The sequence below is a fragment of the Danaus plexippus genome, chromosome 15 (genome assembly GCF_018135715.1).
Source record: "Danaus plexippus chromosome 15, MEX_DaPlex, whole genome shotgun sequence".
Lineage (NCBI taxonomy): Eukaryota > Metazoa > Arthropoda > Insecta > Lepidoptera > Nymphalidae > Danaus > Danaus plexippus.
The window spans coordinates 1214238-1353535 of NC_083547.1; the positions used below are offsets into that span (position 1 = coordinate 1214238).

Consider the following 139298-nt stretch of genomic DNA (forward strand, 5'->3'; position numbering starts at 1 on the left):
TAAGATGCATGAAAATGTAACGTCTCATATCACTTGAAGATAACAATAAATGTTTATTTTTTAATATTACTTATTTCGCAACTAGCATACGTCATCACGAATACGGCAAAAAACCAGGAAATCGTCTCGAAATTCGTCATTGTTTAATGTGGGATGTGTTAAATAACTTACGAAATTAAATAGTTTCACATAAATATTAACATCAAGCGTTCAAGACAATCTTTTCTTATTTTAAACCACACAATTCTTCATATTTAAATTTAAAGATAATATTGTGTAATAATCACTTCGGCATCACGATTTTAAACCATTTCATATTTTTATCAAGATGTCGTAAACAGAAAAATCAAATATGGAAAGATGTTAAACGACTTATTTTCCACTGACGTTTGTATATTCTTATTTCAATATTATTTTCCTATATATTATATCCTCGCTTTACCACGAACATGTGAGATAGCCAGACTTTAGGTATAATATATAAAAAAATTATACATGCCATATTATCTCCACATGCTTTCCTGCTTGAAACGCAGCCTCATTCATCACTAGCTAAAAAAAAAACAAATATCAGCATATTCCATGAAAAATATTCATATTTTCATGTAATCACAGTAATGGCGCGTTCATTTTTCATTTCCCAGTTAGACTACTGTTTAACCCGAATGCATTTGCTTTGTGCCCAGCCCGGTTAGAAAATGTTTATATACTTCCTGAAAACAATGAACAATGACGTTGGCAACATTGAGCTGGGATCAGGAACATTGTTAAGGTTGAAATAGGAAGAAACAATGTCCTCTGCGCCCTCGCAATCTTTCTAATGAGTGAACCCTTTCACACTTGCCACAGACGGATTTCACGTGTTGTCACTCGCGTTCGACGCTCTCTGTGTCTCTTGCCCTAAATGAGTTTCTTCTTTTCTCTTCGTGGTTACATCTTTTCTTTACATGCTTTGGGTTCGAGTAATTACTTTACAAAACTAAAAAGTCTAGTAAATCAATGAATTTTAGTCTTAGATCACACACATTCAAAATTGATTATACTATTTCTTTTTTTATTTATAAAGTCAATAAAATATTCTTTTATTTTTTGCTAGAGAATTTAAAAACACACTTAAAGCGCTGGAATTAAATTGGTATTCTATAGCTGTCATTATTTTAAAAAACAAAATCTGTCATGACGTCATATAGATGAGCAGTGGCTGCAACCGGAAATAGTGTTTAAAAGTAATTAAATATCAGTTCACTATCCTTGAGTTAATGGACACAATTAATACAACTAATATAGTTTTAATTGTTTTGTCACTTACCTAATACCAATCACGCGTTTTATCCTAATGTAGAACACTTTACAATTTTTGTGTTTAGTGATGACCAGGCAAATTTTCTATTTTATTTATAAATCAATGTTAAAACCTCCTTGGACTTAATTTAAATTTTAAACCATTAAAATGATGCACTTCTTTATTATTTTTTTCTGAATAGAGCAGACGTGAAACAAAACCAAAAACGTATGAAAAAATCTTTTATTGAAAACAATAAATTTGTTAGCGCACCTGCTTAAACACCAGTTGGGTACGGATAAAGCACTAAAGTATAGTCTACATTCTATACCTACGTAGTGTATAATCTGTAGTACCTTTTGAATATATGTAGTTATGTTACCCTAACATTATAATATTCGTTAAATCACATAGACATATTACATCAGTTATTTTATATCTAATTCATTTTCGATAAATATATGAAGTAATATTCAAGTAGCATTAACATATTATATAGTTTTTTAAACAACAAAGTAACGTTGATTCATTTTGAACGATGTGACATAATGAAAAGCAGCTAAAATTAAACAAAGAATACGAACTTGTGACGATAGTCATTTTTCTTTACCTATTAAATACAAGCTTCTTTTCACGTTACCAAAATTGAGAATGCAAACATCTAGATAACAGGGAAATAAAAATACTTAATATTTAATAGCTAGTAAAGCTGATAAACTCTGTGTAACATCTTTATTTTACTATTCTGTGTAAATAAAAAAGATAACACTTGTATATCATTCCAAAATGTCATAATTATGAAATGTATGATCCAATATTAATGTTACGAAATATTCCAAGCAATGGAAACATTGAGTGAATAAATCACGGCCTGACATAATAGTTGCATCATAAGTATAGGTGTAATAATAAGGATGTTGGCTGTACTGCATGCGACCAAGGCGCGGGGGGCGCGTATAGGAAGCCGCGATAGTGTGAAAGAGTGAGAGATATATATTACGTGTGGGTCAGAAAGAGACGGAACAAAGTCACGGGGTTAATCGACAAGACGAGTCCAAATAACCGCTTCGCGAGTTTATACTATTAACATTGCGCGAACACTGACAGATATTTTTATAAAGTACGCAATAAACTTAATATGACACTTTATGACATGTTACAAAAAATAATAATTTACATATCGATATTTATTGAGTATATCCGATTTGAGTGAATCTCGTGATCATTTTATTCATCACTAGTTTGGGCTGTCACTTTATTTCTCTTTATTATGTTGGTAATAAAATTAATGTGGGTTAAAGACAAGAATCAAGTTAAGATTTTATCTCGCACTATCCTCCAGATAACATCAAATAACGATAATCACGGAAGGACAAGAAATCGAATCCTTAAATAGTTAGAAGGGCGAGGCGTGGTTCAAAATGATTTTACACCTGTGTAGCATAACGAAGGGTTCCGAGTTCTTCTCACGGCATGCAGGTTCACAAAAAAACACATTCTTCAAAACAGTAATATGAAGGGTGATATAAATGTTACACCAAAACATATCTATGGATTTTACTAAAGAAATTTTAGTCCGAACAATACTTCGTGTACAGTAAAATAAGAGTTTCATATAAAAATAATATCGCAATACTTTCATTTTTAATATCTCAAATTTTTAATGTCTTACATCCATTTCTAATTATAATATCGATTTCAATCATTTTGAAAGAATATTTGTGGATAGCACAAATTAATCTCACGCCTGTGCAAACTGATAGTCCTATCATATTATGTTACGTAGGCAGTTAATCGATTATTCGAGGAAGTTTAACGAATCAGATGCACATAACAAAAACCTTACAAGTGTATTTTATCTTTCCAGAACAAACAAACATGCGTAAGCAATAATTAAATTACACAAACTGTGACGTTTGACGTTATGACTTAGAACACTTGCCACCGCCATTATAAATATTATACATATTTTGACATTGCCAAGCGTGTTCATTTTCAAGTAGAACAGATAATTAATAATAGTTTTCTACAATATTGTAATTATTGTTTTTCTACTAAAAGTTCTTATTATAGGTTCTGCTAGCTCAGATGGGAGGTAAATATATAGGTAATTATATAATTTATATAGTCAGGTCGCTTCCTCGTCGTTCGATGATAATATAATTACAATTGTCCATGTAATTTTTTTTTTTAATCTAAATTGTCTCAACCCACCTAACTTATTTCACTGTCTAATTATTTTATTAACATATTATTGTCATCCATTTTAGCAAATAGATTCATTGTAAATGAAAATAATATTTTTCGGATTACTAAACGTATTTTATTATTTTAAAAACTATATGCTCCCAACGTTTCGGTTACTTTGCAGTAACCGTGATCAGCGTAGTAATCCGAACAATATTAGTTTCATTTAAATGAATACTCGCGAACGTCTTAGATCTCATTAGATTTATTGTATATAATAGTTCTTATTACAATATATTACGAATATTCTTTTAAAGTAATAATTTTTAAAGCATTACGTCCAAAAAATCAATAACGGTGACATGTGGGACGGGTTTTAAAGTAATCTGTAACCCTTCAAATCAATTAATGACGTTTGTATCTAATCCTTGATAGCGACAGATGTGAGCGATGGGAGGGCTGAGCGACAAATACTCAGTCCCTCTGATACGACCCCACTGTATTGTGCAAACTTCGACTGGCATCTGTCCACTAGAATTAAATAGTGCGGACCGTTAGATTATCGAACAAATTTTCAGACGCTAAACAATATGAATAGTCACAAACAGTTCCTGTATAGTCCGCAATTAAATATATAAATCATTTACGCAATACTCAATTAATATGTAAATATAATTAATACATTAACGCCCACCGTGCATTTTTAAAGTATAGGACAAACGAGTAATAATTCGGGTCGACATCTAAACAAATCGATCAGAATACGGTCACTTCCTGAAAATATAAGTTCTACAAACAATAGCGGAACTGCTATTGTTTTATACCAAGAACAACGCTCTTGATACATTACCGTCCATGTTTCCTGTTGTCAATGTCATTGTTAGCGCCATCCGATACATTATAATGAACGGAACAGTTTCTTAACTTCATCGAACGTCTGTAACTGTATCGATACAAGAATATAAACAATAAGTACAGTACAACCGAACTAATAATGTAATCGGACGCTGCACTATGTCCCTCGCTGAGATAAGTCGCCCTAACATTCAAACAAGTGGCTCACACACACAGGCGCGTCATCAGGAAGTACAATAGAGATTAAAAGGACTCGACACACACATGTCATTAAAGTAATAATATTGTAGAGGAATATAATACACGACACGCACACATGTAACACAGTTAAATAAAGCATCTCGCCTTGTACCAGGAAGTAGCGGCTCACGCACACACGCGCCCGTCCCTGTACGGACGACCGGCCGTCGTGGCGCTGGCGCACACTCGCGCGTCGGCAACGCGTGGGAGCGCACGCACATGGCCCGATCGGGACTCACTAGCGAGCCCCTTGACGATACATTTTTTACGACACCCATATAATATGATATGTCACACCGTATTTCATATCCATAACAAAACACATCACAATTCTTAAATATTATTCTCGTTTTAGAACTATAAATGTATTTACTTATATAATATACGTATAACTCAGTGAACTCTTAACGGAATATTTATATACAAACAGTGACTGTGATTTCTTTTTAGGTACGCAGTACGCTAAATAAGCATGTGCCTACCCCCGTACGGGTGCATTCCCGATCCGATTTTTTTGATCAAGTTGATCCCAAATCAACGAAGGGGTCGCTTTGTCATGTGACACTGGAACGAAGAGAGACTCTGCTGGGGGCTACTCGTTACCATGACTGAATTATAATTGTCTATTATTCTGTCGAACAGAAAAATATAAGATCATTTAAAGTTAAAAAAAAAAACTTATTCAAGGCCTTAAAAGTGCTACAGGTCGCATAATTTGTTTATGTTTTGGCAGAATGCTTTCGACGGCCTTATATTTATGTCACTGCATAGCAATTTAAAAATAGTATAACATTCAAGACACAGAGCATCTCAAACGACCGGAACTAAACAATTTTATTGTCGTGTATAATAAGACCTCATTATATTAAAAAAACTTAAATGCAACCTAAGTAAACTTAATAAGTAGTAGACAGGATTTCTTGATAGTTCTACACTACAGTGACATTTTAACTCAATCACGTATCAGTAAAATTAAGATTCAGAATGTAATAATCATAACTATATTGTGAATTGGTATCATTCTTGTCTTCCTGGACGTCCTATAAGCTGGCAATTATTGAAAATGAATCCTTAGACGTCATCAATTGTTACAGGAACGTAATGACGTCCAGATTATAAAGATCTCAACAAATATGGCGCCAGTTTCGCAAGCATTGCCTGCCAAGTTGGTTCGCAGTGTTCACAGGCGAATGTGGCGCAACTTTTCGATGTGACATCATTGCCTAGTTTCGTGCTGTCAATTATATAACGTCTGTACCGCGCTCTTATCGGGGTCGCGCCTTACGATCGTTTCGGAAGTGCGTTCAAAAATTTTATCTCATACAATTCTGTTTGTAGATATTTACTTTAAACGATATGATGACCTTTTATTTATTACGTTACGTAGATCGTTAATATTTAATTAATAGTCACGTGTTGTTAATGTTTTAAAGCCACGTTATCCGGGTCGCGCACAGGAAGTGCCACCATTTCCATACGATTGCAAGTGCAATGTAGGGGCATCCGGTCTAGACTTCCGTCAAGTTTATGTAGATATCCTATTTATAACTGTGACGGACCATCTTAGTTTTTAAACGTTGGCTGCATAGAAACTTCTTAAGACATTACTTTTCTTCGCCCACGGACGCTCGATGTAAAAGCGATTCAAAACAATCCAATTAAAATCATCAATAAGTTATTTAAATAATAATAAGATAAGAATAATACCTTTTAAAAATTCATTAAATATAAATATTTGAATTACTTAGAATATATATGTAGTAAGGAAACGAAAGAACCTGTACTTCCGCAGCCACAAGTTCCGGAAGAAGAATCCGATAAATTAAATGTTTCCTTTTCATGTGTTGCCAGTACACTATCACAGATTTACATAAAATCATTTTGATAAAATTATAATGCAAAGTCACAATTACATCGGTTTTATTCCATTATTCAAATTTTACATCACAGATAACGTGACAATACATCTATCAATAATAAATGTATCTCTTATAATAAAATATTAATATTGAACGTAAGAGGATTTTTAACTGATATCAAACTTATCGAATATTAATATTAATGGAAAAAACTGATATGTTTACAAAGAATACGTTAAATATTAGCCGCTAGCTGAACATAACTTCTAACGCAATGGACTTATTTCGGTGACTTCCGCATGTGTCGAGACTCGGCCCCAGCCGGCGTCGCATTCCGAACGGGCAACCTCTTATTAATACGATTCATAATCACTAAATATTTAAAACCAACCCTTTCATCTGAAACATGTCGCTAAACTAGTTTCGACGTATAATAATCACGTTAGTGATATTATTTTTACATAAAGTACGTTAACCTTTGAAGGAGATCGGCTGAATAATTCATAAAACATTTAATTTATATTTTAAATATTCAACATATTACAATCAGCACACGGACGATACAAGGAATATAAATATTTTTATTATCAAATTGGACGAAGGGAATTGCGGTGAGTTCTGCGGTCACGGTCACGATGAAAGTATACGAACTAAGAAACGACATTAAGTTTTATTTTACAAATTACTCTTTATGAACCCACAACACACGACTCGTACTCCGTCACGCTCAATCATATGTGTGTTTTGATGAGAGAAAAAGAGAACACAATAGGAGCGTCCGCGGGCGAAGGGAGCAACAGGTAAAGATTCCGAGGCCACTTCCGCCTTGGCTGCCGAATATTTCTGTACGAACCGGTAGTGGGAAGAGGGCCAGGGAGTCATACTCTGTGTAACATATATGTAATGTCATTGTACGTCGCCAGATATTAAATTTATCATATAGATATTAATGTATTATCAAAACTTACAAATGGTTATTTTTAATATCACACACTGAAAACCAGTCTCTCGTTCTGTCAATATTATCATACTCTGTATCAGGAAACCAATTACCACGTCTGTAGACGTGCAGTCGTTTCCTGGATACCGATTCAAAAAAAGAATACTCTATGAACAATTACCTTTATTGTAGAATTAAAAATAAAACAATCGTCATATGTAGTGTCTAGTGTCTTTAAATGTCAGGAAAAAAGAATTCACGTTTAATTTTTTTTATATAGTTGGTATTGTTTTATACATTCATAAAATGAAAATAAATTTATAGTTAAGAAATTAAGTAATATCCAAAATGCTATATCGCAACTTGAGTATATTGCAAACACGGAAATATTAAATTGCCAAGTAGGTAGGTATTAGTAAAAACTAGCGCGCTGACGTAATTTTACCACACTGGCACTTCCGCATGCCCTAAGTATAAAAATTTAGTATAAAACAGAAAGTAAGAATGAGAGTCGAAAACAAAATATGTGTATTGTAGGAGCGCGCCTTCCTTAAAAATGGGACTCTGTTCTCAAACGAGTTTCCGAAGTTTTATCTCATTCTCCGCTACATTAAGTGAGGCGATGTGGCCGGCTGGTGGCGAGGGCGGCGGGGGGACTGGCGGGGGCGCGGGGTGAGGTGGCGGTGGGGGAGGAGGTGAGCTCGCGTCCTCCCGCGCCGCCGCCGCATCGCCAGTCCGCGTCGAAGAGTTGCTTGAGACGCTCGTCTGCGAGTCAGCTCCCTCAGATACGCTGCTGGTTTACGGCGTGCCGTAACACGACACGTTTGGAGGGACTTACGCTGCAACGCGTGTGTTATTGTGGTCTGTGAACACTGGATACTGTGCTAAGTGCTGTGACCATGTATATATGCTGAGTTTACAAGTTCCGTCTCCGCTTTAAAGGATTTTTGACAACACCGCTAGTTCCGGAATCAGTTCAGCCGGTGAGTAGCGGTGGTTATCTCGTACGCCAAGCCGCGCTATCTCAAACTCACGCATTTCCGACCCCGCCCGATAAGAAAAACGATGTGTTGTCGATTCAGATTCCGGTTTCATACTTTTTGAATATGTATTTTTAGATATGACTTAACTCCGAGGAACTGGATAAATGACAATGTTAAAGTTACAATTAAGTTACCGCTGTAACAAAACTTTGTTTGAATATGATAAATACTTCTCTCATATGGTTATGTTTTATTGATAGGTGAATTTATGTCACTCAAATTTTATATATATATATATTTAAATAATCCAAACTAACTTATCGATACACAAAGTAACTTCGATATAACTTGTTACTTTTTTAGTTTTAAGAATTATGTAAACCAATTGAGAACGCTAATTCAATGGTTTTTAAAATAAATTGCGTATCTGTTTTTTTTTTGCTAAGAATTTTCTTTCTATTTAATTTTGCAAAAAAAAAATTTAATTACTTAAAATACTGGTTTTGATTTTCTGTTAGCCTTTTTATTTCATTATGGTATTTATGTAATAGTTCGATACAAGACATTGTTAGTGATAAGAGCGGTCAGGTAGTCGGTTACTGTTAGCGCCACCTGTTGCCGAGTAGACGAAAGGAAATAGGAAATTTTGCCATAATTCTCGGAATTTTCTACAATTTTTTTTAATATTACAGATCATCGTAATGAAAGTAGTTAGTCTTCAATTGCCGTCCGGGCCGAGTATGGAGCGGCTTCCGCTACCGTTCAGTCCGACCGAACTCTTGTGGCGCTATCCCTTGCCGTGGGCGCCGCCGCCGCCCTCACCCCTCGGCGATACGAAGGCCCAGCTGCCGGCGGGTCTTCCTCCAGAACCTAGACTATGGACTCGTGAAGATGTCTCCGTGTTCTTGAAATGGTGCGAAAGAGAATTCGATCTGCCTAACTTCGACATGGATCTCTTCCAAATGAATGGTTGGTCTTCAATATATATTTTTTTATAGCAAACATGTTGTATACCGTTTAGAACTGTTTCGTCATATATATTTGCTTTGTTCGCAGGTAAAGCTTTGTGTCTTCTGACCAAAACCGACTTGGGTGAGAGATGTCCGGGGGCTGGAGACGTGCTTCACAACGTTCTCCAGATGTTGGTCCGAGACGCCGCTCTTCTTGGGCGAGTGCCTTCTTCTCCAGTGACGCCCACAGCTCGGGGCGCGCCGTACCCACCGTCGCCGCACTCTCACCCGCCCACACCGACGTGGACGGTGGACGGGTTCCATCACTTCCATACCGCGGCGGCCGCTGCCCAACCGAACTCCGTAACGTTAAGCCCAGCCCCGTCAGTGGACAGTTCAGGGAGTCCGCAGAGAGGGGAAACCCTGAGCTACGCCCCCGCCTACGCGCAACCTGTCCCCGTCAGTACTCAGGCCGTGAGTTCCGGCAGTAATCAGTCGGACTCCGATGAGGAAGCTCAGTTTGCGCCACAGTCGAGATCACCCAAGGACGCTCCTCTAAACAGTGTGACCCCGCAGACACACGCAGCTCCACAACACTCTCATTATCGCGCACAACATAGAGAATTCTTCCCAAATGATATGCCCGAATCAAATACAAGTGAGTTCATGAATTTTGTGTTTAAAAAAAATCCTTTTCTTAGTGTAGTTTTTTTCCTCCTTACTAATTTATAATTTTATTTTCCAGATGGAAGACTCTTGTGGGATTTCCTTCAGCAACTTCTAAATGACCCAACTCAACGATACACCAACTACATCGCCTGGAAGAACAGAGAAACTGGTGTATTCAAAATCGTGGACCCAGCTGGGCTGGCCAAGCTATGGGGGATACAGAAGAACCACTTATCGATGAACTACGATAAGATGTCGCGCGCCCTCCGGTACTACTACCGCGTCAATATTCTGCGAAAAGTCCAGGGCGAGCGACACTGCTACCAGTAAGTGTTCACAACCTGGCTTCATACTAAAAACTACTTCTAATCCATTGAACGAAATAAGTCATAGTTTCTTTTTAGTATTTAGACGAGTAAACTGAATATTTTTTTGTAATTAAACTACATGAGAGAGTTTCCGTGATGGCGCATAGAAAAAACGAGTCCCTAACACCACAAATATGACTTACAGATTCTTGAGAAACCCAACCGAGCTGAAGAACATCAAGAACATCTCGCTGTTACGGCAGCAGATGAGTCCGACGCGGGTCGCCCAGCAGCCGGCCGTGAAGGCGGAGCTCAAGGACGAGAGGTGCGAGGAGGAGAACGACGACGACATGCCCACCGACCTCAGCATGAACGGCGCCGAGCCCTGGCGCAAGCGGCCGCGCACCGAGCCCGCGCGGGACAAGCACCGCATCAGCGCGCTCATCGGAGACGCCATCATGAAGCGGGAACCCGACTACCCCGAGCACTACGCGCTCAACTTGAAAAGTGAAAAATGCGAACAATGATCCGCGTGTGAACTGTGCGTGTGACCGGGACGCTCCTACCGCATACGTCTAGTCGAACTCCTCTCAGGTTACTCGTCTTCCGTGAAAGAGATATGAAAACATTATTATAAGCTGAGAGCACTTTGATCAGATCCATGGTACGAGTTACAGGGTATGGACCTAGAGAATGCCTTTGTGCCAAGTGATTTATATTAAGCGTCAATTACGTAGTTAGCAAAAGGGGTCAAGAGTTTATTTGTGTTATGTCATAGAGACTATTTTAATACTTCGTGCAATGGACCATAAACGGCCGACAGCAGTTCGGGTGCAGTTAAGAATTAAAAATTGCCAAATCAACAAACTGGACACTTCGACTCGTCTCGAATGGATACGCGATGGAAATGCATTTTGTTAATTAATTTAATTGTGTACTTTTATGTTTATATTTTTATAACCATAGATGAAAAAGAAACGTTTGAACACACGTGAGTTATCTCGTCTTCCATTAATTTTTTTTTTTTTTTTCGTGAACATTTCAATCGTTGCCTGTGAAAGATTGTGAAGGCTACCACGTCACTGACTGCGGCGACTCGTCTGATTATTTTTATATCTTCAAATCTAATTTTTTTTATTTTATGATTAACGAGTAAAAGACAATACACCACACTAACCTACCTTATTAGCGATGCCTTTAAATCAAAATGTTTAACCACTGTGATATATAAGGTGGTAGTCTTTAGATTACGCTAGGACTCACTCATGACTTCCAGCTACAATTTTCTGTGATCTCTTTTTAACAATATAAGTAAAATAAATGATGTCAAAAAATATTGATTTTGTAAATATTAGATAATTATTAAGTTAGTTTAAGTACCAAAAGAGTGTATGTATGATTTGTCAAACAAAATGTGGAGCTTTATGTACCTAGGTATCGGTAAAAATTGTTACAAGTGACTTTGTATTTTTTCTATGAGGCATCAGCCGAGATTTCCAACTTGAACGCAATGTTTATAAATATAATCTTAAATATTGTGGCTGAATTATAATTTAAAAATAAATGAAAATGATATTCACAATTTATTTTATTTCCTAAACCTGGATTTGGAGAGAAAAGCGAAAATACTTGAAAGAAATAGTACATGTGACTCGTACCATGTCGGACATGACATAAATTACGAGAAAACTATGACGTTTGTTTAAGATATAATAAAATATTTTAATACTTAATGGCTGCGGCCAGTATTTACAGTTGTCAAATACAGGTTGATACAGGTAAATGTTGCCATTGCAAAATTACAGTGGTCCACTATTATAGTAAATTATAATCAGTCATAAAAATAATTCTAAGGATTATAGTACATATATTTTATTATTAGTGCGGCACGGTTGGCGCCACTTGTAACAATATATTTTAATTATCCACCTTGAATGATAAAATTATACAGGAAACAGTATAATATCATTCGCTTAAACCAATGTTACTGATTTCACTGCCAAAAGGACCTTATCTTACTAAACCACGAAACTACTAGTGGATATAACTACTTTTTCAATTAGTTAAAACTAACACCATTTCGGATTTACTTAGTTAGTTTTATTTAAATGACTCGCGAAAGTCTTTGACCTCATTATATTTCCATTAGTGTTATTTATTTAAAACTCGTAATCTTTGAAATACGTACTATCATCATCATGAGATTTCTTTGGATTTCCCGAGGACCTTTTTAACAGATCTTGACTTTGTGACCATGGAACTACTTCAGGACAATGTCCTTTCGATTAAAAAAAATTAAGAGGTCTTTAATTGAAGGGTTTATAGTATTACAAAAGCTTACTCCTTTTTGAAGTCGATTTTAAAGTACTTCAGTGTTTAAGAGCAGTCCCAGTTACTTCTTATGACTATATATTCCTATCACTAAAATTCTAGTCAAAATCGGTCAAGTCGTTTTTAAGATCAGCAAAAGCAAACACAAAGACAATAGAATTAAAAATTGATAAAGGTGCCGTATACGCTTTAACATGCATTTAAATGTAAAGTTTGTAATTTTAAATTACAAATGTCATCATCATCATCAGCCTTTCAGAGCCCACTGCTGAGCAAAGGCCTCTTCTCACACAGAGAAGGTTAGAGCATTCATCACCACGCTTGCTCAAGACGGGTTGGCGATTTCAAACTTATAATTTGAAATTGTAAGTCCAGGTTTCTTTACGATGTTTTCCTTCACCGTATGTCAGTGATGTCTTAATATTGTTAGAAAGTACCTATGACTATGAAAAATCACATTGGTACTTGCCAGGTTTCGAACCCGCGCCCTCACGCATGAGAGGCGGACCTGTAACCTCCAGGCCACCACGATTTATATAATTATAATATTTATTATAATATAATTATCATATTTAGATTTATTATTTATATAATTATAAATCGTATATATTATTATACAAATGTAATTAAATTTTATTATGAGCATAGATATTTGTGATGGACATTTTACTCCTGAAACATTTTTATAGCCAAGTCACAAAAAAAGGGAATGCTATAAGTATTTTTAATTTGAGTCGTTTTATTGACGAACTTGTGAAATTGTAAAGTCGTTTTGTTTAATTACGTTTTTATAATACAAATAAATAGAAATATAATTAAATCACGGCTGAACACCATGATTTCGATGAATTGATTAACATCACGTATGGCATCGGCGGTCTATATGGATAGTTGTCTTACATTAAAACTACGACAAATTTTCAATATTTCGTGAAATGAGTATACACATAACAACAATGTATAATCAATCATTTACTAATATAAATAAACATTAAAAAATCATAAATACTTGGAGCATAGTTTTTACGTATTGTCCGTCTGTTAATGCAATTTAAATAAAATAAACGAAGTTAGAAGTGTGCTAAATATAATAGTTTTAAACTATTTTATTCAAGATAATCGACTGCAACTTGTTCAGATTCATATTTAAGATTGTGAGAAGTACCCCTACTACATGTTTCAAAATAAGTACAGAGAGTTTCAGGTTTTCCATTCACAAACCTATGTTGTTAGTATAATGTGCGCATTTTTATGTAATTAATTAATATTTTACAGTTTTAACAAAATTTAATGATATATTAAACATTCTTTGTATATAGTTTAATAATGCTAACTTGGCTATGGTTCAGGTCATTTAATGCAGGCTGGAAGTGTTTATGACAGTAATCTAGATATACTATAAGTTAATCATCACATCACCAATCCGCCTTGAGGTAGTGTGTTGATTAATGCTCTAACCTTCCCTGTGCAAGAAGAGGCTCTTGGTCAGTAGTCGGCAGCAATAATTCATCACTTCCTATTGTTGTAGCCATTTTTCAGCTTAGGTTATGTAAACTTACTTCACTATTGGTAAGCACAAGGATCAAATAGAGACAACTTATTTTTTTTTTAATTGAATGCACATAGTAAATATGTATTACTGTTAAATTAAGTGAGAATAAAAAAAAGTAATTAATTCTATCAATTTATTACTAATTACTGATAAACTTGTCCTTATATTTAAATTAACATTGAAATATGCTTAAGACTCCTGTGGCTGGCTTTGGAAGAAGATAATATCATCGGCGATCACCGTAGAAGCTGTTCTTACTTGACCATCATCAAGTTTAACCTCACCGTAGGATAATTTGCCAGTTACATACACTCTTTGACCCTTTTTGAGATATTTGTAAACGGTGTCTCTGAGGCCTGGCCGGAACACGCTAACTCTGTGCCAGTCTGTCTTCTGCAGAATATCTCCTGATTCATATTTGTAGCTAAAATGTGTAGCTAACGGGAAATTTATAACTGGATGTTCCGCAGAACCCCGTTTTTGAGGATCAGCACCAACTCTACCCAATAAAGTGACTTGGTTGATGGCTGTGAACAATAATTAAGTATTCCATAAATTGTGAGTGATAATATTATGGCATTATTTTATAATAATACATACTCTTTTCAGAATTTTGGCTATCAAATCTTGTCACACTTGTATGTATTTTGTTAATATGAGCGGGTTGACGAGGTAAGATCTGAAATAAAGTCGAGGAGGTCATAATTTTATTCTATTTTAAGTTGTTACAACGCTTGATAATGTTTCAAAGGAAATAATTGAAATTTCAACTAATACTTTGGGGTTACAACTTACTCTTAGCAAGGTTTGAAACATTTTGAATAACTGAGATAGTAATAAAGTGGCATATACAAAATTTAATAAAGCAGTTTAATAATATAAAAATATAGTAATTAAATTTATAACAAAATTTGTATTTTGGAAGCAGCGGGAAATTGTCGAAGTTTGCAAAATTTAATTATTTGTCAATGTCAAATCCTACGTTATAAAATTACGTCTTGGATGTAAGACCATACTAAAAAAAAGATAAAAGCCAAATTTTTAAATTAATAAAAAAATGTTTAATGTCAGATTTTCTTAATAATTTTTAAGTGATAAAATATATTTTTCTTTCAGAATTGCAAACTGTGTACACGGTAACTTTGCGGCAACCATGATCACGGTTGCTGCAAATATCCTAACTCAATTCAATTATTGTTTTGTAAAAGCTTCAAAACTAACCACTAGACAATATTAATTATCAAACTAGAAAAATATAAATAAGCTGATTATGTTTTTTTTTTTTTGGAATTGTTTAACTGAGGGAGACTTTAAATAAAAGTCACTTTTATTTTCATTTACTTGAAATTTACTAAGATGTGAAAATTCTGATGGCAGATTAATGTTTGTTACTAGCCAAAGATTTCATTTGGTAACAGTAAACAAAAAAGAATCAAAGACAGATGATAGGGTTCCCTGAGAATCTTATTTACTTCGGTTATTAACAACTCAGAATGACTACTTCCCTTGCCCTATCCCTTTTACCACCCTTTCCTTTTTCCCACCTTTTCCTCACCCTATTCCCCAAATAATGGTGGCAACGCATCCGCAAATTTTTTTACGGATATCTAGGGGTGACGGTATTACCTCCATTAGGTAGGCCGTCTGCTCGTTTGCTCCCTTTGACATAAAAAAATAAATAAAAAAGTACTTCTTATCCGAAATCTAATATGTTACATAGTAATATAAAAGATTTTGTTTAATATTTAAAGATAAGAAAAATAGCAAAAATACAATAAATTTAGCTAAAAAAAGATTGTAACATGGATCTGACACAAAATTATTCGTTTTTATAAAAACAAATTACGAAAATATAAATGAATCGATAAATTTTAATTCTTAGTATAATTAAATTTAGTTTGTATTATAAAAGCTTATTATATAATAATAAAAATGTAATGAATTTTGTAAAATGATTTTTATTCGTTTTTAAATGCGATATAGAATATACAATATTGTATATAGACTACTAAATAAATTATAATCCCAATTTGACACTTCGCTATTCCCACAGGGTAGCAATCTGCAAAGATTCATTTCTCGTTTTAACACAAGTTTCCGTCTGAAATAAATACTGACATGTGTTTATAATTTCGTTCCTATATTACTAGTTGAGATCAAGCTATGTGTGAGAAAACAAAAATTGCTTGATTTCCATGACAATACCGAGTTTTTAACTTCAATTGGTTTTATTATTGAATGTTAGGATATAACTGTAATTATGTCTACGAAAAGGCAGGCTCCAACAGAATTAAATCATGAGAACTGGAATGACGAAGATCCAGTGGAAGAAGACCAGACTGGTGGTTTTGCTATAGCTCCTAAGGAGGTTCTTGAAAAGCGTGTGATAAGGACCGCTAAAAGACGCTCTCAAGCCATCAGCGGTGAGGTAATGAACATTCGTGTTACTTTAGGCTATACATATATTCGAGATTTGATTCGAGAAAACTTGATATTTGAGTTTATGTTATGCTTTAATTCATTGTACTTAATAGCTTTTTCGATAATTCTCATTCTATATACAATGCCATAATTGTTATTTCTGTTTACAGGCTAAGAAGAGTGTTTTTAGTGGCTTCAGTGGATTTAACAAAATTCAGCACTCATCATTTGATTTCTTATCAAATTTAACCAACGGCAGTAAGAATAATGGGAGTCTTACATCTACAAGTGAGACAGCTGTTTCATCGAGTTCTGTCAACAGCAACCCATCAAATACCATAAGCAGTGGAATATTCAGTTTATCAGGAACTTCAACTCCGACAAAGGCAACTTTTGGCAAACCACCAGCAGATTCTCCATTTGGTGGTACATCAGAGACCACTGTTACTACCAGCTCTTTATTTTCGCAGTCTGTGTTTACGACATCCAAAGCAGATTCAACTGTTAGTGATAATCCATTTAAAATCCAGTCAACTGTGACCTCACCCATCGCAGGTGATTTTGGCAAAAAAACTAACCCTGCGTCAGATAAACCCTTATCTCAGGTCTCCTCGACTATATTTGGAACACCATCAACCAGTGCTAACAGCGGTAACACATTATTTTCATCTACATCTAACAACTTTGCAACATTCAAGAAGCAAACACCACAGATATTTGACAAGACAAGTGATGCTAAGAAACCTGAAAATAAGCCGGAAAGTAAAAGTAGTCTAATGACTTACCACAACAAGCTCAAGGGCCTTAATGAGTCGGTATCTGACTGTATCAGAAAACATGTGGAAGAGATGCCAATATGTATTTTAACTCCAATCTTCAAGGATTATGAAAAGTATCTAAAAGATATTCAAGAAGAATATGAGAAAAACAAGGAACAGGAGAAGAAAGACAGTGCCAAGTCTGAACCTGAGCCAAAACAGAATACCAACCCTGAGAAATCTGTGTCAGTTAGTAAGAGTACAACATCAACATTATTCTCAGGGAATAAATCATCCATATTTGCCGCTGTAACATCTTCACCAAAGACATCTAACACAACTTCAGTCTTCAATACTGGCACCAGCATCGCAAGCTGTACATTTTCGACTACAACTACTCCAAGTACTGGATTTTCCTTTGGTATTAAACCTAATTCAAACACGTCTCCCTTAACGACAGCTACAACAACCAATGGTAACACACCATTCTCTTTCGGGATGGGCAAACCTTTCAGCTTTAGCACAAGTGTAAATACACCGAAACCTGAAGAACCAGCTAATGAAGCAAACGATAATGAAGATGTACCACCTAAAGTTGAATACACACCGATAGTAGAAGAGAACAGTGTTTATGATAAAAAATGTAAAATATTTGTCAAAAAAGACGGCAATTTCATTGATAAAGGTGTCGGTACTCTGTATATCAAGAAAGTAGAAGACAGCGGCAAACATCAACTGCTGGTCCGAGCTAACACAGCTATCGGAAACGTCCTACTCAATTTAATTTTGTCTTCGGGCGTTCCGACCCAGAGAATGGGCAAGAACAATGTGATGATGATCTGCATCCCCACTCCGGACGCCAAACCTCCACCGACCTCTGTTCTGGTCCGAGTGAAGACATCAGAGGAAGCCGATGAATTGTTAGAAACTTTAAACAAATACAAAGTCTGAACCGTTTTCGAGCCGACGAAAACACTAACAGATATTTAAAAAGCAATTTAGTAATATTTGAACATTAATTTGATAATAATTCTATTGAAATAAACTTACATTCCTAGATAATATTGATGTTAGGTTCGTTTCTGTTGCACGCTCGTATGTTGTCATTGGTTTGTGACGGGTAAAGCTCTGGGCGTTTATCCGTCTCCGATCACCGCGAAGTTCCCAACCCACATACTAATCAAGTATGTAAATTGTAATTATGATGAAACTTTGTATTAAATAAAGCGTAATTCAATGCACGACTGTTTGTTGTTTATTTTTCTTTGGATATGTATAATGTGTACATAGCTTTATACGCTATAAATTAACACCGAAAATGGGCCTATTTTTATCGAGCAACTGAATTTTGCAGTATTGAGTAAGGGATAATTTGCCCCTTCCCTTATTATGGGTAAAGAATTGACAGGTCTAAAGCAGTATTATTCCGAGGGTCTATTTAACATTACAATTTATTCTACTGCGTAAGTTTCGAATTAAATTTTCACCATCTTCAAAACCGAAAAAAACCATAGGAACATTCTTTGAAATAGGAAAAATGTAAGAAGATCTTCATAATAAATAGCAACTATTTATTTTACCTAATATATTATAACTTTTTTAAAACATTTACAGGTTTATATATAGTTCTGTGTTAAATAAGGTACAATATTACAACACTAGACTCAAATATTATATACAGAAATGTATATATGCAAAATTTCATATTATATGTATTATCTATAAATTTACGTCACCAGGAGACTATGTACTGGAGACGTAACTGCTAGTTATCATCTGTCCCAAGCCCATTTGGATCCTCTGCATGTGTAATTCAACATGAGTCTGGAATATCTTCTGGTATTGCGGCTCCAGCTTTGTCTTTATCTGATCCATAGTCCCTTGCAAGACACTCAACTCGTAAGCGTTCTGGTCCGAGTCCGATAAGCTTTTAACTTGTAACATAAGGGCCGTGAGATCAGTTATCAGTTCGATAATGTTATTGTCTTTAATGGAGCCATTATTATTCTTCTCCACTAATATGGCAGCTTCTTCGCGACATTTTTCCCTCAAGTGTGATGGTGCCAACATAGCTGCTAAACTCGGACCCGGAGCAATCTGTTGACAGTACACTTGTATTTTATTAATATATTCCTGTAGATCCATGTTCATCCGCTCTAGGTCGATGACAACCGAAGCGTATTTCCTTTCAAAGTCCTCGGGCATTCTTTGGCCGAATGACTTCCTTTTCTCGGCTTCACAGTTGTACTCTTTCAATTTATTTATTTTACTTTTCTTGGCCTGTAATATCTTTGATAGTTTAACTATTAATTCGAGCAACGTGAAAGGGTAACTCCCTAGATGTGAATCGAGTTGTTTGGTCAAATCTGTACATCCCATCATGGGATCGCCTTGACTTGTGTTTTTATTGGGGAAGGTTGGTTGATAAAGACTAAAGATTTCTTGCATGACGTAGCGCGGCCTGAACTTCTGGGTTATGCTTGATAAGCTTATTGTATCAGGAGGTTCATTTGAAAGGACTTCGTAATCTGGAACGGAGTGTGTACCCAATTTAGGTCTTTCAAATGTTATTCTATATGTATTGTTTGATGTGTCCACCGCATCAATACAGCCAGTGAACAGGCCATCTTGTGGTTTGCGCAGTCTTGCCGTGACCTTTGTTCCTACAACTAACTGCATAGGTATCTCACTAGGCAAGTCTTTGACACATATATCAGCATTTTTCCTCTGCTGAATATATCTTATAAGTTTTCTTTTCCTTTCTAATTCCTTTCGTTCCTCAGCAAAGAAAGCTTGTGAACATCTCCTCGGCTTTCCCATCATTCGTCTTATTTTGGCCCATTGAACCTGAGTCAGCTTCTTGTTAGTGAGCTGGGGAAATGATTCTTTAAGACAAATCATGAAGTCATTTTCTCCATCAAACAGAGCCTTATCTATATTGCTATAGAAATATTCAAAGCACACCCATTTGTGGGCTTTAGGCAACTTCAAGAGATTTCTTAACCTCATACCTATCCTCTGTCCACTCTTACGGTCCGGTGATTGATTTCCACACTTCTCTTCGCTTTTCTCATTGTGTTTAGGCGTTTTCATTGGCGATTTCTGTTTCTTTGCACTTGACGGCTTACTTGGAGTTTTTGCTAATATCTTAGGAGTCCTCTTTGGAGACTGTTTTGGTGGAGATGTATTAACAAAGTCATCAACAAATATAAACCTATTTTTCTTTCGTATTCGAGCTGGCATACCTCTGGCATTTAATTTTTGCACAGGTTCACTAGGTGCTGGTTTTGGCGGCAATTTTGTCCCAACTCTATGAAGGCCCAACGCCGCTGGACCGAAAGCTGGTGGCTCTTCATCGTCTTCAGGTAAATCCATATCCATTGGTTCAGCTTTAATCTGATATTGCAGTCTAAGAGAATGTTTTTCATCGTTATGAACATCTGAAAATAAATGTTATTTTCTTTTGAATAACTCATAAACAAAATTATTTTTTATATACTTTAAACCGTATTATAACACACAAAAAGTAAAGTTTTAAACCAGCACTCAGTTTGAAGAACCTAAAAAATATAATATATAATGACAATTCGGCTGGAAATTTGAATTTTTTTAAATTTTGAACCTTGGTAAATATTTCCCATTTGAAAGTAGGCGACACTAGAGGGCTTCAAAAAAACTATAGTTATTAAAATTTGTAAAAGGAATTAGAATAAAAAACTATATAAAATGGAATAACAATTTAAATTAATACAAACAAACAAACTTACTTTCCCATTTATCCGCCATGTTGATTTCATAAATTTGATTCAATTTGAAGATTGAGAGCGCCAAGTTTAACAAACTATGGTCTATACTTCACTTACATTATGGTACGATCTGAAAAATATTTTTGTAAAATATTTTAACAGTAAAAAAATTAAAAAACATCATGTTTTTATTCTCTGTTAAAATATAAAATTTATTTATTTCAATTGTAGTTTAAAATGTTAGTTGAATTATTTTTTGTTGTTGCCTTGTCTGAAGGGAATTTTAATACTTTAGTTTTAATGTTAAAAGAATACGAATACTGTCAAGTAGGTTGCTATTTTTTTAAATATAATGTGTTTCTAGAAATTCATTATTTTAAATCACAGTGTTCATTGATTTTCTCAAAACATAAAATTTTATATATTTAAAATTCTGGTTTATTTAGATTATTCACTAAATATGCATTTATGTCCATACTACCGAATTTTATTAAATAAAATTATTGGAATTCCTGTACTTATATACAATATATTAAAAAGGCAAGGAAAAAGGAAAAAATAATTTAATAGGCCAGCCGTCATATTTGCGATTTAACATATTGAATGTCTGTATATTGAATCTTTATATTCTACAAGTATACATGTCATTTGCTACTCTGACATCCGATAACAACTGTTTGTTTGCGATTGGACGTTTGATTTTGAGCCACCAATCAAATGCTTCCACAGATTGTTCAAAACCATCCGTCTAATCAAAAGAGTTCATTTAATTCGGTGATCGCAAATGATTGAAGTATTGAAAATATGAACTATGAAAGCTTAGTTCAATATTTGTGCGGCTTTTGGTAGCGACTTGCATCTATTATCAATTTGTTTTCTTTAAGTGTTAAATCAGATAAAGACTTTTATTCCAATTGGATGTTTAATTAGTGACCGGCGCATTGTAACTAAAAATCGAAAGTGCATGGTTAGTAATTGTAGCTTATCATGACTTCTGTATGGCCCGTGAGCATTAAGCCAGGCTTATAATTGTATTTATTGAGGATTTCCGTCGTCCGGTGTCCGTAGCATGCCTTAAATTTTTCTAATTCAATTGTAAACTACAATCTAATTCAATTTCAAATATTTTATTTGTTTGTCGGTCCTTGTGCTGAATTACATTTTTGTCGGAATTTATTGAAATTTTACAATTGCAGATGGCACCTGGTATTATGCGGGTCTTTTTATTAAGCTTCTTGGTAGTCTCTGGCTCGCTGCAAGTTACGGCCGATGTCGACGATGCCGAAGATGGAGTAACTGTTGAGGTTAGTTCTCTTGTCCTATTTACTAAACACTGCCGTTGATTGATTGCAATTTACGTACTTATCGGAAGTGTCTGAGTGCGGAACAGCGTTACCTATTATTTAATGGTTTCTGAATGTTCATAAATATTTGCAATTAGAAATAACCCCATGAAAGGAAATTTATATATTAATTATAATTATATGAATGACACGTTACAATATTATTAATATAATAAATAATTATGTCATGTAAATAATGGTTCAGCTATGTTATATATTCTTTTAATGTGTGAGAATAATGTTTAAATTCCTACTTCAACATTTCGATATCTTTTGACCCATTTAATTATCTGAATAGTAATCAGATAACAATTTTTGTAACACAAAATAGTAATATAACAAGATCTGTTCATTCTAGTTCAATGTGAATGTGTGTACAAAAAATATCTAAAATTCTTTACATATTAGACGGAAGAGGAAATCTACCAAAGTCCTAAGGCCGATCCCAAGAAGGTGTATCTGGCGGAGAACTTTGATGATGTGGCATCGTTCAAGAAGAAGTGGATTAAGTCTGAAGCAAAGAAACAGGGTGTGGACGAAGATATCGCCAAATATGATGGGAAATGGGAGGTAATTAACCTCAAACATTATCTATTAAATTATAAAATATGTGTGGAATCTAAATTTTATTTATATCTGTTTTACCATTTTAAAATCTAAAATGTATTATATTAACTTACATTTATATTTTTTGTACACAGATACAAATACCAACAAGAAAAATATTCAATAGCGACTCAGGGTTGGTGCTGACTACGGAAGCTAAGCATGCAGCTATATCAACACTGCTCGACCGGCCGTTCGAGTTCAAAGACAAACCACTCATTGTACAATACGAAGTGACTATGCAGGTGAGAGCAAGATAATGAATCTTGAAAAAAAAATGTATAAATACATACAATTCTAAGTATTTTTTCTTTTATACAATCTCGCATATGTTTTAGTGTGTGATGTAATATTCTTTGTTGTTAGTTCACGGTACTTTGTGTGCTGTGGCTCGGATAAGCCAATTAGTCGCAAGTCACTTCCACTATTCTTCAGTTACGATACATGCTGCTCGAATATCAAGAAATACTATATTATTATATGATTTTGCATAATTTTATTTAAATGATAATAAAACTGACGGCATGCGATGTTTTATGTGCCGGTAAAATTGTCTAAAATTATCACAAAGAGGAATGGAAATGTGCGCTACAGCGTAATTGGCTGCTCTCCAATTTGAGATTGAGATGGTTTATAGTCTTTGTGTTATAATAGGCTTTAGGATACGAAATCACAAGGAACATATCAGTTAGGAAATGTTGACAAATGAACTGTGACAAGTCGTTGATAATGAAGATGTAAATAATTCAGTTGCTCAATTGACCAAACACTATTTGCAGTATATACACAGAGCTTTCTCGAAATAGTCATTTCTAATTTAATAAATGCATTAGGTAGAGAGAGGAGCTTGGACGGTAGAGGTGGGTGTTTAACGCGCGTTAGATAGGGGCCCCTTACACCTACACCTGGGTCGCAAGTCCCAGGCACTGTTGAATCTCCTCTCCCTGCAACGACATGGAGGGTGAATCCATTGAATGATGAGAGGTTTCCCCTGTGCCGTAAACATTTGTAGTAAATCCTATGTTCATTATACAGGAGGGTCAAAATTGTGGTGGTGCTTACCTAAAACTTCTATCACGCGGAGTGACCACGAAAGCAGACCTCAAACAGTTCCACGACCAGACTGCGTACACCATCATGTTTGGGCCCGACAAATGTGGCAACGACAACAAACTGCACTTCATCTTCAGACACAAAAACCCCAAGAATGGGACCATCGAAGAAAAACACTGCAAGAAACCAACGTAAGAATTAATTTTCTAACTACCTGCAGTTAGTGTAACTGTCAGTTAGTCTGTAGTAATAAAGTTTCAGATTTTCCCATACATTTAATAAAATATTCTTATTGTTAGGAGTGTGATGGTAAATTAAATGTATCAAGTGTGGCTGTGAAGCTAATGATTTGCGCCTTACTACGATAATTTATTTTTGTTTTTTTTTTTTGTAGTTTACTTTAATCTGGTCTAGCAAAAAAAAATTTTTTTTGTATTATATGAGCTTCTATGACTTTATATGTATGTATCACTCTCATTGGATTAAAATCATTTCTTATAAATTGAGTATAATAATTTTTGGTCTGTATATATACATATACTTTATTTAATTTATTTTGCATTTAAAGACATTTTATTGTGAACTTATGCTGATATTGATATTTTCCAGCCAACGTCTTGAAGACATCTACAAAGACAAGGAGCCTCACCTGTACACTCTGATAGTGCGGCCAGACAACACATTCTCAGTGCTCGTCGACAACAAGGAGTTCAACGCCGGTTCGTTGCTAGAAGACTTCACCCCACCCGTCAACCCCCCGGAGGAGGTGGACGATCCCAACGACGAGAAGCCAGAGGACTGGGACGAGAGGGAGAAGGTAGTGCTCGAGTGTTATTATAGAGAGCGGCTGGGGCATGCAGCTGTGTGGAACAGTAAAGCGAAGCTAAAATAATAGAAAAAAGGACAGAATCAGCCGCAGCGGCGCGCGCAGCACAGATGCAAATAAGCACAGCACGCCCTAGCCATAGAACAGCTAAACCTATGTTGTTTAATTCTTACTCACGTACATTTAATAATACAACACACATGACTTAAATAACTCCCATAAAGCGGCGATGAGCTGATCGTAGTCGTTTTAAGGTACTTCCGCGGCTCAGAGGCAGCTGATAGATCTATAAAATATATAGATGTTAGTTCTGAACGGACCGCTGTAATTTTAGTCTCGAATATTATCAATGATCTGGACGCGGTAACTATGATGAAAATTCGTATGATTTTTTCCAAGCATATTCTGCTCACCCCGCCCCAAATCTCTGTTCACGCCCCTGGAATCAGGATGTATATAATTTCTGAGTTGCCTCAGCAGCTTCGGAAGCTTGTTCTGGTCTTGATATCCGACTATGATTATAATACATTGCATGTTTTAATATACAATAAAAACTAATTCAATATAGATAATATGCAAATTGTAAGTTGATAACGAAGAATTTGTTCTACCTGCAACAGGTTTTTTCGTGCGCGAGTCACGTTTCAGCGTTTTGTTCTTGTCCAAAAACTGCATTTTTCTTTGCTAATTACAGTAAGTCGCCCGTTCCATAATGAGATCTTCGCGAGTTTTATTCATTTAAATGAAACTAATATATTTCGGATATACTACGAGGATTTTATTATTATAAAACTACATAATCACACCTCGTCTGCCCGTGATCACGGTTGCTGAAGAGTAACCGAAACGTCGGGAGTATGTAGTTTTAACCAAAAATAAAGCACGCGTAGTGTATCCGAAATATATTAGTTTCACCCGCTCCATGTTGAATTATGCGAAGATGAGGGGAAATCACATTTGGACGCTCTGATTGTGTTTGTATTAAGTGCTTCTTACTTACAAAATTTTATATGTAACAGTTTTTGTGGCAAGTTCTTGTACGTCCTGTCGATGGACCTGGTCGCAAGTAACTATCAGATCTATACAAAACTAGGATATTATGAAAGAAATGAAGAAAAAGTTTAAATGATTTCTAGTTCTTGTAGCATATTTGGTTTTAAAATCTTTCATACATTGTGAGAGACGAGTGACATCTATTTTGCTGCAAAGATACAGGAACTGATATATTGCTTAGTCTTCAACTAATAATGAAAAGGACATGTAGGATCAATGTTTGATTATAACACACCTATGTATATATTTTATGTGGTAAAAGAAAAATTTGTATGATTACAGATCGTCGATCCCTCAGCGAGTAAGCCAGATGACTGGGATGAGAGTGAGCCGGCACAGATCATAGACTTCAACGCTGTCAAGCCAGACGGCTGGTTGGAAGACGAGCCTGACATGATACCAGGTCGACTTATATACTTATATCATACACTAGTCCCCAATTATGTATATATATTTTTTTATATGGCAACATATTCTCCTTGCCAGTTTCATGTATATAATAATACTCTGGTAGTGTCACGTTCTCGACGCGCGACTGGTTTTAGAACTAGTTTTTTAAATAATTTATTTTTATTAATACTTGTTTTAATGATATATATTGAACTGGATGTTGTCCGACGTGTCACAGACCCGGAGGCCAAGAAACCTGCGGATTGGGACGAGGAGATGGACGGGGAGTGGGAGGCGCCTCTCGTGGATAACCCTCGCTGTGCCTCCGCACCCGGCTGTGGAACCTGGGCGCCGCCCACCATACCCAACCCTAAATACAAGGTCCCTTAACATAATCTACTGTAACAAAGCCCACTTATTCTGTGTATATTATAAATGCGAAAGATGTCTGTATTTTTCCAAGCGAAAATTACTTACATAATTGATATACTGACATAGGTTAGATCTCTGAATAAGACCTAGGTTATAATTTATCCTGCAGTTCCGTTTGGTTCCTGCAGGAACGACGCGTGGAAGTAGATTTGTAGTCCCGCGACACAGACGATAGATGTCGCTGTCTGCTAGTTACATGGCTATTATTCTAACACATTTTATAATTTATCTCCGAGCTCAATACCGAAGCAAAAATTAATTAAAATATTTATAATTGTTACATGTTTTGTGTAGGGTATCTGGCGGGCACCTCTCATCCCCAACCCCAACTACAAGGGCAAGTGGAGTCCAAGACGGATCCCCAACCCGGACTACTTCAACGACGAGCATCCCTTCAGGATGACGCCCATTGTAAGTATAATATGAAATACACAATTAAAGCTACATTTAAAACGATGATTTGAGAAAGCATAATAAAATTTACTATAGTCAGAAATGATTAAAATTCTCTTTGACAGTTTAATGTCACAATATGAACACCTATGTCCTATGCCATTACATACAGGAAAGATAAATTTTCGATGTTATTTTTGCTGAATTAATGAAATTTAAAATGTCGTATTTTTGTATCAATATTTTAATATTACTGTCTGTATATTTTCCCAGCACGCTGTTGGATTTGAACTGTGGTCGATGTCGCCCATGCTCCTGTTCGACAACCTGATCATCACGGACGATCCGGCGGTGGCGGAGGCCTGGGCCGCTCAGGGCTTCGCTCTCAAGAAACAGAGGATATCCAGTGATTCGGTGAGTTGACCCTTGGAAACCCTTGGAAACTATTAACTTATGGATGATAAAAATTAGTTAATTAAATTTATAGGTAAAGTCGTTCGACCTTAAACTAGTATGATCAGCGAGGTTTGAGACGTTCTAACAAATGTTCCTTCTAGATATGTGTTATTGAAAAGAAATTATTAAAATTTAAACCGGCGGACATATGTTGTAATATAACGGTCGATCAGAAAACGTGGTGGGGCAAACTGCTGAGAGCCGTGAAGTACCGGCCGGGCGCGGTGTCGCTGTACGTGGTGTACTGCGCCGTACCTATCGTTATATACGTCGCCTACCTTATAAGGAGATCCTATGAGGTCTACATTATAATACACGCCAGAACTAGGAAGTAACATGTTCAGCTTGTTTTGTTTAGCTATACGATAATGTGAAGGCACCGCCTGGAAGGGTAGTCGTATAAGCGATAGAACGCTAGAACTCGGATATAGTACTGATTATATTTATATTATCATTTATTTGTCTATGGTTTATATTGTGAACAGCTTCCGACCAGCCAGTCCCTGTCCAAACTTACGTTTCTCCAAAGTTATTTCCCATTCACCCCGTATGTGTAGTGTCCTAGTATGCTAGTCAGTAGTACAGTAGTTGTGATGCTAGGAGTCCGTGGTGGAGCTCGTCCTGCGCTCGGTGGGTGACAGACCCTGGCTGTGGGGAGCCGCGCTTCTGGTTTCCTTCGCTGTGTTGGCCTTCGTCGCATACATGTGTTGTGGACCTCGAGTGGTATATATATACACAAACATACAAATACACATACATACATACAAAATATACATCCTTAATTAACTCGAGATGGCAATTGACAGAGAAATTAATTTACTATAAACATTGTCAACTTGAACTTGTTTTATTAAGAGAAATCATGTCCAATGAAACAAGATATAAAATGTAAACAAACATTCAAAAATCTTTTATGTTTTTAAACATTAGTTTTTTGATTTAAGTATTTAAATATTTCTGAAATTATTTCAAGAGTGATTATACTGTTTATATGATAGTAAAATACACGTACAACTAACTCGCACAGTTATAATCATGTTAATTTATATAAAGTACAATTTGACATTTTCAATCCAACACTAGGATCCGGAAGCGGATGTCAAGAAGACGGACGCGGTTGTAGAGGATGATCCTCATCAAGAAGAAGTTGAAGAAACCAGTGAGAAGACGAGCAAAGCTGATCTCGAAGGCCCCGAGCCTGAGGCTGACACCAGTGATGTATGACAATACTAGGATATTATATTCATTAATTGATTATTTAAATACATCACAAATTGACCAACATCAGGGGCTCCCAAACTTATTTTGTCTGCCCACTTTGAGAGTAAACTAATTTTTAATGCCACCATTATTTCTCCTTCTGAAAAACCAGTACCATAACCTTACAAATTACAAATCCCCCCACAAAGGGGCGACATCACTCACTTTGGGAAGTCTTATCTAGGTGTCCCAATAAAACGCATGTTAGCTCCAATATATATGTCACTATATTTTTTGCAGACCCCATTAACTTATTACTTTATATTTTAACGTATAATAAACATTTACAGCTTATTTTAATAATTACTGTGTTTTTTTTTGTCACAGACCACACCCTTAGTGGACTCGGAAGCAGCCGGCGACGGACAGAGGAAGAGGAAACCACGCAAGGAGTGAGTGAGATGCAACACAATGTTAGAGTGAGACAGCTATATGGAGCTGGAGTCAAGGAACTTCTCATTTATACATTAAATTACTGTTCTGACCATAACTATTATAATTTTATAAACATAGAGTATGTTAATTTCATGACCTCCGACCTCTGGGTATTTAAATGTTGGATTGTTGTGATGCCAAAGAAGTATAAGGAAAGGTTTTATTATTATTTGAACAAATTGTATTTGGTTATGTTAGATATCACCTTAGCATAATAACCGTCGCTAGTGGAGGTTGCAGCTCGTGAGATGTTTTTGTTTTGTAAGGTCTCCATGCATTTCACTTGACGGACTCACTGTATAGTATTGTGCGGGTCGTTTGGAGAGTATAGTAATATATGTTGTCAGTAAGCGGTATCGGTGTGGTTTATATTAGAGATATGTATGAAAGGACCATTTTAAGTTAATTTCTCTGGATGTATCGCTGTGTACATTCTAAGTATTGTTTCTCAGATGTGACGGTGTACTGTTGTTTGTGTTAAATGCAAGAATATACATATAACCGATTATATATAAGTTGTTTGTGAATTATTTGGTTTCAGAGTGATACAATTGCGATTCATTAGATCAAGCTAAGGGCAATAATTTAAATATTAGATTTAATATATCATTTTCTTATTGATATACATATATGTATTGTGTTCCCCGGCATTACAATATACTGAGGCATCGGTAATAGACTGTCATTTACATTGAAAATAAAATAAATATTTATAATGTGTCTTTTATTTGATTTCTAATTGTGTATCTTTGATAGCGAGGAATAAAAATGTTCCTCTGTGGCCGGCCAGTCATAGTTAATAGTTGGATCAGTTAATTAAAACGGTTTGTACAAAAGTACACTAAGAAAGAATTAAAATCATTTGTTACTAAGAGATTAAATATGAAAATTGTATTGATTTTTATTCAATCATTTCATAATATCGGCTTATAAATTGTATTTTTTTTTATGCTATAACCTCATTCGTTCTTTACCTAATAAACGTTTTATTTGTTGGACGTTGGCCGCAAATAAGAAAGCACTGCTAACAGAAAGTATCGATAAAAAAAATTGCGAATTTACTTTGCACTTGGAATCTATGACCTCTTGTCTATGCGGTATCTATCTAGATATACACATGTTTAGTGCCATCATAATATAAAACCCACACCAGTAACGTTAATAAAGCAGTCTTATATCAACATTCGGGCGTTTCATTTCCCTCGTCCTTATATCTATACGATACAGGTTTAACTGGTTTAATTTAAATGTACCCCTTTTTACAATGTTTGATACGATATCACTTGTATAACTAATAACGTTATTTATCTGATGTTTTCACCTGCACCGTTACGTTTGAATAATCTTGTAGGAAATTTACACAAATTTAAAAAAAAAATCGTTCAAAAATAATTTCAAGTAATATGAGACGTTGTAGACGGAACATGGAGGATAAATAATTTGAACCAAAAGACATTTTATATAGAAAACCCATTCGGAAAATACGTATTAAATTTGTTGTTTTTATATAAATTGAGTTAGATCTTTTAAAGTTTCTATTTTAAGTAGTTTAGTCAGAATATCTTTACATTTTTAGTTTAAATAGTTTCATTAAAAAAAAAATCACATCTGGTCCTAAATGTCTAATATAATAATAATAATAATTTGTTTATTTCAGACAACTTACAGTCCATTTGTTAGTAATATAAGTCACATTTAAATATTCGTCCGATGTGTTCATTAACGGCGCGATCATTTAAATGCGGCTTGAGACTCGATGTACCAATCACATGAATAATTCATGTGACAGCTCCGTTGAGTGTCCGCGGGTGACAGCTGAGGAACTTTTTGAATTTGAATCTCCCAGCAGTATGTTGTTGTTCCTATTATTGTTTATTGTGACCAGTCTGTCTGATTGTGAGTGTCACGAAAGGCCTAATATTGTGTTAATAATAGCCGACGATTTAGTAAGTTCGTGCATCGTTATTAATTTAAATGTTTATTACGACTAGTGAATAGTTTTTAAATTAATTATATAATACTGACAATATTGTTTTATGAGTTCGTCTGAACATATGTTTTTATTAATGAAAGCTATATTATTATTCTAGTCGAAATTATTGGAATATTTATAGATTTAGGCGGTTTAAAAAAATATATTAACTCATACGACCTGTGTACAAAGATTACTGTAAAATAAATTGGTTCTCCGATATGTTTACGTATGAGATAACGGGACCTATATTTACTTAAACTGCATAATGTGCCTGATTATCTCATATTTATTTTAAAAATTGTAACTTATTGTACGATAAAGATAATATACTAGGACAGGGTAATATAATACCAGAATTATTTATCATAAGTATGCTTACATTAAAAGTGTAATTATGTAAAGTTATAAAAAATGCGTCGCGTGATTATAACTTTTGTTCCGTCACAAATGAACTTTCCGCTTTCACTTATTGTTTCCCGCAGTCTAACGCGTGGGCTTTAGACAAATAGAGTGTCGAACATTTGATAATTGCCTCCACAACACATTTAGATATAAAGAAGTAAATTATTAAATAAATTCAGAGTAATGCTCGAATACCGAAGTATCAAGTTAACCTTTTCGAATACATCATTATATATTTTTTAATGCACGACATTTTTTTGTTTGTTTTAAATTAACAAATCTCCCGTTACCTTGATGCATTGAAAGTTTTCTGAGGTCATTTCGCAACATTTTTAAATCCATCTTTTGAACAGAATATTAAAAATATAAAACATCGTAGGGCTGGAACGATGTTGGATTCCACGGATCGAACCAAATACCGACCCCCAATATCGATATTATGGCCTGGTCTGGTGTATCGTTGCACAATTATTACGTGACGCCCATATGCACGCCGTCTAGAGCTGCGCTCATGACGGGGAAGTATCCGATACATACTGGTAAATTTTACTATTTTTTTTTTAAAGGAAATTTATTATTTTTAATATAATTTAAGTCAAAATGCTCTTTATTCCACCAGCATATAAACATATCGCGACTAATTTGTTTGTGTGCTCACGTAACTTCTTTATTCATGAATCTGTCGTGATGGTTCTTTGATTATTATTTTTAGTATCCCATAGTATTTATTACCTTTTAATTATATTGAAAGTATTGTTTTGAAATAAAAGTAACAACTTTTAAATCTATTGTATGATTGAATTATACGATCTTTTTATGATATATTAGACATATGAAAAGAAATGATTAATTTCACTTCCTAGCTTATAATATTACGAATCGTATTTCGTGTGTTTTATTTAAGGCATGCAACACACTGTAATTTTCGCGGCTGAACCTCGAGGGTTGCCGCTCACTGAGAAAATTTTACCCCAATATTTAAAGGAGCTAGGTTATAAGACACATCTAGTGGGCAAGTGGCATCTCGGATCATACAAAAAGGAATACTTGCCGTTAAATAGGGGGTAAATATGTATTATATATTATATAAAGTCAAGTATATAAAATATTCCCTATTTCATCTGTTGTGTATACTATGTAGATAATTATAAGTTATGGGTAATTTTTTTATTTAAGATTCGACAGTCATCTTGGATTTTGGAACGGAAAAATAGACATGTACGATCACACGAACCAGGAGAAAGGATATTGGGGATTTGATTTCAGACGAGGTTTGTATAGAAAAATATTAAGAGAAAAAAGATCTCTTAAAAATGGCCTGATTTAAAAATAATTTAATTTTGTATTTAATTATTTTTATATGCCATAATTTAATTTTGTGTTTAATTATTTCTTTAAAAATAATGTTTCGAGTTAAATGAAAATAATAACTACGCGTTTTTTATTATTTTTAAACCTACCTACTCCCGACGTTTCGGTTACGTCGCTGCGCAGTAATCTGCAAATATTAGTTTCATTTAAAAGGAATACTCGCGGGAGTTTTAGATCTCATTATGTCTTGAGTTATTTTATTTCCAAGTGTTTTTGAAGAATTATTTAAATTTCCATTTTATTTCAAACAAGCGGGGCGTCGCTAAGTAGACTGTTTTAGTAGGTAGGTAGGTATATTTTATGTCAAAGTATTTTAGTGCGGTAAATGTCTTACGTCACTGCATCAGACATCGTTACCATGTTCGTGTACAGATATGCGAATAATTTATGACAAACTATTTAAGTGAATTGTTAACACCGTAATAAATTATATTTCAAATATGTTTCGTTTTGTAACTGACACATATTTAAATTTATTTTTGCCTGTAAATAACTCTAGATTACGGAACACGCGTCAACTTAATTATATTTTTATCAAAACTTGCAATTCTATGATAAAAATATGTTTGTTCATATTTACAACTCCGCCCCTTGACGATATGCTGATACAGATTTCCCCCGAAGTGAACAATAACAAAAACAAAAAACAAGTGTTCAAGAATTATTGTTTTAAACAGAATTAGTTTTACACCTGTCTTTGGTTCCTTTTTCGAACTACCGGGTTTAGTTAACGCGATTACTAACCCAATGTTTGGGCCAATGTTAAACCTTTAATATCAGTATCACATTATTTCGTGGTTAATTGTGAATTTCATATAAAAATAAGTCCTGTTAATATATCCTGTCCTGTCCTATAAATATATATATTTGGTGAAGGTGTGACATGAGTTTATTCGATGTGTGTAAGATTGTTCTAGACTTCTCCACGGCCCACGACCTGTTCGGGCAGTACGCCACAGATGTCTACACTAACGAAGCTGTCAAGGTTGGTGTCAGGGCCACAGACGATATATAAGTATCACTAAATATTGTCTTCGCTTTCTGTGCTAAATCTCGATATTTGACAAAGTCTATCTTAGACTTTAATAACTTGTATGTTCAATATCTCGATTATTTTGTTTGCTCTGACGCTTCAAATCCAAATTTCTACAGATAATAAAGTCCCACAACACGAGCTCCCCGCTGTTCCTGATGCTGTCTCACTCCGCGGTCCACACCGGCAACCCCTCCGAGCCGATCCGGGCTCCAGAAAAGCTATTCGTTAACTTCACACATATTCAGGATTTCCAACGGAGAAAATTTGCCGGTACGTTCCATAAGGATTAGCTTCAGCTACTATCAATTAGAAAATATATAGTGAAAATTTCATCTACGCGAGCTGGACTCCAACCTGCAACTTCCTGAATTACGTTTCGGTTACGTTGCCAGTTAAACTGACGTGCGCTGATATATGAAACCTCCTTAGTGAAACACGAGCCGAACCATGCTCGGGATAGATTTAATAATCTAAGAGTTTATCTTTTATTCCACGGGACAATCTATTCCTATTTATATTAATATTTAATTGGAACAGGTCAGTTGTGGCGGGATGCGGGATACTGACACGTCACTGAAGTAGACAGTCAGACCCCTGACCTAGTTGCGTCTATGATTTAAGCAATTTATAACGTGCATTCAGATCGAGAAAACTAGGCTATTATTTAGTTGCAGGACGTTGCTGACTTATTATACAGAATAATCAAAACTGTGCAACTTCTTAAGTAATTTGTTTATTCTTAATTTTCACAGGGTAATGGATAGTTGTACCTAAACATGCTCTTAAAATAATCTCTCTCTTTTCCACACGCCTCCTCTTCACGATAATCACCCTCCTCCCTCTCTTAACATATGAGATGGTAGACCCTATCTGTGGTCAGGTTACTACACCTCGAACATGGGCTGACTTAACCGGGGAAGTACCACAATCTCACTGTAGATCGGCGTGAAGTAGTCTTTAATGGCGGAGAAAGAGACGGTTGCCCTTTCTCTTTCCCACCCTCTCCTCTCCCTCTCTCACTATCAAGGTTGGCAACGCATCCGCAATATCCCTTTATATCGCAGACGTCTACCGGCGACCGGTAACCACCGGCAGACATTCCATTAAGTAGACCGTCTGATGTAAAAAACCTCATCCCTTATTCCGCACAGCACCTATTTATTATGTTATCGAACATATTGCTTCAGCCGTGCTCACGAAACTGGACGAGTCGGTCGGGGAAGTGGTCGCCGCGTTGAAGGCGAAGGGTGTGTTGAACGACAGTATCGTGGTGTTCACGACGGACAACGGCGGGGCCGCGGCCGGGTTCAACGACAACGCCGCCTCCAACTACCCTCTTAGAGGGGTAAGTACTGTGTGTGTGAACTTAGATACGTCACACATTCCACCGTTACAAGTTGGACGCCACCGGAACCGAAGCTGTGACGTCTCGAACATTACGTTCCAAGTGATTTGTGCGAAGCAACTAAATGTGGTATATATTTACAATAATGTTGTGGAGCAAACATTAACATCAGAAGTTGTTTGTTTGAAATAAAAGGTAAAGAATACTCTGTGGGAAGGAGGCGTGCGCGGGGCGGGCTGGCTGTGGAGCCCCTTCATAGACAAGAGATCTCGAGTCGCCACACAGAGGATGCATCTAGTGGACTGGCTGCCGACCTTGCTCAGCGCGGCCGGCATGAACGTTAGGTGACACGAGAGAGGAAAAGATAAGAATGACAGATAGGAAAAGATAAAAGATATTAACGTTCTTTGGTATTTCAGTTCGATTAAACATATAGATGGCGTCGATCAGTGGTGCGCGCTGTCCCAGGACCTCCCGTCCGCCAGAGAGTCCTTAGTCCACAACATAGACGATGAGTACGGCAGCGCTTCCATCACATACAAACAGTGGAAGGTACATAAAGGCGAGTACTTTCACTCTCATCGTCTCTCATCTCGTGAAAACCTGTCTCTATTCATCGGACATGTGACTACCCTCACCCAATGTCTATCCCTTACAAGATTTCTTCGTCTAATTTTAGCGTTTAAAGTAACCCCCAAAAAGTCGTCGATACTACTACGACTAAATAAAAACTGAAAACGCTACGTAATTACTTTGAGGATTCAGACTTGTGGTAAGCACTAAGCGTTGAAGTACTGTCTCTTGTCTGACGTGGTGTTCCTCTAATCCAGGCACCAACTACGGCGGGTCCTGGGACGGGTGGTACGGTCCGGCGGGGCGCGAGGGAGCGTACGACACCACAGGATTACTAGCTTCTAAGGCGGCCGGCGCCCTACTGGATATGGGGATGTTGCCAGATACGGAGCATATACTGAGACTGAGGTGAGATACTAGAGATGGCAGGAGATAGAGATACATCTTCTGAAGAGAACATGATAGACGTAATTTGAAGTCCTTTTTGTTTTTATTACGAGCGAGATGAAAGTTGAAAATAATAGTTTTTCATCTCTCACTGATTACCGGTACAGCCGCTTTTAGGATGGTCTAGAGCTCGTTACTGAAAGATCTTGCAAGAAGGAAATCGTAATCACAAAGGAATTGTACTAGAACAGCTTGCCGATTATAATTACAGATCTGAAGCGACCGTGGAGTGTGGAGACCGCGAGGCGCTCCCGTGTCGACCGCTGGAGGCGCCGTGCCTCTTTAACATAGACGAAGACCCGTGCGAAACCAGGAACCTCGCCGACATGTACGTGGCCAGCCAAAACGATTCAGGAACATTACTAACCTAGTGTTTAAGAGGCGGAGGCAGTTCACCTCACTAGACTACCTTTAATACCGAACATTACGTGATAACTAATGTCTGAAGAACTCAATTCGAAAGCTTGTCCCAAGGACCCAGAGGTTTTTGTCTACTGTGTCCATTAAAATTCTATCGTCTCATGTCATTACAGACATCCAGATGTCTTACAAATGATGTTGAAGGAGCTCGACAGGGTGAACCGCACCGCGGTCCCCCCGAACAACCAGCCGCTGACCCCCGTAGGTGACCCCAAGTATTGGGGCTACGTGATAACGAACTTCGGTGATTATATTAATAATGAAATAAAATAGAATCAATCAAACAATGACCTATTAAATTGTAATCTAAGCAGTAACATATTATTTATTTCTAAGCACGCCTCTATCCCGTCTCTTCTCCCGCTAACTCTAGGTCGTCACAGCACGTTCTCGTTCTCCTCACCCCACTCTCCACCAGCCCTGTCTCTTATATCCTGGATCTTCTCATACATACTCTCACCGTCCAAACTTTCCTCCCCCTTCCCTTGTGTTGTATAAATGTTCTCGCCCTGGTGTCGTATAAATTCCTGTATCTTCTTTGGCACCGCGTCCAGTCCACCCTGACCCATGGCTGTTCGACCTCTCTACCTTTCTCCAACTCCCTCACTACCAATCTCCGTAATGTCCCTCGTTATAAATCTTCGGATGCTCTCCAGCACCGGTTCCTACTCGCTCAAAGAAACCTTCATAGTATCTTTATTTCAATTCTCCGTTACATTGTTCCTACACATCTCATTATTATAACGAAATAAAACACTTCTCCGCTCACTCCAAGAACAGATACAAACATACATGAGATTTAAATTAAATTATCATTTTCATATTATGTAAGGTTTATTAATTATAATATTTTTATGCCATTAAATTAACATAAACAGAACATATAATGTATTCTCTTGACATATGTCTTATGAATTTAAGACGTATAATTAATAAAATTAACTATTTTTTATGAGAATGTAATTATTTGAAAGAAGATAATCATGAAATGAGTGAGTGTTGGCGTCTACTGGAGCCTGGACCTCTTGGTGCGGACCCCTTTCCTCAGATTCCTCTCGCTCAACTTCCTCTTAGTGCGGTTCTCATCCAACGTCACATCGTCCTCGGCGGAGAAAGCTTGTTTGTACTGATCCAGTGTTTTCTGTGTGTGTCTGTTTGTGTCAGGGGTCGTGACCCCTGTCTTATTGCCGTCGGATGTCAGGCTCACCTGTTCGAAGGGGCTGATGACCCCCGAAAGCGGGTCAGACTCCTCCAGCAGGGTTTCGGCCAGGAGCCGCTCCACAACATCTCTGTTCATATTGAAGAATTTGGACATGACCGAATTAAGCGCCACTGTTATTATCTTCTGCGGGGTTTTCGAACTGAAATCATAATAACATTTATTTTTTTACCGTTCAGCTTCACTTTCGTGCTTTCATTTACTTTCAATTTGAATTTCACACTCTGTACTTGAAGTTAATAGTTTTTTATGAGTTAACTATGTGGTGGGACGTTTCAGACTTATGGTATATTTTATGCTCGCTGCTCATAGTGACTAACTCGGTGGGTTCCTCGGGCAGCACTCCGTGTGAGTGCAGCAGTCTCATCAGCTTGTGGGCGTTCGTCTCTGATATGCGGAACCTCTGTGATATGCTCGCGCCATCTATGCTTGGTATTCTGGCGCACCACTCCAACGTGCGGCGGAATATACACAGGCTCTGAATAATTTGAAACTTCGGTTATTGGAAAAAATTACAAATCAATGATATAATATTAACTTATTGGAATCGAACCTGATACTTGGGTGACTTGATTGAACTAATCTAACATTTGAGCTCTTACGACCCGAGTCCGTAGTCTATGGTAGTTAATCATTGACCCGAGTCTATGGTCTATTAATTATTATGTATTAAGAACTATTTTATTTCACTGTAGTGAAAATCCTCGTGTTATAATGACTTGCCATAAATATCAAACTATTGATATTTTTAACCGACTTCAAAAAGGAGGTTTCTCAATTCGACCGAATATATGATTTTTTTTGTTACTTCGCGGATACCTTCGTCGTTGATTTACCGATTTTGATGATTTTTTTTATTAGGAAGAATATATTTCAAAGGTGGTCCCATGATAAGGAAACCAGGGTCCGATGACGGCAGACCAGAGAAATCGAGGGGAACTTTATACAGGACAATATTCTTATAATGTGACCTCTCTCTTGGCGTGTGTGAGAGTGGCGAGCTTCTTATCAGTGGGAGTCCTGTGTGTGTCTGTTTGATAACAGGACACACAGCAGTGAGACGCGGCGGCCGTGACGTCACACACGCCGTAACAACACGCGTGCTGGTACGTGCCGCAGAACCTAGACAGAGAGTGAGATAGATAGATAGTGAGTGAGATAGTGAGATAGAGAGAGACAATATTATGTTTTATACATGACTTAATTATGGAGATATTAATTGTTATATATGTATATCTATATGTATTTCCATATAAGAATAGTATGTAATGTAACTCACAGACACTTGAGCAGCTCGCTGACGTCACATCCCTCTTCATGTCTGTTACAGGGACAGACTATTTGGATATCGGTGTCAGGTGCGATGTTGGAGCCTTCAATGTATATGAAATTCTTAACATATTTTTATGCGATATATGTGGATCATTCCTATGGTGTTGCGCCACCTCGTGACAAGGGGGCGAACTATTCACTACACGTTTACTAAAGCATTCCTTCTATTAATGTTTGGAAACAAGTAGAATAAACGCGTATGTTCTGGAGTGTTCCAGTAATCGGATTGTTGCGTATTAAGACTGACTGACTGACTGACTTAAGCGATATTACTTGCGACTTTTATAAAGAGAACATTCGCGTCTTCTATTAAATACCTTGTATGTTTCGAATGTTAATCAAATCCTGGCTTTTAACATTAAGAATTATTATATCATACACAACACTCACCGGAAGCTTGAACCTCGTTGGATAGTATCGGACGGTTCTGTGAAGGCTGGAAGTCATATAAACTTTATAACATACGTAGTTACAAACAATATAGTTATATTACAGTTGAAAATAAAATATTCAATGATTTGAATAATGACAACGTATGTGTAAACGTATCTCTAATGAACAAATCGGAATTCGTAATTTAATTTAGAACTTGCTTTCTTTGAAGTCGGTTAACGATATACTCACGATAGCCTCGTGGCTTGCGAGGACGTGTTCCTTGATGAAGGATCTCGCTATGAGCTTATGGTAAGGAGTTTCCACCCAGCCCAGTTTGATGGCGTCTACCAGATAGGGCTCCAGGTGGTCCTCGGATTCATCGGTACTGAGGAACCCCGGGGCTTGGTAGTCCGAGGGGGCGTCTAATATGACGGAATGGTAGGTACAGACTTAAACAGAGGAACACTCACACACACACACACACACACAGCAAAATAAATTTATATCAATTATCAAGGAGTCGAAGTTTTGCCACAACTACATAATCCTTACCTCACGGCCCCTTTACTGAGACCGTGATCACGGACAGGCGAGATTAAAGTCGTAGGAAACGGATGGTGTCCGAGAAACTTAGTTACAATTAAACAAGTGTATGTGAAAATGTTTGCTGTGATAATACACATGTTACCCTGGTTGTAGTACAGTCGCAGACTGACGTCGTACGCGGCGGGCAGCTCCGTCTGACAGGACTGCATGATAACAACACAAGCCCGTATGAGGTGAACCGTGCGCTCGCGAACGCTCTCGAACGTGTGCTCGGTGTGGCGACTGTGGCGACCGCGGCTGTGGCGGCTCTTAGAGTGTAGGTCGAGAGTGACGCGGTCGTCATTGTACGAGTACTCGAATATATGATACTCTATGAGATTCTCCGGCTTACACTCGTCCTCGTAGAAACACAGCGCCAACTGGTGGAGCTGAGGTTGTGAGTGTAATATGTTAGCCTGTACGTGCTTAGTGTGAGATTTCATCTTTATCTGACGCTCGTAAAGCTTTTCTAACACGAAGCATTGTATAGTTTCAGTGGAATATCATTAAAAACGTGACCTCGCACCGAACAGAAATAAACTTCTTAGATACAAAACTAATTTATAATGCTTATGATGAATATAAACATTTAAAAGTGATTAGTAAATTTAAAGGATTTTAAAACTCGAGTAATAAGAACGTTTTCTTATTTAGGATGAACAAAATACTTGTAATAATAAAAATATCGGGAGGTAGATGTCCATGAAAAATATAAAATTGATAACTTACAAACTTTTTATCGAACGCTTCAAATGCTTGAGTCAAAGCAGTGCTTAAAAACTGCGCTAGTTCGTTTCTACATTTTTTCTTAAGAATACGCAATTTGACGCCACCAAAAGTTTCCACTGTGTAACTGTCCTCTGGGAATGCGTTCTTTAAGTACGTTATAGTACTCACTGCTACCACTGTCAATTGTTTCATGAAGGTAACAGAACTTGTATAATTCTCAGTTACCTGCTTAGGAAAAACTTTCACCCATTCTGATACTGCCTGTGGTAGTACATTATTATTTAATAAAATAATATCGTACCAGTTTATTATGAACCTACAGTATCTGTCTAGTTGAGTTAAACTAATTTAAACAATAACTTACTTGTGTAGCAGATGTTGCTGTTGCTGTCATTTTTTGCCTAAATTTAACGAATATTTAGCTTTAAAACGATTTAACGAACAATCAAACCGATGTTTTTATTCCCGCCAAACTTTTCCAAGAATTTTTTTATTTACTTTTTTACTTCTATTAAAGCCAAAGGGCTGAACACATACATCCAATATTAAGATAAACTTATATCAATATTCCTATTTAATTCTTATATAATACCATATTAAAATTTTATTACTTTTATAATTATTTAACTGAATTCCTTTTTTATAAATATCCAAAGAAAATATACCTGTTATTTCACATAGAACCTCTGTGCATTTATATTTTTAATAAATTCTTTTTACAAATTTGACATAGTAAATTAACAAATGACGCTTCATTCATTCAAATATATGTAAAATAGTTAAAAATAGTTTGGAATATTTTATGTGAAAACATTGGAAGTATTTTAAGAAAATGCTATGTCCTGAAGGCGCACAATACACAAACGAAACAGTCGTTAAAGAAGAAGATGAAAGCAGTAAGAAAAATATAAAAATGTCAGTGGAAGGTACCAGTAGCTTGGAATTAAACTCTTATAAACATCCTAAGAGTTGGAAAAAATCTATAACAAACTTTTTTCGAAATCAATTAAGATCTACAAAATCTAACGATGTAAGTATTACCTATAATTTTGACTCAGACTGTAATGTCAATCAAATATTAATATAAATTTATATACGTCTTAATTAAAAAGTAGTATAATATTAACAATTTATTATCATACCACAATTTCGTCAGGGTGATCACTCCTCTGGCAGTAAGGAAAACTTTGATAAAAAAGATATAAGCCCTGAGCAGAAATGGCAGTCCCTGGGTAAGGTATTCAGACGTCAAAGCTTCGTCGATCACTGGCAAAAGTCTCCGAATCAGCATGGTGAGAGTTCATCACAAAGTAAACGTCAAGCTGTAAGAAAAGTATTGTCAACTTATTTTGGAAAATCTCCGAAAACTACAAACGAGAAAAATGAAAATTAATATTGTGCTCTAAATTGTTAAATAAATTCTATATTTTAATAAATTCTCTTATCCTCAAGTCTAATATTTATTTCAACAAGAGAAACGCAAAGCGATCTAATTCCAAGCTAGAATGCTGTTGTTGGAATACTTAGGTAGTCGAAGAACAACCATAATACAGCAATACACTAGAAATAAAATTATCAAAACTCTTCATCTATCTAGTATCTAAAATCAAATTTTCAAAATAGTGAAAAAATAAGCTCTATTCGTTTTTAAATCGTAACTTAAATCATATTGGTACATAATTTTTCACATTATTTATGTACCTAAAACACTGCATAGTAAAGTCAACATAAAAATTTTATATTTATAAATTACATTTCGCCAGAACTTTAGAAAGTCCTAGTACATTTGTATATATTGTCTATACAATCGCTATCTAGCTAGCGCTATCTCTAGAGATCACAGAATTCAAAAAAATTGCAATAATGAGTGATTAAATACCTTTTTATTATTAATTATGTTTTGCCTCTAATCCTAAAACTTAAGGATTATTTTACACTGAATCAAAATACAATTCTTTATAATATGCAAAAACAGATAAAAAAGTCAATATGATATAACGTTCAGAAATTGTCTGCGGAGCTGTCGTTATACTGACATTACTTGACATGGAAGTAAAAGAAAAACGGAAAAAGTTGTGTGACATTTCCGCAGGCCGTCGGAGAACGAAATATATTTGGCTATTCGTCTAAAATAATGTTTAAATATATTAACTTATTTTAAAAATAGGTGTCAGAGATGGTGCTTAAAATTCCTCAGAAACTTTTGTACTATACCAGCGGTTTACTTGAATTGGTTAACTGAATACGCCCTTGAAAATAGTGATACAAAAAGTCTTAAGTCAGCATAGCAACAACACTTGAGTAAATTAAACATTATATTCAAGAATAATCGAAGATATTACATTAATGGTGCCTTTATGAGGTGAGACGTTGTTAAATAAATCACAAATTTACCTTCACTTCCCCTACTAAATGCACCTTTGATGTCTCTCAGTACATAGTGTGAAGTGTATGCAGCCATAATAGAATGTGTTACTGTTAACTATTCGTGTAGATATTTTGTTTTCGCATAATATAGTTTAACTTATCAAACTTAGTTTGCAATATATTTTAATGAATGCCACATACATTTTGGTATTTTTTCAATAGATGGTTTTGTTATGGCTTTTGGTATAAGAATTAGGGAATAGTAGAGTGGAAAATACAGTTTCAGGATTTTTTGTATAGAATATTTTTATATAAATGTATATATAACCATTTGTGGTAATTTATAATTTTTCAGCTGTTAATGATTTTATTACCATACATACTTATCAACTTACATCAGAACCAACTATTAAAATTGTGTGATGATAATTTTTTTCTCTTTATTTACAGATGAGTGATGAAATTTTATGGCATATACAGCTAGACCATCATAGATTTATTTGATTAAGTATATTTATAAGTCGGAGTGGTGCTTCAGACTAGAGTAAGATGATAACAAGGCGATGGTTCCATCCCTCACTGAATGGTATAGATGCAGAAAAGTTATTATTAGATAAAGGCAGAGACGGCTACTTCCTTGCCAGGCCCAGTATGAGCAATAAAGGTGACTTTACACTGTCTGTGAGAAGAGGGACGGCGATAACACACATTAAAATTCAGAACAATGGTGAATTCCTCGATCTGTATGGTGGAGAGAAATTTGCTACCTTGTCTGAACTCGTTCAATTTTATATGGATAATCAGGGTCAGTTACGTGAGAAGAATGGAAATATAATCAGACTTAAGACTCCTTTAAACTGCGCCGATCCTACCACGGAACGTTGGTATCACGGACAGCTCACTGCCAAGGAAGCTGAGAGGATGATGCTGGAAAATGGAAAAAATGGATCCTTTCTTGTAAGAGAATCGCAGAGACAGCCCGGTGATTTCGTACTATCAGTTCGAACGAGAGACAGAGTTACTCATGTTATACTAAGACGACAGGACAATAAATACGACGTCGGGGGAGGCCAGCAGTTCGATGACATTGTCAGCCTCATAGAACACTATAGGAACTATCCTATGGTGGAGACCAATGGGGAAGTCTTGAGGTTGATCCAACCTTTCAACGCAACACGTATCCAAGTGCAACATTTCCACACACGTGTGAAACAACTCCAAAAGGAAAACGAGGGTCCCATAGAAAGCATGGCTTATAAACAAGGCTTCTGGGAGGAATTCGAAACGTTGCAAATGATGGAGAATCTACAATTATTCGATAGAATGGAGGGTTCCAAGCCGGAAAATATAAGGAAGAACAGATACAAGAATATTATACCGTTCGATCACACCCGTGTAATACTCAGAGACGTCCCGCCTGACGCCCCGCCGGGGTCGGACTACATCAACGCTAACTACATCCGATGTGACTTCATCGACTCCAATTCTGAATCACACGAGGTGAACGGCTGTAACGAAAACAACAGCCCCAACACTAAGGATATGGCGAAGACCAAAGACAAATCGTCTCCAATGCACACGGGTGTCATCATCACCGAAGAGAAACCGAGAGAAACAATGAAAGGTTACGGCAACGGAACACATAAAACTATACCGTCCTTCGAACCGTGCGTTCTAAGAACGAATCCGAATTACGTGAACACAACGATACCGAAAACGACGGAGAAGTTAGACAAATGCGATCCGGACAAGGTTTACAACAAGATATACATTGCGACCCAGGGTTGTCTATCCACTACCATCTATCAGTTCTGGTCGATGATATGGCAAGAGGACGTGCGCATTATAATAATGACCACGAAGGAAATCGAGCGCGGGAAAGTCAAGTGCGAGCGCTACTGGCCCGAATTAAACAAGACGGAAGTCATCAAGAAGTACACTATTTTTAACGAATCCGAGTCATCCACCCAAGATTACACTTTACGACGGTTCCTGATTACGAAGAAAGACGAAACAAAGAAGAGGACCATATATCATTTCCACTTCACCGCCTGGCCGGACCACGGGGTGCCGTCCGAGCCTGGCCGAGTTCTGAATATTCTTCTGGACGTGAACTACAGACTTCAACAGATAATGACCAGTCCTGACCCCCCAAACCAGGCTGTGATCTGCGTGCATTGTTCCGCGGGGATCGGTAGGACGGGCACGTTCATAGTCATAGATATGATTCTGGATCAAATACGGAAGGAGGGTTTTAACTTCGAAATAGATATCCATCGTACGGTGCAAATGGTCCGCGACCAGCGCTCCGGTATGGTCCAGAACGAGGCGCAATACAAGTTCATATACATGGCCCTCTTGGAGTTCATCGAAACTGAGAAGCAAAGGGCCATGGGTCTCGGGCCGACGCCGTCGCTGGACGCCACTCGCATATGATCCGAGATGTTTTGTAAATACGTCAAGAAGAAAAATCGTTTAAAATGCTTTATTAATCGTAAAGGGGCGAGTAGAGGTCTAGTGTTCCCTAAAACTATACTATAAAATGTTAGATGTACGTTAAGAATTTACGCTAGGTCGTTTATTAATTTTATCATAGTTTTATTGAAGATATTGCAATATTTTATAGAAGTGGAAATATATTTATGTATAATAATAACGGAATTATTAATAAATTTAGTATTTAAGTTACGTTTTTTCAAAAGACGCAGTATGATAGTGATCATTATCTTTTTTTTTTTTTGTCTTCTAACGATTGTAAATGTTACATTGTCTTCGTACTTTCCGTAGTTGTACGCCACGATAAGCTAGACTTTAGTACTAACAGTCTATAAATAATACTATATCGCTGATTGTTACTCGGGACATGATTATTTTTCCTCATACAATGCTAATTCTAATACGTCACTGTGTAATTTTTTTAATGTATAAAACGAAATCAATGATAGTGAATATAGGACATGTAACGGAGACCTGAAGAATGTTTCAAATTGTTGCTTTAAAAATGTGTACTATACGGAGTCAGGAGATTGACTTCAAAGTGATCTCGAATCAATTTTTAATTAGAGAGAGTATATTATTTACTTTTACTCATGATAGTCCTTTACAGTAGCAATAAAAACAAAATATAAGCGTGTCTCAGACGAGCAGGTCCGGGCCGCGGTGTTAGGGATAGATTAACAATATTTTTCTATAAAAAAAAATGCTATGAACCCTGTTACTAATTGTTTAAAATATATTTGTAGTCGGGAGCTTAAAAGGAGCATTTTGTAACATCCGTCACACACAATATCCAACCCCTTGTAGAGACATCGGTGTCTGTCAATGAGGTACTTCTCTTTGGTATATTTATTGTATCTTCTATAGATTTTTAATTTTACAGTAGTGAGAATTCTGAGGTGCTTTGTAACTGTGCTTACTCGTCTTAGACGATAGTGGATATTATCTTCATCTTAACATGTTATAATGGAATTGGAAATCGATTTGTTACTTAGTTTTATTTCATCGATTTTGATGAATTTATTTTTATTTACAAAATTTACTTAATAAATAACAGTATGTTTTGAATATCGACCGAGGCGTCCGTCGCTGTTTATTCAGAACTGGCATGTAATTTCAAATGTTTTGTTGGCATTTTATTTATCTATTCCTGTATGTAAAGCTGAGCTTAAACAATGCATGAATATAGAATGAAGCGAATTGTTATCTGCTGAAGATATATGTTGTGTTATAATAATTAATAAAATGTGATATTGTACAGTTTATATTATTATTTCATTACCCCAGTAGCAAGACTTGTAACTAGTTTGAAAAAATATACATCCATGTGAAAACCATATAAAAACTATTTTGGTAATATTTTTATGGAAACAATATTCAAAACATAATGGAGCTGAACCTTAAACAGAAAATCTCAATATAATAAAAAAAAAAATTGAGACAAGTAGGCAATGGTTCTTTAAAAATGTTTTAATTTTTTTTTTTTAGAACAATCATGTAAAACTAAGCAAATATTTAAATTTTTTCAGTTTTGGCGAGACTAATGCGATAGTAGCTGAAATTTTAGTATGTAAATATTGTTAAATAACAATAAAAAGGTAAAAGATCATTTGTTGTCTGCCTTAGCAACAATAACAGTTTAATAGTAAGAAATTTACAGTAGCACAAGTGTAACACTTATACGGGGAATGAATTGAAACTAAAAGAATATTATTCTGAGAAAGAAAATTCATTTATATTTATTAATTTAGTACAAAATAAATTCAAGTCTATTAAAATTTTAATGATGTGAAATAATTGCTAGGTGTAAAAAAATTTTGTTAATTTACTCTCTTTAAATGATATTATTAACAGCTAGTCGTCATTATTCACTGGAATTTCTTCAATGCCTTCAGTTTCATTCACTAAAGCTCTCTCTAGAATCACTCTGCCTTCTTTATATCTGAAAGATAAGCATTTTTAATGTATAACGGTTATATTGAAATGTATATACGGCCTTGGTGTTTTTGTTTACCTTTGATTCTCTTCTGTAGCAAATTCGTAAACCCAACCAAGTTTTGTCGCGCAGTTTTTACAAGATACATCCCTCACCATATGCCTTCCCGTCAACATAACACGATCCTGGACCTCCGAGTACACAAGATTGACCACTTTGTGGAAGAGATATGCGCGTCCTACAATAAATTATGATGAATATAAATGTTTAAGTTGCTAATAAATATGAATAAAGGTCATTGTATTACGTTACAACCTGTAGCTCCAGTAAATCTAGTACTTATAAGTTCCGAACGGTTTGTTAATACTACATCGCATGCTGCACATGAAAATAATCGGGTCCCACCAATATGGTCCAAGAATATTTTGCCCATTTCTCTTATTTTCCTTTGTCTCTCTGGCTCATACGCTGTATAACTTTGTATATTTTGTTTTGATGGATTGTTGACTGACTGAGCTTTCTAACGAATCTGTCAGCTGATCAAACAGATAATATAAAGTATTAACATCTATATTTCACAGTTGTTCATTGTTATAATAAAAAAATATATAGTCATAGTATATATAATACAAATATTTCTTCATAGCATTTTATCACTTAACTATACATATGAATATTTATAATAGATAAAAAAGTATGTTTTAAAATTAGAGCACTATGACTATTGTCGTGTTTTCCATTTTAGAAGTCGAACGTGATCATAGAACTAAGTAATCCACTTATTAGTCTATCTAGAAGATGTAAGGGCCTATAGTAAATGAGACACAAATAATACAGGAGGTTATTATTTTCATAGATGAAAAGTAGATTTTAGTGGGAGGTTCCGCCCCTTACGAGACGATAAACATGATCCAATACCTCAGGGACAATAAATTCTTTTAGTAGCATTTTGCTACAAGTTTTTTTATTTAAGCTAATAAAATAAATGTTATGGTTGTCTAAATGTATGTAACCTTTGACAATTATTTCACTGTCTAGCTTGTTGATTCGTTTCCTAAGTTACTAAGTGCTTTCAGTTTCGACAAAATATTTTTTTACAAAAAGTAAATAGTGTAGTGTAGATGTAACATACAAAATCAAAATAAATGTACGTTTAAAAATAATGGAAAGTATAAAAGATGACGCGATACATAACACTGCTATGAAACTAGCAGAGGAATTAAAAAATCTTTCTATATATAAATCGATTTATAGTGATGTTCAGGTGAAGGTTACAGAGGGACCGTTTTAAATAACGCGATGTTAAATAGTTTTAATTTATTTTATGTCATGATAAATTTTCTGTTTAACAGAAATTAGTTTCCTCACCAAATGTAAACAAAGAAGATTTTAAACAAAGTTTACAACAGGCTATGAAAGAAAAGGGCTTAGACACAAAGCTAAGGAACACCGTCTTTCATTGGGTTAGAACACAGGGTAAACAAAGTGTAAGTATTACATGGGACTATATTTTAATATAAATTTAGCTTTTATATGAATATTTTTATTTCAAAAGGGACAAAATGATATAATCGTGTCCTACTCTAATATGTTTATTTATAAAAGTCAAAAACTAGATCTTTTATTAAATTATACTTTGATATCATAAATATGTAATGGATAGGCGAATATTGTATTTCACGCTTATTTAACAGTTCATGATAGTAAATACATATTGTATACTTTTGACAGAAGTTAGATCCGTTAACGTCGTTGTCAAAAGCAAGTCTGCAATGGGAGAAACGAATACACAAGTCGCTTAATTCAATGTGTTCAGATCTTGAGACATCACTAGCAAAAATACGATCTCAGAGCGAACAAGAAGAACTTACGGAGAAATGGAATGAACTTAGCACTTACAGTTTAGGTATTTAGAATTTGGTGGAAACTAACAATTTTGATACATTTTGATAATTTTTCACAGCAGCGAGGAGGCATTATATATATTTTTGGTCCTAAAATTAATGACAGTTGTAAAAAAAAAAAACATCTTTTTATCGGACCGTAGTAATTATTAGATTAATGTTTTGTGTTTTAGATTTATCAAAATATAGACCAGTTTACGCGCCAAAAGACTTTTTAGACGTTTTACTGACTTTATCAGGTTACGTTCCGTTTACAAGAGAGTAAGTATTATACTCATTTAGAAAGTATACACGTTCGTAAGACATGCAAATAAAATGATTAAATGATTTCAGAGACGAACCGAAATGGGAATTCTCACATCTACCTCTACAAGTAAAAAATTTGGAGCAATTGGTTCGTATAACTATTAAAACGACTGTGAAATTTTACTTGCATCTGTATTGCTTAGGAACTGTAAAGAAAAATATTTGACACTTATTACCCCGTACACAAATTATATACATATATATAAATATATTAATACTATAAATATATTTATGTGGTGTAGTCGTGTTATGGTGTGCTCAGCGTGTAAACTCGCCATCTATTACAAAGCAATTTGAAAAATGAGGGCAAATTTCTAGAGAAAAATCTACGTGGAGTGGTGTAATGGTGAACCGTTACTGGGAGTGAATCCTAATATGCCCAGCACTGTGCCCGGTTTCGCCACTCTAGAGGCCGAACGCATCGGTCTAGGAGAGAGAGTCTCTGCTCTGGGATACGCTCCTGTCATACAGGAGTTCCTGAAGAAGGGAAGCCCACAGTGTTTGCGAGCGAGACTCTGGTCTCAGGTTTTGGGGGCGGAAGTTAAACAGCAGGTAGATCGTACGACATTATAAAAGTAACGTGTTAAGGAATGCCCTATAAAAATATTGATTAATTTCAGCAAATAGCGTACTTCAATCAGTTACAGAAGAGCGTTTTGGAAGTCGACTTGATGATCGACAAGCTTATATTTAAGGATGTTCAATTAACCGCCTCGAATGATGACCAGTACTTCGTGTTCGAAGACTTACTTTATCAGGTAACAACTGACAAACTCGCTGAAAATACAATAAATACAGAATATGACACTTGTATATCAGTTACAAAATATATAAAATAAAAAAATACATTTTACTTAATAACATTAATTATTAATGTTAGTGTTTAAGAGAAGCTACATATTTGTATTTCTTTTTGACTGAAGTCCACGTCTGTGCGGATATTTTTTTTTAAATTTAAGCCACGAAAAGCATTAGGCTTTTAATTCTAATTTTTAAATTTAATATGTAAAATAACTTAAATGTGAAAGTTAGTGAGGATGTACGGATCTCTCTCTTAGGCAAAATCAACTTAACAGATTTTGATTAAACTTTGTAGTAACTTAGACATCAGTATAAGTTATAGGCTATAATTTATGCCGGAAATTCTTGTATATATCGCGTTAGCACGGTATAACAGATGTGTTGTGTATGAAGTCCCGACACACAGACCATAGATGGCGCTGTCGGTTGGTCGTGGTTGGTTGTCGCGAGTTTTAACACGGTTTACCTCGAGTCTGATACTCTGATTACTTTGATAGTAGATTTACACTCGAGTACGAGTCGCGAGACGAGGCACGAGCCGAAGCACAAGATGAGAGTGTAAATAGTCGCTCGCGGCCCGCCTCGTGTCTTGTCTCGCGACTCGCAGCGCTCGTATCCGGAGGTGCGAGCTGTGATACGAGACGAAGCACAAGACGAGTAAATATAGTTTGAGAATATTTCGAAAATCGAAAACAAAGTCATAACATTATTACGGCAGGTGATGTTGTGTTTCTCTCGCGACGGGGAGGTGTTGTCCCGCGCTCGCTCGACCGCGTTGACGGTACCGGTGCGGGGTCGGAACGAGAGGACCGCCTTCCCGCCCAGCGGAGTGGTGCCATTCCATGGCTTCACCATGTACGGTATGTTATATTGCGGTGTGAGCGAGTAATCACATCACCATATCATGAAATCACTTACTACATAACACATCAAGTACAAATATTTGAAATAAAGATTATTGATGATTTGTATTTTAAACAGATTCTCTATCAGTTTTGCTTTAATGTGTATCTATGACTGTTCTTTCAGCGACGCCATTTTGTTATCTTTACGACGACCCGGTCCAACTCTACTACATATTTCGCGCCTTTTATATTCGTTACTGGCACAGACTGCACTACATTTCAACGCATCCACAGGTAAAATTTTACTACTGTTTTTATTCTTTTTATCATATTACATAATTAAAATCCTGTATTCTAGGGTATAGTCTCATTATGTCTTCTTTACGAGAGGTTACTGGAGGCTCACGAACCTTTGCTGTGGATACATTTCCGCAACATTAATATAAATCCGTGAGTGTCAAACTTTATCATACGAAGCAATAACTGCTTATAAATAAATCTATTGTAATTTAATTCCTTGACTTTACCTATATCGTATTTTTTTTTAATTTTGTAATATTAATAATGTTATTTATATAAAGGCAAGGCATTATTTTGCAGCATCCGAGTTGTGTTTAAATGGATAATGCGAGCTTTCAGCGGACATCTGCCGCCGGACCAACTCTTACTTCTCTGGGACTCGATACTCGGATACGATTGTTTGGAAATTTTACCTCTATTAGCTGTAGCCATATTGAGTTTCAGAAAGGAAAATATTTTTCAGGTAAACACGTTACAAAATGTCGATGCTGTGCTAGCGGACCTGTCGACCATATCGGTCGTACCTTTATTACAATTGGCTTTGATGAAGTCGTAAATTAAAATTTTGTCATAATTTTTTTTTAAATTGTGTTCAGAAACGAGTTATATACTCTATATAATAATTTTGGTAAATGACATTTTTCGTTTTAGAACTGTCAATTGTTGATAAAAACATTTAGTAGAAACACGTACGATAGACGAGCCAACTGCAATGACTTTAATAGATTTAATGTTTTCTCAAAGTGTAAATAAAACTATATGTTTATAATGTTAGTGAATTCATTTTTAATGTTAACGAATTGATATTTATCGTAAAGATCAAATTATGTCGATGCGTGTGTCCCCACTCACCGTTATATAGATGTATTGTTTTGTATAGAGTTTTATAGCATTTTTTTGGTTTTGTAAACGAATTTATAGTAATAAAACACGCATGTTATGTTCAACGGTCGTTTTATTTGAAATTAAACGATAATTATATATCATGTAACATTCTTTATTCAAATCTTTTGACATATGACACACCAGTTGCCTTCCTCATAGAAACTCTTTTCGACGACGACTCCTTGGTTCCGGCACAGTTCCTCGAGCTCGTGTTCCTCGAACACGTGGTAATATCTCAGCAGGGTCTGGCTGGACTCATTCTCCAGTTTGTTCTCCTTGATTTTCCTGAGTTTCCACGGCACTAAAACGTCGTTATGTTTGAACTGCGTCCTGTTCTGATGCACCGGTAGCTGAATGCCGGCCGTCTTGTAAGTATCCGATTCGGTGTTTTCTTTGTCCTTACAGAGATAGTTCGATTTACTCTGATCCTTCGCCCACACAGTGACGAGTGCTCTTCCTCCGGGACGTAAAAGACGAGCTATTGAGGCGATCGCTTGACGTCTCCTGGCCTGTGAAACATATATGATATGAGATAATCATTAATAAAACAGTGTTGTTTGAAATGTGTAACGTATTTTTTAGGTCCCATCATTACCAAAAAAAATCATAGGCTTCAGAAATATTTGTACACATCGGCGCAATTCCTATTATTTCAATAATCAATAATTAAAGACAGTTAAAATTATCAGGGCTTCCCCGCATAGCCGTTTGAGTAGCCACCTGTTAAATTGGTGGGTGTAAATAGAGGCGAGAGAGCAGATTAAAAACAGTCAGTTGCAGGGATCGGACCTCGTCGATATAAAGGATTCGTCAAACCGTTTACGATCTTCTATTACACGAGAGGCCGACGATAATGAAGAACAAGGCATTTGCGACGTCACTAATGCTGACGTCATAGTCTTTAAAAACCACGAAAGGAATCCGACATACATAATAATCAAAAAAGGACGAAGTACAGGAAGCATTCTGCCAACATGCCTCATAACTTATAAAGGACACTTTCTATGTACAAAAAAAAGACGAAGATACCAGAAGATTGAATGTGTTAAAGACCCGCCGTGACCCTTGACCTTTAAATAGAAATGGAATATCAGGATGACCACTCCTCGTTCAATCATATATCATCAAATACTGAGAAGACACTTTTCATCATGCTCAGCAGCATAGATTGATGTTTATAAGCCCTGAAACTAAATTTTGGGTTCTTCATAAACTGATTCCTAAAGAAACCAAAGCAGGCACTGGATAAAGTTTTAACCAGTTGTTAACACCTTTAATGTACTGTTACAGAGACTCTTAATACCTCTCTTCTCTTTAAAATTATCCCAAAAGACTATCTCCTAATAAAACACAAAAATTGATACGACTACAAAATTTCATTATTATTCTCTTAAAATTTTTGCATACAGCCTTGGACTTTGAAGAAAATCTTCATAATGTTGGGTACTCAAATTTTGGTCCCTATACCTCCTCCAGCATGTCTGGCCACAGATAACTCACGTAAGTACTGAAGTGATGTATGACGGCGACGCACAGCACAGCGTCGGCGCGGCCGTCACAGAGCGGCGCGTGCAATACGTCCGCCCGCACGCAGCACGCGCGCGTGACTGCCCTGCACTCGGACAACAGCCCCGCGCTGTACTCGCAAGCGATCTGTTCAGAAACGGAAGTTCATTCGAATCAAACGGATGCACTGATATTTTTTTATATCATTATAAATGGCTGAATAGATTTTTTTTTAATTCTTAACGGCTGCATAAAAATGAATAATGAATTAACCTGCAATAGATCATTCCTATTGAGTATGTTCTTCCCATTTCCAGCTCCAAGGTCCAGTACGATAGAGCCGGGTGGTATGTCTTGGAGGAATTCCACCACCTTCGGCCAGGGCTTGTGACGAGTCGAACTGAAGTGACCAGCTATCTGCTCATATACCTGGAATTATAATTATATTATTAAAGCATTGAGAACATAAGTGTAGGATTTATTTATGTATGGGGCATACTTATAGCGATTATTCTGTCTTAACTTTGCTTGACTTTGGTTTAATGGGTTTATCTAAGAAAAAAATATGCAGTATGCGGTTATATATATAATTTGATACTCACTTAGAGTTTAAGTAATAATGAAAGTTAAAATAACAGAAGAATGTAATGTTGAATTCTCTAGACTAGAGTGAGGGCAATAGCTTAACTGTCAAAGCCAGTAGGACTCGACACTCCAGGGACAAAGGTTCGAATCATGATTATGTCAACGAATTTTTCATTTATTATCTTCTCTATGAATTTTAATTCAAGTATATAATTTTACTAAAATAATCAACAAAATATACAAATATCAAACCTGATGTACATGGAGATCTTCTAAATGTGAAGCGACTTCATCCAAGTCGGCCGTCGCCCTGCTGTCACAGAGCGTCTCATAACAACAGTTACACCGCCCCTGCCTCGTCTTCCTGAATGTCAAAGATATCCGCGTCCCGCGAGCTTTTGTTTCACTCGTGATCACTTTCACTAGTCCATTATCGATTTTTCTGACTTCTATGATGGGATCCCATGTCCTCGGTTGAATGCCATGCTGCCAGTCATATCTTATTAAAGATTTGTTTCACATTAAATTTATATAAAGATTCGTGTGTTATATCTGTTACTGTAAAAGTTCAAACTGCGGTAAATCTTAGGATTTTCCAGTAAATTTTAGTATTGACCGATATGAGTTGGTAAATGTTGAAAATAGGATGATTTTTTCGAGTTTTTTTACCTTTAGAATTCAGTACATGCTAGGTTTTACTGCTGTCAGCTGGCAGATGTTGGTTTAAGGAATAAAACAATAAAGAATTCTCAATTATCTACTTCAATAAACGTAACCGAACCTAAACTGATACCTCTTTGGGACATTTACTATTAAGAATTGGTAAGTTTTAGGTTTTACTGGATAATCTCAGGACTTACCGCAGTTTGAACTTGTACAGTAACATATATATGTATTGTTAATTATTTTACTATCAATCACCTTGCTTCAGCTTGCATAACCAGCAATGATCTAGACGGCACCACCACTGGTACATACGCCTTACTGTGATGTTTCCAGTCCATTACAACTGATGAATTCAACGACAGAGATAAAATTGTATCTCCGAATGGACTGTGTTTGTCCACATGACTTGGTATACCTGAACAAATATAAAAAAATCGTAACATTATTTTAAAACTAATGTTTAAAATGATTTATATTTATAATTACTTAATAAATAAGAAATGTCCATATTTCCTTACCTTGTCCTGGACTATACTTATTGACAGTTAATTGGTCTGGAATGCTAAAATTAATACCATAATCTTCAAGTCTCTTCCAAATAATTTCACATTCTTGGGGTATTTTCTCATCAAGGGGTTGATTTAAGTCTACATCGTTAGAGCCATATCTAAATTCATAGCCGTAATGTTTCACTTGTCTATTCTTCAAGTTTGATTCATCAATCCAGTCAAAGAGTTCGTATAGCTGCTTCTCTTCATCTTCAGTGATAAATTCTTCTATTAATGTTAAACCTTCAGGATTACTCGAGGAACAAATTATCTCGTTGTTTGGAACTGAAAATTATGATAAACTTGTATGAAATAATTAAGTGATGAGAAGGTGAGAATAATTTCTATAACATTCACTTACCACTTTCAACAAAACACATGTATAAAGGCACGTCACTATTGCCGCTTAAAGTACCGTCATATGTATCGTAAAAGATTTTCGCTTCTTCAATTCTACTGAACACAATAAAACAATGTGAATCGCCTTTTTCTGCTATGAATTTTAAAACTATCGGTGTGGGTGTTATCTTCTCTAACATTAATAATAAATCATTTTTCTTAAAACCAGTGGCTTGGCCTACGTTACACAGTACTATATTCTAAAAACATTAACACTACTTAATTAAATAAATAATTAAAATGAAAACTAGGAAAAAACTTAACTATACTTACCAATCCTGGAATATCTGTACATATAATTTTCTTAGAATTTTTAAGTCTCACAGCAAATCGCTTCTTTTTACGTTCTATTTTTCGCAATTCATCCATTATTTTAATTAAAACCACTTATCTCTTAATATTAAGATATACCTACTTTACCTACTTTTGTAAGTTATGTTTTTAATAACCTATTTACTGACAGCTGTCGTTAGTTTGACAATTATTTCAGTCCAAATCTCAATTATTTATATGTATTGTTATTAGAACTCTTTATCTCTTATTTTATAAATGAAAGTTGCCCAGTTCTCATTTGAATTTAGCAAACCGAAGCAGAACTAATATTATTTATAATATTTAATGGAACATTAATTAATAACTACAAAAGCTCAATTATTATTTTTTTGTTTCTCCTAATATCAAATAAACTTTTTTTTATATAAAATGGCTCTCATCCGTGCAGAGACGTGCACAGTATATTCTGCCAATGTCGTGTAGAATGGAGGAGACACGATTCAGGATTAACTTATGAATAGGAGATATTACTGTATCATCATCATCGGAGCCCACTGCTGAGCAAAGGCCTCTTTTTAACATGGAGAAGGTTAGAGCATTAATCACCACGCTTGCTCAAGATGGGTTGGCGATTTCAATCTTATAATACGTATACAAAATGTAAAACTAAGACTAATGTTGCAAAAACTTTACTGCTAGAAAAACTAATGGGTATTGTCTTTATTTGTGTTACTACTCACTTCTAGTATAAAACGCTTTTAATTTGGATTTGAAGCCTTTTTAGGAACTTAAAACAAAGCTTTGACTAATAATTGCAAATTTTAGTAATTACTGAGTTGATTGAACGTTAAAAAAACGACCCATCTTTAAAAAAAACTAAATCTGTTGCATGTCTCCTTAAGTCATATACTGGCTTTGACAATTGACATATTTGAATTTTGAAATGTTGTGTATTGTAGATTATGATTTATCCTTTAGAAAAAAAATTCTTCAACTTTAAAATCTTTATGTTATTACCATTTACGAGTTACTTTCGATACCGTAATGTATAATTTATAGCTCTACCCGATAAAAAAGAAAATATATTATTAGTGCCAATATAAACTATGAGTATGGAAATCGTACGTAATTTTTTATTCTACATAGGATTCTCCTCAATATAATATTCATTGATTTATATTTTTTGTTTTCGTAGGAGACGGTAAGACCCAAAAAAAGACATGTCATATGCATGGCCTCCGATTTCTTCTTTCCAAACACAGGTGGGGTCGAAGAACATATTTATAATTTATCGCAGTGTCTGATAAAGCGGGGTCACAAAGTAGTCATAATAACCCACTGTTATGGGAAACGAGTTGGTGTCAGATATCTCACTAGGGGGCTAAAGGTTTATTATTTACCAATTACTGTATTTTACTCTCAATGTGCTCTACCAACTATGATTTGCAACATAGCTATTGTCCGTTATATTTTAATAAGAGAATCAATCGAAATTGTTCATGGACATTCGGCTTTCAGTGTTTTAGCACACGAAGTCTCTATTATTGGTAAATTGATGGGCTTGAAAACTGTTTTTACAGACCACAGTTTATTTGGCTTTGCCGATATGTCTGCAGTTTTGACAAATAAATATCTACAAATGTGTTTGTGTGAATGCGATCATTGCATATGTGTTTCACATACTGGTAAAGAGAATACTGTGTTAAGGGCCAAAGTGAAGGCTTTCAAGGTGTCTGTAATACCGAATGCTGTAGATGCATATACATTTACACCTGATCCTAGCCAAAGAGATCCTAATGTTGTGACAATTGTGATTATATCTAGATTAGTATATAGAAAAGGAGTTGATTTAATGGCATCCGTGATAGCAGAAATATGTCCGAGATACCCAAACATAAGATTTATTATTGGAGGAGATGGTCCCAAAATGTGGTTGTTACAAGAGGTCAGGGAACAAAAAGGACTCCAACATTGCGTTACACTGCTCGGTAGTTTAAAACATTCCGAAGTTAGAAATGTACTAGTCAAGGGAGATATATTTTTAAATACTTCTTTGACTGAGGCATATTGTATGGCTATAGTTGAAGCTGCTTCATGTGGTCTTAAGGTGGTGTCAACTAAAGTTGGAGGAATACCGGAAGTATTGCCACTGAGCATGATCTATCTAACCGAACCAAATGTACCAAGCATAATCAGCGGATTAGAATCTGCAATGAAAGACTTAAAGGACGGCAACTCCCTATGTCCATACAAATGTAATAAAATGGTAAGAAGCATGTACAATTGGATGGACATAACGAAAAGAACTGAAATTGTGTATAACAGAATATTGTCTAACAAAAATAAACCATTGGGGCTGCAATTAAAGAGCTATCTTAGTTGCGGAGTTTGGCCTTTTCTCCTAGTGATAAGCCTAATGTATTTATTACTGCAACTAGCTGACAGAATATATAAGAGGAAACATATTGACATAGCAAAAGACTTAAGAGTATAAATTAAAAATATGTAAATATATACAGTCTTGTACATGTTATTCTCACCAAAGAGTTATTATTAGAAATAAGTCATAAAATTTAAAAATAAAATAAAAATAAAAAACATTGTTTATGGAATGACATCTCTTTAATACTATGATCAAATAAACAGAGGTCGCCCTCACAAATTAAAGCCATGTAGCTGAACAATTTAAAATAAAAAGTTTCAATAAATAACATTTACCACAAAGCTGTTATTATTTGTAGATGAACATTTATAACATATAACATTTACATTATAATGTGATATAACCTAAGACCTGGCCTGTCGGAGTTGTTCAGGTCCGTAACAATTATTTCTTCATTATGTGGCTATATTCAGGCGCTGTGAACAAACAAACAAACATATATATATTACATGTTAAAGTATCACAGAATATGATACTAATATTTTCAATTATTGCTATCTCAAATATTAAATCTCTAATTGGCAACACATCTGTCTGAATCAAGGGGATTTTACTCACAGTGTTCTTATATAATAGAGATATTTCAATGAAACTAATATTTTTCGGATAAACTACGCGTGATTTATTTTTGTAAAAAACGACATACTCCCGTGATCACGGTTGATGAAAAGTAACCGAAACGTCGAGAGTACGTAGTTTTTTACAAAAATAAATCGCGCGTAGTTTATCAGAAAAATACTAGTTTCATTGAAATGAATAAAACTCGCGAAAATCTTAGATCTCATTAATAGAGATATGTTTACACACTTACACCTTGGTGGTGCGTGGTGGATATTTGGGACGAACTCCTGACTGCTTCAACTGCAGTACAATAGACCGTAGACGTGCTACATCGCGTCCACGTCTCGGTCCAAAGTCACACAGTTCAGAAACGCGTGCCCATTCATTGGAATCCTCGAGTCCGTCTTCCGAGCCCCTTGCCAAAGCCTTCTCGGCATTTCTGTTTGGACAAATGTTGTTTAATATCACAGCCACACATGTATCAGTTGAACTGTAACACATGGAAGTTACTTATTGGCCCCAAAATCTTCCGTTTAATAAACAATGATGATGATTCCTTCGGTATATTAATTTGATGAGGAATGGATAACTTCACAAATTTGTTAAGTAACATATAAATTCAAAGTGACGAAACAACAAAGCCTGCACCAAGAAACCGTGTTAGTGCCCCTTTAACACTACATACTCACTTAGCGGACTCCCTGCCAGCATTGAAAAGGAAATTTTTTATTAGTACAGTCTCAACGTGCTTATAAGAATTTTTTACACTAAAATTACTACAAGGGTAATTGCATCGAAACAATGATTATCATGTCGAGAAATAATAAGAAATATGTAGAAGAATTTACTATAATGATTTAGCATGCTTCGTAAATAATTCAAAAATTCCATTCAGTTCTAGTCTTACATGTTCTGCTATAGCATTAACATTCTAATATATGTAATGTTACATTTTTACATATATTTTTTACTGTAATATATTTTCTCTGATAATCTATTACGTAATACATGCCTGTTAGCTGCTTTGGTCTTAGATATTTGTTCCTCGTGAGTTTTATACCAATCCTCCAGCTCTTTTTTAGCTACTTTTAACATTTCCTGCTTCTTTTCTTCTTCCTCGGCATCTAAATTGAATAAACATCGTGAATGTGTTATATTATATGCAACTTTATAAAGAAAAAGATTAATGTAACCTTTTTGGTTTATTTTTATTGTATGTAATGTTATTATCATGACTTTCAGTTATCGATATATTACCTTTTTCCTCCAACCTTTTTTTCTGTTCTTCCCTCCACAGTTTAATCTTTTCTGGTTCTTCTCTTTCCTGACGGAACACTGGTGTCACAGGAGCCACGGCAGGTGCGGACGGCTCTTCATCCATCAAATCATTAGCTTCAAATACTGCAGAACTTGGTATTTCTAAACAAATTAATTTTCAAGTTAAAACCAAGAATGTAATGAATTCTAATAGAGTATAAAATCAAATCGAAAATACGAATTAATACCCTGTCAGGCTTACAGACTTATTGAACATATGGCATATTATAGATAATATATTGTAACATATTGAATGCCAGTGCTATGCCATGTCATGTTCCATGTATGTAAAACCCATTTCACGGTCTGCATACAATCCCAAGATTTCTAATGGATCATACCATGCAAGTTATTGAATTGTTAATTTGATCATGCTCATTAAATGTATATAATTTTCTAAAACCTAGTTTTTCTATAAAGGCAGAAGTTACCAATGTTTGATATTAGTAAAAACGATAATTACCAACGAAATCGTCAAGTCCATTGCTGCCCGATGAGACAGCGAGTGGGGGCGGAGCACCGGTTTCCAGTTCATCTTCGAGCCCTGCTAGCTGGTTTTGTTCCCGAGCTAAGAATTCTGCTGCTGGATCTACTTCAGTTTGTACAAAGTTGTCTCCAAAATCATCCATTTTAGTGAAATAAAAAAATTAAAGGGATTTAATGCAATGTAATAATTATGTATGACAAACGTTGACGTTGAATAAATAAAGCAAAGATAATATTAGGGTTGGTATGTTAAAAAAACCTCCCAACAATTTTTATTTGGCACGAACAAAGCTTAGGTAATTGTCATCTCTTATCATTATTCTTTACAGAATTTTACTCCTTATTCTTCCCCAGAACTGTGGTTCCAGAAAGTTAAATGTTTGATTATTAAAATTATTAACTGAATATCAAATACTATGGATTCAAACGTCTCAGCACTATGGATTTAGAAAATTCTTCTCAATTTTGATGAATTTTGTATTAATAGATAAGAATAACTTTTTAAGAAATATTATTTATGAAGAATTTAAAAATTTTCACCATACTTTTAAGTTAAAGCTTTGTGTTCATGTATGTATGTGTTCATTTGTTTATATTGCCATATATGAAGATACTTTTCAGAACCTGTCACCAGCGCCTTGACAGACGTATTTTAAACTTGACTCAAAATAATAAGTCTAACCTCAAATAGTTAATAAAAAGTTATTTTTAATAAATAACAACCATGAATATTTGTGTCAAAAGTAGATTTATTCGAACAAACTTGATTAGCAATCTTTATCGTTTTTCTACCTCGGTAGCAGAAGCAGAGCAAAATGAAAACGTTCTGATCGATGATACAGAAGATGAAAAGGCTAGAGAGGCAGAGATTGAAAAGAAAAGAAACGTTTCTCGACTATCGTCAGCCCATTATAATATTATTAATGACAGAAAACCATATGAAGAACCCAAGTCTTTAGCTCACTTAACTGTGAAATATAACCGAAAAATATATGGCAAATATGGCATAGCGAGTGGCGTTAATCCAAGTAATAATATATACAAATTTTCTATTTAAATGAGAACTCATGTGCCGTGCAATCGTGGCAATATATCTATACCTATTACTATTATTACTGTTTATATTTAAAAATATCTGAATAATTGTATATACATGTTTCTATTTCAACATATCATTAGTCTTTTATTATATTTTTAGATATTTGTTGGCCGACAAAACAAGAAATTGCTAATAAAAAAGAATTTGAATCAGTTGCCTTTCCTTACACAATAAAAGAAATGATGGAGACAGCAGCAGAAAATAGGAGACAGGAAAATTTAAAAATTGAACAGAGGGAAAAGGACATAGCTGTTAAATTTGCAAAGTTAGATCAATGGAAGAGAGAGTTAAATTTAAAAATAGCCAAGAAAACTGCCGAGGTTCAAGCAGCTAAGGTACATTATAAAATCCCATTGAAACTTTTTGCTCCAGTTATTTAGAGTATATTTAATGTAACATTGAATACTGAATTTGTTAATTTGCATAAATCAATAAGTTTATTAAGAAAGCAGTGTAAATTTGACCAGACAACAACTGACAGTATTGCACAGATTATAACAACATATCTCTTGATGATCCTTAGTTACACATTTTATTCAGTAGGGGGCGCTAGTATATATATTATTTCGTTACTAAGGTCTTAATAATAATGTTTGTATGTAATCGAACCTTGCATTTAATTATTTTAGCAAAAGAAAGAAAGACTCGTGGAAGAGGTGAGGAGACACTTTGGTTTCACATTGGATCCTAGAGATGAAAGGTTCCAAGAAATGTTGGCTAAGAGGGAGAAGGAGCAGAAGAAGCAAGAGAAACTGGCAAAGAGAGAGGCCAAAGACAAGAATATGATCGCCAAACTACAACAGCAGAACAGTGAAATAAACAACAAGAGTTAACTTGTGATGTAATGAAATAGGTTTAAATTAAATTATTAGAAGTTCTGCATGTAGTTACGAAATTCCCTATTTTCTCAGACTTATATCCGTACAAGTTGTTGTATTATACAGAGTGTTTTCAGGTTTAAGTTTATGAACCATTCAAATTATTGTTAAAAGCTATAAACTCTATTTGCAAATGTTTATCTGTGGTGAGGATACCGATGGTTATGAGAAATAAGGACCACAATTTAAAAATAAATGAACTTTAATCTTGTAACAATTGATGACTCCACTAATCTTCCTCGTCCGAGGAGGAGTACAGCGCGTCTCTTGGGTTCAGAGACGACGGCGTGTACACCAACGTATCCGATGAATCACTGACCGCACTGTTGCACGGACTGCGCTCTGTGTTCTGTTCAAACTTATCCATCTACGTACCAACGAGACGTGATAAATTTTGTAAACAAGATTAACGCTAAACGTTGCAAGTTTTGGAAATGTTATACCTTGGATGTGAATAATTTATTAGTATATAAGTACCAGCTTTCGAACAATTTCGACTTATTTCTTTAATCTTTTACATGGTCTATTTAATGCCATAACAAATTACATCTAAATCGGTTCAGTAATTAAACCCGACGGACATATATTTTCTAACATATAATAGGTGTGGTTTTTAAAATTAACATTTCCTTAAGAATCATCCTTGTAAAGTTTCTTACTTTCTTGGTCTGGGCGGTGATAGTGTCCTCTACAAATGCCTCGTCGCCGTGAGCATTTTTCGAATCGCCCATCTGTCGCTCAAGCATCTCCATTTTCTGTAAACATATAAAATTCCTAACAGACCAACGCTGACGACGTTTCATCAAGGGAGTTATAAATGGAATCATTTCTGAACAATTTTCTCTAAGAATCTTTCTAAAGGACAACGATTGTTTCAGGGGTCAGTAAAATTATGTAATCTGTTACCATATCGTCTTTTCCGTTCTGTGTGTCGCTCAACATGTGAGCGGACTTAGTGGTTTTGTTCATCTTAACATTCTTGACGAGCTTCAAGTGCGTGCTCTGAGCTTTCTTCGGCACCATACTGACGCGGAGATCTGATTCCTCCACTTCATCTGTGCCGTCAGTCGCTTGGACCACTTCCTGTTCCATATCTGAACCTTTCGTTCTCTCATACAGGCATTCACTATAATATATTAGGTTTTAAATACCGCGAAGTATTCATTTTTGACATATTTCTTATGTTTTTATCATTTTGCATCGAATTTAAGCAAGATTTTTCTACCATTCGATGGAAATCTTGTATCTATAGATATCCATTCATAGCTAGACAGACAGATGTGGAAATGTATAATAAAAGGAAACAAAAAGGTAACTAACTGGCTGTGCCGAGTACAATAAACTAATGAATGATTCTTTTTCAAATGTCGTCTCACTTTTGAGAGTTGTGGACAATGTTGTACCAACTAAAGAGTTGATTGGAGTAATACTCTCGTCACCATAAGTCAGTCAGTCGAGCGACGCTGTAACCACGACCTGCCTTCGACCTAATAACCTTAAATATCTAGAGCTGGACGTGCAACTGTGCTTCAAGTTAGTATGTTCTCACCCGTGGCATTGGTTGTTCTTGATGAAGGCGTAAATGTCCTTGAAGGCTTGTTGTATGTATGAAAGCGTGTTCTGGTCGATAGGAACCGACGACGTGGACCCTGAACTGCTTGATAGGTCCCCAGAACGAGAACTGGCTTGGAATGATTGTTCAGTTCCTGGGGACGAAGTATAATGTGAGCTAGGAAAAACGCTAAAACTTTCCGTAATGTACTCGACAAACGGCAAATTCGTTCTTAGTCTTTAGTTTCATAGTCTTACTTGGTTAATTTTCCGAATTAACATTTGCATACTAAAATTATACAACTTATACCCGGCGACTGGGTTCCATTGGCCCATATCTGGAGGTGCTGTTGTTTGAGCGTCTTCATTTGTTCCACCAGTTGAAGGTTCAATTCCTCGAGTTGTTGTCTGTGAGAGATTTCTTCTTGCAGCTGCTCTTCTAGGACTTCCGTGTAATCTCTATATAATCAAAGTTAATTTTTGACTATTTTTTGTATTATTTGCTCGTTTCATGGCATCCATGGCATATAGTTACGAACTTAGCATTTCCTACTTTGTTACTATAAGCATAAAAGATCTTTCGTTTTGTGGTCACTCACTTTTCCTTTTTAACGGAACTCGTCTTTGGATATTTGTTGGGCGCGTTCCTGACGTTAGATGCTACTCTATCTTTTACGACACCGTTTCTATAAGTTGAGAAAAATACTTTTAAATTGAATGTGTCATTGAAAATTCATATGAATAGCAGTTAGCTAACTTAGCCGGTATGGATTTGACTGTCCTTCCATCACTGGAACAGCCGCTGATGTTGCCAAGCCATGAGTACTGAAAAATAAAAACAATTAATTAATGTAATGGGTCCACAAACTGGTATTCGACTCTACCTCGACGTTCACGATACAGAATAATTTTTTCAAGTCGTTATCAAATCAAACAAAATAATACAGCAATCGATATTCTATATAAAAATATTCTGAGAATCTACCTGACCGCCGATTCCTCTCTCGTTCTCCCTCAAAGCCGATCTTATTTTTGAGAGGGTTTCGGTCGGTATGAGCGGGTTGTGTCGCATGTCTAGAACCACTAATGTAGTGTTCGACCTCATCATTTGTAGGGCAGCTGCCGAGCTTTCTTCGGTTAAACCACAGTTTTGGATATCGACCGCTATGAAGAAGATTAAAACTTAAATTTTCCTTTCTAATTATATTCAGGTTTGAAAAATCGGAATATAAATGGTTATATTGTAGGAACTATCTAATATATGCCAAATAAATTTTAGTGCCATAGTAAAGTATACATTTGAGTAGTGGAAAGGTGACTCGTATCGCTAAAACAAAATACCCTTGATCCACAAATCGTCCGCCAGAACGTCAAACAGCTTCCCTATATCTCCGAGAGTGTTCCCACACAGACTGATCCTCCTCAGGCCAGCCATTGTGTCCAGCTCCGGAAGCCGATAGCGGAGTGTGTGCACCCAATTTTCACTGTACCGGTGGATTTTTTGATACTGTTAGGAATGGGCACATTAATGCCATCAATCGAATAGTCTGTTGTCAGCATCCAGGACGATTATTGTACCTTGATCAAGTCCGCTATATACCCAACTCCTGTCGCCGTCAGCTCGCAGCCGCTGAGGTCCATGGTAAGGATGTTTGGCAGGCATCTGACAGCTTTGCAGATCGCCAAACATCCGGCGTCGCCAATTGAACATCTCGGAAGATAGAGGTGTTGCAGGGAATTGTTTGTGAGTAACGCCTTTAAGTCGATAATGTGTGGTAAGAAGAAATAAAATAAATTCTAAATCAGTCTTCTTGTCGATTTTAATTGAAATCATTGGCATCACAATTATAGAGGATTTGAATATTTCACTAATAAGTACCTTCATGACTAAGAATTACCTCACAGATGGAGTTAAGATACGGAACCCTCAAAGGTAAACCTTCGAGTAGCAGCGAGGATAGAAGCGTAGTGTTTGATAATAACTGTGCGATCGCCTCTATCAAGTTACTGAGCATAAATTTTGTGAGAATGACGGCGCGCTTGTTTACCGTCTTCGCTAAACGTTCGCAGTCAATGTGTTCCAACACTGCAACCATTAGTGACATTATTCAGAAATGTAAATGGTACATTGATTCTTTATTAAATAAAATTTATTATAAAATTCAAGTTATAAGAATTGCAAAATTTTAACCCTTTCAGTATTAGACATATGACACTCACCAGTTTTTACAGGCTGTCGACATTTTATCGAAACAGTATGTAGACTTAGATCGCAACTTAGGGCATTGAGAATAGGAGGCCAATCGGCGTATTTAATTCTATCCACACAAAAGTCTAACACCTTACCGTTACTGGACGGTATAACATTAGTCAAGGGGGTAAGGTTTTGTAACTTGCAACATTTCAAATAACATTGGTGAAATATACGACTTCCCTTGACATCACCTTTTCCTACCATCCTTTAAAATATAACAAAACAATCTAAAAACATCCGTACGTGCGCTAATCGGCGCCTAAATATTGGTTAGAAGAATTAAAATTTACAAGGATACAAATGTATTAAAGTAAGTAAGCTCAAAAATTGCAATGAATGATTTTCTAAAATTAGAACAGTTTTGACATTGACGTTTACATTTATTTATAATTATAATGTACCAAAATTAATAAGATTTCATGATATAAGTACGTATTGAATTTAAAAAAGAGGCGAATAAGTATTAGAGTTTAGTTGTTGTATATACGTTTGAATCTAAGATTTATATTTTGAACACTTACGATATTTCTACGAAGGGTTGATGGAGTCTGAGGTAAAGCTATCATATGTATTTTGATTGCATAATATTATTAATAAACACGAAATTACACAATAACTGATTATAAATATGTACCTAAATGTTATGTAGCAAATAATTCTTAAAAAATATGAAGGAATAAAAGTCATAATTTTTTAACATTTTTATTTATACTTGTGAGTTTTAAAAATACACAGTACAAATCACAATGTTGTATAACAAGATAAATACTTCTTTATATAGAAATGTAACAAAGATGCTTAGATTACACTAATATCTTCTATGTGCAATATACAAATATCAAATATTTATGTACAAAATTGATGGTCCCCCACACCAATAACTTATGTAACAAAAAACTAGAACTCTTAAAATGATTCGTGTAAGATAAAAATATAATATTGTTTTTTTTTTTAACAAATATATACATATATATATTAAAAATTAAATGATTATAAATGTCAACAAAAAAGTTTTTATTTGGTAACAATACAGCTTAAAGCTAACACCATCATGTATATTCCCACAAACTCATCTTTGTCAGAATTTTTTTTTGTTTCATATAAAAAGATTAAAATTTTATACTACTATGTTAAAATGAGTTCATAAAACTAGCTACATTAATAAATAAAACATTGTAATGTCCATTTAGTCTTCAGGTACACAAAACTTTTAAACAATTTTTTTTTTAAAGGAAAATTCAATGATAATCAAAAACCTTTCAACAAAAACCTAAGCCTTTATAAAAACGTTCAGTCATATAAAACCTCGTTTAAATTTATAATACATAAATCATATTAAGTTTAAAATAAAATCATTCTCATTCAAAATCACTGTAGAGTGAATGTAAAAATCTTTACTTTTTGTAATAACATAACTCCATTGCCCCCAATAATTTAATTTATACCTCTTATTCCTCACACCATTCTGGCACTTCCATACTGAATAAACGAATGAATTGATGTTGCTACCTTTATCATATTATGATATCATTATCATATGGTATGCGGTATCACAACTCAGTTAGACTATTCGGAATAAGTGTAAGTAACACACTGTCTGTCTGATTCCGGTTGATCTCCTTCACTGGAAGAGTTTGAAAATGACTGCCGTCTGGTCCACTCGCTCTCTGGGTCTGAGAATATGTTTCTGTCTTCTAAATCATCATCAGCACCATCCAAATCCAGTTCGTCTGTAGCAATTTAATTGTCTTAAAATAACTTTACTAGCATTAAAATATTAAAGAACTTGATTTTTTATGATCTTTTACTAAACACAAAACTCACGAGCACGATTTTTCTATCTGGGATGGTAAAAAAAATAATTAGAAACAAAAAAAAACATCAGTTTATCTCTTTTCATAAGATTTGATGTTATCAGAAATGTTTTCTAGCTAGCAACACTATTATCTATGATTTCAAAATGGCGATTTATGCCTGATATAGATGATATTTAAGTAAATGTAATCATACAAAACATGTGTGGCAGAGAATTAAAAAAAAAAAACATATTTCGAATCAATTTTGATAGGAATCTTAGAATTTAAAGGGAATTTTTTTATTATTATGGAAAACATTAAATATAATCTGTCGATCGACGCACATTGACGTCAAATCCAATATGGCTGATATTGAACTTGACTGGCCTACAAAACATCTTTACTTTAATCCTACTCCGCGCCTGGATGTAATGCGACATTGTGATAGGTAGATGAAAAAAAATGTAATTCTCTCTGAAGGTAAACTAAATAGAATAAGTCAAGGTTTTATTGGTATGTGGATAAAGTAATACGGTGCTTTATTATTAATATTGTCAAACGTATAATACGAACGATCGAATCGATTTGTTATAAAGATTATTCATAAAACAGCGTTCATTGAATCGCACTTTGATTTATCGATATCATAAGCTTAGTATTAAATGATAGTAAAGCAGATAATATTATTACTTGTACGACCAAGATAACCTTATATTACACTTCTTTAATATATCAAATAGAATTTAATTACGTGGCTACTGTATGCTCTATAAATACTAACAATATGAAGTAATTTATTAACAAAGTTAAATATTTTCCATAATTACTAAGTCATCATGTTGTATTAAAACCCTGGTGATTCCAGTCTAACTGGGAAATTGTATCTATAATAATCCTGGGAAGTTTTGACGATCGTAGAAGAGATCTTTTTAAAGCAGTCGCCTTTATTGATAACAGTTCACGTTATAGTGGTCGAGGGGGGTTTACATTCAGTTAGCATCAAAAGTTAGACCCTTACCGTCGTCGGCCATCAGTTCTGCCGACCAATCGTTGTCGAACTCGAGTTGCTTGTTGACATCACGCTCGGTTGGAGACTGTACCGCATCGGTGTCCGCGTCAGTGACGTCATAGATCTCCGTCATCTTCATCTGATGAAGATTAAACATTATTATTACTCTACTACATAAAATCTTTAATGGATCAAATTTTTTGTCACATAAAGTAATTTCTCTTACCATGACACAAAGGCATACATAGTATCAATGAAATATTTATTATCTTTCAAGATTAATTTTCCCTCTAAAATAGTTTTAGCTATAAGATATGGGTGCAATTTTTTTACGTCGGACTTCAATGACGCATCCGTTATCCGATGCGGTGCTAATTTCTGCGCAATTCTAGTAAACATCACTTAACATCAACAAAGAATCAGCTATCGACCGGTGAAAGGTTAAGTTGAACATAACAATAAGCGATGAACGCATCGGACCGCTTAAAAATAAACATCCTGATCTACAACGCAATTAAACTATGAATCATTCATGCATAACCTGGACCATGGTGGATCATTTGCATATGCAAGCTTTGTCCGCCGTCAATAATACACATGACATTTACATTTGTTATTATATTTTTTTTTTGTTCATATATTTTTCATTTCTTTGTGTTGTAATAAAATAACGATAAACGGATAACCTTTTTCCGACTGACGTCTTAGATTTTTTTTTTTTTTGTAATTGAATGAATATTATGGATATGTAATAAAAACCGTAACAAACAAACGATAACCGGTGTCAGAGGGCGCGGCGTGTGAACAACACTATCGTAACGTCATTTTATTGGAGAAAGAAATATTCATATATATATTTAAACAAAATAAAATACCAATAAACAACATTTTTTTTTTAATATTAATATATATATTTAATGTGTTTATAAGATAATGCCATAGAATGGAATTACTTTTAATCCCTGATAATTATCTAAACTATAATCTGAATATAGAACAAATTGTATTACAAACATTAAAATCCATTTCAGGTCAAATTCAAAATTCAAAGGGTTAGTATTATAGTAAGATATTTGTTTATTTCAGGTAAACATAAGCTTAACAAGACGTGCACATTACATGCGTGTAATGCTTTTGTGTTAATTGAGATTCGTTTTTTTAAAGTGAAACTTGAATCTTCTAATGCGACTTCCAACACGGTTGCGTTGAACGTTTAACGCTCTAGGGGGTGGGGGGGGGGAGAGAGAGAGCGAGAGAGTATGTTTGGCGCTCGAACGTATGCAGGCAATCAATAGTGACTATAGTAAGTAATATGTTAATAAAATTTGTCTTAAACAAACACTAAAAATTCCTTAAAAATCGATTTCTACCCCTCCCTCTCATTCCAACATAACGAAGTTTGACTTCTACAATTTTTTTTATTATTAAAGTCAATATCGTGCGTTCGGAACCTAGTTTTAATGACTGTATCATCACGTTACGATAGTTTTAATTTTTTTTAATGTTAGATTTATAAGATAGCTGGAAATTCTTAATTAAATAGTTCCAAATAACGATTCTGTGTCTACATACGATGCCTTCCATTTTCCTAGTTCTCGTTCTTACCTTATTGTCACTGTCCAGATAGTAGTAGGCGAGTAGAGCGTCATTGTGAGCGGTCACGTTCAGGATGTGCTCAAACGTGTCTGCCTCCGCCGGCATATCGTTATACGTCACGCGCAACTCGCTCGCACGCCTGGAACATATATATTCTTAATGTATTTTTAAATTACTTAATTTTTATGCTAATTTTAATGTAATTCCTTTGCGTTTTAAACATCAACATGACGATACATTATCCTATTCTTGAAAACAAATTGGCTTTCATTTTGCTAGAACTTATTAGATTCTGATTGGAACTGTTTATAGTACGAGTATTTTATAACAAATATTTCTTTTGTTTTCTGATTGAAAGATTGCATAACCAAAAAGTGTTGACCCCTTATTGATGTAATGCTAACATTCTATAGCTTTACTGATTTTTGTAATTAAATGTGTATGGGACCAGTACTAGAGTATAAGGAATATAGTATTTGTAATACATATATATGATTTATATAAAATTAGATAATAATAAAAAAAATCATTGTTTTTGAACCGTTAATTTATACTGACAGCGATATCTTAACGTGTGACGTCATAATTAAAATTGTATAATAAACAACGTCTTTTTAATAATAATATTTAGATATAGATCAATTAATTAAAGTATATCTAAGAAAAATAATTATAATCGACCTTGAATAAAAACTAAGACATTTTCCTAATAAATATTTCTTTGTGATATCATCATAGACAATGAAGAATTTATTATGTTCTAACGCTCTTTTGTTTTACTGACGAATAATAGCAACATCGTTTGTCACAACAAGATTCATATATAAGAATATTTCTTTTTAAATATTAAATGACAGTAACATGTTAGTTGTTACGTAAGAGTAATAGCCGAGATAAACTTGCTTGTAATATGCAAATATTTATCTTAATAATCCCAACCAAAGAACAATAGACGTAATTTGCAATTAATTATAAACGGAGCAATTAGAAACAGGCAAAGGAATATTAGGCTTTCGTTTTGATTTCTAAATATTTAGAGATGTTTTTATTACAACTAATCATAAATAAAATATAAATTTTAATACATTTTTTTTTTTTTGCGCGATAATATCTTGCTATGGTTGTCATAAAACAACGAATTTTGACGTATGCATAATTTAAATAATAAATAAATGGTATAAATTAAAATAAATTTAAATTTATTATGATTTAGAAGAGACTTGAATAATAATACTACACGGTGATCTCGGATGTAAAATTTATGCTTGCCCCATGTAATGCATTGTCACATAATATACGTCGCGTGAATAGGTTTTCATTCACAATTTACAATATTAATGTATACAAATGGGAAACGGGAAACGCTTAGTCTATAGTAACGGTGTAAAACTTGTACTAAGAATACGAACCGTAGTAATTACTATGTTATAAAAAAAAAACAATTGTTATTATTAAAAAACCCCGTATTTATCCTTAAACTTCCATCCGATCTGAACCCTTAGCCCCGATATCGTGTGACGTCTTCGTCACAGCGGGGTCGGTATCATGACACAATTTATATTATCAGTGGAAGTGCGCCGCTGATAACGCTATCATAACTTTCCTTGCCAAAACTGATGTTAGGTGACTGAATTTTTTTGTGCGAAAACACATAACATAATGTGTTCGTGATATTTATAGACAATAGACAATAGACAATAGTGGTCGGTGTGCTTAGAAGTTAAAAATATTTTTGACCTCAGACCTGAACATATGTTAGAAAATTTAAAATATTATTTTTCGTTCACTCCTTGTCCTGTCGGATGGTGTCAGACCCTACAGTATACTTTATTAAAAGTGTTTCATACTGATTTTTTTTTAATCGTAACTTTAGTTCCCTGACATGTGACAAGTAATCTCTAGATTATTTAATATAGAATAATTATCCGTAGATATTCCTACAGCACGAGTATTCTTGTATTAAGACATCCATGTTCTGAATATGATAGCATTTGTTGAACTATCAGTTTGTATGAAAACTTAAACATTCCCAGAACTTCAAATTAGAGTTACCAGTTACCCAGACCTTAAGAGTTAATTGGAATGCCTAGTAAATATTAATCATTTATTCAATGAATACTTAAAATTCAACAGAAATATATATATTTATATAACTTGTGCAATATTTCCCTCAAATAAATACATAATGTAGCTGGAAGGTTTTGTTTCAAGGGTTCATTTTAATTGTTTTTTACGTACGAAATAACCCCTTTGTCAGTATCATTCTAATCTCCTGCGATCAATTCTTGAATACACTCCGTCCATAATTAGATTTTAGAGACTATTTTTTCGAGATAATGTTACAATGTTTCGTGATTAAATTAAACAATAAATTTCTTCGAAAACAAGACCTGGGGAATAGATTGTGAAAATAATACATATGGCGTAAAGATAACATTGGTGTTGCCAATTACAATAAATGGTCTGTTTAAAAATATATTAAATAGATATAGTAACTTTGCGTACAATTTAACGTAATTTATTTTATATATATTTTTCTTAAAAAGTGTAAATATATTGAATAATACTTATATATTTTTTTCATATTCGTAGCTTTAAAGATGATAATTGTTTCCAGAGATAGTTTATTTTCGTCTCTTTATTACTTAATTTTATATAGATATAATGTTAGATATATTTTTATTTATACCAACGTAGAATCAGTTTCTTATAAATATTCATTTTACTAAACCAATTTTGTCTGGAAAAATTTTTCGACAGCTAAAATAACAAATATACCACATTTTAATTATCATTTATATTTTTTGGTCTAAACAAAAAATACACAGATAAAAAATATAAAGTATGTATATTCATATAGTCTATGGTTTGGACAGCGACTAAACGTCATCCAAATGTAATATGTAGGTAGATTCCAACCGCTTTTGTGTTTCAAATACACATACGTACCTTTACCATTACCATATAAAAAAAGAAGTTAACTTCAAGAAAAATAGGATCATTTTACAATGCATTTATCGATTAAAATAAAAGTTTTACATCACTGTACGTTCTGAAACCGTAAGTGGGACGAAATACAATAAAATAGATTATCGCGTGATAAATAATATGTCGTTTGACAGCACATAAGGTCATTACGTTAGTTCCGAAAGTTATTGACACTCGCGGATTAACCGATACACGGCAATAAACTTTGATACAGCGATAACACATTTCAATGTTAATCATGTTGAAAGAATGATTGGACTTCGACCGAAATAATATCCTTATGAAATTTCGACGGTATGTTCTAGACACAATATACGATTTTAACGGACAGCATTGCAACTGTTGTGCAAAAAAAAAATTAATAAAAAAATCAAACATTCACAACGCTTGGACAGCATAGATTTAATTACACTTATTATATTATTACGACATAATTTTTCAAACAACGCCAACATTTCTATTAAAGTAGATCTGATTATGATAATTATTGTCATCTGAAGGTCACGTTTGATTAGATTTTGAACGTAATTTAAACCGATAATAAAGTAAATTCATCAAAAAGATAACATCATGCAATTTATAATACTTTAAATATGCATACATTTTACGTGCATGTGAAATTTTATTAAATAAAAATAATATTTGTTTGCGAATGTCATTAGGTGAAACGAAATTACGCTTGGATGCGGACATGATTACTCATCCATTATCTTTTTACGTGAATTTCACATATGCATATAAATACGTGTCCCGCAATAATAAACTCCGCTCATATATAATATTTTCTTTAATATTATGTAATATAATTTATCATAACACATTTAATACGCGTCTGAAAACTACAAAGATACGTCTAATTGATCTGTAGATAAATGATAAGGTGATTGCTCCGTGAAAACGTAACTTTTTGTACACGAAATATTTTACACTTGTAATTCTATATTTGTGTTTAAGTTTTCTTTTAAAACGATTCGTTGTAAAATATATTTCATCAGTATACATCAGATACTTTTTTCCGAGATAAAAATTACAAAGGCCACGTATTTATTTATTTTTAATTTATAGATATATACAATAAGTAATACAAAATGTGCTTAGAAATCTCAGTGAGCGGTCATGAAAAAGGTCCAAAGTACGGAGACGATATTTTTTATTTCAAACATTGTTAGATCCAATAGGGACTAAAATTTCGCTGTAAACAACTATAGTTGTAGTGAAAATAGTCTGATCCACAAAGCCGACTTTACATAACTCTTGGTAACATAATATTTATTTTGATTTCTGAACTGTGGAATAAAAATTTTATATATCATTCATGGTTTAGAAATAAGATTAGCACGCTTATTCCAGGTTTTCATTGTTACACTACAAACGAAGCGTTTCCCGTTTCTCATTAAATAACCTACGTTAATACTATAAAATGCGAAGATTTGTCTATGAAAACTGAAAACGCTCTGTATCTAGTGTGGCCATGCGAACTTAGACTAAGCATACAAAATTGTTTTTGTAATTTCTCAGCTCGTTCTTTTAATGGCAACCTTGAAAAATATACAATACTCCTCGAGACTATAGACGTGATTTGATTCAATAGAATATGACTTGTTCCGTTTAAAATACTTCTAATATTTTTGTAACCTGAATATACATATACATATAGTTAAAGAACATCACCAAGAACAGCTGCGATGATTGTTGATGCATAAAATATATCTGTTTTATATCTGTATGGTTAACATCGAGAACATTCGACTTAATAAAACTAAGTAAAAATAATAAAACAAAAAATATATTGAGGAAATCCTTTTGTTAAGTTATTTATATCGACTCTAATCAGCAGATAAAAAAATGTTAAAGCCATCGGAAGAATAAGTTAAAATTGATTAGTAGAAAAAACCTCTTAGTAAATTTCGTATTTGTTAGTTTTTGGGAACGTCTCCAGATGGTGGAAGTCTTATTTTTAATGATGGCAGTCTCGCTTACCTCCTGTCCAGACGATGTTCGTCGCGGTGTTCCTGACTTAGCTTGTAGTATATCCGCGCAGCCTCCGAACGGTCGGGAGCCGAGTACAGGAACCCGTGTAACTGACGAGCAATCTGCCAACTAACCTTCCACAGGGTCTTGCTCATCTTTGGTGTGCATGCTACGAATCTACAGAATGTTCATACTTGTATCAGAATTTATGGAAATAAATGATATGGTTATACGGACAGATTGGTTTAATGACTGGTTGATCACACAGTTGGTTGATTGGTTCTGTTTTGACCATCCATTCACGATTTGTCGCTATGGATGTAGATAAGGCAATATTATTTTAATGTAACATTTTGAAAAAATATTATCATGAACGCTTCCATCATTTTTCATGGCACTGTTCCATATCAATCAACATCAACATCAACAATCAACACCGAACCGACATCTTCAGTATTTATTAAAAAGGTTTATAATTCTTTATCTACTTTATTTCATATTTTTCTGACTTGCCATGCATCAAACGAATCACAATATTATCAACTGTTGCCATAGGTATAAAATACTATAATAGGTATAAATGGCATAAAATTAGCTTTACTTATTTAGGTAAATAAAGTGTTTTTAATTTAAAATGCGGCTTATCCAATAAATGAAGTTGCATACAATGTCGAGGCATAGAACCGGTCGATAAACGCAGAGAAAGCTGTAGAACTTGTTTTAACAATTTCTCTTAATGAAGACAATTTTATGAAATAAACAAGAATACCCTTTTACCTATAAGATATATATTTTTTATACCGCTAGGACATTCCCGCAAATTATTTAACCTTTTTTTTTTATAAACACATTCGCATTTATAACACTGGCAGGATATGTTTTTTTTTTAACAAAAGTTAAGTTTTTAAACAAAAAAAAAAGTTAACAAAACTGAAAAACAGGAAATTACGATACGTTGTTGGATGTGTTATCAAATAAAGCTAGGATTTTATTGTGGTTTTACTTCGATATCAGTAGAACCTCGAGGTCATTTGATTATCGTCATTCTATAATAAAAAATAATTTATATAAAATGTATTTGTTTTTTATTTTTTTTTTTACTAAAAATTCATCCGACGTTAATTTAAAATGTTATACAAATTATATATTTTTTTAGTTTAATGTAATAAATATTACGGTATCTGAACCTTCACCAAATAAGACAAATATTAAACCCAAAAAAAAAAAAAGTGCATCAGAATCAAAACTTAACACTCACATACATCAAAAACTGTCAGTATTAGCTGCGAACTGGAGAACACAAAGACTTAGTTACAGAACGGTGAGTCACCCAAACATAGTACAATTAAAAGCGATCTATTAACAGACCAGACTTGATACACTTCAGTACATAAGCAAGCAAGGGTCTCAACACCCGCCCACTATCTCGATGACGCTGTCAAAGCCACAGGGCTAACAACAATAGCCAGAACAAAAAAAAATAAGCAAGCTATAGAAAAATCCTCCACCAAGTATCAAAATTGACACTAACCTAGTCATAACATTGTTGTGTCGGATACATCTCTTCCTAAGAACACGCAAATTCCCCATCACCTCGAACTGTGCCGCATGCCTCTCTACTTTATCACCGATATAACTAAAATTTAAAGCGTTAAGGGACATGCGATATCTGTGGAAACACTCATAGCAAATGTTGATTAATCTTCTATACTGTAACAATGTATGGCTGTGACAAACGTTACGTCCTCCAAGACAATATCGTCAGAGTATTAACATAGCACGATGCCGTCAAATGTTCCCCGTAATAGCTCATGATAATGTAGACAATATCAGCCAAAGACGATATTCCTACATATGTCAAGTTAATAAAATCATGAATCATCAAGAAACAACGAATTAAAAACGTCCAAGATCAGTTAGAAGACCGTCACACACTCACAGTATTCATTACTGGCAGTTATCAAGCTCAAACTGATCTCGATTTTAGACACGAAAAAAATATATAAAGGCTTGTATACATTTTCAATTGAACTCAATTTTTCAAATAAAGAAAAAAAGGAGACACGCAAAAATTATCATGTTGGGTGAAATATTATAAAAAAAATGTATCATATAGATGACAAAAAATTTGTTATCAGTTTTCATGTTGGACACTTTCATCGAAATAAAATACGACAAACATTTCATATTTTCATCCCAATTAAGTGTTTATGTTTAGAAGAGGAATCACAAACGAGAAACAACCGCTACAAGTTCCAAAACGACCAAACTCAATGCTAGCCAACAAAAACGCTCATAACCAGAAATAACCGATTACATTGGTGAAGATCGAAATGATGATCGTGTTCATCAAATTGAAATTTATAAATAAATTATCAAAAATAATATATACATATGTAAAAAATATAAACTCACTTGGTAAATGTAGCGTACATGACGTCCACTGGGACCCTGTACGGCAGCGTCAGTAGTGAAACACATCGCATGCCTCTCTGTCTCATGACCCAGTTGACGAGGCCGGTGTTGGCGGACTCGATAGCGTTCTGGAAGATTGTCATCACTGTGTCCGGGAGATCATCCACTAGAGCGTCCTGGAAACAAGCTGGAGTACAGAAAAACTGATGGATTGACAGAAACCTCTATGGGAACGAGAGATGATGTCGTCGGTAACATCCTGGAAGGGACAATCAAAGATATCTGACTCACTTTTGGTGATGATGATCAAAGTTAAACAGTTTTTTGGATGCTTTGGTCCTAACAAGTTTTTGTGGAACACAATCACTGAGAGAAGGGATCTCCACCATCTTACCTGCCTGTGTGTTTTACATTCCTCGCATTCGGGATCGTAATCATACGTCTTATCATCGAGAACATCTTGTAACTGGTAGGTCGATTGAACAGCAAGACATCTGGCGAAATGTCATGTTACGATATAATGCTTAAGTTCCTTTAAAATCACCAAACAACAGGAATAAAGCCAAGCTAATATTCAATTACCTAGTGCAGCTTATCATGTTGTTTCTGTGTAGGAAGCGGAGAGCATCGTCGAAACCTTGCTTACACATATTGCTGAGAACCTCAGGTTTTGGTGGAAATAGAATCCTAGCGAGACGGTTTATGTTTTGCTTGGACAGTTCTATGCTGGTATTGGCTAGATTCACCTGCGTGAGGATAGTTTTTTTAAAATAAGAACATAACATAAAGAAAATCAATATTATTAGATTATTCAAGACGTACATGGAATAATTGCGAGCTAAGGTCTCTAGGACAGATGTCACTTTCGCCGCAGAAAGGACTGACGGTTATCGTATTTTCATCCAAAACGGGTAAATTATCACTGAACCCTCCGTCCATGTACCTTATACCGTGAAACCGGGGCGGCAGCATCCCGGAGAAAACTGGCACGAAACATGACGCTAGCAGAGCCTACAAAACCATAAATAAATAACTTAGCGTCTATATATAGAAAGTGAATTAGACGTGGTAACATTTTATCGTTTTGTATTACGAACTTAAATCTTATCAATAAACAACAACGTTTTCAGAAGCATATCAAAACTGATATCACGTAGAATTTGGTATACATGAAAGAAATGATAAAACTGGTAACACTTACTTGCAACAAATCCTCTCTCGTAGGAAAATCCGTGACAATTACGTTCTTGCCATCGTAAACCCGGGTAAGCGATATATGGAGCTTCCCACTGACGATTTTATGAGCGTCATGGGGAAGATACTTCTGCATACTGTCCAGAAGTACATTTTGAATGCTAAATGAAGGACTGAACGGTCCAAGGGATCCCGCCCTCGCTTCACTAACCACCCTCAAAACGTCGCTCGTTATCTCGCCTACAACAATCATATTTGGTTATACCTATACCTATGCCAATACAAGATATTTTTCTATAACTGGTATATCAATTTATTTTCTGCAATAATTTAGCAATAATAGAAGACAGTATACAAAAAAATTATTAGATTTAAAATTTATTTCAGCCATAACAAAGGAGGTAATGAAGTTAGGCATTAAAACAAGGACCATGTTTGCCTTATATTTTAAATGTTGCCAATCAATGTCGCAAGTGTTAAATTGTTTTTGAAACATGCTAAACAATGTTTGTTAAAACTAAAAAAAAAATATTTCATGAAGAAACATTGTAGGCTTTCCGTGGGAGTCCAATCTGTTGTTTACAAATACATATTTTGTAGACAGGATATTTTGTGTCAAATTATTAAAAATTTTAAAATTTTATTAAAAAAAATTATTCAAGAAATAAAAGGAATCAATGCAAAAAAGACAAAAGACTATCATCATCAAACAGTAAAGTTAATACAAAAACCGCAATAAAATTAAGGTTTTAAAAAATAAACTTCGATTAATAATTTCAAGCTTACAATACAGATTATATCAAAAATACAGCATATATACCATAATATTTCTTTTAACAAAGGAAATCTAAGCATGAGGTACTATTTGATGAAAAAAAAAAACAATTTGTACAAAGCTTTTATAACTTAGGTATACCTTTATAATATTAATACCAAGCAGTAGAAGGACGATACCGAATATTTAAATTATCAAGTTATGGAAACGCTGTCTCTTTGTTTGTAATAGTATTTTAGTTTTTATCAACACGGAGTATCTGGGAGTATTATTTACTACACGACGGTAAAATTTTGATAAATATTATAAATATTTACTTGAAAATCCAGCGTCTTATCATCGTTTTAAATTAACATGCTAATGTCATATTAAGCTGATTTAAAGGTGTGTTAGGTGAAATTATTATTGGGTTCAACCACAACAATTTCTTGTCCGTCCATCATGTAGGTGAATTTGGTAAGCAAAATAAGTAAAATTCATATTAGAAAATCACTTATGATGTGGCTTCTTATCTTATAAGTAATAGTGTCTTATATGAAATTAAAATTATATGAAAATTTTAAGGCACATATGACATATTGTAGGAGTCATTTCAATTTATGATCTCTTTATTTGAAACAATCCTTTATCCGACCGGTGCTAGTAAGTAATATGAGTATTTACTTTATTTTAATGGAGTTTTGTTTTCAAAATCAATGAACTATTGTTTTTTAAATTGTTTTAATGACATGGGTAATTTAATTTAAATTCTTTTGGTTGAAAAATTATTTGAAATCATGATTAAATATTTCTAACAGTTATAATTATTATAACTCACCAATAGGCAAATCACAGAGCAAACAGCAGGCTGATACTGCGCCAAAAGAAGCTCCTGAAATTTTCCCTATGAGCAAATGAGGTGCATATTTTTTAAGACACACTGCAACACCAACATGGTAAATGCCAAGAAATCCACAACCGGCGAAAGATAAGTTCATTATTATGCAAGCAAATATTTTTTTCAAGCAATTAATTCAGTTCACTGCACTCCACCACACTAAATAAAACAAGAAATAACACAGAGCTGATATTTTAAATCTTATCAGATCACAAACGTAATGAGAATTAAACAATGACGATGTTTATAGCGATTCTTATTGACAACACGTCTACTACGTTACTAATCACTGATCTTAATGGTGAAAAGTTGAAAACTAGAAATAAAAATAAACAAAAAATCCGTGATACGTCGTCATATAATATGATAACAACAAATGTCAAATTTGACATAGACGTTTAGATACTTTTTTTTTGTTAAATTCGTTCCGTTTAGAACAGGCAAACACGTTTAAATACAGTCTAGTATCAGCTGTTGTGTATTTTCTATGCAATATATTTGCTTATTGTTATTTGGTTTTGAGAGATATCATATATTTCATAGACGTTTATAAAAAATAATAACATTTTATAAATATAACACGTGACAAGGAGTATTATTTAAAGAACAATTAATTTTTAGGTCGTTTTACTGGTTGCTCAGGAATATATTTTCAGTCTGTTGACTGGAAAGCTCATGTACTTCCGAAGTAATTAATTAGTTATTACTTATTTTGTCAAATGTCACTTGTCTGTTAAAAATTGATTCTACTCGAAGTAATAGCTATATTATAAACAATAAACTATTAACATCCCTTTTTCATATTTTTTCAGAAAAGTAAGTATATTACGTGTAGAAAATTTACTACAAGAATAATGTTGGAATAAATTTTTTCAATATTTATTATTATTCCTGCGATTTGTTTTTCAGGTAAGGTTTTATTCTTTAAATGACTCGTCACGCAAGAAATTGTACAGCTGGCGCTGTATATACTTATCATGAAAAGAAAAAAGATGCTGCAGCATCGGGATACGGTACACAAAACGAAAGGCTAGGAAAAGATTCCGTGAAGAGCTTTGATTGTTGCTGTTTAAGATTGCAGCCATGCAGAGACCCAGTGGTAACCAAAGAGGGTTATTTATTTGACAAGGAAGCTATATTGGAATATATTATAAGCAAGAAAAATGAATACACACGAAAGTTAAAGCAATATGAAAAACAAATGAAGAGAGAAGAAAATGAAAAAAAAGAGCTGGCAGATGCTGAAAAACAAGCGAATCTTATCAAATTTATGAACAGAGAAAATAATATTTCAAATAGTAAATCCTCAGAGAGTAAAGCATCTACGTCAGTTTCCAACTTGGCTAATGGGAAACATAAGGAGCTTCCAAGTTTCTGGGTTCCATCTCAGCTGCCGGATGCTAAGATCACAAAACTTGAGAAACCTGATCCAACTGTATATTGCCCCATTAGTGGGAAACCTTTGAAAATGAAGGACCTGGTAGATGTCAAATGGACTCTTGTTAATGACCCCGATGATAAAAAATCATTAATAGCTAAAGAAAACAGATATATGTGTCCCGTCACACACGACATTTTGGGCAATTCCGTTCCATGTGCTGTCATCAGGTAGGCCTGTTGATACTAACAATAAGAAAAATCTTTTGTTTTATAATCAAATTTGTAAAATTTTATTAAAGAGATGATTGTTAAAGTTGTATTGAAGTAATACTTAAAAATGCATTATTATCATTCCTGGTCCTTTGGTCCACTCTTCATGGGTTTCATTACTGTTTGCCTTGTCATGAATTTTATCTATATTATTACTCCATTTTGTAAGAACTTGCTTAATGTGTGGTATGTTATATAGGACAAGTGGTCATGTTGTGACAATGGAATGTGTGGAGAAGATCATCAAGAAAGATTGGCTTCATCCACTCACCGGCGAGAAGTTGAAAGAAAAAGACATCATCCCACTCCAAAGAGGAGGTACAGGATACGCTCTCACCAACGAAAACTTGGAGGGGAAAAACGAAAGACCTGTCCTACAAGCTTAGTACATATATCGTAATAAAATTCCCTTAAAACTGGATGTTTAAATTTTATTTCTTCTTCTTCATTTTGGTTAGTGGCATTTCCTTATATTATACTGAACTATGTTAAGAAGGATTTGTGAATGATCAAGGTAGCGACTAAAGACTAAGAACTTTAATACTGCTGATATCGCTCACTGAGAGCTAAAATGTTGATCCATCTAAAACAAACAAGATAAGACGCACAATACATATACAAATGGCTAGTTGATTGAAAGACACACTGTCTACTGCTTGATGTTATTCTTGTTAATAAAAGAACATAGAATATAAACTATACGAGTATTAACAAAAAAATAATATTTTATATCTCGCAGATATATAACCTGAAAATTTACAACTACCTCCGAAATATATATCAAAATAATCACCATTACCGTAATGTCAGTCAAAATGAAACTAGTGCACTTATTATTCTATAATATGAAAATATTTATTAAAAAAATATGTAAATTATTGAACTACACACATAATACATTTGGCTATGAATTATTAAATGAGAACAAGTCCATCTGGAAATCGCTAGCAGTGGTTCTCGCAGGTTCTGTGCTTGTCAACTCATTGCCGAGGGATTCTAGGAAGTTGATTAATGCTTGTCCATTGCTCGATGAAAAATCATCATTTATACAGAGATCGTTATTATCAATTAATGTGTTGTCAGTTTTTGTATCCCTAATATGTATTAGAGCGGGTTCGATAGAGGCACTTGATCTCATGAAGTCGTCAGCCTGATTGCTTATCAAACTATTTGTTCTTATAAAATCAGACTCATTCTCCGGCCATTCCTTAGTTGCTTCTTGTGACTGTTCAGATCTGTCCTTGGATACGGCCGGGGCTTCATCGACTGGGCTGTGAATAGACTGCTCCATTTCTTGGGCCAATTGATTTAATTTCAATGGTTGCACTATTTGTACTTCATACTTTGCCATTTTCTCTGGGTTTATCTGGAATTTGCGGAAGACGGTCGATGATGATTTTATTGGTGATGATCTGATGTCAAAATGTGCGCTGTGGAATTGTATATGCGATGGTTTGGAATTAAATACTTTATCGTTTCTGATTTGTTCGTTACTTATCAATACGTTATCTGCTGGTTTTGTTTCTGAGATGAGGGAGACAATGTCGTCCATAGACAGACTTGCGACTTGCGGTTCACTTGTTAGTTTAATTTTCTTCCCAGCATTATTTTGATTGGTCTGTTCCAATTTCTGCTTCCTATTTTCAATCTTAGCCGCAGCTGGTCTTTTATCTGTCGCTTTCAGAGCATCCATCTTAGACTTGTCCGATATTTTGGCTTCAGTGGGCTGTAACGTCGCTCTTATAATTCCTTCAATATCCACATGAGTTTGTATAAGTTTTGCTTGTTGCGGTGGTGGGTTGTGGTCACAGTAGCCATCTTTGTCTTTCTTACAATTAAGTGCATCTATATTAAGTTTGTAGTCACCCGGACTTATTCCTAATAATCTGTAACAAGGTATACGATTTAGATTTTGTATATTTCATTTCTGTAGCTGAAGAACGCGCAAATAAAAACACATAATCTATCCAAAAACAATCCTAACAAACAAATTACACGTATATGTCAATATAATGGACTTCTTCATATTTTTTCAAAGCCTCCGACCTCTAGCAATAAAAACCTGAATTAATTTTATTTTCAAGTGAATCTTATTGCGACTTCCAACAAGGAAACGTATAACGCTCCGGGGCTGGGGGGAGAAAAATAAATAAAGCGAGAGGCGGTGCTTAGCGCTCGAACGCAAGCGGGCAATCAATTGCGATTTGTAAGTATGGTTAAAGTCGTAGGCAGCAAAGGCTATACTCAGCATTATTATTCCTTAAGGTAAAGTAAAATAATCATTATTTTCAATTTACACGTTAAAAGACTAGCATATCTTCACCTGCTAACATCTTCATTGATTTTATTTGATTTCAAATTCGATTTATCATCAGTCTTCGTCAAGCATGGCGCCAAATGTTTTAGTTTCTCAATCAGATGTTCTAGTTGGTGTAAAAAGGTTTCGGGCGTCTTCTCTTCGGGACTCGCTTGTACAATAGCAAGCAAACACTGGAATAAATCATTGTGCTGCCTTGAAGGTAAGTGTGATGGGTGATATTCGTAGTGTCTATTCAAACGCTGGGGACTACAAAACTTCTGAAATAAGAAAAATATATTATTATTCCACACTTATGTTAGGTGATACTAATTTTGTCTGTCTTTATGTTACAAACTATATGTTGTATATTAAATAATTCTCTTTGTGTTTAAAACTACAGCCTGTATATTACAGAACAACTGTAATTTAGTTTTTGATGTTGATTGCCATACATTTGTATGCGTAAGTTGTTGCAACAACAGTAATATTCAACGGACACTCACAGAGGAACACTGGAGACAGGAGACTGGCGTAACGTTTTTCTTCTTGATCTTATTTGGAACTTCCTCCATAAGGACATTTTTGGGTAACTTCACAATTCTCCCACTCTTAGTCACTTTGGTCTGAATGTTAAAGGAAATACTGTATTATGACTATCACAATGGAAATATTAATATTGATGTATATTAATAGGCTCCTATAGAATTTTTATAAATAAATTTACCTCGAGATTAATTTTGTGATCATCTTCACTTTCAGCGTCTATTTCGTTGTTAGTAACAATTTCCTTTTTGATATCTGGCTTTTTTTCTAATAGTAGTTCCTTATTTTTACCTACTACTGCTAAATCTTTAGGTGATACGACCCTGTAAAGGTATTATTTTCAAATGTTATCATTAAAACTTACATATCATAACTTATAATTATATATGATACATATCATAACATACTTGTAAATGTATTTAGTGTTTGTAACTGGATCGTAAGTGGGTTCCGGTGGTGTGTTCTGAGGATTATGGAATATTTGTAAGGCGTGATTCACAATCTTCATTTGATCATCACTGAGGCGGTTTAGACTGAAATCGGAGTTCACATTAATTTAAACTATTGCTACAGATACTAAAAGCATGAAAATTGTTAATATTGTAATATAAACTTATATAAGTATATATATATTTTTTTGTTGTTATTTTGTTAAGTTCAAAACCTCACCTATGGTATGTCTCACCCAGCTTCAGCAATTGAACAGATGTGTGACGGGATTTGTGACATCTGGAAAATTAATAATAAAATAACACATATCTCATGTGTAAACAAATGTTTATTTAGTTGTAACATACTTCTCCTTTGGTTTAATCTTTGGCAATATTCTTCCGTTATGAGATCTGGTTATGTTTGGGAGATCCTTCAATTTCACTATTCTACTGTTTATGTCCAGTTTGGGTACTGAAGCTGCTGCGCTTGCACCATTAGCTATGTATATTGGCTTTAAAATTACGTTGTTTGCTGTCATAGTATTGTTTTGTTTAGTCGGAGCTTTAACTTCACTTTTTGGAAGAAGAAAACTTGCTAATTTTAAATTGTTGCCAACCACGTTACATTCCTGTTTTTTTAGAATCCTTGGTTTGCAATTATTTTCCGTATGGTTAAGGTTAGTTTCCATTTTGCCGCTATTTTCGTAAAATCGTTTCAAATTCTCGCTAATGGGTTTTTGGGGGCTCTGCGTATTCTGTGTTATGACATACGATTTCGACTAAAATAATTACAAATTAGTATTTGTAAACATAATAATAACACAAGATATAAAAGCAAATAAATAATACCTGTGTTACACCTGGACTTTCTATAAAATACACGGGCGTGTACTGACAGGAATTCATAATACTGTTATCAGTAGATGTATTCATTATAAATAAAAATACAATAAATAATACTATATATAGATTTCTACATAACAAAATAGATTATAATTGAATCTCTTGTAAAAATTATAAACCACTTCCTTGTTGTGCTTGTCGATTCATGACGTACGTGTGAATGATTGATGACAGTGATGTTACCAATGTCGTTTAGAAAATTGTTAAGTTTAATGTAAATGTGATATTAATAAGTGTATTCATAATTATATCCAAAAAAATATTATTTAATCTCAAAATGTCTAATACTTTGGATAAAGATTATTATTCAATAAATTTTATGTAGTGAAAGAATTTTCTGTTATTCGGAGGTATTTGTTAAATATTCGAGATAACACGATATTTTATAAAATAGAATCTTAAAATAAATGTTGAAGTTTACCTTTATATTGCTAACATTTATGAGACAAAAATAAAAATTTTATTTAATAAGAAAATTGTTTTTATGGCAATAAAAAAAATCTTAGTCTATTCAAAGACAACATAACCTTTTCTTTCTGAATAGCCAAGCGCTGTCAAGCTAAGGTGATTACTGAGTAAATTGTTTTAAAAATCATTTTACCTTTCAAATTCTGATTATAAATTAATAAAAGCAGACGTTAAATAGTAAAGCTTATCGATTTGATAATATACTTTGCTTAATTTAAGTTCTTGGAAGTGTATTTCGAGCAAGTTGTTTCAGCCACGTGCGTGTGTTCAGGCAATATTGTTATAATTTGCAGGCATCAAAATGACGAACTCCAAAGGTTACCGCCGTGGAACCAGGGACTTGTTCGCCCGCAGGTTCCGTACCCATGGCACCATCCCTCTATCTACTTATATGAAAGTATACAAAGTCGGTGACATCGTCGACATTAGGGTAAGTACAAGTCAGTCATTGCATTTTGTAATTTATAGTTCAATTAAAGCTTTCCAACCTGAATAAATTTTCTTATGAATTGTTGTAGGGCAATGGTGCAGTCCAAAAGGGTATGCCACACAAAGTTTACCACGGAAAGACCGGTCGAGTGTACAACGTCACAGCTCACGCTCTTGGAGTCATCGTGAACAAGAAGGTTGGTGGAAGGATCATCCCCAAGAGGATCAACATCCGCATTGAACACGTCAAGCACTCCAAGTGCCGAGAGGACTTCCTCAAGCGTGTGAAGGAAAACGAGAGGTTGCTAAAGGAAGCCAAGGCTGCCGGAAAGGTCATAAACCTCAAGAGACAACCACAGCCCCCCAGGGCTGCTCACATTGTCAGCGGTACAGAGAAACCAGTCCTGCTCGCTCCTATTCCATACGAGTTTGTAGCCTAAAGTGAAATATATTATTTGTAAGACATAATGTTTTTATTTTAATAACTATCTACTCTTATCCCTCAAAACCTTGTTGAATTTTTTAGAGGTTTTATTAAAAAAAAATTTAATACTTGCAGTCGGCATTATTTTTTCATTTTGTTTTTAAATCAGCGTTAATTATATATGAACATTCTTATCCCTGTAATGAGTAAGTTATTTTAGATGTCTACTTATTTTCAAACAAACAAATAAATATTGTAAAATGGCGATCTGGTTCTAGCTAATGATTATTTTCTCTTTACTAAAAAGTTTCTTAAATTAGGATTATTCTGGAAATGTATCTTTGCCGACAGCTACGTTCATAATAAGCGTCGCGTAATTTCGTACACAGTACATCTGTTATGATGTGATCCAGCGAGAATTACGTTATGAAAGGATAAGTTAAAGCATATATGTTCTTCCGATGTCTAAACTATATTAACGGCAAGTTCCATCAATATGCGTTTACTACGTTTTAAGCGAAAGAAAAAAAAAACATCCTTATAAGTTTTTGATATTTTAGTAGATATTTTTAAGCCTAATATTTTGTTGAGCATATTTTATAGATTTAGAAAATTTTGTCAGACTTACATTTACTAATAACGTTGGTTAAAATAAGATCAAATTTTTTAGACAGTCAAATTATGTAATATAAGAATACCTAAAGTTCACGGGTACATATTTAATTAAAAAATAATTGTATTTATCGCGCCATTTTGTCATGTCACATTTTACACTTGCGAGTATACCTCGTATTCCCGCGTTCAGGTTTATCGTGAAGAGGTGTACCTCGGGCAAAATGTTGTAATATCAAGTTATGTAGTAAATCCGAAAAACAGATTTATTTAAATAAGTTAACATATGAAGATCATTTTACATCATATCAACATAATTCGTGTGGTCATAAATAAGAAATGTATTTATTCCATTTCACATTTAAGGTGACATAAAATATGATTGTACATCTTGAAGTAATATTTATTAGTATTTTCTTTCATTTCTCCTCAGATTCAATTATTTTAGTTATTAATCTCTAAATAATTCTAAAACTGCTTCAGTTGTGGTAGATTTTTTTATCATCCTAATCAAGTATTTGTTTAATACCGGGTAATGCTTGGCTATCATTACAAATGTTGGTAAGTACACTGCCTTAGTTAAATCCTATTAACTTTTTCCTTGAAGACTACCACATTGCGAGTGTGAGGAAACGGAGACACAGACAATGTCTCTATCGCTTTATTTTTTATTTAATTTTTTTTTATTCGGCCGGTACTAGAAAGGCATACTCGAAAGGATCGAGGCAGTGACTCGATAATACATAGCAATCTTTCTTATGGTATTTTTTCCAAGTTCATTACTTGCCTCAAAATTTAGAAATATTTCGTTGAAAGAACCAATTTTCATAACAAATAAAGTAAATAATTGAAGACTTCGAATTTTTTTTCCGTAATAAAAAGTTATATTGATTCCTTTGATTGCCTTTTGTCAAATAGCTGAACCTTTTGTACTTACTAAATCCAATCCAATAGTTTCTTAAGACGTTCTTTCCTCGTAGCAATATCTTTTGTTTAATTCTTTATAAATACCAACCACATTTCAATAACCATCCGAGAAATTAAATTCAAAAGGATTTTTGAAGAAAAAAAAAATTGGAAAAATTTGACCGCGTTTCTATTTTTTTTTATTCCAAACATATTCAAGCCGGAAAAACAATTGAAAGTTTTTTTTTATTATTAAATCGGTCATCTGCTTCTGCTGATAACCATTTATTATTATTATACAGTAATATATTTAAGAACCTTAACCTAAAAATAGACATACTTGAAAAAAAGCTTCTTTTCATCAATTTATTTTTTAGAAAAGAATAAATACGGTCAAAATTAAATATTACATACTCTTAGATTTAAGTTAAATTTAAAAAAAAACTTACTAAAACTCTTCTACATTTTTAAAATGTATATAGATAATAACAATTTGAAGTAAATAAACATCACAGGTTATAATTTTAAAATGATTTTTATTTACAAATGAATGAATTTCAATAAGAAGAATAATATATTTTTCTTTTATCAGTGTTCCAAATTAAATCTCAATAACATATGCCACCTCAACTTTAACAATGCGGCATATTAACATTATTTAAGGTGTCTATCTTAATTATATAAATTAATATATTTAATGAAACTTAACAAGTAGCATCCCTAGATTGGTAGAAAAGTATATATCCTGTCTCCGATGACTTTTGTATATCAGAAGTTAGGCCGTAGAAGTCTTCTATAGCTGATGCATCAATTTTCTGCAAGCAATATATTTTACTATTAAAATTCTGTAACATTTAACTTATAATATCCATAAATTACAAAGACTTAATGATTGTATGAAATTTGTATACTTCTATCAAATGTGGTAAGTGTGGCTTGTAAATAAAGCTTTGGTCGCTCGGGATAGTTCTCTGATATATTAACATTATGTAAATTATCTTAATATGTTGTATTGAGGTCAGAATCATTAAAGGTATAAATTCATACACACATCAACCATATCATCATCAAAGAGCAGCCAGAACCCATGACTCTTGACAATGCTGATGTAATGTCCACGGTTGGGTCCGGAGCCACAGTGCACCACAACAGCTACTAGGTCGTACAAACGATCAGGGTTCACAGCGTCATCCGACTGCAAAACCATTGACACTACATAGCCACAGCACTTTTCCATGAGAGAAGAATATAAGTAAGAAGCACAAAAGAAATACTATGGCAATTGTTGTATGTAAACAAAATTTGCAAGAAATCTGACTTATGATATATTTAAAAGCATAACAGGCTGGCCATTATGTGATTGGTAAGTTATTTATCGGGTAAAGGTATGTTTCAAATTACCTGTTGCTAAATAAATGTATTGTTTTAAAACATTGCACATTTCTCTTTTAACCCAATTAATGCAGAATTAGACGGAGTGGTTACTACAAACTATCACATACAAAATATAAATACTAACGGTGTTAAAGAGCCTCAACTCGAGCGGGAACACAACTCTATGCGACACTTTGATATGCCTATTATACTGTTCCATGTATTTGAATCTCTTCAAATGTAACGCTAGTATCAGCGGCAACTTCTTCACCCTCATACGTTTCTGTGCCTCTTGGTAACTGCTGCAGTTGTCACATTTGAATTTGTTGTCGTTGCAAAGGGTTTCTGTGTCACTGAAGCACTTGAGGCAGTGTGTTATACTCGTGTTCTGATCAACGTCCACCTGGAAGTAATAAGTGGGATCTATGAAGTCCAGATTAATAGATATATTGAGTGATATTTGTCTATACTCTACATTTTCAGTAAATATTTTTTTTTGACTGAAAATTTATATTGAGAAAATATATTGAAAGAAAAAAGTTTACATTATAATGGGGGATATTAGTGAGATTTAGTAGTTTGTTGGCTCACTGGTTTGAGAAAATACAGTGGAAATGCCACTAAGAGAGATCTATGTCCAACAGTGACCTTTAAAATATGGCATTTGAATCATATTTATTTTATATTTAGTTAGCATTTTATTGAAATGTAATTCAATTATAAAAAGTTTTTTGGAATGATATTTTTACAAAAAAACATTTAATCAAAAAAACGGAACATTTCAATACTATAGTATTTCAAAACAAGTTTTGCTCCTAGTATCACAAATTACAATGAACATTGTTTGGCACAACCAAATTTTACAAAGCAAATATTTTCAAGTCCATTGTTGGCGTGTTAATATTATGTATATATTAATGACCTGTAAATCGAAGAAGTGCTCGTCCTTACTGCTGACCGTTTCACAGTTCAGACACCTCGTCTCGCTAGTTAGAGTTCCCTGGAATATCTCGTGAACCCACGTCGGCTCCGTGTTCTGTGGTATACTACCGTTGCAGGTAACATTCTCTTTCACACCATCAGTTTTTTGTAATTTCAATGTGCTTTGATTTCTTTCAGCTGAAGAGATATATAAGGATTACTATAAAATTGATCCCAATCATCATTTGATGTTACAAAAAATTATAATTTTTCACTAATTTACAGAATATAAATAACTCTGTAACTATGAAATGACAAGGCAATTGTAGAGAACCTTTGCATATAATAAATGCTTTTATACATATATATATTAAGTCATAATTTCATAGAATATCCTCTTTAACTCTATAAACTGTTCTCAATATAGATAAGAAAATAATCACATTGTTTTCATAAGCAAGATAACATACAACATACAGTAAGTTTATATAGATGGTATTAAAATTGAGACAGAAAAAAAACTATACATTTCTATATTATGTAATTACTAGAGAATTTTTTGTTTAATACACTGTCCACGACTCACCCAATATTATTTCATTGATGTGGTTTATAAGAAAATTTAGAAATTCGTGAGCGTCCTGTTGCATATAATTATCAAATTCTTCTGTAAACAAAATCAAATTCTTGTAACACAATATTTTTACTTATTTATTCTTGTATGTATTTATTATATTATTTTACCTTTTTCTTTTCTTAATCTAGCTATAAATTTTTTAGGTGCAATGGACCCTACTTTTTTCTTCTGTGTCGCGATGCTATAAAACAAGTCGGCTAAGCATGTTAGTAGAGTCTCCTTGGTTCTCTTGTTCTTAGCTTTGTATTCTAGTACCCTGTCTCTAAATGGTCTACAGAAGTACAGGGCTTGTAAAACGGAATTACTATAGCAGGTGTTGCCAAACTGGAAAAAATAATCATCGTAGAAAATTTAATGAAATAAATTGATTATATAAAAATTATCATAGCAAAGAATTTATTTCAGTATCCATTTTATGTGAAAGGAGATAGTGAAATAGATAAATTATTTCTGAAGAAGCACTACTACTTACATAATACATTTTATTAATTTTTAAATATAGACGTTATTTGGTATTAACACAAATATAATTTTTTTTTTTGCTACTTATTTAGAATAATAAAAAAAAAGTTTACATAAAATATGTTGTCTATTAAACAAGTCAATGTTCCAAAGCTATGTGTATGAAGTATCGTTGGTTACTCACATTAACTAAACCAAAATAATGCTCGTTCGGTGGAAACTGCTCTGACCCAATATCTCTTTCTAGCTGCGATATATTTGCGCCCTGTAAAAATATGTTGCACCACTCATCTTAACTAAGATTCTGATTAGATATTCAACACTTTGTTCAGTTACAATGTTTATAAATTTTTTCAACATAATCCACAGATGAAATTTAAATATTAATCCCTTTATATATATTCATCAACGTCGGCTATTTTATTTTTACTTACCATTCTCTGTTGGAAGTTAAGGCCGAGATCCTGACATATTGACATTTGCAATCCTGTTTCAATAACTTTATTATAAAACACGTGTTACTTTAGCCAATAAATTTAATTTACATTAATTCAGCGGCCGTTTTTAGTAGCATAATTATGAATCCGTATAGCTTATGCAAAATAAGCACAACAGTCAGTCAACTAACGTCCATGACAATCAATCAATTCATTGACATTTAATTTCAGGTTTGCCACTGTGTCACATTATACGTAGTACTTAATCGACTTTCAATCGATAATATGAAAGCTATCAGTAGAAGTAAGCAAGTAGTAGAAAAGATAAAAATAAAATTTTATCGAAGCTAAGAAGGAAACAAAACTATTTACCAAGTAAATAAATTACATGGCATTCCGGTCATATCATTCAATATTATCTAATTTTAATAAACTTAATTCTTTTCTTTTCAGTGCCGATGGTGCAACTCAAACAAATTCTTTCCAAGTGAAATTTATTATATTTACTTTTATACTAGAGAACTTCAGAAATAATAAAAATATCCTTTTCTGAACCGCATTTAAAGGAATTTTATGTAATATTTAAATTATACACTATTTAAATGCAGCTGTAACATACCACAGCCGCTCTCTTCAGTCTAAAATTCTTATTCCTTTATTTGTAACTTTATCTTTTTTTCACAAATTTTTAATTTCTCAAAATCGATTTGAGTGTAGAAGTCGATTAGAATAATCGGTTTCTTTAAAATTATTTTCATTTATTCTATACTCTATGCTTACTTTACATAATGACAAGTTTCATATACTGCCAATTTAACTTGTCTGTATACTCTATTATTCTGCAATTTTCATCGACTCTATTATCTTGCGAGTCGCGAGTTCCCTAATCGAAACGGGAATAAGGAACGCAACATAATTAAAAATCTGTGCCGGATTTACGTGTACGTTGTTGACGTGGCGCTGTAAATTATAAAGCTAGAATTTCTATATTTTAGTCACTGAAAAATTGATTTTACTGAAATTACGTTAATACGCTGCGAAATGTAAGTATTTTTTCCTAGAAAATAATATTGTTTATCGAACCTATTTTAGAAATTCTATGCCGGCTTGTGAAATTATCCGGCGAAAGATAAGACCAGAAAATTATTTAAATTTTTTAAGTCCATGTTTCTTTTATTTAATGTTTAAACAATGTTATTACTTTTCAGTTAATTGTTGCTGCTTTACTATGAAAACTCATGATAGTTTAATTTTACTGCGCTTTTGCCAATAACAATAATTTCTTTGATTATTTCAAATTGATATTTTCCTCAATAAAAAATAGCGCTGTAAAAATAAATATTTTGAAAACCTTGTGTTAAGTAATGAAATATATTTTTGTCACAATAAGTGTAGACTTTTTAAGCGTATGTACAATTCTTTAAAGTTTTTTGTGTTTTTGCAGAATGTTAATAACATTGTACACAGTTCTTGCCATAACAGCGGTATTTGCTGGTGTTCCCAACCAGGATGAGTCTAAGCGGATGATGGACCACTTGTCGGATGCTGAACATTATAGAAATGAGCATCACAACAAACAATTTGACCATGACGCATTCCTCGGGGAAGATCAAGCTAAAACATTTGATCAATTGTCGCCTGAAGAAAGCAAGAGAAGACTAGGGTAGGTCTAAATTTAAAAAACACATTTTCTGGACATGTTATAACTCTGCTACACGAATTCAAAATGTCTAGAACTTTCTGACTGTAAGTTTAAAGTGTAAAGGTCAATTGTTATACAAAGTATGTCCTCTCTCTGAAAACAACATTGTAAACTAATTGATTTTAGTCAAATATTACGTCAGTGACATCATTTGTTAAAATCTGAATAATAATTATATATTGTTAGTCTTTGTTCCTTATTTTTCATAATTTCATCTGTTAAGTTTTTTAAGAAAACACTGATATATGGAAAAAATATGACTTGATTTCAACAGTTATCTTGCAGTATTTGATATTGCATGTTTGGAAGTTACAATCATGTATACTACCAAACCAATTTGGATCGCTGAATTGGAAAAGAAAAGGAATTTTTATTGTGAACTAGCTTCCTGGGTTCATGTTTTATATGAGATATTAAACAAGCAAAACGAAATCGCATTTCTAATCTAGTTAAAATGACTAAGTATATGGTTAATATCCTACTTATAAACTTGCAAGTTATATATGTGTGTGTATATGCACATATGTATGTATGAATGCTTTGATATATCTATGAAACTATTAATTTTTATTTTTTTCGCATACAAATCTATGTAACATATTTTAAAAATATAACTTTGTCTCTAGCAACGTAGCCCTGACATCAGAGTAAGGTATAATTTGTATCATAAAATAGGTTTCGTTTAAGCGGAATAATGCTGACAATCAGATGACCATATTATGTATTGTTTTAAGACAACATTAAAGTCTCTGAGCCTTGCTCAAAGTCTGTATGGACGAAATCACAGACAAAAATTGTTGTAATATGAATTATGTTAGATTTGTAAATTATTTAAATGCAAACAGTTCTGCTGGATTTATAAGTCTCAACATGATTGCCTCCCACTCGGTATGTGGGTTACATAAACTGCGACACCTCAAATGTGTATTCAGCTGTTTAAACACGCCGTGTTATATTAACTTAAACGATATAAATATCTTTATAGATCCTACTAATAATCAAAATTTTGTTTAAAGTATTTTTTTTCATAAAATTTTTAATCGTAATACGTATTTAATTTGAAGAAAATTTGATGGTATGCACCGAAATTAACTCGCCCACTCCGTATCTAGAGTTCACCGACCTCGTTATCATATTTGATAATATTTTTTTCCAGAATCATCGTCGACAAGATAGATTCTGACAGTGACGGATTTGTTTCTCTCGTTGAGTTGAAGGATTGGATTCGTTACACGCAGAAGAGGTACATCGAGGAGGACGTGGAAAGACACTGGAAGCAGCACAGCCCTAATCATGACGACCTTATTCCTTGGGAGGTAAGGACTATTTTTATTTAACACAATTCATATATCGTAGTTACGTTTTAGTTTACAATTAAATTAAAAAATATATATATACGGGGCAATGACTCATAGCATACAGCTGACGCATGTACTATATATTTAAAAGATTTAATAAATTTATCTTCTAAAAGTTTTTAATCGAAATATTTTTATAGTGTGACACATCTGTGTACACTCAATTGTATATTTGTCAAATAAATTAAAGTTATCTGTGGCCATAAATAAGGAAATATAGAACAGCCCTTATAAAAAGTATTGCTGTGAATTCATTAATAATTAGCTCGTTAGTCATATATATATATATACATTTATATAAAATGTATTTGGTAAATTGAAATCTTAATTATGTGTATATGTATACAGATATATTAATATAATTTTCCCTATATTTAAGACATACAAGAAGAATGTGTACGGCTTCATGGAAGATATGACAAATAATGAGTTGAGGAATGCCGAGGGTGCGACTTACACCAACCTGATGAAGAGAGACAGACGCAGGTGGCATTATGCTGGTAAATAGAAAAATCTATCAATTAATAGTCGATTTTTAACCCACTTTGAAGATATTTTGATAATTTTAAGTCACATAGAAAACCTTTTTATTATGTTACATATTTTAATTATCTGTGCTGACACTGCATGTATTCGATATAACTAATTTGTGATTCCTTGATTTGCTATGATTATTTTTATAAAATTTTAAATAAGTATAATATTTAATAAAACACACTGTCCATCTTTACTGTAGTCTACTATAATGTAATACTGAAAACCGCATTAAAATAGGCACAGCCATATCCAAGTTGTCATGAACAACAGTTGAGTATGAGTTGAGTACATATTTTTTCTTTATCTTAAAAAGGGGGGAAATAATAACATAATGAGCTATTTTTCTAACATTTTGACATCTCATCGCCTTAAAATTCGGTCCGGCCCCGCCTTAAATTAGCCTTCCACTCTAATTGTTAAAAGAATAGACAAATTGCCAGATAGCATATAGAAAATAAAACATGTCTGAAAATGGAGTGATTTATATTTTCATAATAAAAGCATTTTTTATATATATATTTTAACAGCAAAAACAAAAACCATTGTTTGATTCTCAAATACACCCCTGAAAAGAGGTTTAGCTTAATAAGATCTAAGACTATCGCGAGTATTCAGTTAAATAAAACTAATATTATCGGATTACACGTTATTTTATTAGTTCAAACTACATACTCGGGACGTTTCATTCGTGATCACGGTTAGTTAGATTAGTTAATATCAGTTTCATTAAGAGGTTTAACCTCTACCTGAACCTGATCCTGAACCTTTTAAAATTTGTACCCTTAATAAATTTGTATGTCGATATTTTCAGACGGTGATCAAGATGATGCTCTGAACCGCACCGAATTCGGCTGGTTCCTTCACCCCGAGGACCACTCCGGCATGAGAGACGTGGTCGTTCTGGAGACTATGGAAGACATAGACAAGGATAAGGTATAATACTAGCACACCTTAAAAAAACTGCGTCAAAAGACCACAGTATAAAAAAATATCTATACATTTATTGTTTTTTTTTTTCAATAGTGGTGAACACTTGCACATAATATTCTGCCAATGTAATGAAGAGCAGGGATTTTTTTTTTGTATACTATGTGGACTTAGTCTTGAGTATAATTTTCATTTCCATTGCATGGGCGTATAGTGGGTAGTGTACAATATGAGAGGTCACGCTATACTCAATTACTTAATACATAGTAAGTATTTGAATGAAATGACACTGAGATACAGGCCTGTGAAGACACTTTGAACTTTTAGTCTAGAGTGGATTCTTATATTCTTGATCCTTGCTCGATGAGTTCATTGTCAAGACTTCAATCTCATCATACAAATAACCTAATATTTGAGGTACACAAAAAATATAACACACAAGCAAGTAAAGCAATTCTTTGAATGTGTTCGACGTACAATTTTCATTCATTCATTCACTCGTTTCGCTTGTCCAGGACGGTAAGGTGTCCCTGGAGGAGTACATCGGTGACATGTACAAGCCGGAGGAGGGAGACGTGGCCGAGGACGAGCCGGACTGGGTCAAGCAGGAGAGGGAACAGTTCACGGGATACAGGTCTGTCTATATATACGTTAATATATGTATACACACAGTATTAGAGTCTACACAGTCGTGTCGGTTGCACTGTTTATAACTCACGGCTGTACGGTTTTGAATGAAAATTGTTGGACCTAGCTTAGTCAGCCATACATTTCAAATTTTGAAACTAACGCATTCGTAGTCGCGGGCGACAACTAGTATGTAAGCTAAACGTCAGATCCATGACGTTTGTCAGTGAAAAAACTACGAAGCAGATAAATTTAATTAGAAAACTCTTTAATATCATTGTAAATTTCAGAGACACAAACAAGGACGGTTACATGGACGAGCGCGAGGTGAAAGAATGGATCGCCCCGCCCGAGTTCGACCACGCGGAGGCCGAGGCGAGGCATCTCGTGTTCGAAGCGGACTCGGACGCCGACGAGAAGCTGACCAAAGACGAGATACTGGACAAGTACGACCTGTTCGTCGGATCACAGGCGACCGACTTCGGCGAGGCCCTGGCCAGGCACGACGAGTTCTAGATTGGAATTTTATTCGAGAATATTCGTTCTCGATATAAAATATTAGCGTCTCAACAAAGTTTATGTTAATTAACAGCTCGAATTTTATGTTTCTGGTGTATTATTTGTCTTTGGTACAAACCTGTGTAATCATGTCGTACAAATAAAAAATCGTATACATTAATTCCCATAAGTTACTCACAGTTAATATCATTAACCATTTATTTACAATGATTTTTATTCTTAGAAACGGTGTTGCTAGACGCTAAAAATTCAAATGAAAAATTACTTCAGTGTTGCCAGCTTGAAATTAAAATATTTTTAGGGCATCTTTTGTTTATGTATCGCATTATATATATATTGTCTGAGCCATATAAGATTGTCTGTAGATTTAGTTTTATATAATAATATATTAACTCATACTAAAATGTTATTAGTGAATCTCTTCAACTTGTGAAATTATTTACTTACATTAGTAATAATTAAATTAGCTAAGACTTATCGTAAAATGCCAAAGCTTTTGATGACTAATCTGTTATAATAACTTTACTATCTGTGTTACTACTTAATATTACTGAAATTCCATATTCTATGCATTTAATATTGTTTTTAAGTAACTTAGTTTAAGAAATGAGTCGATCTTGTTTGAGAGCCATTAAATGTTTCCTGTATTCCAACGTAACGTATTTTTTGAATAAACGATTTTGATTTTAATTTTTTATTTGCGACGCTACCGAACACCTCTCATCTGCTTATAATATCTGTGTTTTTTTTTTATTTATCGACATTTTAAGATGGAAGAATTTAAAAAGTTTGATTTCGTATTTACATAATTCTGTTTTCAATAATCGGGAAAGCAATTTTTGTCCTCATTCCCAAAAAAGATCGAGTTACTGATCCAAAAGATACTAAACCGATAGCCTTAACAAACACCGTAGTTAAAATCCTTTTCTCGCTCCTGCAAACGAGAATGACGCGGTTCATGCTTAACAACAGGTATTTTAGGCCAAATCACCAGAAGGGTTTTTTACTGGGGATTTCTGGATGCCTAGAACACAACACATTGTTGTCGGAGAGCTTAAAAGTTGCCAGAAAAAGCGAGAGACAAATAACAGTTTGTTGGATAGACTCAGAGAATGCGTTCGGGTCGATACAACACGAGCTAATGTCACTCGCGCTAAAATGGTATAACTTTCCAACAGTAGTTAGTGAACGCGTCATATTACTCAAAATTAAAGTTTTCTATAATATCTAAAGAAGGCGTTTCAAAAACTTTGAGATATAATGTAGGACTATTTCAGGGCTGTTGTTTGTATCCAATAATATTTAATATTGTTATTAATATTTTAGTAGATACACTAATCAGTAACGAGAAGAAATGGGGGTATCGGTTCAAGTTCAATAACAAATGCACAGAATCCATCTTAACCTTCGCTGACGATCTCGCAATACTGACACGTAGCTCCAAACACTCAAGTTCTATTGGATGAGGTGAATAAATTCTGTGAGTGGACGGATGGATTGAGGACAAAACCAAATAAATGTCACTGTCTGTGTCTCGGTAGGCGAAATACAAAACATACCTCATACGGTCCGGGATTATCGTTAGGCGGTCAATGCGTTTCTACGGTTACGGAAAATGCTCCTTTTAAATTTCTCGGTCGTAAGATTGATAATATAGGTCGTACTCCGTTTTTAGAAGGAATAGTAGATAGCTTTTTGAACGATCTTAACAAGGTCGATAACCAACCAATTAGTAACGTCAACAAACCTTGGATCTACGATAATTATCTAATATCACGTTTGAATTCGCCTTTCCTCGTCTATGATTTTAGTAAGACTCTTCTTTCAAAACTAGATGCAAGTGTCGTAAAGGTTTTGAAGTTTTGGCTCGGGCTCGCGCTATCGGCTGATTCGTCAGCGTTATTCAGGGATCGAAACAATTTTGGAATGAATCTAAAAAGGCCATCGGAGCTCTATAAACACCTAAGAGTTTCCAAGAGACATATTCTGGGGAAGTCTCAGGATGGCGTTATTACATCACTCCCAAAAGACAATGATGCCCTAGAGCTAGAATCGAGACTTCAATTCCACAAACAGTTTATGATAGGAGTACAAAGTAATAGAGTAGGATTAGGATCGAGTAGGAAGGCCAAAGATACGGATATATTAAAGTCCTTTATACGGCAAGACGAGAGTTCTAAATATAAGATCCATGCAATGAACTTAGAAATGCAGAATGAGTGGCTACACATCGGAGATTTTTGCATCCCATTAGCATTAAAATGGCGCACTTTAATTCATGATTGGTCGCCAGCACTGCTAAAATTTTACCTCAATGCGTTCCAGATGACTCTCCCAGATCAGAGTAATTTAGTAAGATGGGGCAAAGGTACCGAAAACACTTGCTACATCTGCGGGGAGGCAGTTGGAACTGCTAAGCATTTGCTGGTGGGATGTAGGGTACTCCTGGATAGCGGTCAATACTAGACCGGACAAATTTTTATATTCGCGAATTTTAATAGAGCTCACGGTTCTTTGGGAAACCAACATCCCCAAAGACCATGCCATCAAGGTCAAAAAGTATTACGAGCTCACTAACGACCTCACTAAGGATATGTTCATTGTAAATTTGTACGCGGTAGAAGTAGGAGCGAGAGGTATAACAGCCAAATCTCTCTACAACCTGCTAAAAGACATAGGCCTGCCAAGAACTAACATCAGTTCATTCTTGAAACGTGCGTCGAAGGCAGCCCTAGCAGGTTCGTTTCATATTTGGTTAGGTAGAGCGAGGAGCTTAGACAGTGGAGGTGAGCGTTTAACGCGCGTTAGATAGAGGCCCCTTACACCTACACCTGGGTCGCAAGTCCCAGGCACTGTTGAATCTCCTCTCCCTGCAATGCGATGGAACCGGCACCCGCACGATGAATCCATGGTATGCTGAGAGGTTTCGTCTTTTTTTGAATTGGTATTGTAAACATATTCTTACTTTTTTTAAAGCTATGGCTTCATTCCCACTGAATTCATGGAATATTTTGACAAACACAAAGTTGCTATTTGTTGGACGAATTATAACCTTGAGTACTGTGAGGGGGAAACACGAAGGAGTTTGTCGAATGGAATATAAGCGTTTATTTAATTACTGTTATTATTACTCTTTATTTTTTTGTTTTTTATTTTTTTAAGGAAGACTAGTTATATTTTTACCAGCACCTAAAACAACTAAAAATACATAAATAATAATCTGAACTTCTCTGTATATTATGTTAGTGATGATTGATGTGATGCCTTTCGAAGTGTCAATGTTATAAGGAAATATTGACATTTCTTAAATGTCAATATCAAATTGCTTGTTGAATAGCTTTTCTCTTACGACACTGGCAGAATATACCTGCTGTGCGCGTCTTTGCTCGGATGAAGGCCATATTATATAAAAAAAGCTTTTCTCTTAGAAATAAATATAAGGTTTTTTGAACTGCGCTGTAATAGTTTATGATACAATTTAAGAAATCAATTAACCGTAATATTGCGTAGCTTTTTTTTTTTACTTATCGATCGACCGGTTCGAAAGATTTGATGTTTTACTACTTCAATTAAATTACAGACTATTTATCTATGATTTAATTAAAATGGCGACCTTGACCTGAAAAATTTTGGGATATATCCGCAAAGCGTCTTCCCATACAAGAATGTAACTTGTTTGATAGTTTTATAATATATAAATAAAAAAACGTAAACAGTCTGCAATTTTCGATCATTAAGAGAAAACTACTGTATAAATATCAATTAAATTTCCCAGTGTTATTTCTTAAGACACGTGGTCGTTATACTCAAATATTGCGATAACTTCATTTAATATAAAGTTATTAAAATCTTCATTAATTATTTTCATTAAATACGAGTTTACTATCGTAATTGTTTTTGTACCTGCTAAAAGGAAGACAAATATCAAGTAGTGTTTTAATCCGTACTATGATGACGATGTGAGCTACAGGTCTGTATGGTTACAATAAGTTTGCACGGTCACAATTCATACAAAGCGTTTATCGTTCCGTATTGAATAGAGTAATGAATGAAAAACTCTAACGCTCCGTACGTAGCCTGACGATGCAACTTTCGGGTAAGCGTACAGGTCTGCATATGTGGAAAATAAGAATATCTGTGTATGTACAATACAAAGAATTTTTGGTTCAATAAAGAGTACATAAAATTGTGTTATAATATGATTTTATAAATAACTAGATTTTGCTCGCGACTTCGTCCGCGTAAATTTCAGAATAAGTTATATATAGCCTTTCCCCGTGACTTCGTCCGCATTGGATAGTTTTTTTGTATAGTAGTATGAAAAAACCTGAGCGGTACTTTTTTGTACGTATGTTTGAATTTTGCCGAGATGGGATGAGGCCATACTGTGACTATCATAGGTTAGGTTAATACATTTTAAGAAGAAGATAGGTTACTGCAATACATTTTTATATACGATGTTTTTTGTTTTTCCTTCCTTGGCCAGAAAAGTAATTTTACCCAAGGGAATGCGTCATTTTCCCGGGCTAAAAAGTAGCCTATGTCCTTTCTCGGGTATCACAATATCTCCATACCAAATTTCTTGCAAATTATTTCAGTAGTTTAGGCGTGATTGAGTAACAGACAGACAGACAGAGTTACTTTCGCATTTATAATATTAGTATGGATATATACTGACGATGAAGCTAACCTGAGAATTCTTGTAGAGAAAAAAAATATCTTTATGAATTAAATAAAAAACTTTTTTCTTCATCTTCGTTTTAAATAAAATATCATCGAGAGAAGTTTAATTTAAAACTTAATTATAAAATAAACAACTTCGAATAATACTTTAAAAGAGGTTTTAAGGTTATTTGCTGTTAAATATATACGTACATAATTATTAAGCGCCTTTGAGTTTGGTTTCCGAGTGTGCAAAGACGTAGGATAATCTGACTCTGTGGTTACTGTATAGTATCACAAAAAATTGCCGTGGGTGTAGTCTCAATACGCTAATGTTTTTTATTTGATTTACTACAAAAAAGTCGCGAATGGACTTTTTCTCAAAGTAAACAGACAAAGAATATTAAGGTACGAACATATATTCAATTTTATGAATAGATATTATATCTAGTTAGGAATAATTGTAGCCATACGCCATGATGCAGTAAATAGTTTTATATCCTTTTCGATATAAGAAAATTAAATCCTATTTATTTTGTATGTATATGGTTCAAAAAGGAAAAGTTAAAAAAACATGGCAATTAGTTTAAATATTTTCATAAACATTTAACAATTATTAAATACACACATACCGATGTTTAAAAACTCATATCTTCAGGAAGTTCAGGAAGTTCCGGAAGTGAAGCAAAAGCAGAAAAATTGAAAGAAATAAAGAGAATAAAGAACAGTTTCCTTAAAATTAAATTGACTTTTATTTCTTACGTAATATATTTTACGTGCCGTCTCAATGAAATCACGTGACAACTCAAATGAAATATTCCAAATATGACCATAACTTAATTTTTTACTTGTGTAGTTTTGTTATCACAATTACGTGTTGAACTAATTTTGTAATTCGCGCCATTAGACAACACTTATGTTTATTCTAAATTGGCATAGCCAGTTCCAAATTTTACCAATAAAACTTATATCAACTCGCTTTTAAGTTCAATCTGCTTTTCTAAGAAAATAATAAAAATAATAAAATAATATTAATCAGTGTATTTAACAAAAACATACGGAGCGTTAACAGTCTTTCAATTATAAATCTTCGCAAATTATTGTATAAAAGTAGGTTAGCTAATGAGGAACGCTAAACGCTTCCTATATAATATGACTATGCAAATCTAGAATAAGCGTAGTGTCCAACACAAAACAACAAAGAACTGAAAAAAGAGCTAATGTCTATGCCTATACAAAAGCCATTAAATCCATAATGACCATTCTCTGAAAAATAACATATTTATTTGACCTTGACTAATGTCAAATACATATACATGTTTTAAATGTAAAAATTATTTAGTAGCTATCTATAGGGAAAATTATGAATGACGTTTATGAGTCTCTTTTGACTTCTAAAGTACTACGATACGTAGTATTTACTCAAAGTTCTGAACTATATGGATACGAGAACGTGGTTAAAATGGCAATTTGTCTTTATAAACATGCTTTTTCTACGACCCGTCTGTGCATACTACATTTTGCGTAGTTTATTGCACAAATATCCAATTCGTGCTTCCGGAAAGAATTTTATGCTAGATTAAGTGTAATGAAAAGTTTTTAACCCCATAAGTAAACTATGTGTTCCCGTTATTGAATTTAGAAAAGCAGAATAACAAAATTTACTTGTCAGTTACACACGGCTGCAAAGGTGCTTTTGATTTCTAGTTTTATATAAATGTTCATAATTCTGTGCAATATTAAATTAATCGCGAGATTTGGCAACAGCGTAAAATCTGACGCAATATCGTTCGATTCGCTGATCAAAGGTTCAGCGTCAATCGCATGTTTGCAATTCGTAAACCTTACATTTAGCATCATACGAATAATGTAAGGTATCTGCGATTCACGTGCTCTTTAACATTACCATTATTGTCATAGTCCTTCACCAACTACGACTTCGAATCCATCTACTAAAGGATGAAATGACAGGCAAACACTTTCCTGTCGAAGAAAAAAAAAAGTAAGAATATTTTTTCGCAACTTAAATTGAAAGATGAGAGAAGAAGATTTTTTTTCCCAGTCTCGTAAATCATGATAATTGTTTATTTAAAAAGAAATTTAAAGAATTTTCTCTAACACGATGTAATTATTGAAATATAGTTGAAAAACTCCATGTTATATCCAAGCCGATATAGGATGTGAAATCAACTGAGGCAGTCTAGTTGAAGTCACTTCGTTGCACGCTTGACTTGTGTTTACTAGCTTGGTATGCACCTACTTACTTCATTAGGGTTGATGTGCATTTATTCTCTATAATGGAAACTAAGCAGTACTTTAATCTCTATTATATTGCTTTTGGCTGAATGGTTATAATTATTTTGAATTACTCGTATTAAAAATTACAAATATTCATAAATCAAATCAGTAATAGATTTATTTTCGTACGTAGCAATAGTTATAACCAAAAATATAATACTCGGTTAACGGTCATTATAATTCAGAATTTTAAATGAATGCTATTCATAATTTAAATATGAATGACAATTTGAATAATGCGCATTGTTTGTGGAATTTTTAAAACGTTATTGTATTGTTAGGTACATCTAATGTATGTAAACAGTGAGGTATATTTACGTGCTAAAATGCAAAGGAGTTCATATTTTTGCATGTTATTCTATACAATAACAACTCGGTTCATATAAGAAAAGGAATTTGTATGATAATTTTCATTTTGCATTCACTTGGGTTATTCTTCTTCGCGGCTTGTTGTGAATAGCGCTCAGGGGAAATTCTGGATGGTGTCGCTTATTATTGGCGGAGAAAATGACGATGTAACTGGAAGAGATATTGATGTATTAGAATTGTGTACCAATAAAAACAGTTACCCAAAACCGTAACGACTCCTTCCAGTCAATATCAAGTGCGGATAAGAATAGCACTAGCCTATAATTTTAGCTGAAAAAAAATATATTTTAAAAATTACGTTAAAAATTTCAGTTTCAGATTTTTTGTCTACTTGCTACCAATTATCTATAGAAAGTAATAAGACATCCCAAAACATATTGAAAGAATACTTATATAAAAATACATATATATATTTCCTCCAAAAAATAAATTCCTTTTAAGTGTTCTCAAACATCCGGATTTAATAAATGTTTACTGTTTATAGAAATAAGTGTAAGATCGAAATGTCATTTCAAGTTAAACGGTATTAATTTAGTACAAAATGAGCGAATGATTAGAGAGATGTTGACAATATTACTTTCAGAATTTCACGGGTACACATTTATATACAAAACTTTTTTTGGTACAACCTTTTTTTACCCGAATTCCACCCAATGTTGTTTTATCTAAGCCATATCCAGTGACTGTACATCACTGCTTGTTGTTATAGAAGCAGTACGTAATTGTCATCTCGGCCTATATCAATACCAGTGAATATGCGAGTTACTGGAAGCGTGCGAACGAACGAGTAATGTTCTGTGAATTACGGATGTGTCAATTGATGTGTTTGTGGTATCCCGGGAGATTATTTTCTTCGTATATTTCTATTTTCAGGACTATAAATGACAGTTACAAGAGCCGGTAGTAATCTTTTTATAGTGTTGCATTAAGTCTATCTAAAATACACATTATTTATTGTGTTATTTTATATAACTTCTATACGATATAATTATTTTATGTTAGTGAAGTGATAAAGGAATCTTTTTATGATAGTAACTGTAATCTATGACTTTGCTCCTGTATTTGTTGAATAATTTTAGTCATTTTACTTTTTCGCTGTTACACGTATTATGAACAAGTTTTTATATATATACACTAGTCTTTGGAAGAGGCCTAATAAAGGGTTCGTACCTAATAAGAGTATTAGGTAAGAACCCCTTTATTAGTATATAGTTTATTTTTTTTTTCCCTTTTTCGAGATTTTCTTTTAATGTATTTTGCATGAAATAAAAGGCTTTTTATTTTTATTTATTTATATACTAGTCGCTATGCATTTTTAAGAAAGAAAAATTACACATTTCGGATTTCTTCAGAGAATTTAGGTACGTGCTATAAAATTTTGTATGTAGAATGCAAATTGTCAATGGCAATATTTCTTTGTGACGCAAGAAGTCTCCTGAAGTCTTCTGAAAATACATTTATCTATTTCGGACATAAACAGAAGAAAAGAAATAAAAAAGTTTGAGGTAATTATGAATAATATATTTTATATTTAGCATTAGGAATAGGAGGAACCTCCTCAATTCGTTCAGTTATAACCTGAACTATTGGTTTTAATATCTTAATCTTAGACATATGTTTAAAGATTTAAATTTTAATATAAAATTCGTTTAAACTATACAATTTTTGCAATATTAGTTCATGATTTAAGATAAATTTAACCTTGGAAAAAAATAAAGAAATATATTTTTGTTGAAAAGGCTATACCAAATCTGTAGTTCCTCCGAGACCTCCGCCGATACAGAATCCCGATTATCCTCTTATATCACCCATTGTATCACAATCTCGCGCCTCAAAGCCTACTTAAAGCGAATCTAGACTAAGAGCCGGTTGTTAGAGCCGTATGCTGTTTCGATTATCACTTATATTTAAAAAGTATGTTTTCAAAATATTTTACCCTTAATAGTGATAAACACATACAGCTATTTGTAAACCCATACGTTTCAATGGGATATAATTATATATATATAAATATATGTGCATTGTTATTTAACAATAATAAGCACACTATTTATCGTATGTTTTATTTAATTACTAACTGAACTTATTTTAAGTATGATTAATTTTAAATCTGACTCTCTTTGTTCAAGTCCATTGAAGCTATAAATTGAAAAAAAAAATGTTCTATTGTGCTTCGAGAATCTAATTAAAAAACGCTGACCTCGATAATATTTTAATTTAACAAAGTTTCAAGGTGATAAATTTTTCGCTGGCGTGTTTTCAAACTTATAAAAGTTGCGAAGTAATTTCTCAGGTGGGAACTACTTCGGGAGAGTGGGAAGTTAGAGTCAAGCACAATGCGAAAAAGTAAGGACTTTTCAAAGGCACCTATTATTACTTCAACTTGAACGCTCGGATAGCCGTGATGTTATAGCAATTTATGACTGCGCAAGTGTGTCTGATCCCTGGTATACTACAAAATTTCACGGTAGATTTATCATAGCTCATGTTGAAATAAAACTTATTGGATTTTAAAATGTCACATTGATTTATTTGGGTCACATCTCTGAACATTCAAAAACAAGTGGCGACTATTGAGATAACAGGAGACGTTTATATTTTGTGGTAAAAAGCAGTTACTTTCTTTTGAAACTTTATGATTTTTAGATAAAGTTAACAAAAAAAAAAAATATATACATTTTATATTCCAAGTAATTATAATATATAGAGAAACTTGAGTTGAGTTTGGCCTTTCTTTTCTTCTGTTTAAAGTTAAAAGTTAAGATTGTAATACTCTTAAAAGAAACTGCTTCTACATTATAATTAAAATATTAAATATGAATGTAGTCAATATCATATTTTACATAACGCTAAACCTTAACGTTAAAATTGAAATTCATACGTAACAATGTTTAATAGACATCTCATTTACAAACTCGGCGTTGAAGAGGAAATTGTTTTAACTATTCAAACACGTTTCAAAACATCGACTATTTCACATTACAATTTAAATTGATTATTATAATGTAATTTTGATTTGCCAATAAATGACAGGTGAAAATGAGTTTGTTAGCTGAAAGCCACATTTGACCCGTTTGGACCCAATTTCAATTCATGAATGAATATTATAACAGCGCTTATATAATTGAAAAATATGTTAAAAATGGAATACAAAAAATTAACTTGAAAAAATGTCTGAGGGTTCTATCAGATCTCTGTAGTTTGTACATATTTGTAATTTTTTTGTTATGCTAAAGCGGGTTACCGAACGGACGGCCTACCTGATGGAGGTAGTACCGTCGTCCATGGACATCCGCAATATAGAATTGCTTTAATATGTAGATCTGAGCTGTCTCTTATGACTGCATAATATCGCCTCTCTTTCTTTTTTTTCTCAATCATTACATGGCGATCAACGCAGGGATTTCTCAGGGATCTGTCCTCTTGCCAGCTTAATTTTTGTTGCTCGTCAGTGACCTGCTATTAAAGTGTGTTTTTGCTTAACCAGAAGACAATACAATAGGAAAGTGCTATTAATTTAGCTTTTGGGTTAGCTTGCATCAGATTGAGTTAGGATGAGATGCTATGGCCTACCACGGTAGAACGTGTTAAATTCACACTGCAAACAGTCTCCGACTGGGCGTTGCCAATTTTCTAAAATTTAACGGGACAGAAAACACAAACGTGTATTTTTCCAACAGTAGGGACTCATTAGCTTCGATTTGAATTTTTCAGGTTGTATCATAAGAATACATCGACCCGCTCTAGTTGTTTAGTACTGAAGTGTTCTAACACAATAAACTTTGGGTGTTTCATTGAGTCCAAGGCAACTTTGAGGAAACTTGGCGTCCTTGCCAATGTAGGACAATATTTATTCCGCTGTTAGACATACACAGTATGTATATGATATGTAGTGTATGATATTTTCTAAAATACTTCGATCCTACTAGATAGAAATCTAGTTTTGTAATAGAATATTTATTATTATTCAAATAAAGGACCACGCTTCTGTTAATTGAATTTCTGTTTACAGCTATTAATAAAACGTTTGAATAATTTTATTGATGACTATAAAGATTGGTTGCAACAATATTTTTGTGATCGGATATAAAAGTCATGTCCTTATAAGACTTTGTTTTTGAAAAATAGGTTTTTTTATGAATCTTGGTTCCTGTTATAAGAGTAAATAATTCTTTAATGGGGTGTTTTTTTAAACTTGTCAAGCAAGATAATGTAAATAAGCCAGCAAAACTTTCTCGTCCTAACACTCTTCAGTTGGAAAATGATTGTAATAAAAACAACTTCAACGTAAGTTTTAATTCCTGTGGTAGGTAGGCGTGCGTAGGCAAACGTGAACCGTACCGGCAAGTTTTGCAAAGACAAGTGGCGGTGAAGTCGCATAATATCACCACAGATTATCCGTGTATTACTCTAAAAAAATACATTATATTTTAATTTTTATTTAACCTTATTGAAGTAACGCAGAAGATTGAGGCCACTTATATTTTGTAATTTATTAGGAATTTAATATTAATTAAGAACAAAAATATACCTCTGATTAAAAATATTGTGTAATCATTTATTTAAGATCGACTGGCTCTTTAAAATTTGGATAAAAATAATTGACACGTGACATTTATTGCACGGTTCACGAATTCAAAATGAACTCAAATTAAAAATTAAATAACTTGTGTACAGCAAAAATGTATTTTTACTCTGTGCTTGTTGGACGACGTTTAACATAGAAGCGGGGAAGTTTTTTTACAATTTTTGGCGTAATCTTACAAAAGAGGAAAGTTTGAAACTCATTAGACCGAGAGGAAATGTTTACAGAACACGTCGGGCGTAAAATTTAATTTGATTCGAGCTGGTACGTTCAACCATTCTTGACAGTAAGTGTGTGGGTGACAGATACTCTTAGCTTTCAAATTTTTAACCCTCAGCAATGGCACTTTATTTTTCATATTTTTCTTTTGAATTTATAAATAATTTCCGTTAATAGTTTAGGGACACAACAGGAAAAATTTCTTCGTGAATACGGCGTTTGTAATGCAGAAAATACGAGTGAAATAGAGAGTAGTTTTTCATATTGTATTTACGTGTTCGGATGTTAAATATTGGCTTTAATTATTCAGTGCATCGAGCTATAAACGATGGAGTTCAGTGAGCTGTTTATTCTGAAATGGTTGGAACTTGGGATTATTTCAGATGGAGTGAATACAGACAAAATAGTATTTTTGACGTTCAATATATTTAGTACAGTTGTTTGTGTTTGTTGGTTTGGTTATTAATTATTGAAATAATTTAAATATTTTAATGGTCCATCTTATTAAATCGCTGTTTCATTAATATTTTTACGGGTATTTTAAAACTTATTACCATTAATAATTATGAAATCGACGTTAGGTATTCAAATGGCTAGGTTTTTTTTTGGAAAACTATTATTTTTATATCACCTAGGCAAATAAAACGCTTATAATATCGATGGACTATTGAAGCGGAATGATTGTATCCTTTCCAATAATGTGTAGTTTCATGATCACAGATGTAGAGGGATTTCTTGCTCACAAAGGAAGGGCTCCGATGGAATTTAGATTAAAAATGATCCTAACTGATGTGCAATGTTACGTGAAACTCTACCGCTAGATATTAATTCATTGAACCCTGTACACAGAGAAAGATTGTATTAAGTTTTTTTGGGCTTCCTTATTATTCTCTAACAAAGGTAAAAGTTTCATGCACCCGATGGTTTGAAAGGCAATAGATAATTGAATTGTAATCTTTCGTCGAAATCGTGAGCATAGATAATGTTTACGATAACTAGTCTGAAAAATAAAACTCTGTTTGATGAAAAGCTTTGATGTTCGAGAGATGGAGTTTTATTTATAAGAGAAACTTTTGATTTATATTGTAAATAAAATGTATGGATAAATTGAAACTAAATCCATTTCAGTATAATAAAAACTATTCGCAGCAGTAATCCAAGCGCAGTCGCTTCAATCTACTGTGAATCCAATCAAAGTTTCCTTCAACTCTTCACTTGCAAGAAGGATTCATATTATTGTAGCTTCCCGCTACGAATGGCAGGATAGCATCGACTTGGAACTTTTTTTATAATGCTTTAGGTACAGCATTCTCTAAACCGCAAACAACTGTCACAATATTTTATTATCTATCTACCTGTGTCCAAATTCCGTGCTGTTTTTATGTGAGCCTTGTACCTCTTTTATACATTTTTTGTTTCATATTATCTGAATAGTTCAGGAAAGACCGTTATATTCAAAAAATTAATACTAATGTGGTGAATTGTCTTTTTAAACACACATTATTTTTAACAGAATTCCAATCGCCTAATTTTCTAACTTCCTATATCAAAATACGGTATTTAATATTGCGCGTAAAAAACAATCATTAAGGATTTATTCCTGTTTTTCATAAAACGATTACACTTTATATTCTCGTATTAGCAGTGTTTAAAGAATAGCTTATGTAAGTAAAGCCATTGATTTATTTTCATATTATAATGATCGCTAGTTGACTGAGAACGTGTTACAGATTTACGTCAAATCGAATAAAATTTTCCAATTTAGAATTTGAATTCCATATTCAAATTTAAATTATGACACATTGAGAGCTATGATCATCTAATGAATAATCAGAACACCTTTCAAGCAACTTAATTGAGTGTTGATTGAACTGTTCCCTGTTCTAGGTTTACATTTGGGTTCATATTGTTTGCCTTGCATTGAATTACAATGCAATGCAAGTAACAACTAGTTATAGGATTAACAGAAATCAATTTTATTAACTTCAATATTATGAAAATACAACAACGATTTCAATAAATTATAGTAGAAGTATGATTTACAAAATTAATCACTTAGACAATTCTTTTAAAACAATTGTCTGTCTGTTTTGGATTGTTAGCTGTTATATTTAGATTCATGATTTTAGCGCAAACAACGGAGATATAATAACGATTTCTGTAAAAAAAAAAATAGATATTTTTTTGAATTCCGAAATGTAAATGATGGTTAACAATGAATATGCGATTCATTTGTTTTTATGTGACCGGACCCTACGCAGAGCATTACGGAAATCCAATTCAAAATGGCGGATGGTTCACGCACGAGCTCCTTTCTAATTTTCCGACATTGTTTGAACGGAATTAGTGTTTGATTGCTTCTTCAATGAATACACGTATTTTATTAGTCCAACTTGGTTTTCTTCCCTGAATTTGTATACTCTGAACTTTTCTTTTTTACTTACAATAATTTCTTTTACCCAGTTCAAAATATTTATTCTATAGAAAAGGGTTTGATTATTTATATATTACTGTAATTAGTTATGAAGTTATAGAAAATATAGCGTATATTAAAAATAGACTTCACGTGATTTTGCATAAAATCGCAGCAATTTTTGAATTTTAGATTTTTTTTTTACACATTGTGCAATATTTTGAAATAGGTTAACCCTGTTTTTGTTAGCAGCAGTCATTTAAATAGTTTTGCATATATAAACATGGCTAAGTTAAAAACACAACTTCCCTTTTTTGTCATCGACCAATGTTACTAAAAATACAAATGAGGACAATATTGCAGTTATTTTATTGAATTTTTTTTTGTTTTCCGCAATCAGTATTTATGATTCATTCGTTAATAAAAACATGAAATGACACAAAGGTAGAACTATTCAAATACTGAATTGTATTATATTCACAAAGTCCGGGAAATATGCAATTAAAATAAACAAAATGCTTCATTGAAATAATTTAATTGGAAGTAAAATCTTCTTTAACGTATTTATCAAATGCTATCCAGAAATTACTGAATAAAATAAAGGTATAGGTACCTGTTATTATTTAAATAAACGAATATTCTTCATTTTAGAGGAATGTTCATAAAAAACTTTTACAATCCTGTTTCAATACCTCCAGGTCCTAAAAGAAGGAGATTGCTAGAATAATAACTCGTGGGTTCCTTTATCGCCGAATAAGATTCTGGCTTTAATACATTTACTCTGGTTTCCTTGTTCTGTTTTGTATGTTGCGGTTTCGTGGAAGAGTAATATGAAGTGAATAAAAGTAATATATTCAGATCACTACGATTTTTTTAATATCTCGAACTACATATCCCGACGTTTCGGTTACTATGCAGCAACCGTGATCATGTCTGGCCGAAAATATTAGTTTTATTTAAATGAATGATCGCGAAAGTCTTAGATCTCATTATGTGTACCCACACGGACTGGAAATCGTTAACAAACGACGCCGGGTGGAGTACGCCAAGACGAAAAAGGCTAAATTACTAACATCCTTGAATTTTCTCAAGAGATTTTATGATCATGAGGTCATACCAACATTAACAAAATAAAACCTATAAAAGACATCAAACACAGCGGCAGGATACGCCATAAGGTGAGAAAACGTTTACTTTGATATCATATTTGTCAATATGAAGTGAATGTGGCGAATGGCCATACAATTCAAATGAATGGTGACAGCACATATCAATTTTAATCAAATATAGTCTAACATACCGCAGTCAGATTTACTTTATCCTTAAAGATTAAGAACAAGTCTAAATTCACGGATGTTAGTCCTGATATGGATTGTAAGAATTTCGTGTTTTTATCTATAGAAATTTCTGTCTTGTCGATTATTCTGCAACGATGTCAAGAAGCGTTTTATTTTTGATAATAAAGTCTTATTGAGGATTTGAAATCTGAACATATATTATCTAATGTACACGTGCTCATTTCCAGAGTCAGGTCAAATTCTTCATTTGATGTTTGTTTTGCTATAATTATTCCTTCTTATATGATATTTCTAGATTTTATAATTTATACGATATTCAGATACTTATAATCAAATATTTATCAATCCCAACAGGATTTAAACCTGTGATGTGGGGTCCAGTCAATTTACAGCGTATAAAATACATAATGAATTACATAGCATAATCGGAATAAAAAAAATGTCGACAGAAGCAGGATTTATATCTGTATGTTTTGGAAGATTGCCTTCAACTTGCTTTTTATCTTAAACATACTTATTTTGTTTTCCGTTTTTTTTATATTTCAATTTTATTTAATGTTTAGCTCAGCACTGCCTAAATGATAACAATATAATTAGACATTCGATTGTTATTAAGTGACGTAACTTTGTCAATATTCAGTTCACAAAAATTTTTCACAAACAGTTATAAAAAAGTTTTGGCTTGACTATATGTTTTGCAATATCTACACAGGTTTTTTTGATGTCCCGACTTTGTGAACAAAAATTCCGAATATGAATTCATCTTTATTAAAAGTCACAGTTGACTGGCGAATAAATCTTTTTATTTGATTGAGGATGGACATCATGGATGCAGTTCAAAATTATAAATTAAAAACATAAAGTCACTATTTACTTATGATAGTGGAAAATATTAGGTGATCTTAGCAGTCAAGATAATGCAAATATGCTACCTAATTCTCTGTGCGTGTGTATTTGTGTTACTTTCGTTTACTATCATTCATTCTATCTTAATGAAAATTTATTACGTGTTTTGTAAATTTTATTAATACTATTAGATGGTTCCAGAGGGAAATCTATTAGCGGTGGACTTGCGTGACCATAATTGTGATACTTTTATCACTTGATTCTTTGTAATTTGTAGGTTTGAATTTTTATATTTTTATGCTAATAATAGGTACGTATTAAGAACAATGACAATACAATTTCGCTATACTATTACTTTTAAATATTTTATTTCGTTATAACTAAAAGTTCAAATATTTAATAGAAAATTGTTATAAGGTTTTTCGAAATAAACTTGTTTGTTAATGAATTAAACCGTATGAAGGTTCTTGGCAATGATATCCAAATTAATATCTGGATTTTTTTACAAAACGGTCTGGGATAAGAAAAGCATGATAAGATGTTCAATCAAACTTTTGTTACAGTAGTTTCTTAGTTTTTTTTTTGTATCAAAAAATACTTTAGAATTTTTATTAAAAGTTAATTAATTATTGGACGAACGGTGGAACTGCATTTTACTTAAAGCGTTTTCTTAATTAATGTATTGACTATTAATATACATAAAATTTGTCTTTAATACACAGCGGAGGATAATTGTTTTTGAGATTCCCTTTGTTTTTTCTGAGTTAAAATTATTTTTTAGTTATTAGTTATGCGTTACTCAGTAAGTGAGAACGTTCAATAACTATACAAGGAAGCGGGTAAAGTTTTGTATTTATTACAAACATAAAAGTTGTCTAAGTAATAACAAAACTCCTTAACTTCATAAATTTCACCGTCCATTAAAGATACCATTAGCGGATTAACAAAATTTAAACTCTCAATGAGATTAACAGAAGGAATGGTTACTAGAATATTTTAAAATATTGGTTCCTAACGAAAGCAAGAACTCGAGCCAAATCTGTAGTAGAAAATTTATAAGTATTTAAGAAGAAACAAAGAAAGATGAAATTTAGATAACTTGCTCTGGTCTTTGTTAGGTTGAGAATTGAATTTTGAAAAGAATTGAATTGAATGACTTCAACCTCTGACATTGTAAAATAGTTATTGTCTCACTAAGATTTTTCTCCGTTCCACCTAATGGGCTTAGATCTTCTGCGGTTGTAAGTACATGTACTGATTATGTTTATGCTATCATAATTTAATAATAATATCAAAGTTAAAAAGTACACTTGAGAGGGCATCACATTGTTACACTCACATTGCCATAGAAAACTCCTGGTGATGATCACCTTTCACTTCAAATGAACATGCCATTTATAATTGTCGCTACATATCTCTTTGCGGCTAGATTAATAGTTATTTTAAAGTACAAAAGGATCTTGAAGAGGGGCACCTGTTTCGCTAACATACACTTTTGTAACTTAACAAACAGTGAGGCAGCACTTTAGGGGTTCACAAATTTATTTGGAGCTGTTTGAGAACGAATATTTGGCGTACCGAAATTCCTTCGAAAATGCTTTAATTCATGCCTTTATTTGTTCGTCAACAGCTAATGGGGTCATAGTTAGTTTCTCGTAATATAATTTGGCACTGAGTGTTTTTAGTTCTGGACTGTTCTGGACTTGTTTGAACTCTACCTACCTACTCTACGTTCTTGTCTGAACTAACCTAAGCTAACCTATAAACAAAACATAACCATAAAATACATAAGATACAGGTGTTATAGCTAAGGTATGATAATGATATCGACACCTTTTTTTTCGCAGTGGAGACGCTTTTTATAAATTCATGACTTTGTCAACCGAGGTTTTTGAAATTCAATATACATCAATTTTCGTATTAAAGCTTCTTAAGTATTTCTTGAAACAGTTGTATAATTAATGAGGCTTGATATAAATTATGTAACATTTGATGGCGATCTTAGACAATGGATAGGGGCTTTTAGGACTTCCTCTTTGTGAATATCTTATGATATAATGGATGTTTTAATTTATTATTATCAATATTAATGAGCCGTAACATAAACTGGAGTTTCTAATATAAAATATTAAATTTCGGTATAAACATCATTGGTTTTAAGAATGATTTCAGTCGGTACTGTATTATCACGAACGAATTGCCAAACTTGCGAGTTCAACGTTATAATTCTATTCTTTGAACAACTCAGCAGCACTGCTCACATCCCGCCGAGCTGTCAGATCTGATTAAACTTTGCAGAATGACGTTATCGTTGACAGCTCTCTCTAACGCCGGTCCTGTTTTAAAACAGTTTTCTACTTCATCACATTGAACGAGATTTAGATCCACGTATCGAAATGAATTCAATTAGAAGTTCATTATGTTCTTCAACTTGGATTAAAATAAAAAAAAAAATCAATGATTATTTTATAAAATAGTTTGTATTTTCCATAGTGATATATTTTAAACATATTTTCATTTAAGAGGTGTTTTATTGTGTTTGTTTATTTAGTATTTTTCTACAGGTTTTCTTGTTGGATGTCGTTAGAGACTATTAATTTCCTAAAAAATGATTGCTATCTTTTTGACCGGCTATGGTAAGACTGTTTTGTTGTACACTGTATACTTACTTCTCTTGCGAAGATAAGTATGGATAAAAATTAAATCCCGGCTTCCAAATCCTAGGTTCAAATGTCTTTCAATCATTTACGTACAACTTAATTATTGTATGTGTAAAAATTATATTGGCCCAAAAGCAAGGGAATATTTTGTTGTTATAAATATTTCCATTATTTTTGAATGAATTCATATTTAACATCAACCGTGTAATATAAAAAAGTTATAAAAGCGTAATACAGGAAGATATAATATTTTTATTGTCGGTATTATTGGCGAAACATAAAAGACATTTTGATAGTCCATTTCCATTCCGAGAAGTTTTCTCATAATTGCGACGCAATGGCACTTGTTCAATTACTTTTAAACATTCTCTCGATAGATTCAACGGCGAACTTCCACCGGCTACCCATTATAAAGTCTTTAAGAAAAGGAACATAAAATTTAATTTCAATATCTTCAATCTAACATTAGGAGGGCTTAGTAACTGACGGCAATGGAACATTAATATATCCAGGAAATGTATTTTTCTTAAGTTTTTACATTAAAGTTTGCTGTGTCATACCTGTTTCTCAGTGAGAAGAAATTAACTTTCAACCAACGGTTACATTTTAATAAAATAAAAAATACAATCACCGCTTTATTTAATTGGATGAAAACATTCATATAAATTTATGTTTTGTTTATTTTAAACGTAACTCCGTGTTTAATGTATGAAAAGTCATAATAATTGTAAATAATAACGTTCTGAAAGAAAAGTTAATGAATGTTGATGAATGAAAGTTTTACTTTCGCCAAAATGTGAATATAATGTGATTTGAACAAGAATTCTCAGTATTTTAATTCAAATTCAAATTGTTTCGATACTTCTTCTGACTTATAAAATAAGAATGAAATAATAATTTTAAAAATGAGTAATATTTATTGATATAATATAAAAAGTCATGCTCAAATCAAAATAATAGAGTCAAGCTCACAGTAAACAAATCTGTTCTTTTGTACTCCGATCCTGTTCGAATAAATATTAATCTAAAACACAATTGGGCAAAGAGAAAAGATTATCACACGAAACTCAATTCAGGGCCTAAAGCGGCCGAAATTTAATCGGGATGAAATTATCAAGGAAAAAGTTGCAAAGAAATAAACAAGATGCGGCGCGGGATGGCTATTGAAATTACCAAGTAATTTAATAAAGCGGACGATAAGTCTAACAAGCGAGTCCCTGCGGTGGCTAGATAAAAGGAAATAACTTTAACGAGAAAACTTCGCGTTATCCGGAGCGAGGCGTGCGGGGTGGGATAGCGAAGGGTGACACATTTTAAATTCCCAATCACAATTAGATCAAATGGCACACTAACACTGATGCACGTTTCCCATTAAGAAGGTGTAATAAATTTTAACTTTTTTCGAGCATTTGGCTCATAAACCAACAACATTTCTCTCTGAGTTAATATCTGGCTCAAACCATCAAAAAATTTTAGAGAAAAAAATTTATGAAGTTCTTTCTCTGGTTCAACATTCTATTTACTATTGTATTGGTAATAGAACTCAGCAGTAGGATTCTTAGAGAAGATTCTGATGAAATAGAAGCTGTAATTTGGTTGAGAACTGAAGAAATTCTCGGAATTATACTGCGGGAGAGGGGACTTAGGGATACTACGTCTTTTTGTCACTAACTCATTATTCCTTTATCCTCTTCTTAACCACCATAGTGTTCAACACAAATATTAAGTATAAAATTGTTGGTTTCCACGACCGTACAGCCACATGCCGTGAGGTCTCCGTCTTATGTTCCCACATAAATTAAAAAACTTAATTAAACATCGAAGAATTTCTTGAAGCGGTTGAGTATTAAAATATTTGAACGTTGCAAAAGTTATCCTAAAGTATCGAGTGTTACGAAAGTTGATACTAGTTAAGATGTTATAAATTATGAGAATGAAGTTTGCTCGGAGTTTAGCGTTAATAATAAATAGTTAGAGAGACTCGAAGCTGTCGTGAGTACGCATGTGTTGCGTCTTGGGATATGATAATTCCAATTCTTGGTTAAACTTTCCCTATTTACAGAGTTCTTGTAAAATTTTAAACGGGATTCTGTTATCAAAATTTAGTGTCTTTTAATTATAAATATTCTCCTCATAACACTTAAATATTTATTACACAGCTTTGAGACTATGCATTATGCATTTTTGTGCTTTGTGCATTATGTTGAGCAAACATTTATGAGTGAAGTCACAGTTCAAATGATTTATATTTCCTGCTTAATTTAACATGCACAATTTATGCAATAGATATGTTGTTTGTTTAGTAATTTTAGTTTGTTAAATTTCGCACAAAGCCAGGCTTGTACTTGTTAGGTAAATTAATTAAAATTGTTTGGAGATTTCATTACTTCAACCAGTTTTTGTTCAATATTATTCGTAATCTTTATAACATAAATCTGGATAGTGTAAAATTATTAAACTTTTTGTTATAATTTAATTTACTATCGCAAACAAGTTGTTTAGCAATGTTCAACAGTCAACAACGATGCAGTACCGAGTTGGCAACGTGTTAGGTAAATTAATGATGCGGTGAACACTATCATGACTATAGCGAAGCACTCAACATGAACCAATAAAAGTCCATTAGTTTTGGCAAACTCTCAGCATTTATAGTTTAGAACATAGCTTTACTTATGTGAGAATGTTGGGTGTGAAAAAAAAAAAACAAAATATTTTTTCAAACGCCTAATAATTTATCAAACATAATGTGAATGATAACAGATTTTTTTTCTGTTTAAATAAAATTAAGGTGTCCCTTTATAGTAATAAAGAAAACATTTTAACTATTACACGATCCTAAGAAGTTACGAACCGCTTTGTGTCTCTTTTTATTTGGGGTGCTTAATAGACCCTCACTATATAAAGCCTTTTAAGGGTTATTAGTAAAAGAAATATCACGGTAAGCAGCTATCCCAATAGAGCAAAACGGGAAGTCGTGAGGCAGAAATAGTAAAAATAACAATTGTAACTAATACAACTGAAAAGCCAAACATAATTTAGGGCTTCGTCAACAAGCAGTTCTTTGTTTGTGCCATTTTTCTTTGTCAAATCTCGTGTAAGGGTTGAATAAATATAAACATTCAAAGGAGCTGAAAGTTTGTTTAATCTTCCGGACCTTTAAGCGAATACAGAGTCGTAAGTAGATCAAAGCAATTTGAATATATGTTTTGTTCTATGAATGTTCTACGATCGTTATATTTTCCTTGGATGAATGTTAAAATAATTTAAATCTAACAACGCGTTGTGCTTTTCGAAAATTAAATATAACTTGAGTTTTAATTTTGAAATATTCTTATGACTAATGTGTAAACGGTTATAGTTAAAGTTAAAAATTGCATCCAATAAAAAAACTCATATCAAATAGAACCTAACATCAAGGACCTGGCTTGTCTAAAATGATTATTATTGAATGTTGTTGTTATTTTAATAAGGACTTTAATTTCAGTGAGGTTTTTTTTTCATTAACTTTATTACTTAAATGATTTTTTTTTGCAGAGAATATTAAGTGTTCTGTGAAAAGAATGTGTAAGTTAATTATATTTAATATTATATTTGCTAACTTTTATGTAGCGTGGCGTAAATAAAATTAGAAAAATGTTCGTGAAGGCTTTAGGGACATAAAAAATATTTGCATATTAATTTGGAATATATGTTAGATTTTAATGAAATTTGTAAATAATATGAAAAGTAATTTTGCCTTTATATGTATTATGGTAGTTACTATAAAGTGTACTTGATATGTCTACCGCTAACGTGCTACGCCTAATTGATAAGTTAATTAGTTTGTGTACCTTTATATCTAGTAGGTAGAGGTAGTCACTCGAAGTCGTTTAAGCTATGTATGTATTGTATAATGTATGTATTACAATAAAACAATTTTTTCTTATTATATCTTTTTATAAATATCTTCCATTAAAATACAAAAACCACTTAAAAACTACTAAAATCTAAAACTAAATAGGTCCTTTAAGAACTCAGATATATTGTTAGATAGTTTCAAGGCCTTTTTTACTCTTTAAAATGGTATATATTCTTTGCCATTTGGGAAGTCGTAAAAGTGGCAGTATAATTTATGATATCTCAATCTATTCATCAGTTGAAATACAAGGTGAGCCAAAAAAAATCACCCTACTGGAAGATGCTCTCATTTTCGAAAATGGCCGCCAATGTCCAATCTGTTTTGACATTTGTGGAATAAACAGATGCAGAATATAATAGAATAAGCCATCGAGCGTTACAATCTCCAAGAACGTGGAACAATCGTGTCAAATTTTTTGCGTTTGGCGACAATCCTTGAAGAGTATTTGCCCCGCAAGACGTTGCCACGAGTGACCGGCCCCGGAGCGTCGTTCTGCGGGGAATGTCGCCGCTGTTGCCGAGGATGCCGAGCTGTTGCCGAAAACATCGACCAGACGCCGTGCCACACAATTAGCCATCAGCCGGACGTCCCTCAGCCGAATTTTGGTCAAAGACCTGCGTATGTTTTCTACAAAGTTTAGTCCGTACATCAGCTGCTGTTTGTCGCCCGTCAAACGCGCTTAACTTACGCCTAAGCCATCCCCAATCTGTAGGAAGACGTAGACAATTTTTCGACCAAAATCATGATGAGCGACGAGGCTCATTTTTGCTTCAGCAGGTACGTGAACAAGCAAACCTATTGCTTTTGGGGCACCGAAAATCCACATGTGATGCACGGGGAGCCATTACACCCACCCAAAGTGACTGCATGGTGCGCTGTTCACGCTGAAGGAGTTATCTTACAATTCTTTTTTACGGATTATTTGTTATTATATCAACTTATTCGGCAACATCGACAGTGTTATAACAATAAATAGAATTTGTCATAACTATGATACTTTTTTCTTGTGTTTTATAAGTTAAAAGACCACACTGCTTACCTGATAAAATCAGCTTACTATGTATCTATCGGAGACATACGAAATATTGGAAATACGATTTATGATACCTGTGAACTCTGTTAAAAAACCTAAGAGTTCGAATTATTGTTACGTCACAATTACATGCGAACGGCCGAAGATGTAAAAAGTTAAAAAGGTAATTTCCGAGACAAGGACCAGATGTGGAACAAAATATTACTCATAGCAATCAATCTATACTTTTTGTAAAAAGCAAATGGCCCTTTATAGCCTTCAGTTTAGTCGAATAAATTTCCCTTGACTTTTCATTTCTTTAAAGGAACTCTTTTTAGCTCTTTTTGTTCCAAAGTGATCTGTCCTAGAATCTCCATAAAATAAATACTTTTAGTACTAAACGCACAAAATTATTTTTGTGAAGGATTGTACGAAATTCAGTCTTTCCTATTCAAAACACGTTTCAAGGAGAATTCGATTTCAGACGTAAGTATTCTTATATTCTTTCTCAGTTGTTTTCGGCTAATATTTGGTCACTGTGTAAAATATTTATATTGTTATTTTATTCTATGTATTTGAAATCCGGAACAGAGCGTTGCAGCTTTGTTTAATACATGATTATTAAACAGATACCCTAGGGTTAAATTCTATCTATGGGATTTCCAACCACAATATTATTTATACTTTGTCAATAGAAGTCATTACGCAACAGCAAAAAGTTTGGGTTATTAGCAAATTGACCTTGTTTAAAAATAATTTTCCCTGACCTCAGACCTCATAGAACACCTACTCGAGGGGTTATGCAATAATATTTTATAATTTAATTGCTTTATAAATAAAACAGGCTCTATTACAATTTAAAGTTATAGAAAGCGTGACATAATGTGAAAAAAGTTTCGTGCAATTTGTATATGGTACAACAATGTTAATATTCATAAAATATTTACATTTATTTGTTAGCAAACCTTTACACGATATAATAATACATTAAAAATGAAATACATTTCTATTTGACTCGTTTGTTTTGATTCAACAATATTTAGTGTAACATATGTACTCGTAAATATATTAATATGGTTAAAATATAACAAAAACTATGATGTAACATTTAACAAAATGAATTAAAGCACACATAAATTCACATCACACAGTACAATAAACATTTGCTTATAATCATACCGAAAAGCCGTTTCCCTTGACAATATATTTACATTTAATTTAATTTTGCATTGTGACGTATATTCTAAAGTCTACCTCATTGCTTGCATGATATGCATGACAACGTGCTTTTAATTATCATCAGTTCTGTTGCTTGTTAGCTGATTAAACTTACTCACTATGTTATTTAGCCTTCGCTCACGTTCGCTCCCCTGAATTGTAATAACTTTCAAAATTTACAGCCATAATTATCTTATTTAATATTGTTGACGATATGAATATTGCATTATATCTTGTGGTGGATTACAAGAATATATTATAGTGATGTTTGCCTAGTTACGAAATTATTCATACAAGGTTAAATCTATTCTAAGACGAGACAATCGCAATCGCATATGATTGTACTCGATGAAAAATTGATATATAAGTTAAATATAATACTTAGAATATAAAATTACTTGACGAAATTCATTTCTTTAATATATATTAAGTAAGATTATTGCTCATTAGTGGAATAATGAAGTAACTGGTCTCATTTGTTGATCGTCTGCCCGGGGCCGACTCTACGTAGCAATAATTTCCCCAAACGACATTTAGGAACCTAAAATGACGGAAACGTCAGTAATTGCCCTCTCGCGATATAAATTGGCAGAGTGTGTAACCGGCAGTGAGAAGGGCTGAGGAATTACTCTTAGTTCACGAATCAAAAATTCCGTTCTCATATTATGACTGACAATTTAATATGTTTTACTTCATGACTGTTGTAATATAAATAGATTTTATAATGTTTTAAGTACAGATGAAATGTATAAAAAACAATTACTTTAATTGTCAGAATAAGAATAGTCTCAACCAGGATTAAGCCAGGATTACGTAAAATTATGGAACATCATTGCTAAAATAATAAAAAAATAATACAAAATAATAAAAAAAATGGTACATAGAATGTGTGAAACATCAATATTGAAATATTTGCCTGAATGGTTTCAGACTTCAATGATTGCACCCATATAGCGTTCCTTCTACAAATTTTAACTGATCAGATAATAGTTTAATTGCTACACAATCAGAAATTTATAAAAACCGAAAATATATCAAATAGAATTTTGAGCTAGAAGCGTATTCGAGTTCATAGGTCGAAATTCAATAGTAAAACAAGGCAGAATTCCTGCAAATGAGGTTTGGCATTTAAAAGCCCCGCCCTGCAACCGCGGGCAATTATCGCGCTTCGGGGCGTCCAGCAATGGAATTTATGTGCGTGGCGTGGCATGGCGTACCCATAGTACCATAGATTGCAGACAATTGAGTTTGATTCTCGGCTAACTCACATCACCTAACGCCAAGCTCCGACGGACCGACGCATATTAGAAATGTTACATTATTCCTATTATTCATCGGAATATTGTCAAAATATCTATGTATATAAAAAAATGTATGGAAAATATATAACGTTTATAATATTTACGTGTTTTGAGACATAAATATTAGGCTAATCTAATAACCTATAGGCGTATTATTTTCTTATTGTTGCATATGTAAGTTAGATTAAAACACACTTTAAAAAAATATAACTCAGCCGGCGGAAAATACGTGATCGGTGAGTGATTTTCCATAATTTAGAGCGATCAATCAAACCGTTCGATCTGACTAAACCGCTTCGATTTTCTGAACAACTATCGAAAGCAAACATTTCACGAAGGCCGGAGTCCATTGTGCATGAGGTCATCATCCGGGCCGGATAATCGAGTGAAGCTCACGCATCGTGCGATCAGTCATCCACAGGTATTTAATGTTATGCGAAACACAGCAAGCGATTATATAACTTAGTCATATTGTTTTAAACGTTATTATCTGCTACGGTATTAATTTACGTGATATAATGTCTCCGTTGTACGAGTAGATGCGTTATGCTAATTCAATGTTTGCCAAATGTAGTATTCGCCTGGTTTCGGTATAGCACGATTGCAAACATTGTCTGACACGCTAAACATGTTTATTAATACGACAATAGATAATATATGTTCTTTATTGCGTGCAAATGTTACAGAGTGAGTGAAATGTTCATTAAAAAATCGTTATCAATTCTGCGAGTTCCGAAGAAAATAGATGATAAAGTTATTTGAACATAGAGTACGTTAATTTGAAATAAAAATGAGAATTTGGTGTACGGGTAAACTATTTGACCGCTTTTAAAGCTTTCAAGTGGTCGTTAGCTCATTTGAAGTGAAAATTGGCGCAATGTTTATTAATAAACCGCTCAATAAACATGAGCGGGCGGGCCGGGCGGTGTGACTATTAAACAGACGATAACATGGGCTAGAGATAAGCTTCTATTAAATAAAGAAGAAGTTTTTTAATTACGCTGTGTTTATCGAAATCACACGCGTTCCTACAAGTTTTAATTTTCATTACGAGAAGCGTTTATTACACGTGTAAACATTGTTGATTAAAAAATATTGGAATATTAAATTTTAATTGCACTGAATTATAAATCAGTTATTTTAAAATCATTAAGACGAATTTTTGTGATAGATATGGTATGCATAAACTGGAATGTAAGAAAAGTCAAATCATGGCGGACCTGTTATGTTTATTGTTTTAGTTTTGATCATGATATTATTATGCAATAGTTATAATTATCAAAATAAAAATTGCCAGTCATATTTTTATTACATGTATAAATTATTGAATTTGTTACAAGCTATTTGTCTGTTTATAACAGATTTCTGAAATGCACAAATTATATATATTATCTCTGCTCAAAAGGTTTCCTATGTAACAACTAATAGAGTATATTTGGGTTTAATTTATGGAAATAAAATCATATACGTATGTAAGCGAAGTTACGGGTAAATTAAAGTGGACAATATCGTTTGGTGTCCTAGATTTCGGTCCCGTAAATTTTCATTACGGAACGAAAACCTTAAATGAATTTATGGCTTTACACACAAACAATATCGCTTGAGCAAGCAATGGGCGTTTAATTTGGTAGTATCAAATAATACAATAGCCTCGTAACGATGAGCCCTGACATTATATCGTAAACTAATATTTGTGCAAATATTCACCCAGCGACATTTTTTCCTCGTCCCAGAAACAACATATTTTATTTTATTTCACAATACATAATAGAAAAAAAAATATTACATAGTCTTTTTGGCGGATCTAAAAAATGTCTTGCTACTGAAAAATCGTTTCTGTCCGCAATAATATCGAAATATATCGTAACTTCTAATAAATATGAAGTCATCAACAATGATTCACTCGAAGTAGATCCGTAAACTGCCTACCTTCTTACAGTATGGCACAAAGGCCCTATATAAGTTATAGGGACAACACAAACTAGCCTTTAATATGTACATTCAACGTTGAATTTTCTATACCAAATTTATAATGATGTGGTGTACGTAGTTACAGTACAGAGGCAACCACAAGAGGGTATGATATACTGTTATTGGCCTTCCGCTTTTCAAGAATGAATGGTGTGCACTCTACATCACGACAGATAATAGGAATCTCACTTAATAACTAAAATTAAGATATCTTTGTTATTGTGTAATAAGATACATCAAGTTATATCTGTTGGTAAACATTATGGGAAAAAAATTAATTTTAAAGCAGGCGGCAGGGGTGAAAATATTATCTTTATTTTTTGATAAAAACTTGCGCCGTTTACATCGTGAAAACGCTGAAGGTATAAAACATTTAATAAGTATAATTAGATAACTTTCCCGGGATATGGGGAAGATGTGGAATGTTAAGGCGAAATTTAAATGCCATGCTTCCTGTCATAAATATGTACAGGGGAGTGATTATGGAAGTTTGCATCTGCGCCGATAGTAACAAATCACAATACGCGAACTCGTCGTTTCAAATCTTTATTAGTGCTAACTTTTCATACATTGCTCCCACGACTCTCATTCACTTTATGAATTGTTTTCTCACTAAATTTGCTAACAGAGTAATGGTTATACACTTCTATAATGATATTCATAAAACTCAGAAATTATAACAAAGACATAATATAGGTCGTTAAAAATCAGAAGCATCATAAAAAATACGTGTATCGCGCAATCAAACGTCGAGTGAATGATCTTATAAACTTTACAGTTTTACTACATAACCTCTGTACTTTATCTACTCTGTACAAAGCCATGTTTATAGGTTAGCTTCACAAATTAATTAATGGTCCGCGAGGAGCAATTACACAGAACTACATATGCATTAAACCATACTATTAAAATTTAAGTTTAACCTTATTGGATCCAGTTGTTTTCCTTAACCGCATACAAACATATTCGGGTCAGATAAACAATTTAGATAATACATCCTTTTAAACTAAACTATTCCGAATCTGGTTTCAATAAACATGCTCGTTTTCCACGAACAACTTTAATCGAATGAAAATTGCATTGTTTTAGTTGATTAAAGTTTCAACATAATAGTAGTGTTATATATGATATGGTTAAAAATAAAATTACATAATGAAGAGTAAATAAATATATTTGCTGTATAAAAACATGCATGCGAATATTTTGATTGTTATAATAAATTTACATAGTATTATTTTAAGCTTACTTCCTGTTAGATACAGTGTCATAGCCGTAGTGAAACCATGAACCATATAAATCTTTTATCTATTGCCATCCATACTGTCTCCGTAATATGTCACTATAATCAGTATTTAGTAGCGAAGCTAATCCAGTGGTAGAATTATCTCTTATCGCTCCCCCTAATCCTAATGAGCTTCAGGGGCTTATTTGATATGTAATTGCTTCTTGTTACCTACTTTGGTTTGATGGCTTTTTATTAGCTTAACTTATATTAAGAAGTAATAATATATAAGGTTTTATTAGGCGAATATTATTAATTCATATTTTTAAATGTCGTCTACAACTTATTTTGCATAAATTTTTAGTATAAGCGAAATATATAAAAATTTTAAAGCCAGGTATCCCGTCATCTTTCATATGAATCGTTGATTCTATGAGTAAAAAATTTTCAATATAATTTTCGCACTGTAATTTTAGAAAACTTAAATATCTGCTGACTTTTAATTATACAGAGCGGGCGCTGTTCGTGTCTGTGTGTTGAAGCTGGTGAACATCTTCTGTCAGCAGTACAAGGGGTGGCTATAAAAGTAAATATTCCGTATTATGTCACGCTCATCGTAAAACGCAATAGCATGCAGAACGTCTTTCTTCAAAGCGGCTACATGAAGCGGTAAATCGATACACTTCGGCTTTGTGATATAAGCAATGTTATGAATGGTATATTACGGATTACTATCAGATATGAACTTCGTTGAGTTTCAACCGTATATGTGTTTTGGTGGTGTGTGGTTTTGCTGTAGCGTACATCGAAGATAAACATTTATGACAAAGTTATTAATGACCCAAAAATGTTATATAAAGAGCATTAATTTGTTTGTGTCCCGAGCTTAATGACGTGTGCTTTATGACTGTTTAGTGTTTGACGTATCGATTTTGATATTACATTATATCTGTTACTGATCATAATGTTCGTTTATTTATTATATAATTTGTAATATTTGTATAATAAACGAAGCGGATTTTATTTATTGCTCCCGAAAAATCTAAAATTCCCATCCGAAGTTCCGTTAATGAATTATTTAGTAGCGTCTATTTTGTTGTGTAATCTAGTAATCCGTGCTCGGACGGCACGTGCTTACCGAACTATTTGCAGATTAGCAATCAATCGATCTGCCGATTCATGTGTATGCATCACGGGGGACGCAAGCATACGTGCACAAGCTACAAGCCGTTTTACATTCCGAAATATTCCATACATTACCTCCCTACCACGGAATTATTCGTAGCATTCCAAACGACAGCGTCTCTTGTTACGGAATTCAATACTAACTTGTTTGTTAATGTTTTGATTTCGTTCGTTAATATAAGTAAACACGTCGTGTAGTGCAGTTTAAATTAAAATATTGTTTTAATATATTCCATTTGCTAATAGCAACTTTTTTTTTAATTTTGTGGAATTATTTAGATTTTTATTTTATACAGTAAGGCTATTTGCAAGTATTGATATGGTTATAGTACAATGTGGATTCAATTTTGTATACGAAAATGTTAAGACTTTAGTTAAGATTTAAATCGGAAGTTGATTTGCTAAAAGTATTTATCCGTTATGATTGTGTATGTACGTTAAAATTATTTAAAATATTTTATATGTGATCCAGATATTGGCTCTGGAATTGGACATTGCGTAGTCGTTTAATGACTTAATTAATATAACTATTAACTACACCAAAATAATACTGCTATTGACACTGTTATTTCTGGCGTCGAAAGCCTCAAGATTTAATGAATGTGAAAGTAAACGAAGTTTATAAATTATAGTTAGTTTATGCAGTTAACTTAACCATGAATATTTAATTGCGTTTATAATACTATCTGTTTATAAGAAACTGTAACGATTGACAATTATGAATAATTTTTAGGGATTTTTAAGAAGAGGTAGGAGATGAAGAATTATCGTTTTGTTCACTTCTTTAAAGCTCAGTTTCAATGTCAACTAAAGATCCTTTCTAATACAAAAGAGTGCGACTTCCCAAGGGAGCCGATCATTTTCAGTGCTTAACTCAATTGGTTATAGCTAAGGTTCACTCAGCACAAACATTGCAGACAATAACCGATACATCTGATATAGAGTTGTAAGGTATGAAATCTGTCCTAAAATACAAACTAGGTTTATAAAAGCCATGACAGAAAAATTTTATATTTATTGCCAAAGGAATCACGTGATTTGATAGAACGGTGCACCGAACAAAAACATGTCAAAGTAATTGACAAGGCCGCCGTATAAAGGAATGAAAAAAAATTTAAAAGCCGTTTCAAAATCATTATATACTTTATTGCTTTTAATTTAGTTTATTTTAGTTAATGTTGCTGGTTTTTTCGGTTTGTCTGATACTGTATATTAAATTAATTTTTTCACTGTAAGTTATTTTTATATAATACATACATTAATAAGATTATTAAGCACTTAATCTTTATAACTGAGTATCAAGACCATGAAATGAAACCTATTTCATGGTCTGTTTTCATCTCAATTTGATTTTCTATTTCTATCTTATTGTACATTCTTTAAAAATTCCAAATTTCATGATATAAAAATAAAACAAATAAGCAAAATACGTTATATAACAAATCCTTTGAATTCCTAATTAAGTTATTTTCTTTCAAAACCCTTACTGAGCTTTTCAAACATCGGGTCCGCCGCTCCTCATTTCATTAAGCCGGTTCCCAACATCTGTTGCTTTGAAACTTGACGCTTTGTTTCGAATTTCTTCAATGAGCACAGATCACTTATGTGTAAGAAATCGTAATGAAACTTCTGTTTGTGAAATTCTTTGAAATGTCACACGGAATGGGAATATTGAAAGTAGTGTTACAATTAGAAATAAAATATGAATGATATGGCTGTTTAATACAATTGAAATATGTTGCAAGATTAATTTAAATTGAAGTCAAACTTGCGCTGTGTATATAATGTGTAAAAATTCTATATCATTTGTACGATTTAAAAATAATGAATCTGAGGTTGAGTCTGTGTTGAAAGTAATCTATGCAAATTATATTCTTACTCACATCTCTTGTTATTATTATTTGGAAAACTTTACTTATTTCTTGTGTTGTTTCCTTAGTTAATTCACAGACATATATGACTCATTTGTATAAAACTTAATTCGAGTTATGTATAACAAGTCATGAGAAGATATTTTTATAATAAACAAAATATATAAACGGTGGAAGTATATAGTATATATAGGAAATATATTAGAAAAAAAAACCTGCCTGTATATTTGTTGCGAGTTATTTTACAAGTCATTGGTGATTTTGAAGAGCGTTTAAGATTCTTTGGAAGCGACATGGTATCCTGCATTCTGAGCTTGTATACCGTGTTTTGTGTATCTCTATGTTTTGCTCAAATTGTACCCTGTTTCGTACAAGTTAGGGCTTGAGCAACGATAAAATATGTTTGTTGAAACTAAACGTTACAAAGTTAATGTATTTCGCCGAAATAACCTTTATTCTTTGAACAATACGAAGTTATCGGATGCAAGTATATGTTTGTAGTTTTGTAAGTAAACATTTCTGTTTAAGACCAAATTGTTCCGGCTTGTGGCGTCCCGTCTGTATATTTGTTTGTTAAACAAACATAACATAACGTTCTGATTTGTTTGCTTCTATTGATCTTACGAAGCCTGCAACCGTTATAGCGATGGCCATAATATTACATTTATATATTTTCCATTCGATTATTTACTTCAACATTCGTTTTAACCGAACGCGTTATTTGTGGCGCATTATGTTTCCACATAAATGATTTTCTCTGTTAACAAAATCCCTTTAACTTTTTACAGACAAGACTGCTACATAAAATTGGAAACTCTAAGTTTTTGTTTTATGTCTGTGCCCTCGCATTGACATTTTATTAGCGTTGTAAAACTTTATCTCGTTTGGGAAACAGTTTTTTTTATATCTATTGGTATTTGAACGCAAAATGTACAATAGGTGGCACATAGAGACTATAATATGCTGTGACTCGAAGTAAAACTTTGTTACATCTAAGAGTATTTATTCTTGTTTCCTTATTATGTATAATGTAAAAGATAGAATGTCTTGATGTATAAAAACATAGCGCCCATCTACTTGATGAGTCTATGTGGGTAAAGCCAAATTAGGAAGGCTATCTAATAGCCGAAGAGGCGGTGCTATTGGTTGGAGGTATGATACCTACTCGACTTCTATTAACATCACTTCCGTTGCCCCAAGCTACTGACAAATCACTTTTCAGTCTCCCTTTAATATCAGTTAGCCATATAAACCCTCTAGACATAGCCTATCGATATTGACACATTGATGTAGGGGAAACTGTGAAACGAACGAAAATACCTGTCTGATATTTCTACTCTGTGTCAGTCTATGAGGGGCCAGAAAAGTTGTTCGCGCCGGTCCTAAACTGTGTAATGTCCATAAAATTACTTATGAGAGGGTTCGGTTGGTAGTTATTGAATCACTATGAAATGCATAGGATATTTTTCGCTTCATAAAAATCAATTTGGAGCTAATAGCGGTTAAAAGTAAGTAAAATATTTCATTAAATTATATCTTAAAGATTTGTTTTTTTTTTGTTAAGTAGCAGTCACCTTTATTTTATATTTTCAGTATTAGATATTTTTTTATTATTATCGCTCCACAGATTTGTCCTATTAGATAGTCAACTTCTGTGAAACTTATTCATAAAATATATTATATTAGTATAATTACATTCATAACAATAAATGTGAGAATGATAGTTGCTATATAACTTTTTTAAATAGTTATTTATAAAGTATTACTAAAAACAACCGCATCAAACGGATATCGTGGAAAAGCCGTTATGACTTCAATACTTCTAATAGCACGATCCAATCTCGCCCAATGGCTCCATCGTCATTCCGATTGTGTGCTGTGCTACGGAATTTGTTAGTTTGTTGGATATTTCGTGCAGAATTTTATATCGCACTGTCTAGAACATGGATAGAAAAGCTATACGAGTATGCGTCATAGCTCAAAAATACCACGAGTATCATTGGATCGATATTTCTATTACATTATAAAATTATAAAATTTTCGGTGATAGCAAAAATTTTTATATATTCGTAGAATAAAATCTTTATTCAGTCGATACTTCTATCATCTAAAATGTATTACGTAGCCTCAAAGAAATAAACATACCGGAGATATTAAAGCCACAATTTTTGTATTGCATTTACAAGAGTTCAAAATGGACATTCGCGTTTTATCGAATGTAATGCATTTTGCAGTATATTGTGGTATCTGAAAATGTATTTTACTGATATTAAATTTTATATTTTTAATTCTATATAACCTTTTGTTAAAAATATTGTTTTGTGGTTACTTTTTATTTACTAAGAGGTAGCTGGATATTGTTGCTGGATTCAGTATAAGTCTCTACACAATCATTGTTAAAAGTAAACCAAAGAATTTTAATACGAAAAGATATGTACATCAAATTCATACTGTATTATTGTTGTTATATATATATATATATGTATATATATGTATGTAAGTATGTATGTACATACATATATGTATATATATAAATATGTTCTGCTTTAAATTTAATTTTCGCTTGAAATATGAAATTATAATGTGTTTGAGTTTATAATCATTTTAATTATATAATGTTGGGTTTCATAAAGTAAGTAAATCACGATTATTTTAAATCGGATATGAAATATGTAAGGCATTACATTTATTTATAAATTTTTAACGTCGTTGTCATTAGCAATTCTGTTAAAAATACAGTTATTATAATTATCTATTGATTAGTATATTTTTTCAGTTTCAATACCTAGTTCTAAATCACTAGATTTTCATTTACGATATTAGATATTTTATTATTAAATTCATTGTACAGATATTATTTTCAACGACGATTTATGATATGATATTTAAAAAATGAACAAATAAACGAGCGAATTAAACAGCGGGGGTCGTAAATAGCATCCTAATATATTAGTGACGTCATATCGTTGTTTCAGTGATACACGCCTGCGAAGATGTTATTAAATCCATTTTCATTTAGAATATGAATCAGAACGGGGCAAGTATTTTTCTATTAACGGTCAGCTGGAACAAAATTATAATATGTCTTTGACAACCCTACAATAATAATATAATGGTGTTTCTCTCTTAAATTCTATAACGCACTAAATAGTTCCGACTGAAACTTTATTTAGGTAATGTAGTTTTTGTGGAAACAAAACTTTTTCTAAGAAAGAATCCTGTAGCAGAAAGAGTTAGCATTCTTTAGAAACACGTGATGTGAAATAAATGATTTTTCAATAGTATATCTGTGTGGACATCGTAAGCGCATTCTGCCGGCACCCGGGGCGGTACGCCAGAAAATTAAGAAATCGTCGGCGGTAGATGATAAATAACAACTGACAGACGTTCACATCTCCCATGCCCGTGATCACGGTTGCTGCAAAGTAACTGAAACGTCGAGAGTATGTAGTTTTTTAAAATAATAAAGTACGCGTAGTATATTAAAATCCCAAAAAATATTTAGTATATTTGTGAACAATTTTTGAAATAGTGAAAAATATTAATATATTATCAAATACACTCACGCCTTATAAATTGAAAACGTGATCGCTCTTTGTTCAGTTGCTGGCACCTTCTGTTGTAAACAATTCTTTGTAGATACGTATTGATTGGATTCGAGTTCATAAAACAAACCGATTTCAATGACCGATTCAACAATTCAATGAAATTCTATGAAACTATCGCTATTGTGCTCCGACGGTGGCCGGTTATTGTTATCGTTTTCTACACCCTGTATATGAACTCTTGAATGCTTGGATTTTTATCTTCATAGATTTTTAATTAAATATCGAAACATTTGTGTCATCTTTCTTATATTGCTATTTAATTGTGTCATACTTTTAGTTGGAATGCTGGCAATACGTCTAACTTACGATAGCGTGAGTCAATTATCAAGGTATTTCGTCATATCAGTTTACGGTGCTTTTGAGATATTATAAAAGCTTCATATGAATACGTAAAGCGGAATCTAAATTGAAATCCGGATGGAGGATAATATTATAACATGTGAAATGTATTCAAAGGCGATCTCAAAGTAAGAATTGAAATGATAACTCAGCATATTGGCCACGTTCTCATAGGTGAGTCCCTTTGATCCCTTGCTACATTCGCTGCTAATATTGAATACGTGATAATATTCTACTCACACATCATGATTTTTAAGATGTTGCTGCTTTAATTCTATCTTAGTATGTTTATTGTATTCTCTTTATATATAAATTTAATATAAACTAGATAATATGTCAGTATTATGAGAAAATACATATGTATACTGTATTACTTCCGAAATACGAGTATATCAGGAACATCTTTACTATTAACATTTGATTACTTATTACCTTATTGTACCTGTTGCTTACTCATAATGTGTATTACCATAAACATTATTTGTAATGTTTATGTATGAGCATGTTGGCAAAAATAAAAGTATACACAAAAACAAATTAGGTCACGAGCTGTATATATATAATCTTTTTGAAAGTAATTCGTCTCTTCCACAGCGCGAATTCGTGGTCTGTGTCAGAATTTTGTATCGGTAACAAAATTTTATGACATATTTTAGATATACATACTTTTGATAAAATATAAAGTAATGATTAGAAATATATAACAGAGCAAAGATTATAAAAAAAAATTAAGTAAGCATATGAATTATTTTTATAAAGACATTTTTTTGGACACCATACAACTTTGCAACTAATAAAAACAACTCCTGGATGGTTCTAATCGATAGAACTGTATACTGAGCCAATTGTCGCAAGGTAGTTTCCTCACAGACTGACCACACTGATGTTTATCACCTGTTGGTGACGAGGACTTAAAAGTTCTTTGTTGTTGTACCATCTGAACAGTGTACGCACATTTGATTATGCTATGTTCGACACAAATATGTTTTGTGAGTATATTGAATTTTATGATACATATATTGAAATTTATCAGTTCAATGTCTCATTGGGAGACCTATTAAAAATATATATTTCATATTTATGACATTTTTATCTTAACCAGTAGGCGAAATCTAACCTATTTAATTATATTTAGTATACCAGAAAAATCTACAATGAATATCTATTACTAAATTCGAACACACGTTGTGCCATTTCCACGTTATTTTTTTCAGAGGATCAAGAACTTTTTCGGCTGGTTTTGCTCGCTCGAGTTTAGCTCTCCTTGGGGAGGTGACATGAGGACCCTCGACTTAAGATCCCACAGTGGTGATCCAGTAACAATGCTCTGCTTTAAGGGAAACCGTGAACTATTTTTGGACAAACGTGTTTTTATTGATGCCTCAATTTCAGCTCCAGTCGTGAAATGTATCAGAAAGTAAATGCTTAATTAAACATATGAACGTAATAATAATATTGGGTCCACACATCGAACTATTCATGAGCACACGTCATATTCAGATTTAAATGTAATATTCACAACCGGATGAATATAAAATGAGAAGTTGTATTTAAAAAAATGTTACCGAAAAATGTTCGAGTTGCAACGATCCAAATAAGAATATTTTAAAGACATCTGATAAAAACATGTAGGTACTAGTTAACTACGCAGTATAATAACGAAACATTAAAAAAAATTAAGTGTAAAATGCTGGTTTATTGATAATTTTCGGATAGCAGATCTCCGGTGTACAAGGTATGAAACCGCTGTTCCGAAACGCTCTGTGACATCTCATTAAGGTTTATAAATTTAATAATATTATCTCACAGCTCCTTTCAATAAGATGATTCGGTTACAGAATTGAAAAGACATTCAATACTTCATCGGCTTAGGTCTATTTTATCAGATATTATTCGTATAAGACTGGCGTCTTACTAGACTAAGAAAATAAAATGACAGTTACTTTAATGGAGTTTAAGTTTCTAACTATAATTAATACTTACATTTTTTATG

General features: G+C 33.5%; 22 protein-coding genes and 1 long non-coding RNA gene across 31 annotated transcripts; 12 read left to right on the forward strand and 11 right to left on the reverse strand.

Annotated features, from left to right (window-relative positions):
• Positions 1-6920: 6920 nt before the first annotated feature.
• On the reverse strand, positions 6921-8065 carry LOC133319217 (uncharacterized). Its single transcript, XR_009752903.1, has 2 exons — positions 7392-8065; positions 6921-7308 (listed from the first exon to the last, which is right to left on the reverse strand). It is a non-coding gene; the product is annotated as an uncharacterized LOC133319217 (long non-coding RNA).
• A 45-nt stretch (positions 8066-8110) lies between these two features.
• On the forward strand, positions 8111-11855 carry LOC116766228 (ets DNA-binding protein pokkuri). Its single transcript, XM_032656010.2, has 5 exons — positions 8111-8346; positions 9039-9315; positions 9403-9954; positions 10042-10291; positions 10479-11855. The coding sequence occupies exons 2-5, from the start codon at positions 9048-9050 to the stop codon at positions 10798-10800; spliced, it is 1392 nt and encodes a 463-aa protein (XP_032511901.1). The 5' UTR covers positions 8111-8346; positions 9039-9047; the 3' UTR covers positions 10801-11855.
• Positions 11856-14275: 2420 nt separating this feature from the next.
• LOC116766257 (single-stranded DNA-binding protein, mitochondrial) lies at positions 14276-18572 on the reverse strand. 3 transcript variants are annotated; one of them, XM_061522811.1, is made up of 3 exons: positions 18386-18572; positions 14757-14835; positions 14276-14683 (listed from the first exon to the last, which is right to left on the reverse strand). In XM_061522811.1, the coding sequence occupies exons 1-3, from the start codon at positions 18440-18442 to the stop codon at positions 14346-14348; spliced, it is 474 nt and encodes a 157-aa protein (XP_061378795.1). In that variant the 5' UTR covers positions 18443-18572; the 3' UTR covers positions 14276-14345. The 3 variants fall into 3 exon arrangements, with proteins under 3 accessions (XP_061378795.1, XP_061378796.1, XP_032511950.2); XM_061522812.1 differs by lacking the exon at positions 18386-18572 and adding an exon at positions 14934-15117; XM_032656059.2 differs by lacking the exon at positions 18386-18572 and adding an exon at positions 14952-15115.
• On the forward strand, positions 16196-18576 carry LOC116766164 (nuclear pore complex protein Nup50). Its single transcript, XM_032655890.2, has 2 exons — positions 16196-16584; positions 16748-18576. Exons 1-2 carry the CDS (start codon positions 16417-16419, stop codon positions 18284-18286), a joined length of 1707 nt encoding a protein of 568 aa, XP_032511781.2. The 5' UTR covers positions 16196-16416; the 3' UTR covers positions 18287-18576.
• Positions 18577-18885: 309 nt separating this feature from the next.
• LOC116766162 (protein lin-9 homolog) lies at positions 18886-21199 on the reverse strand. The gene is made up of 2 exons (XM_032655887.2): positions 21103-21199; positions 18886-20775 (listed from the first exon to the last, which is right to left on the reverse strand). The coding sequence occupies exons 1-2, from the start codon at positions 21119-21121 to the stop codon at positions 19079-19081; spliced, it is 1716 nt and encodes a 571-aa protein (XP_032511778.1). The 5' UTR covers positions 21122-21199; the 3' UTR covers positions 18886-19078.
• Positions 21200-21870: 671 nt separating this feature from the next.
• Positions 21871-30044, forward strand: LOC116766171 (calnexin). The gene is made up of 13 exons (XM_032655906.2): positions 21871-22048; positions 22278-22385; positions 22833-22994; positions 23126-23275; positions 24066-24274; positions 24693-24900; positions 26245-26365; positions 26591-26733; positions 27079-27195; positions 27451-27591; positions 28234-28356; positions 28717-28851; positions 29221-30044. The coding sequence occupies exons 1-13, from the start codon at positions 22046-22048 to the stop codon at positions 29287-29289; spliced, it is 1689 nt and encodes a 562-aa protein (XP_032511797.2). The 5' UTR covers positions 21871-22045; the 3' UTR covers positions 29290-30044.
• A 1017-nt stretch (positions 30045-31061) lies between these two features.
• On the forward strand, positions 31062-37214 carry LOC116766530 (arylsulfatase I-like). 3 transcript variants are annotated; one of them, XM_061522916.1, is made up of 12 exons: positions 31062-31176; positions 32085-32244; positions 32610-32769; positions 32882-32976; positions 33994-34061; positions 34229-34382; positions 35300-35457; positions 35653-35801; positions 35877-36019; positions 36288-36438; positions 36689-36805; positions 37011-37214. In XM_061522916.1, the coding sequence occupies exons 2-12, from the start codon at positions 32145-32147 to the stop codon at positions 37168-37170; spliced, it is 1455 nt and encodes a 484-aa protein (XP_061378900.1). In that variant the 5' UTR covers positions 31062-31176; positions 32085-32144; the 3' UTR covers positions 37171-37214. The 3 variants fall into 3 exon arrangements, with proteins under 3 accessions (XP_061378900.1, XP_032512308.2, XP_061378899.1); XM_032656417.2 differs by having other exon boundaries at positions 31083-31274; XM_061522915.1 differs by lacking the exon at positions 31062-31176 and adding an exon at positions 31177-31224.
• A 504-nt stretch (positions 37215-37718) lies between these two features.
• On the reverse strand, positions 37719-41664 carry LOC116766605 (uncharacterized). Its single transcript, XM_061522917.1, has 7 exons — positions 40512-41664; positions 40073-40245; positions 39839-39884; positions 39396-39489; positions 39088-39238; positions 38437-38594; positions 37719-38258 (listed from the first exon to the last, which is right to left on the reverse strand). The coding sequence occupies exons 1-7, from the start codon at positions 40849-40851 to the stop codon at positions 37904-37906; spliced, it is 1317 nt and encodes a 438-aa protein (XP_061378901.1). The 5' UTR covers positions 40852-41664; the 3' UTR covers positions 37719-37903.
• Positions 41665-41854: 190 nt separating this feature from the next.
• Positions 41855-42588, forward strand: LOC116766440 (uncharacterized). Its single transcript, XM_032656280.2, has 2 exons — positions 41855-42167; positions 42294-42588. Exons 1-2 carry the CDS (start codon positions 41970-41972, stop codon positions 42528-42530), a joined length of 435 nt encoding a protein of 144 aa, XP_032512171.1. The 5' UTR covers positions 41855-41969; the 3' UTR covers positions 42531-42588.
• A 590-nt stretch (positions 42589-43178) lies between these two features.
• Positions 43179-47260, forward strand: LOC116766209 (tyrosine-protein phosphatase corkscrew). The gene is made up of 2 exons (XM_032655989.2): positions 43179-43499; positions 43955-47260. Exon 2 carries the CDS (start codon positions 44054-44056, stop codon positions 45938-45940), a length of 1887 nt encoding a protein of 628 aa, XP_032511880.1. The 5' UTR covers positions 43179-43499; positions 43955-44053; the 3' UTR covers positions 45941-47260.
• A 448-nt stretch (positions 47261-47708) lies between these two features.
• LOC116766249 (protein yippee-like 5) lies at positions 47709-48463 on the reverse strand. The gene is made up of 3 exons (XM_032656046.2): positions 48252-48463; positions 48015-48174; positions 47709-47942 (listed from the first exon to the last, which is right to left on the reverse strand). Exons 1-3 carry the CDS (start codon positions 48367-48369, stop codon positions 47855-47857), a joined length of 366 nt encoding a protein of 121 aa, XP_032511937.1. The 5' UTR covers positions 48370-48463; the 3' UTR covers positions 47709-47854.
• Positions 48464-48980: 517 nt separating this feature from the next.
• LOC116766431 (TBC1 domain family member 19) lies at positions 48981-53039 on the forward strand. Its single transcript, XM_032656272.2, has 11 exons — positions 48981-49200; positions 49289-49423; positions 49668-49842; positions 50014-50101; positions 50174-50234; positions 50465-50698; positions 50767-50904; positions 51666-51807; positions 51977-52086; positions 52151-52242; positions 52393-53039. Exons 1-11 carry the CDS (start codon positions 49099-49101, stop codon positions 52646-52648), a joined length of 1533 nt encoding a protein of 510 aa, XP_032512163.1. The 5' UTR covers positions 48981-49098; the 3' UTR covers positions 52649-53039.
• On the reverse strand, positions 53030-57145 carry LOC116766430 (alkylated DNA repair protein alkB homolog 8). 2 transcript variants are annotated; one of them, XM_032656270.2, is made up of 8 exons: positions 56955-57145; positions 56644-56881; positions 56253-56567; positions 55990-56149; positions 55321-55567; positions 54757-54912; positions 54478-54630; positions 53030-53486 (listed from the first exon to the last, which is right to left on the reverse strand). In XM_032656270.2, the coding sequence occupies exons 1-8, from the start codon at positions 57048-57050 to the stop codon at positions 53094-53096; spliced, it is 1758 nt and encodes a 585-aa protein (XP_032512161.2). In that variant the 5' UTR covers positions 57051-57145; the 3' UTR covers positions 53030-53093. The 2 variants fall into 2 exon arrangements, with proteins under 2 accessions (XP_032512161.2, XP_061378818.1); XM_061522834.1 differs by having other exon boundaries at positions 56644-56896; positions 56955-57032.
• A 731-nt stretch (positions 57146-57876) lies between these two features.
• Positions 57877-59678, forward strand: LOC116766287 (phosphatidylinositol N-acetylglucosaminyltransferase subunit A). The gene is made up of 2 exons (XM_032656095.2): positions 57877-58075; positions 58150-59678. Exons 1-2 carry the CDS (start codon positions 58061-58063, stop codon positions 59446-59448), a joined length of 1314 nt encoding a protein of 437 aa, XP_032511986.2. The 5' UTR covers positions 57877-58060; the 3' UTR covers positions 59449-59678.
• LOC116766288 (clathrin light chain) lies at positions 59555-62165 on the reverse strand. Of its 2 annotated transcripts, XM_032656097.2 has the most exons (6): positions 61739-62165; positions 61216-61377; positions 60971-61082; positions 60648-60659; positions 60209-60397; positions 59555-59813 (listed from the first exon to the last, which is right to left on the reverse strand). In XM_032656097.2, the coding sequence occupies exons 1-6, from the start codon at positions 61902-61904 to the stop codon at positions 59807-59809; spliced, it is 648 nt and encodes a 215-aa protein (XP_032511988.1). In that variant the 5' UTR covers positions 61905-62165; the 3' UTR covers positions 59555-59806. The 2 variants fall into 2 exon arrangements, with proteins under 2 accessions (XP_032511988.1, XP_032511989.1); XM_032656098.2 differs by lacking the exon at positions 60648-60659.
• Positions 62166-62397: 232 nt separating this feature from the next.
• LOC116766095 (large ribosomal subunit protein mL64) lies at positions 62398-63738 on the forward strand. Its single transcript, XM_032655751.2, has 3 exons — positions 62398-62789; positions 62960-63195; positions 63490-63738. The coding sequence occupies exons 1-3, from the start codon at positions 62486-62488 to the stop codon at positions 63691-63693; spliced, it is 744 nt and encodes a 247-aa protein (XP_032511642.2). The 5' UTR covers positions 62398-62485; the 3' UTR covers positions 63694-63738.
• Positions 63739-63922: 184 nt separating this feature from the next.
• LOC116766096 (protein Cep78 homolog) lies at positions 63923-67901 on the reverse strand. Of its 2 annotated transcripts, XM_061522994.1 has the most exons (12): positions 67510-67901; positions 67188-67375; positions 66868-67044; positions 66631-66796; positions 66275-66453; positions 66047-66114; positions 65889-65975; positions 65600-65748; positions 65288-65444; positions 64645-64864; positions 64398-64493; positions 63923-64105 (listed from the first exon to the last, which is right to left on the reverse strand). In XM_061522994.1, the coding sequence occupies exons 1-12, from the start codon at positions 67745-67747 to the stop codon at positions 63968-63970; spliced, it is 1863 nt and encodes a 620-aa protein (XP_061378978.1). In that variant the 5' UTR covers positions 67748-67901; the 3' UTR covers positions 63923-63967. The 2 variants fall into 2 exon arrangements, with proteins under 2 accessions (XP_061378978.1, XP_061378979.1); XM_061522995.1 differs by lacking the exons at positions 67188-67375; positions 67510-67901 and having other exon boundaries at positions 66631-66773; positions 66868-67007.
• Positions 67902-68039: 138 nt separating this feature from the next.
• On the reverse strand, positions 68040-82528 carry LOC133319258 (1-acylglycerol-3-phosphate O-acyltransferase Pnpla3-like). Of its 2 annotated transcripts, XM_061522996.1 has the most exons (11): positions 82105-82528; positions 80520-80752; positions 80141-80329; positions 79901-80064; positions 79713-79812; positions 79319-79494; positions 78435-78539; positions 76913-77080; positions 71954-72083; positions 70358-70487; positions 68040-69273 (listed from the first exon to the last, which is right to left on the reverse strand). In XM_061522996.1, the coding sequence occupies exons 1-11, from the start codon at positions 82262-82264 to the stop codon at positions 69110-69112; spliced, it is 1719 nt and encodes a 572-aa protein (XP_061378980.1). In that variant the 5' UTR covers positions 82265-82528; the 3' UTR covers positions 68040-69109. The 2 variants fall into 2 exon arrangements, with proteins under 2 accessions (XP_061378980.1, XP_061378981.1); XM_061522997.1 differs by lacking the exon at positions 78435-78539 and having other exon boundaries at positions 82105-82526.
• A 285-nt stretch (positions 82529-82813) lies between these two features.
• On the forward strand, positions 82814-84235 carry LOC116766094 (nitric oxide synthase-interacting protein homolog). The gene is made up of 3 exons (XM_032655750.2): positions 82814-82980; positions 83074-83772; positions 84014-84235. The coding sequence occupies exons 2-3, from the start codon at positions 83093-83095 to the stop codon at positions 84198-84200; spliced, it is 867 nt and encodes a 288-aa protein (XP_032511641.1). The 5' UTR covers positions 82814-82980; positions 83074-83092; the 3' UTR covers positions 84201-84235.
• Positions 84236-84644: 409 nt separating this feature from the next.
• LOC116766410 (uncharacterized) lies at positions 84645-88151 on the reverse strand. The gene is made up of 8 exons (XM_061522933.1): positions 87937-88151; positions 87454-87866; positions 87326-87385; positions 87064-87189; positions 86838-86979; positions 86617-86736; positions 86138-86391; positions 84645-85700 (listed from the first exon to the last, which is right to left on the reverse strand). Exons 1-8 carry the CDS (start codon positions 88018-88020, stop codon positions 84719-84721), a joined length of 2181 nt encoding a protein of 726 aa, XP_061378917.1. The 5' UTR covers positions 88021-88151; the 3' UTR covers positions 84645-84718.
• A 245-nt stretch (positions 88152-88396) lies between these two features.
• On the forward strand, positions 88397-89355 carry LOC116766523 (large ribosomal subunit protein eL21). The gene is made up of 3 exons (XM_032656405.2): positions 88397-88554; positions 88752-88888; positions 88977-89355. The coding sequence occupies exons 2-3, from the start codon at positions 88760-88762 to the stop codon at positions 89325-89327; spliced, it is 480 nt and encodes a 159-aa protein (XP_032512296.1). The 5' UTR covers positions 88397-88554; positions 88752-88759; the 3' UTR covers positions 89328-89355.
• A 1990-nt stretch (positions 89356-91345) lies between these two features.
• LOC116766481 (ubiquitin carboxyl-terminal hydrolase 46) lies at positions 91346-94875 on the reverse strand. The gene is made up of 8 exons (XM_032656336.2): positions 94658-94875; positions 94408-94488; positions 93869-94085; positions 93711-93791; positions 93126-93322; positions 92349-92606; positions 91881-92024; positions 91346-91644 (listed from the first exon to the last, which is right to left on the reverse strand). Exons 1-8 carry the CDS (start codon positions 94700-94702, stop codon positions 91534-91536), a joined length of 1134 nt encoding a protein of 377 aa, XP_032512227.1. The 5' UTR covers positions 94703-94875; the 3' UTR covers positions 91346-91533.
• A 615-nt stretch (positions 94876-95490) lies between these two features.
• LOC116766318 (calumenin-B) lies at positions 95491-101020 on the forward strand. The gene is made up of 7 exons (XM_032656140.2): positions 95491-95703; positions 96105-96323; positions 97519-97678; positions 98100-98220; positions 99069-99190; positions 99700-99818; positions 100102-101020. The coding sequence occupies exons 2-7, from the start codon at positions 96106-96108 to the stop codon at positions 100325-100327; spliced, it is 966 nt and encodes a 321-aa protein (XP_032512031.1). The 5' UTR covers positions 95491-95703; position 96105; the 3' UTR covers positions 100328-101020.
• Positions 101021-139298: the final 38278 nt, after the last annotated feature.

What these genes read in the sequence shown, in the direction of transcription:
- LOC133319258 (XM_061522996.1), bottom strand. Translation starts at nt 82,264, where the DNA reads ATGAACTTATCTTTCGCCGGTTGTGGATTTCTTGGCATTTACCATGTT. An exon ending in AATGTAAAACACACAGGCAG is followed by an intron (nt 79,495 to 79,712) that starts GTAAGATGGTGG and finishes GCTTGTTTCCAG; the next exon opens with GACGCTCTAGTGGATGATCT. An exon ending in CACAACAATGTTATGACTAG is followed by an intron (nt 77,081 to 78,434) that starts GTTAGTGTCAAT and finishes AACATTCTGTAG; the next exon opens with ATTCGTAGCATGCACACCAA.
- LOC116766096 (XM_061522994.1), bottom strand. Translation starts at nt 67,747, where the DNA reads ATGGTAGGAAAAGGTGATGTCAAGGGAAGTCGTATATTTCACCAATGT. An exon ending in ATATAGCGGACTTGATCAAG is followed by an intron (nt 66,797 to 66,867) that starts GTACAATAATCG and finishes CATTCCTAACAG; the next exon opens with TATCAAAAAATCCACCGGTA. An exon ending in TCACCGCCCAGACCAAGAAA is followed by an intron (nt 64,106 to 64,397) that starts GTAAGAAACTTT and finishes GTTGGTACGTAG; the next exon opens with ATGGATAAGTTTGAACAGAA.
- LOC116766431 (XM_032656272.2), top strand. Translation starts at nt 49,099, where the DNA reads ATGGAAAGTATAAAAGATGACGCGATACATAACACTGCTATGAAACTA. An exon ending in ACTTAGCACTTACAGTTTAG is followed by an intron (nt 49,843 to 50,013) that starts GTATTTAGAATT and finishes TTTGTGTTTTAG; the next exon opens with ATTTATCAAAATATAGACCA. An exon ending in ACATTTCAACGCATCCACAG is followed by an intron (nt 52,087 to 52,150) that starts GTAAAATTTTAC and finishes CCTGTATTCTAG; the next exon opens with GGTATAGTCTCATTATGTCT.
- LOC116766228 (XM_032656010.2), top strand. Translation starts at nt 9,048, where the DNA reads ATGAAAGTAGTTAGTCTTCAATTGCCGTCCGGGCCGAGTATGGAGCGG. An exon ending in GGATCTCTTCCAAATGAATG is followed by an intron (nt 9,316 to 9,402) that starts GTTGGTCTTCAA and finishes CTTTGTTCGCAG; the next exon opens with GTAAAGCTTTGTGTCTTCTG. An exon ending in TATGCCCGAATCAAATACAA is followed by an intron (nt 9,955 to 10,041) that starts GTGAGTTCATGA and finishes TTTATTTTCCAG; the next exon opens with ATGGAAGACTCTTGTGGGAT.
- LOC116766410 (XM_061522933.1), bottom strand. Translation starts at nt 88,020, where the DNA reads ATGAATACATCTACTGATAACAGTATTATGAATTCCTGTCAGTACACG. An exon ending in CTGGGTGAGACATACCATAG is followed by an intron (nt 87,190 to 87,325) that starts GTGAGGTTTTGA and finishes CTCCGATTTCAG; the next exon opens with TCTAAACCGCCTCAGTGATG. An exon ending in ATCACAAAATTAATCTCGAG is followed by an intron (nt 86,737 to 86,837) that starts GTAAATTTATTT and finishes TTTAACATTCAG; the next exon opens with ACCAAAGTGACTAAGAGTGG.
- LOC116766430 (XM_032656270.2), bottom strand. Translation starts at nt 57,050, where the DNA reads ATGGATGAATTGCGAAAAATAGAACGTAAAAAGAAGCGATTTGCTGTG. An exon ending in CATGTGTTTTGTTGAAAGTG is followed by an intron (nt 56,568 to 56,643) that starts GTAAGTGAATGT and finishes CATAATTTTCAG; the next exon opens with TTCCAAACAACGAGATAATT. An exon ending in GTTATGCAAGCTGAAGCAAG is followed by an intron (nt 55,568 to 55,989) that starts GTGATTGATAGT and finishes ATCTTTAATAAG; the next exon opens with ATATGACTGGCAGCATGGCA.
- LOC116766523 (XM_032656405.2), top strand. Translation starts at nt 88,760, where the DNA reads ATGACGAACTCCAAAGGTTACCGCCGTGGAACCAGGGACTTGTTCGCC. An exon ending in GTGACATCGTCGACATTAGG is followed by an intron (nt 88,889 to 88,976) that starts GTAAGTACAAGT and finishes GAATTGTTGTAG; the next exon opens with GGCAATGGTGCAGTCCAAAA.
- LOC116766440 (XM_032656280.2), top strand. Translation starts at nt 41,970, where the DNA reads ATGCTATGTCCTGAAGGCGCACAATACACAAACGAAACAGTCGTTAAA. An exon ending in GATCTACAAAATCTAACGAT is followed by an intron (nt 42,168 to 42,293) that starts GTAAGTATTACC and finishes CAATTTCGTCAG; the next exon opens with GGTGATCACTCCTCTGGCAG.
- LOC116766318 (XM_032656140.2), top strand. Translation starts at nt 96,106, where the DNA reads ATGTTAATAACATTGTACACAGTTCTTGCCATAACAGCGGTATTTGCT. An exon ending in ACGACCTTATTCCTTGGGAG is followed by an intron (nt 97,679 to 98,099) that starts GTAAGGACTATT and finishes CCTATATTTAAG; the next exon opens with ACATACAAGAAGAATGTGTA. An exon ending in ACGCAGGTGGCATTATGCTG is followed by an intron (nt 98,221 to 99,068) that starts GTAAATAGAAAA and finishes CGATATTTTCAG; the next exon opens with ACGGTGATCAAGATGATGCT.
- LOC116766249 (XM_032656046.2), bottom strand. Translation starts at nt 48,369, where the DNA reads ATGGGCAAAATATTCTTGGACCATATTGGTGGGACCCGATTATTTTCA. An exon ending in TAGATTTACTGGAGCTACAG is followed by an intron (nt 48,175 to 48,251) that starts GTTGTAACGTAA and finishes AATTTATTGTAG; the next exon opens with GACGCGCATATCTCTTCCAC. An exon ending in GCTACAGAAGAGAATCAAAG is followed by an intron (nt 47,943 to 48,014) that starts GTAAACAAAAAC and finishes CTTATCTTTCAG; the next exon opens with ATATAAAGAAGGCAGAGTGA.
- LOC116766094 (XM_032655750.2), top strand. Translation starts at nt 83,093, where the DNA reads ATGACTCGTCACGCAAGAAATTGTACAGCTGGCGCTGTATATACTTAT. An exon ending in GTTCCATGTGCTGTCATCAG is followed by an intron (nt 83,773 to 84,013) that starts GTAGGCCTGTTG and finishes TATGTTATATAG; the next exon opens with GACAAGTGGTCATGTTGTGA.
- LOC116766164 (XM_032655890.2), top strand. Translation starts at nt 16,417, where the DNA reads ATGTCTACGAAAAGGCAGGCTCCAACAGAATTAAATCATGAGAACTGG. An exon ending in CTCAAGCCATCAGCGGTGAG is followed by an intron (nt 16,585 to 16,747) that starts GTAATGAACATT and finishes TTCTGTTTACAG; the next exon opens with GCTAAGAAGAGTGTTTTTAG.
- LOC116766095 (XM_032655751.2), top strand. Translation starts at nt 62,486, where the DNA reads ATGAATATTTGTGTCAAAAGTAGATTTATTCGAACAAACTTGATTAGC. An exon ending in AGCGAGTGGCGTTAATCCAA is followed by an intron (nt 62,790 to 62,959) that starts GTAATAATATAT and finishes TTATATTTTTAG; the next exon opens with ATATTTGTTGGCCGACAAAA. An exon ending in CCGAGGTTCAAGCAGCTAAG is followed by an intron (nt 63,196 to 63,489) that starts GTACATTATAAA and finishes TAATTATTTTAG; the next exon opens with CAAAAGAAAGAAAGACTCGT.
- LOC116766481 (XM_032656336.2), bottom strand. Translation starts at nt 94,702, where the DNA reads ATGTCAATATGTCAGGATCTCGGCCTTAACTTCCAACAGAGAATG. An exon ending in ATTATTTTGGTTTAGTTAAT is followed by an intron (nt 94,086 to 94,407) that starts GTGAGTAACCAA and finishes TATTTTTTCCAG; the next exon opens with TTTGGCAACACCTGCTATAG. An exon ending in AGCACTTCTTCGATTTACAG is followed by an intron (nt 92,607 to 93,125) that starts GTCATTAATATA and finishes TATTACTTCCAG; the next exon opens with GTGGACGTTGATCAGAACAC.
- LOC116766530 (XM_032656417.2), top strand. Translation starts at nt 31,098, where the DNA reads ATGAATAATTCATGTGACAGCTCCGTTGAGTGTCCGCGGGTGACAGCT. An exon ending in ACACTAACGAAGCTGTCAAG is followed by an intron (nt 34,062 to 34,228) that starts GTTGGTGTCAGG and finishes AAATTTCTACAG; the next exon opens with ATAATAAAGTCCCACAACAC. An exon ending in ACCAGGAACCTCGCCGACAT is followed by an intron (nt 36,806 to 37,010) that starts GTACGTGGCCAG and finishes ATGTCATTACAG; the next exon opens with ACATCCAGATGTCTTACAAA.
- LOC116766288 (XM_032656097.2), bottom strand. Translation starts at nt 61,904, where the DNA reads ATGGATGATTTTGGAGACAACTTTGTACAAACTGAAGTAGATCCAGCA. An exon ending in TGGACTTGACGATTTCGTTG is followed by an intron (nt 61,378 to 61,738) that starts GTAATTATCGTT and finishes TAATTTGTTTAG; the next exon opens with AAATACCAAGTTCTGCAGTA. An exon ending in AAAAAGGTTGGAGGAAAAAG is followed by an intron (nt 61,083 to 61,215) that starts GTAATATATCGA and finishes TATTCAATTTAG; the next exon opens with ATGCCGAGGAAGAAGAAAAG.
- LOC116766257 (XM_061522811.1), bottom strand. Translation starts at nt 18,442, where the DNA reads ATGACAACATACGAGCGTGCAACAGAAACGAACCTAACATCAATATTA. An exon ending in CATCAATATTATCTAGGAAT is followed by an intron (nt 14,836 to 18,385) that starts GTAAGTTTATTT and finishes ACTTTATTTCAG; the next exon opens with ATCTTACCTCGTCAACCCGC. An exon ending in TAGCCAAAATTCTGAAAAGA is followed by an intron (nt 14,684 to 14,756) that starts GTATGTATTATT and finishes TATTGTTCACAG; the next exon opens with CCATCAACCAAGTCACTTTA.
- LOC116766605 (XM_061522917.1), bottom strand. Translation starts at nt 40,851, where the DNA reads ATGAAATCTCACACTAAGCACGTACAGGCTAACATATTACACTCACAA. An exon ending in GCGACTGTACTACAACCAGG is followed by an intron (nt 40,246 to 40,511) that starts GTAACATGTGTA and finishes CCGTCATATTAG; the next exon opens with ACGCCCCCTCGGACTACCAA. An exon ending in TCGCAAGCCACGAGGCTATC is followed by an intron (nt 39,885 to 40,072) that starts GTGAGTATATCG and finishes TATGACTTCCAG; the next exon opens with CCTTCACAGAACCGTCCGAT.
- LOC116766171 (XM_032655906.2), top strand. An exon ending in TACCCAACCCTAAATACAAG is followed by an intron (nt 26,734 to 27,078) that starts GTCCCTTAACAT and finishes TGTTTTGTGTAG; the next exon opens with GGTATCTGGCGGGCACCTCT. An exon ending in AGAGGATATCCAGTGATTCG is followed by an intron (nt 27,592 to 28,233) that starts GTGAGTTGACCC and finishes TTGTGATGCTAG; the next exon opens with GAGTCCGTGGTGGAGCTCGT.
- LOC116766209 (XM_032655989.2), top strand. Translation starts at nt 44,054, where the DNA reads ATGATAACAAGGCGATGGTTCCATCCCTCACTGAATGGTATAGATGCA.